This window comes from Python bivittatus, unplaced genomic scaffold, assembly GCF_059951505.1.
Source record: "Python bivittatus isolate LINGU-HERP-01145 unplaced genomic scaffold, Pbiv_v1 ctg000700_np1212, whole genome shotgun sequence".
Classification (NCBI taxonomy): Eukaryota; Metazoa; Chordata; class Lepidosauria; order Squamata; family Pythonidae; genus Python; species Python bivittatus.
Genome location: NW_028277098.1, coordinates 74,082,501 through 74,187,440, shown reverse-complemented (window position 1 = coordinate 74,187,440; position 104,940 = coordinate 74,082,501). Strand labels below are relative to the sequence as shown.

Genomic DNA, 104,940 nt, shown 5'->3' with positions numbered 1-104,940 from the left:
AAAGATTGGGGAAAATATGTATTGGTGACCCTATGTATTAAAATCAGAGAGCCAGTCTTCTGCCTGCTATGGCTATATTTTGGGCCAACGTTCAATACCAAGATAAAATTCCAGAGGAAAAGCTACCCAATATCAACAGGCTGAGCATAAGCAATTTTTTTTCTTGTATGCAGGGAAAAGCTGGCAAACAATTGAGCCTATGTTAAGTTACTCTGACTGTCCAAAGTTTTGGATTGAAAGGCAAAAGGGGCATGCTTTTTCCTGCAATCCTACAACTTTATCGACACTGCCATCTGGTTCTGGGAAAAGCCAGTTTGGTTTAACATGTTGCAGGCAAGTGCCAGGTATGTGCCCTGCCTGCTCCAAAGCACTCGTTTGCCATATATTCCTCCTGATCTTACCACACACGTGTGTATGAAATGGGGTAAAGTTCTTCTTGGCAACATAATTTATGCTCAGGTATTCTGAGGTATGGCAAAGCTCAACGGAGGCAAATTGGGTAGCTAGATATATTCTTTGGCTAGACAGGCTCAGGAGACAATCAAATGTGTTAAGAATTATACTGGAATGGTATCTTTATGCATCATTGCCCTAAAATGAGGACCTGGAAAGTAAAGATAAAAGATGCAATCCCAATTTGTTCTTCTTCTCACAACCCACCCATATGGGAAATAAAAAGCATTACGTGACTTTGAAAACTTATTTACATACTACAAACATAAAAGTGTTCCTCATATGATTTTGAGTAGCTACTGAAAGCAACAAATAGATGCTGCTTTCAGGGGACTGTTTGGCAAAATCTGGCACAGTAAAATATGCCCCCCCACCACCACATTTTCCATGTTCACACTTTTTTTTTTGGTGCCTTTAGTTAAGACTCCTGCTGACTGCCTAGACAAGTCCCTACAGCTTCCTTGGCAACATTTTTGGAAGTGATTTGCCTTTGCCTTCTTTCTAGGACTGTGGGAGACTGAATGACTGACCCAAAATTACCCAACTGGTTTCATGTCTAAGGCAGGACTAGAACTTAGAGTCTCCTGGTTTTTAGCCTGGTGCCTTAAACCACTTCACCAAACTGGCTTTCACACATATTGGTCATCTATAATTTAGTGTTACATGGCAAGCCATGTACAGAAACCATGTGTTTCTGTACTTCCAGCACCCTCCAATGTGAGTTTGAAAAGATTGGATATTTTTATTACCATTTTCAAAAAATTAGTATTCCTACATCTGGACAAACTAGGATTAATATTCACTATGGATAGCACTAAACCCTACCTTCAGATGTGCAGATGATCATGATTAGCTGAACACAAAATAAAAATATTTTCAGGGCTCTAAACTGGAACAAGTGGTAGCATTCAAACCTGAGGCCTCTTGCTGCAGAGCATGTTTTAGCATTAAATGCCTATCCTAATTAGTTCTGTCAGTTCTCTCAATGCATCAAAAATCTATTCAACTAGAGATTATTACAAGCCAGGAAAAAATATACATGAGTAAAATAGTCAAGTAGGAAAAATTCCAAGTATAAGAAATTATTTTTTATCATTTTCTATGCATCTGGAGTTTTTCCTCATCCTTTTTTTGTGTGTGTTTGTGATATGTATAACACAGACAACAATGGCCTTATTCTGCAGCCTTTGAGACACAGAAAAGAAGCCATGTATACACAGAATCCCAGAATTTTGAGATGGGCAACTCTAAGTGAATTCACATTCACATGGGAAGCTGTATGAAATATTGGGCGGGGGGGGGGCACTTGCTATATCAAAAAAATACTCCTTAAAACTGGGGGGGGGGGGGCAGGGTTTCCCAAGGTTTTCATAAAAGACCTGTTCAGGAAGTCTATAAAGTCAGCATAAAGCTTTCCATCTCAGCGCTGTTATTTTCAGGAAAGAGATTCTGTTCATGAAGCAGTTTAGACTGATAGATCTAGCTTTCCTATATTAGCTAATTCTTTTTTAAACTGAAACCAGTGTCACTTAACAGTTAACTGTGGGTCACATATAGTGGTTTCATTTCAAATGGGAGTATGAATAAACTCACTTTGTATGGGGGTTGGAGCAATGGGAAGAAGAGAAGGCAGAAACGTTTGGGACAGTCCTCCTTAGCTTAGAAGGAAAATAGAATTACCCTTCCATATAGCTTTGTCAGACAATCCCCGACCTATTCCCTTGCTGTCAGGAGCAAACACAAAGCCCTGGGTGGACTATTTTCACTTTCATTAATTAAAAGTGGCCTCAGAAGTCTGCAATTTGAGCCAGTCCCCTAAATAATGCATTCCCCAGACTGTTTTTATGCCAGGGGTTTTCATATGCATCTGATACTCTGCAGGAAGAAAAGCAGGGGGCTAATAATGAGCAGGAAAATAGCTTGAAAAGGGAATGGTTTGCACCTCTTCAGCACTTGGGTTGCCTTTTAAAAGTGCCTTCTTATTTAAACATTTAACAAGCCCTTGAAGTTTGGCTACACTTGATTGAAATGACTGAGTTCATACATGCACTTATTCATTCAGACACAATACAAACTGAAGGTATTCATACTTGGAGGTGTGAAAATGAAAAGAGGACAATGGACAAATACATTTCAATGAATTGAATTAACCTTCCAACAGCATATACATGTTGCTGAGTTTGGCATGGATGTCTTGCACATTTAGATACAGAACAGGAAGCTGTGAACTGAGTGTTATGGTGGATGCAGAAGAATAGAGAAATATTTGCACCTTCAGATAGACATCCTTCCTTGGAGACCGGGATACAGAAAAATAGGACATGATTACTTAATCTGCTGGGCAGGGGAAAAGCCTCATAGCTGAATTAGCTCAGGGCAATTTTGATAGAACAGTTCCTAGAATAGCCATCAAGTGCAGACAGTGCTCCATGTGGTGCAGATTTTGCTGAGATTCTTTTTTCCAAATTGGAAGATGACAAGGGCATTCCATGAAAAGGTCTGGGCGACATACTGTCCACATCTCTGGATGCCCTTGGTCACCAGGTTTCCATCAGCTATGCCAAAGCAAAGTGCAACCAAAATAAGCATCAAGACGTCTTGGTGATTCAGACTTTATTGGCAAAAGGGATGCTAAACAAATCTTGTCTGAGGCACAGGGCTGCTACTTGTAAATGACAAAAATGTCCCAGGTTCCATTAACTCCATACTCAGAAATATTCAGAACAATTATTTACAGAATAAGACAAACTTATAAATTTACAAATAATTAAAAGGCGTCAATAAAAATGAAACAAACAGTCCCCAAAGTAGAAGTTGGTAAAAAAGGAAGAAGTTCCCAATGAAAACACTAAAAACCACCCCCAAAAGTATTTACATCATGAAGTAGCAACCATTGTAAATTCTATCCCTTGCCCACCCCCATTTACAAACTCATGCAGCAAAGGGAAAGTGGCTGCCCTAGAAAAGCTATCCAGGCTGAGTTGTTACTGGTTAGCGGCTAGTGTCTGCTTTATGTGCTGTACTTCATATAAAAACAGGCCCAGCCTCTGCCCAATATTGTACGTGGATGACAACAGTAAGAGCTAGGTGGACAATACCTTTGTTTCCCGGGAACAGTAGGCGCTTGTGAAGATGGTGCAGCCTAGGTGTCAAAAGCCACTAGATTCTTAGTAGCAATTAGAACACACCTTCAACTGGGCGTAGGTAAAGAACAAGGCCATAGATGTGAGATTTGCATGGATCTTGCTGGCCTGCTAAAAGGAAATTACTCAGTTACCTAGGTATGGGAAATAAGAGTTCGCTGGGATTAAAGCTAATTAGGTTGAGCTGTCAACCCATGGCCCTCAAGACTGAATACCAAGATACTGAGTCTCACATGATCTGGGAATATGGGGTCATGTACTTGAAGTCCTTCCCTGATGCAATTCCCTTAGTTTTGGCCCACTATCCCTCATTAGCTGCACATTATTCTGGTTTTGATTTCTAGTACTCAGTAAAAATTCATTCTCATTTTAAATGCATTTGGTTTTAAGAGCAATAATATCACAAGCTATTCATGTCTGAAGTTAGATACAGAAAACATCACATCCTTTTGCATGTGAATGCAATTAAAAAAAAACAGGAACTGGCTGTACACGAGTATAAGCAACATGATGCTGGTGGTTTTCCCCTTCCCTTTGCCAAGGCAGTGTTACAAGCTTATCAGCGGCAGTCTTAGCAAGCCATGATGAAACCTTGATGCAAATTCCACTCTTACATACTTGCATCCCAACATCTGATGGAATATGTAAGTCGCAGTGTTTGCATCATGATTTAGGTTTTATCCCTTGTTCCTCTCTTGACCCTCCACAGATGCCTATGAGCCTCACTATTGTTCAACTCGGCAATGACCTGCTGTACCCTTTGCAAATCACTGACTTTTATCTGAAGATATCTAAAGGCATTTGTTACTTTTATTTGGATCCCCCCCACACTTCTAATATTTTGAAAGAATCTCCCACTTCCATATTAGGAGTTGGTTGCCTGCCCTGAGAAAAACATTAGCTTATGCACTGATGTGCAAGGTTACTGCTAACTGTTCTGTACCTGCAAATCCATAAATAGGTATATTTATTTTAGTTAATCTACCCAGCTCATCAACCCTACCTGCAAATTTGGAGTATGCTAGTATTTAAAGAAACTTTCAGTGTTATAAGGGATTCCTCAGCTATGGCCTGTTCCGTTAGAAAGCATGACTGAAGATATACTTTCAAATAACAGTCACTGGGCTTCAAATAAACTTCAGAATAAATATCTGTTTGAAGACAGATAATGGCTGGGGAAAAATGAAACAATATTGATTGGCTGTAGAGATTACCCAGCTTTTGTTTCTAAAACTGTTCCGTGAGTCTGACCAAGCCATAGGCAGGCTCCTGGAATAATAAAGATGTTAGCTAGAAGCAGGGAAATCCTTTAACCATGTTCATTTAACTTTTCTGCTTTAATTCAAGATTCATTCTATGTGGTATGAATTTGTCAAATTCCCTAAGTTGTTTTGTTTCCATCTTTCACTTTCAGATACAATATAGTGAATTTTTGCTCACAAGTAAGCTCCATAAAATTCACTTATTTCTGAGAAAACATACACAGCTGAAGCTGCAGGTTAGGTCTCCTAAAGCACCTTCCTAGTTAGGAACAGCAACCTGGACCTTTGAGTCCAAATAGGAAGGTAGGCTGCAGGAAGAGTAGGTACCCATCACTCACTGGGCAAAAAATAAGAAAGCTCATTTAGAGATCCCTAATGGGGATCCCAGAGGAATAATCTGTTCCTAAATTATTTCTTCATGAATTGAGTCTTCATCTCTTTCAGTTAATACTCGGGGGGGGGGGGGGATTGACAGAGCTGATTACTGCAGAACATTCAGAAGAACCAAGGCAATTGCCCTGATGTTATCTGAGAATGTAACTCACATAACTCCAAGCCTCAGAAATGCCTTTGTAACAGAAAAATACACAACCACTCCATTCTAGCTATTAGGGGGACCGCTTCTCAGAGAGGAATACAAAATGGGGCAAACAGCTGATGACACAATCTCCATCATTCTCCTTAGTTGGATTGTGATCTGGTATTATTATGGCTACAGTTGAAATGGATGTTCAGTGCAATTGGTTTCTAATCTTTGGGGAAGTGTAGATGTGCTTGAAAGTCATGGACAATGGAATGGGTGGTCCTGGGAATTCTGAAGTGGCAAAGGACTAGCTCAGCAGGCTTGTCCAAAGGCCCCACTTGGAAAGAAAGAGGCCCCGCTTCCCAATGTGTAGCCCTCTCCCTGGGCTTCTACATGAGAATAAATTAGGCAAAATAAATACATACGTTCAGCGTCATTTATACCTTGCAAAATCCAGGTTAGATTGCAGAGAATTTAGAGTAGGTTTTCATATATCTTTTCAACTGTAAACATTCACAAAGGCATGCCACTGCCCCCATCCAAAGCAACCCATTAATAACAGGATGATAGAGGCGTTTATATTCCTACCATTCTAATTATTTTGACAGTGAACTGGACTAGAAACTCCTGAATTTTGTCATGCAAATGACAAAAAATATTTGCTCACAGTAGTGAAAAATAGAAATTAAAAAGATGAAGTACAAGTTATAAATACAGAATTGTACTGAAAATCATTCAAAATGTGCAGTTTCTAGAAGGGGTTAGGGTTAGGATTAGAAAATGTTGTTTGCAATGATTTATGAATTTGAAAGACAACTTAGTAGTTTTAGATTTCCCAAACCTATATCTCAATTACTAATGAAAGAAGCCAGGAAAAAATGTTTTTCTTCCCTGTAGACTTTGATGATCAGACTAACTATGTGATATGGACCGGTCAGATTTTACTACATCTTTATTCAAGAGCAGTTCTGTGAGAAATTAGCAAATGTGTCCTTTTTTCTATGTGACAATTCCAACTGAGAAAGCAATTGGGGTTTGCAGCATATTTAGAAAACTTTCAAACCAAAAGTTCCATTATTTGGAATAGTTGTCATGTCAGGGAGAGAGTTTTAATCTTCCAATTGACATACAGCCTTCTATATGCAGGATATTTGGAATGCTAGAAAGAAATTATGCAAAGTTAGTCAGGATTTTGCCCACCCACTTGCAGGATAACTCTCTGAAAATGGAACATAGAGGGACCAATGGGGGGGGGGGGTTGAAGAGTTTGAAAATGAACTGGTTCCACAGGTTGTTGAAATTCCCCTAATGCATCCTGATGGGAGAGGCACCTAGAGAGCAGCTCAAGATGTTTAGTTACTTAAAATTTGTTTAAAAGATTTGTGTGGCTGCCCACCTTTAAGCATAACTCAGGGCAGCTCACATTAGCCACACCTCCATTCTAAGGCCCTGCCCTCCTCCAGCCACATGACCCAGAGCAGAACTATTATAAAAGGGGTAGAGAGAATTCTATAAGCCTGCAATCTTTACCCTGCCTTGCTTTAATATACAGAAGAAATCAAACTTCTGGCCCCAAGTTGTATTGTCAAGTGATAGAGTGCCAGGAGGGCTGGGTCTCTCCCTCTCTATTCAAAGACGACACTTTTACCTTTTGTTTCTAGTGCACAAAGTGATGAGCTTACACATAAGGAAGCTGTTTGTGGTACAAGTGGTCCTTGTTTAATGACCACTTGTTTAGTGCCTGTTCAAACTTGTGATGGCACTGAACGAGTGGTAGCTATGATCAGTCCTCAAAGTTATAGCCAGTGCATTGCCCCTGCAGTCAAATGGCTGAGATCCAGATGCTCAGCAACCATCCCAGATTTCTGACCATTGCAGTGTCCTGCAGTCACGTGATCACAATTTGCGACCTTCCCTGCCTGTTTCCCACAAGCAAAGTCAGTGGGGAAGTTGGCAAGAAGTCAGAAGTCATGATCATGTGAGATCCTCACTTGACAATGATAACTGGGGACTACCGTAACCGCCATCGCTAAGCAGTGCAGTCACATGACATTGCGCTTTATGACGCATCGCTTAGCAATGGAAATTCCAGCCCCAATTACAGTTGTTAACCAAGGACTACCTGTACTGAGGTCACCAAGTGACTTTCTTTTGTTTTAGGGATCCTGAAGAAGACTTAAGAATCTGCAATAACACGACTGTGCTACAAATTCAGATGAAGTACCAACATTTCCCCTCCTCCCTAAACCGCAAAAAGGGAATGCAAGGATCTAATAACCAAGAGACTGTTTCGTGAATGAAGTGCTAGCTGGGGTGATTGTGAGAAGTCCCATCCTGAGATGTAAAGCTGCATACAACCTTCCCAGGAATCTGGAATGTTTTATCTGGCCTGTGCTTATTCAGCTCTGCACTTTGCTATTCCCTGCCCACACCTTAAAATACGGAAGTCTGTTGGTCACAAAGATATTGAGATTTCCACTAGAAAAAAGTTGAAATAATTTTTCATAAGAGCTATAGCACCATCATCTGCATTAAGGAAACAAGGCAGTCTGGAGATATGGAGGCTTCAGCATGCCATTTTTATAAATTCCCTGGATTTATACTCTGGCCATTCAAACACAGAAACAGTGGCCAATACTTGTTCTTAACCAGAGAGAAGAGAAGACATCTACAACCTAAAGACAAAAGTCCAGCTCCATTTGCACCTTTCAGTTATCACAGGAAGTCTGATGCATATGGCCAGGAAGGCAACGTATGCCATGTTTTCCCTGGTGCTGGTACTTAAACCAGACTGCTAAAAGCGGGCAATAAAATGTACTGACCCCCCCCCCTTTTTTTTTTAGTGAGACCTGATGTGACTGCTGGCACCACTACAATATGTTCAATTGTGTGGCTGGTATCTAGCATAATGCAGGCTGAGTGTGAGGCTTAATAGCAGTGCCATAGGCTGATCACACCTGAGGAAAACTATCCTTCCCAATATAATGACAGAACAAAATTGATCAGTGTTCAGCCTGCTTATTCAACCTAGTCCAGAGGGCTGGTACTATAGTGGAATTCCTAAGCAAAGCCTTGACTTTCTCCTCCTCTCCTCAGTCTGCTCTGTTTCTCTCTCTCTCTGTATACAAGCATCTGATTCTTGAAAGCAGCACCTTCTTAATCTCTCTGATGTCTTCTCCCCTACAGACTAAGCAGGCAGGCACAACAAGCAGGCTCACGGTATTCCCTGATGTCTTTTCCCACAATGCCCTTACCAAATGAAAAAAGAGACGTCTCCTTGAACTGGGAAATGCAACACACTTGCGCGCGCGCACACTTCCAATGCCATGAACGCAGCAAAAGATTGATTTGTTAGATTCTGGCAGCATTCAGCTCCCACAGCTCAAATTTCTGTTGTGAGTGGGCAGGAAGGGACAGAAAGGTTTCCAGGGACAGGAACCCATAACCCCATAGAGACTTCCATTCTGTCCCTGGTTATGCCATGCAGGTTCTGCATTGCAGGTCTCCTCCATGAGCTACAAGAAGTCAGGAGATATTGCTCCAACCATCAAAGAGCAATATTCCTTAGCTGTGGCTGGCTCAGGAACAGCCAGTCCTAGAAGTGCCAAAGAGATTGGTAGCGCCAGGGCAAAGTTGTTCTTCCATCATCAATGGCAGTCCTCTCACTCACTCAAGGGCCCTATTTTCTCCTCCACCCGGCTGCCATCAGAGGGATGCAATTTGCACTTAGAAGGGGAATGTCGGACAGTTGAACGTGATGACCGAGCAAAACAGGAAGTCAACGACTGGGAGCTGCAATCACAAGCAATATCCTGCAAAGAGAAAAGCATTATTGAGTGAAAAAGAACAGGCTCAAATAAGACCTGAGATGGTGACTAAGAGCAGGAATCTTCACATTACCCTTAGCAGTAAATTCCTTCAAGCAGGATTCTGTGTTCTTGCTCTCACCTACATTATACTGAGGCCTGTTGCACTCAACTGTTTATAGCCATTAGAGTTAGTTTCCTTTTTCTTGGCAAAAGAAAGAACTGTTCAATGAAAAAAGTCAGCAGTTAGAACCAACTACCCATTTTTCAGGAAAGAATTCATGAAGGAAGGTGTTCACTCAGAGTGACAAGCTAAGGCATGTCAGGTTTATATTTCCTCTGTGCTGAGGCTGATATTTATAGCTCCATATACTTCTTTCCCTATTTCTGTTTTTTTTCCCCCTTTGTCTCTAATATAATCCCTACTGTAGGCTAGAAAGTTATCTTGTTTTGTGTTAAATCCAATAAAACTTAATATTTGCTAATTTACTGGTTTGCTCTTTGGAAACCACACTCCTCTTAGTGCTCAGTTGCTGTGGATATACATAAAAGCCAAGGGCAGTATCTAATCTAGTACAAATTAGATATTAATTAGTATCTAATCCAAGAGATAGCCCAGGAAAGGGTGGAAGGAAATAACAGTAACCCCAAGGTAAAATAGAGGGTGGCAGTGTACCAAGTGAGAGAGCAATTAATGCACTGAGGAATTCTGTAGGGTTTCTCAGCTAGAAAAATGGATTGATATAGCAAGGAAACCCAGAGGAAAAATAGGTAAAAACTGGAAGGGGTAAGGCTTACTACATTATACTTATCTCATCACATATAAGCAGTATGTAGATAGATCTATTTTTCAGATTTATTTAAATTATTCTGGACAAATGAAATGTAATATATAAATGTTAATTAAGGGTGCAGTGTATGTTCAACCTCTAACTTAGGTATGTCCTGATATCTAGCATACTTTACTTCAGGTTATTGGTAATAATTTGCCTGTAACTTCATTCCTAAAACAGATATCGTATGAAAGAAGGATGAGTAGCTATTGAAGTCAACAATGCCTAGACTATAAATTAACCCTGATCTGGAAAGAAAATGTGAGTGTTGAAGGCACATATTATTAATACATTCCTTGGTTTCATGCAGTTAGAATAAATATCTTTCATGGGTCTCCCAGGCAGATATGATTACCAGACTTATTTTAAAAAAAATTTAACCACTGTGCAGTCCAAACCAAAACATTATGAAAGCCATTGACGTCTTTATGTTTCAGCCTTCCCATTTTTAGAGGATAGAAAATATCCTATGCTATTTTTTAATTCAAGGCTGGGGAGAAGGCTAAAAACTGGTTTGCTTCTGCTATTAAGACATATATTTCATATCTTACAACAAATATTACCTCATTGGCAATAGTAGCAGAAATGGCATCAGTCTCCTTTAAGGTTCTGTCCTTGCCACCTTGGCTTAGAATGGACAGCTTTGGTTCCTCATTGCAGCTCTGCTTTGTAGTTTTTTTGGAGGTGTTTTCAGACTGCTGGAGCATTGCTGAGGAATGTTCTGGCTTCTTGTTACTGTTGTCACCTCCAACTGGGTCTTTCTTGTCAGGAGCCAAAGTGGGACTTTGAGTTCTACCACACACATTCCGGAAAAACTCTTGCACTATCCCATATTTAGGTGCTTCTGGCTTGGCTTTACTTTCCTGGCATCCTGGCTTCCATATGGACTCTGTGCTCCCAGAATGCTCCACAACATTGAATAAGCTAGACAGGCCATCATTAATGTTGCTCAGAACAGGACTGTCTCTAGTAGTGGTGGACCGAGCCCAGGCTGAGCCATTTTGCTTACTCTGATGGAGGTTCCACAAACTTCGGTCCTTGGAATTATCCAGCTTAGATGATGATCTTCTTTGGAGTTTGGGAGAGCCATATTTGGGGGAGCAACAGGGCCGTTCAATCCTGGAATGGACTTTGTCCAGGGATGTTGAAATCTGCTTGCTACGCACAGACACAAGGGAGGAGCTTCGTGGAGACCAGCTTTTGCTACTGTGGATGCTTCCTCTGGGTATGTCTGTCTGCAAACCAATACTGACAGTCTGAATAGTCTGGGTGCCAACATTGGCCAATCCCACTGTCTGGCTAGAAGTGCTCTTAACCTTTCTTTCTAGGGAACTGGAACGAATAGCTTGACGAACACAATTGGTGATCTCCTTCATGTCATCACTCATGTTGCCAGAAATTTCAAGGTCATGCAGGGATGGTGGAAATTTGGACACTGGAGTTACAGCTTTCTCACTAACAGTACTACCATCAAGTAATTCCCGATGCTGCTTGGAGAAGTTACACAACCACCGACTGTACATATTTCCTGAGCTGTCCGACTCCTCCTTAGGCTTAGCCATTGTGAATAGGAAACCAGGCTCAACCATTATCTTCTCCTCTCTGTTGTGCACTAGGGGAGGTTCCAGCCTGCGTACTACAGGTGGGCTATAGTATATGCGGATCCCAGTCTTGTCTGGAGCTGTATAGCTCCTCTGCATTTGCTTCTGGGTCTGTTCCAACATAGGTAAGTCATTTGTCTGAATGCATTCACAGGGGGAAGCATCCGGCCCCTCTGAGGCCAGGCTCTCAGGTGTAGGTTGCTTACTGTTCACACAGGCATAGTTCTCAGAAGTAATCCCAGTAGAGTCAGGCAAAATCTCTGTAGCTGGAGATCCCTTTCTGCTGTGGGCATTGTCTGTAATCACAGTGCTGCTTTTGCCAGGAAGATAAGGAGAGCAATCAAGCAAACTTTCAAATTCAGACATGGAGGAAACTGACTTTGTCCTAAGTGGGCAAGAGAAGGCAATGAGTAACAGCATAACTTCTGCATTGAGAATTTTTATGTGTCCTCCCTATGTTATACCTATTTTTCTCCTGTCAATTCTATCAGTCAATTCCCCTGTCATTTTCCAATTCATCTCTTAACATGTCTGAGGAAGCACCAAAAACAGGAGTTATTATCCGAATGGACAGAAGATAGGTGGAAGCATGGAATTTGCAGACCTGAGTCAATTTTTCATGCCTTATGTAATTTTGCCAATGAGAAAACTCGGTGCTTGCATAAGTAATTCTGTATTTAAAAAACAGTGCCAGCATCAAAATGATATATTTTGGATTTTCAGCATGGGAGTGGAATAAAAACACTAGTCTGCTAGTCATTGGTCTAAAAAAATTGGTAATGTTCCACTTTCTTTTGATGACAAAAAACAATATTCTCAGATATTTTATGCTAATATACAAATTATTGATGGTGTCAGAATAAGACAGAGTTTCCTATGTGCACAGACAAAACAGGTAATGCTACATCCTATGTCCAGAGTATGCTTTTCTTTCTGACTATGAAGAGTAAATGTCCACTGAAAAATAGACTGGCCATCAGTTAGTAGATATCCTACCTTTTTAAATTACTTCCTTTGATATCAATTTCAGAAGCAATCTCTTTGTCAGTGATTTTCTCATTGAGGGTCTGAAATAACATAAAAGAAGCTTTTATGAACTGCTTTATGATCTTGTGTCAGTTTAGAGACACTCAGATAAAGTAAGAGAAGTATCAGTTCCCTATGTGAATTTAAAACTTCACTTGTTTGCCTTTAAATAGCCTAAAGAGTTCCGGGACACAGGATGCTCTGTTCCTGATATTGTGAACTACATAACTAATGGAAGCATAACCCAGAAATCCAGAATTGTCAAGATGCTACCTGCTTCTTAGAAAGAATCTGAAACTTTACATGCTTTGTTGGATCACACGAAGATCTATCTATTCCTGGATCTAGTCAAAAGCCACTAAGTTCATGTGATCATTCCCTACCCTTTATCTCCAGCCTATGACTATAGCTTATACCCAACTCTGCTGAGGTGCCTACCCTCGAGAACAACATCCCACTAGAGAACCATAAGGCTTCCACACTCACAAGGTTCAGAAAGTCATTGAAAACTGGCTGTTCTCCCAGGCCTTGGGGTAAGGTTGCTTATCAAGCCCCTGTAGGGTTTTTTGTATATTACTCATGTATGTTTTTTTCTTCTGGATACATATGATTTGTACTCTCATTTTAATTTTTCCTGCTTTTAAAGGGTAAGTCACCCAGAGTCATCTGGAGCTGGGCAGCCTCTAAATCATAATAATAAATAATAAAAATGAATAAAACTTCCTGGGACAGGATTTCCTCCAAGCCCAACATTGGTCCTTTTAGATCTTGTCATTAAGATTAAGTGATGTTTATTCAGCTTACCTCTTTCCAACTACTACCATGCTTCTCCATTTCAGAGGCTTTTAAGGCCCATCGGTTGGCTCCCTTCTGAAGCTGAATAGTTTACAAAACAAAGTTATCAAATGCTTAGCCTGCTCATAAGCACTTATTTGTCCTTGATATCCTTATTTACTTCAACAGTTTAATATCTGCAGGGACCTTTTACTGACTTGGCAATAGTAGGGCAAATGTTGACTGTTCCTGGCAAATATTGCTACCCAATCAGCTCTAAAATCCATGTGTAATACAGAAACTCAAGCTTAGGATAAATTTTGCAGTTAATAGAACATTAACAACTGGCAAAGAAATTAGTTCAGCATGTCACTGGGAGGCAGATGGATCTATCTGACCACTGACAATACTGAGGATGGAACATCTAATTTTTCATATTAATGTCCCAACAGTAACTTATCTGAATGCATACGAAATTTCTATTTCTATAATATTTGGGGTGGAGTGTCTATTTATAAAGGTTGATAAACAGGAAAAAAAAATTGGGTGGCAAGAAATAATAGTTCAATGCAATTTCACATGCCCTGGAATTTGAAAAGCTGTAGTACAAAACATCTGGTTGGCAGCAAGTTGGGGAAGACTGCTCTGATGTATGTGCTTTGCTTTCCAGAATGCAACAGTTTGATTTTTATGCTCTGATTCTTTGCTTGGGAAACCATCTATTCCTATGTTACAGGAATCATACTGTTTCTCTTGACAATGTGAATAAGACACACTTATATGGAAATACCTCCCCCACACCCCACTCCCCCACACAATTCACCCTGATTGGCCAAGAACTTCATCTTGCACCAAGAAGCTCCATGCCCATATGTGAATACTTTCACAAGGCCCTGTCACATAATTGTTCATTTTAAATTTATTTTTATACTATTCTACTTCCCAAAGGAGACCACATAGATCCTGTTCCCATAACTAGGTCAAAGGGGCAGAGCACTAACATGTAACATGAACACCATAACTCAGTCAATATTTACAGTTATTTGGGGTTACATTTGTCTTCCTCAGTCATTCATGTATGCTATTAAATTTGACAGAGAGTTGAGGCAGCTAACGGCTACTTAGTTAGCACTTTCCTCCTGCTGCTAGCATAGAAAATCACAACTGCTTTAGGAGCTCTGCCTCTTTCACGTATAGCTCACAATCAGAAGGATGAGGTGGCATATGAAACAGGTGCAGAAAGGGAAAGTAAACCTCTCCCAACATTGCCCATGGAGGTGCCAACCCAATCAGGCCAACCATAGTTTTTTTTATTTCTTTAGTTATTTGGTAATGTCGAAAGAGAAACCTGTAGGAAATGACATTCACTCAACTGTCTTTGAGGTAGCTGGGAAACCATTCCTGGTTTCGCTGTGCATCTATCATATGTACTAGTGGCATATGCTGTAAAGAGGGGATTGATGGACTGGGCTGCCCATGTCATGTGAACACAGCCATAATAGCTGAAAGTGCATCCAGCAGTTTATATAGCCAACTTATGTATGATTTTGGCATTCATTTGTGTGATCCCACAAGATTTGGGTAATTTGTTTTACTTTATTTTGAATAGCACAGGGACGCCTGTGCATGTTCCTTGCCGTTGTTTATTGTTATTTATATTTTTATCCTGCCCTTTCTCTAAGAGGGACAGTACGGCCCATATGATTTACCTCCTCACAACAATCCTGAGAAGATGGATAGGCAGACAAAAAATGGGAGGCCAAAAATTACTAATTACTACTACAATGCTAAACAGTTATTTGAATTCAACGGCCATCTTGTGCTGTGTATATTCTTAAAGACACATGACTTCACATCCAGTATGCAGTATTAATTTTGAGGAAAAAAGACCGCACGCAGTCACATTTACTAGAAGAAGAAAAAAAACGGAGCTAGGAGGACAAAACAGATTTCAGATGCATTCTTGGTTCCTACCTGGTTAATTTTGTTCTGCAGCTCTTTCACCTGTTGCTCTGCCTGCTGCTGTTCATCCTTAAAACGATCCAAGAGTTCCAGCTTTTCCTGGTCCCAGTTCTTCTCACTGATTTGAAGTTGCTTGGTCAGGTCCATAACAGCACTATATGATTCAGCTAGGAGATGTTGATGCTCTTCCCGTTCCCTCTTCAGAGCAGTTTTCCACTCAGAAAGAGCACGCTCTGTTAGACCTTTCCCAGTCTTAGTTTCTAACTGCAATGACAAAAGGAAAACTAATTAAAACGAAGGCATCGGCTACAGTTTTGGAAGAGCAAGACCATTTCAGTCTTTTATCTACTCTGCCAGAAGATAAAAAGATTTATTTATTTATTTATTAATTTATTAAATTTATCCCTGCCCATCTCCCCCTAATGGGGGATTCTGGGCAGCTTACAACTCATTAAAACAATAAATAAAAATACAATTACATAAAACCTAAAAGCTATATAAAACAATTACTAAAAAAGAAAGAGTCCAGGAGGCCGATGGTTCAGAGCAGCAAACGCCAGGGCTCTAAGGGGCTAGCCAACCCCACACCTCATGTCTTCCCTCCCCACCCCAGGCCAGATGCCAGAGCCAGGTCTTCAAAGCCCTCTGGAAGGCCAGGAGTGAGGGGGCCAATCTCACCTCTGGGGGCAAGATATTCCAAAGAGCGGGGGCTACAGCAGAGAAGGCCCACCTTCTGGACCCCGCTAGTTAGAGTTCTTTTACTGAGGGGGTTCGGAGCATGCCCTCTCTCTGTGATTGGGTGGGATGGGTTGAAATCATGGGGAAGAGGCGGTCCTTCAGGTAACCTGGTCCCATGCCATGTAGGGCTTTAAAGGCGATAACCAACACCTTGAATTGGACCTGGAAGCAAACTGGTACCCAATGCAGCTCGCAGAGCAACGGTGTTATATGGGTCCTTCTTGGGGCTCCAAAGATAGCCTGCATGGCCATGTTCTGAACCAGCTGTAGCTTCCGGATACTCTTCAAGGGTAGCCCCATGTAGAGCGCATTGCAGCAGCCTATCTAGGAGATAACAAGGGCATGAGCTACAGTTTGAAGGGCATCCCAATCTAGGAAAGGGCATAACTGATGCACAACCCAAAGTTGTGCAAAGGCCCTCCTGGCCATGGTTGCCACCTGCTCTTCGAGGAGGACCCCCAAATTATGCACTGGGTCTGTCTGGGGCAGTGCTACCCCATCCAGCACCAAAGATGACAAAGTCCTGGATATAGAGGAGCCATTAACCCACAGCCACTCTGTCTTACCAGGGTTCAGCTGAAGCCTGTTGTTCCCCATCCTGACCCTTACAGCCTCCAGGCACCGCGAAAGGGCAGTCACGGCATCACTTACCTCACCTGGGATGGAGATGTATAATTGAGTATGATCAGCATACTGATGATACCTCATCCCATGATGGCGGAAGATCTCACCCAGCGGTTCCATGTAGATGTTGAACAGGAGCAGAGAGAGAACCGAACCCTGCGGCACCCCACAAAGGAGGGGCCGAGGATGGGACCTCTCACTCCCTATCAACACCAATTGGGATTGGCCCTGAAGAAAGGAGGTGAACCAGCACAAGACTGTGCCGCACACCCCCGATTCCCTGAGTCGTCCCAACAGGATACCATGGTTGATGGTATCGAAAGCCACTGAGAGATCAAGGAGTGCAAGGATGGTCGCACTTCCACTATTCCACTCCCGCCAGAGATCATCCATAAGTGAGACCAATGCCGTTTCTGTTCCATAACCAGGCCTGAAACCTGACTGGAAGGGGTCCAGATAATCTGTTTCCTCCAGAATCCTTTGGAGATGTGATGCCACCACTTTCTCAACCACCTTCCCCAAAAAGGTGAGGTGGGAGACTGGATGGAAATTGTCCAGTATGGTAGGATCCAGGGAGGGTTTCCTGAGGAGGGGGTGCACCAACGCCTCTTTAAAGGCAGATGGAAACACTCCGTCCCACAAGGATGCATTAACTATCCCCTGGATCCAACCACATGTCACCTCCTGAGCTGCTTTCACCAGCCAGGAGGGGCATGGGTCCAGATGGCAAGTGGTGGCCTTCACAGTCTGGAGGATTCTGTCCACTTCCTCAGGAACAACAGGATCAAACTGTTTCCAGATAACTGGGTAAGAATGATCCCCTGGTATCTCCCCAGACCCTGCCCCATGCTCAGAGTCTAACTTGGAAAGAATCCAAGCAATTTTGTCCTGCAGATGCTCTGAAAATTCCTGCACGCAGCCCTGCAAATGAATCACCAGATCCCCCTTACCAAGGAGGGATCTTGTGATCTGAAACAGGGCTGCTGGGTGGCAGTCTGCGGACACAATAAGTGCGGAGAAGTATTGGCGCTTCACCGCCCTTTTTGCCACAATGTAGGCCTTGATAGCGGCTCTTACCTGTGTTCGGTCAGATTCGGTCTTTGTCTTCCTCCAGCGGTGCTCTAGACATCTCTTAACCCTCCTCAGAACCCTCAACTCCTCCGTAAACCATGGGGAGTGTCAGGGCTGATGTGGCAAGAGAGGTCGCATAGGCACAATCCTGTCCAAGGCCCCGGCCGCCTCCCTATTCCAGGCAGCAGCCAAGGCCTCCACTGGACCATGCAGCAGATCCACAGGAATATCCTCCAGCTCCCTCTGAAACCCCAACGGGGCAATCAGGCGCCAGGGGTGGACCAGCTGCATGGGTCCTGCCTCCCTGTGGAGGGGGGTGGCATAGGAGAAACTCAGGGTCACCAGGACGTGATCTGACCATGACAACAGGGAAAACTGTAAATCTCCCCTCAGCTCATTTTGCCATTGCTCTGACAAGAAGACCAAGACTGGCATGTGGCCGCTGTCTCAGGTTGGGTCCCGCACAATTTGAGACAGGCCCATGGCTGCCATGGTAGCCATGAACTCCTGAGCTGCCTCCGAGGACTGTCCCAGGGACAGCAGGTTGAAGTCCCCCAGAACCATAAGCATGGGGACCTCCAGCACCAGCCCTGAGACGGCCTCCAGCAGCTCAGGCAGGCAGGGAGGCTGCCACCCAGTAGGGAGACTGGTACAGTAGCAGCATTTCCAACTGTTCACGGGAACCCAACCTAAAGAACAGTGTCTCATAGCCGGAGACTTGTGGAGCAATGCCCCTGAAGGCTGCCAGAGATTCTCAGATGACAACAGCCCCCCCTCCTCTCCTACCCTGGCATCTCGGCTGGTGCCACACGGTAAACCCAGCTGGGCACATTTCCAAGGGGCCCCAGCCAGGTCTCGGTAATACATGCCAGGCCCGCCCCCTTCTCGGTGATCAAGTTACATATGAGGGGGACCTTGTTTTTAACCGACCTGGCATTAAGCAGCGCAGCAGCAGCCGGAGGCTGGGGCCCCTATGAATCTGCTGACCAGGGCCTGGGAATGAGCAAGGAGGGCCGGAACACGCCACCGGTAACACACATTGGGAGCATCTTCCCCGAAGATGGCCCGCCCTCCAGTTCCCGCAATATTGTCCCCTACCCATCAACACCTCAATAGCGTAGCCCACTGCATAGTCCCCAGGGATTCCGGGCCCAAGTACCTCCACTCCTGGACTTTCAGGGTCCCTAATCCAGGCTAACGGTCCCTCCTTCCAATCAGACATCCTCATTCAGAACCAGACACTCCCAGGTGAGGGAAGATCCCGCCCACGCACCAGCTCACGCTCTTGGCACTGGCTGGGACCCCCCCCACCAGACCTTACACTACTATCACACTCTCCCCCCTGCCCCCCCCCACTCTGCCCTCCTGCTTATTTCCCTCTTTAAGGCATTCTCTCCCAACCTAGTGACCTCCACACAGTCATGCTAGTTGAGAATGATATAGTCTGACATATTTGATGTGGCAGCAGGTTGGGGAAGGCTATCCTATGAAATCCTGGGATAAGAGTGGGAACAGCCAAGCTAAACTGGCAATCAAGATGCAGAACCCCTGCTCTCCAATGATATTACTAATTTATTTAGAATATGCAAGCTGTGAATTCTGAGCACTGTAGTCCCACCATATCGGGATGGCATTACCTAAATACAGTACAGACAACAGTATGAAGACCTTAGCTGGGTAGTATCAAAACTGCTGCTCACTTCCTAGAGTAATTCATCTTTTCAACACCATGGCACAGCGGGGTTAGGATTGTCTTGATCCTTGTTTATTTCTCCCGAATTCAAGTTTATGCTGCTAATTTGTTCTACCACTTTCCCCTCTTACCAATATGATTCTATGCCATTTTGAATGTTTTCTGAGCTCCTGGGGATTTATGAATGAGTAAAATAAAAATCTGTTTTCAACCTCAATCTTCAACATCAATATCACATTTTTAAAGTTTTAATTTGAATTAAAGTTTTAAATATATTTTCTGGGGATTTCGAGGAAAGACTATGGCTTCATGAAGGACCACTCCAGCTTAAAGTCAGGCAGGAATACAGTATAAGCAGATTGATTCCATGACTTCATGGTAAAAATTATTGATTAGGGACTAGTGAGATAGAACATTTCATATTCTTACTCCAAAGCAGAAAAAAATAGGCAGATTAGTCAGTCAAAATAAGGTAACTCCCAAACCTTGAGTATTCAGTCCCTTTGGAAGACCCAGATTTTGGAAACAACCTCTAAGAGGCCCCATATTCCACTGGATTGCAAGAATTTCTTTTTTCTTGTCTTTAAAGTGAATGGTAAAAGCAGTCCATTTATGCATGTCCTCCATTCCTCCTTTTTCCTTCATAATTCCTGGCTGTTCACCAAGGGAAAAATGAATGTATACACCAGAAATGTGGGAGAATTGGCAAGAGAGGGTAGGAGAACAGGGCAGACAATTTCATGCTGTTGTGGAAAGACTACATGGAGTGACCATTTGTAGCTAGCAATCATAACTTCGTATGTCCTTAGCTGCAATATCTGACAGCTGCCCTGCCCTGCCCTGCTGGGGATCATGTGACAGGCTTGATTTTCTTGGAAATTAAGCAGAAAAATACATTCTTTTATCTCAGAATAGTAAGATATGGACAAGGTTTTGATACCACACAAAAATTATTCCTGTAACAGATGGAAATCAAGGTTTTATTAGGGAGCTAGTTTCCAATTCTTAATGAATTGTGAGCAAAATCTACAAATATCAGAGGGCCACTGCCAACTTAGGAGGAAAGGTGATGAGTAACAAATAACTAGAATATATCCATCTGAGTCCTAAATCCATATTTCTATCAAATTGCAAGCCCCTACAGATGGTAAGAAAGTGTACTGAAAAAGGAAGAAATTACTAAAGCAAGTACTGGCCCTAAACAGAGCATGTGACAAAGCCCTGGAGATGATGATCTCATTAAAGCAATCAGTTCTCTTGCTGCAGGCAGATTCCCAAACTCAGGACATTCACTGCCAGCCATATACATAATGGAACTGAGATATGGTCACCTAGAAGTCAGAGAAGATCCAATGATGAAAGTGAGATTGTAGCCTTTGTTGAAACTGCTAGGAGTGAAGCTAATTAAACACTGACTCAAAGAAAATCTGTTGAATAATTTGTTGCTTAGGAAGATTAGCTTGAACATAGGGAGAATCCTTGGGGGTTAACAGTCTGAATCCTGCCTGACCACTGCTCTGATTGTGAGAGATTAGGCAAGCCAAGAGAAATAATAATAAGCAATTTCCAAATGAATAATCCAAAGACTCTTTTCCATAGTATACTTGTGCAACCACAGACAAACTATGCTAAGGGCACAAGGGAGTGAAATACTAGCTACAAAGGCCATAGCTCTGCACTCCTGCAGCCGCTCCAGAGAAGAGTGAGCTAATTCTAAAAGACTTGTCCCCCAGGCTCCCTTGCAAACTGACAGCTCAGACAGCTGAAGAGGAAATTATTATTCTACTCAGATAATAATTGGACAAGATAGTTGCATTTACAAGTAACAGCAGTTTAGTGCAGATGCCATTCTGGGTAAGTAACTGGGTAACAGGCATCTGGGGGAATCCATGAAAAATCTAATAATGGCATCTCCAGAGTAAATTACTAGCAAGTGGGTCATTTCTTGAGACTTCATTATTATAACCTTCATGCAGCTATTGAAAGGGGATTGCAATGAAACAGAAATAATACCAGTTTACAAGGGTCTCACTATCACCTCTTTCTATGTATAATCAGAAATACAATAAGTTGCAAGGGGTTACTAAGTCTGCAGCAGTGTCTACATTTAGATATACTTTTCATCCTATGGTATTACCTAGCATAAGGACTTAATGTATTCTTTACCACTCAAGTTTCTGCCTACAATGCAAGTTAACAAATATTAGTACAGGGGAAAATGCCATACCTATATACAGCTAACCTGCAGAAGACTTGCAAATACTATACAACCTACCATAGCATTTTGAATTACCTACTGGCATTTTGGTATGTTTTTCTCCATAAGGTGCATTATCTATTGTCTCACTACCTGTAGAAATTACTTGTAACTTGCTTCTTTTGCAGCTTGTCTACCACTTTATAGCTCATTAGCAACCTTGTTCAACTCCCATCTGAACAACAATGCAGGTTGGGCACCACAGGCTAAATAGTTTAGGTTTAGAAAAAAGATCCCCCCGGCCATTGCAACTTCCAAAACCGCCCCTTAATCCGCCCAATATATGGCCCATGCATACCATCATTAAAAAAGAAGAGCCTCCCAAAAGCCAAAGGTGAAGCTGCCCAACAGCTTTTCTCCAGATGCTGTGTTTTTATGTTTGATTTCTGTATCAGCAGGCTCATACTTGTTATTTTAGTTTGTGCACTGCAGAGACACATTATGAATAATTTCTCAGCTGGTGTGAGTAACCTAATGTCTAAAAAACTTATTAATGAAAAACATATTTGCTCACCTTAAGTGAATGGGTGAATTGAGGAGAAGGAAATCTCTGCTCATGGAAGCTGCTGCTTCTCTGATTTTGTGCATGCATCAAAACTGATTCATAACATATGAGAGAGAAAACCACCTCTTTCAACTTATCTACCTCTTTGTAGCTCATTAGCAACATTGGTCAACTCCCATATGAACTACAATGCAGCTTTTGGAAAATTCTTCTCAGTTACCCTCAACTGGTATCTATATTTTATCCATCAGGGAAGCCTCATGCTGGGAAGGATGGATGGAAGGAACTAGACTAGGGAAGTCTGCTTTTGATATTACATAAAAGGTTGTTCTTCTCCTAAGTTTTATTGTCTGTTGCTGTACTGGTATTTTGAAGCATGTTTTACAGTATTTATATAGTTCCTTGGAGTTTCTTTATGCAATTATTTTGCTTGTGTTTTACCTATGATGTTGTATCTTTGATTTTTTAAAATCTAGTCTAATTGATGCCATGGAATAGTTTTTTAATGTTCACAAATCAGGCAAGCAGGCAGGCTGGTTGGTTGGTTAGCTACCTCTGAAGTAAGTGTTCAATGGCTAAAACACTGACTTCATTAAGCATTTGCAGAGACATTATACACACAGTGACTGTTTTTGTAGTAGCAACCAAACACTTTTTGAAGTATCTTCAAAATAACCAAATAACAGAGTTTTAGATATTTGCAGGCCTTGAAATTGACAAAGACAATATATATTTTCTTCTCCCAATGCCTAGAAAAGTAAGCCACATGCTGACATAACCATACAATAGCCTTTGTCAGCTTACTGTGCTTCCAGTCTGATAGATTACAATTTCTGGTTTGATAGAAGTTATAGTTTTAATGGGAGATATCATTAAGCATGTATTAGGGCAGCAGACTGGGACAGACAGTTACGCGGCACCCACTATGCAAGACTACTACAGGAAAGGGGAGGCAGTGCCATTCTATCAGATTTCTCTTCCATATCCTGTTATGTTAATCTAAACAGCCCCCTCAGTCTACTCTGTATACATACACTAAATGCTCTCTTTTAATTTCAAGTTTCTCTTTTCAATCTCTGGCTTTACTTGCTTATTTAGCCCACAAGGGCTGATTTCACTCACCATTTTTCTTAATATCTAGAATAAGACTGAAAGATTATTTAAGAAAGAGAAGCATTAAGCCTCCTCTACAGCCACCAAATTATCCTGGTTGTGTTCCTTTTTATAGCAAAAGATTCAGATCTGTTCCTCCTGAACAAGAGCAATACAATTGGGCAGGGATTTTACAGGCAGTGAACCATGGCTTATTAGAACTCTCATATCCAGGACCCTCAGAATTATTCACACTGTCTTAAGATTCAATTCATAAGTTCCATTTTTCCTCCAAGTTAGAATCTCAGATCAAATTAGATCCTGGTGCCTTCAAGATGTGCTGAGACTGTAACCCCCAAAATTCACAGTAACATGGGACACCTATCAACCCTGAAATTAAGGTTGTTTTTCTATTGTCACAAAACCCACCCCTTCAGACCATGCTACAAAAAAATGCTACATTAATATACCATGGAGGAAATATCTGAATGATATTGTTATCATGACAAACTCCTTGCCTGCAGCACTTATGCAAATATAGATCTAAAACCAAAAGTATGTGAATTTACACAGTGAATGGTATAGAATGGTATGCAGATCAAATTTTAGTCTAGATTTGTCATCTTACTTCCTTTTCAATGCCAACACACATAGTCCTTAGGAAGCTCCTGCATAAGTAGTCTAAAACACCAGTGCTGGCAGACATATACAAGCATACACATTTTAAAAGTGTGCTAAATTATGTCAAATAAGAAATCTTTAAGCATAATTTCCAATACTTATTATGAGGAAGGATCTTGCATCCCAAACTGGATGGACTGCTATCATGAAATCAGTCTTTTGTTTTCTTATCCAAGGAAGAAAAGATAACAAGAGTTTAGGAACAATTAGAGCACAATAGCATAGTATATAACATTGCTAAGCCTAGAGTGAATAAACACCAATTAAATGAAACTTATCAAAGTGCAATAGACTAAACCAAATAATTATCTGTCATGGCATCTGGCATTGACTATAGTGGTCAAGCTGGAGATGCACAAATAAGACAAGAGAAAAGCTGTGGCCATATCAGCAGCAGGTATTTCATCCTGCCTTTCCTAACTGGAGCCAAAGGGCTACTAAGAATCCTAACAGTAGATGCAATGAAAAAACTATTTCAGATGGCAGACTGGGACAGTCCCACCCACTTTTCCTTTGACTTTTGTCTGGGACATCGAATTCATTGAGCTCAAACTGCAAAGTTCTCTAAAGTGGCTTCTTATTTTGGCTGGCTTTCCTACAAGTGTTACTGAATAGAAGTTTTCAGAGCAATACATCCTGAGGTGGCTAAAACATCTGCCTGCACAGGTAGTCACCATGTCTAATTTTTACTATGTTGCTCTGAGATTTCTTCAGAATGTTGCCTACACTGCAACTGCCCTCAGACAAGGGTTGTGAAAAGAGCACATGAGGGAGAGTTGTATAGAAGGAGGGAACTGCACATCCTCCTTCCATTTCAGACAAGGGGTCCTCTTGTGTCATCTTCAAAGAAGAATTTGCAAATTCTCACTCCATCAGCTGTCATCCCATGGCTAGACAAGGACTACCCTTGAGGTCCTTGGGCTCAGAGGGCTTGTATCATTACTTTTGTTTCTTTGCTGAATCAAAGTGTTTTATGAGAAAGTGACACTCTGTGACAATCCTGTTTTAGAAATTGCAGATAAATTGTATGTTGTAGCAGGGTTGGTATCTGAAAGCAACAGGGTGGTATAAAATTGTCTTGTGTGCCCTGGATATTTATTTAATAATGGTAAGATAAGGCTAGTGCAAATGTCTCTGTAGTACAGGCACTGAAGAAGCACATGCTTTGTTATTTGTTTATCCAGAGTCACAGGGACATTGTCTCTTCAAGTAAGAAATCTTATATCAGCCTTCAAGGACAGCTGTGGGGAGGGTATGATATCATGCCAGAGTAAAGACCCTTTTGTGTTTAAGTGCATCATGTTTAGTTATGTGTGCAATGGGGGAAGCAGAGTACCTATGGATTCAGCAATATATTCAGTTAAAAAATCTTTTGACCATGCAGTTTATGGTCCTAAATCCCTAAACTTCTTTTAGCACTGGAAAGAGTTCTGGATGATTTTAAACCTACAGTACATTTTTATAGATAGTTGAAAAGTATTATTAAATTAGACCCTGGAAATCTGCAAGAAATTTGGAAAAGAGGGTCGGCATATCCTATTTTAACAAATCAGTGGGTTACTGTTTAAAATAACGATAAATATGTGTGTTATGATCTTATTAAATTGATTTAATAAATAATTCTCTGTTTTATTTTGCTTTATGTATTTTTAATGTACTTTACTGTTTTTAGCTTTGTTGTATGCTGCCCAGAGTCACCTGCGGTGAGATGGACGGCTATATAAATTGATTTAATAATAAATTAAATCAATCCAACAAGAGATTTTTCTCATGATTATTGGACACCCCGGGGATGTTAAGCAAAGGCTGAATGTTAACCTCAGTTTGTTGAAAATGTCATACTAATAAGTAGGCATTGGCATAGATATTTGGGTGTGTCATGTTTTGGTTTAATAATCTTAATTATGGTGTTATGGTGTTGGGGAGACAAGTAATGTTTAAAGATGTTGATTTGATGTTGAACAATATGCCGAATATTTGGAAGTTATCACTCTGTGAACAGCTCTGTATTTATCATGCACTGAATGTAACTTTATTTCACCTCATTTAAAATTATGGTTTTAAAGATACTTGTTCATTCTGTACATATGAATTGGTTTTCTACAACTTAATGGAAAGACTGAGCATTATAACTTCATATGGGCAAAATTTCCCATTTATGTCCTCAATAAATTTATTTTGTTTTTGTATTTTTTCTTTTTTTTAGTACACTTGATCTTAGCCAAAAGGCCAAGAAGCAATAACTGTATTTTATGTCTCCTTTTTAGTTTTATTAATAATTAAGAATGTATTTTTATTGCAGTGTTCACTGGCCTAAAGACCATAATAAAGGTTTTGATCTAATTTCTTTTTTGTATCTGTTTTTTCCTTTTTCTAGGCAATAAAAAATAAAGAAAAGAGGCACATACTATAATGACATTATATTATAATTTTCTTGATTAGCTGTAATGAGGAAGAGAGACAATTCATATCTATTATAACTAAAAATATAGTGTCATCCAAAAATATCAACCATAGCAACTTCTGGTTCACGTCTTCCAATCTCCTTTTGTAAACCAGAGGTTGCCCCAGTTGACATTAGTTTCTTGACTAGACAAGGCTAGACTGTTATTACATTTCTTTTTTTTATGAATAATTTTTATGAAAAGAAGATTTTACAAAGATGTTTAAAATCTACAGAAACATAGAAGAAATAAAAAAAGATTATAAAAGGGTGAAAGAAAAAGTGAAGAATAACAAAAAAACAAGAAAAGATATCTAAAGAAGTGACTTCTGATCTTCTTTGCAGCAGTTATAGACATAGCAATTACCATCTATTTGTTGTTACAATCCAACAGAGAAGCTAATTTTTATTTGAACAACTTGGTATCTGGGTCCTAAACATGTTTCCTGGATTCTAACCTGAGTGATGAGACATTTGAGTTCAGTTCTCTCCATCTCCCAGGTGGCTTTGGCTTTGGCAAACTGTTGCTGCAGTTCGTTCATGCCTCTCCTCTCTTCACGTAGTTCTGTGCATAGTTCCTTCAATATCACCTTCATATCTGACAAGGTCTTGGTATATTCATTGGGCTAAAAAACATACAGAAAGGAAAAAGATGATGCTCATATTGCCATATTGTGCAATATTCTGGACTAAAGAAAAGGTTACCAATCTATATCAGTTTCAGAAAGAAAAGAATTTTGAAGGAGCAGCCTGCAAGAAGGAAGGTTGAAAAACAGTGTGGTATGACGTCTACACTGTTAGACTACAACCAAAGGGCCCCAAATTCCAATTTGCTTTGGCTAAATCATTCTCTCTCAACTAGCTTACCTCAAAGGTCTACTATTCAAGGAAGGAGACACTCTTTACCATTATGAATTCTTTGAAAACAGGTTGGGCTATAAATGTAAAAGAAGTTTTTAAACAAGGTAGAGAAAGCCTGCACAACATGTCTTATGCAATTATTTCCTTTTTTTCATATAATTTTTATTAACTATTTTGAAACAAAGATAAAAAGAAAAAGCCAAAAGTGCAAAACTAAAGAATGAAAAGAAATAGAAAGAAGTAGCTTCCGATTTTCTTTTCAGCAATGATAAGTACCAATACAAAATTACCTCTTACTCTATGGTTACAAGAAAAAAACCTCTTTTTTCTATTATCTATTTTTTCTAATCAACAAAACCATAAATCATAAGTTCATTTTTTTCTGTTTCACACAAAAAATCTATAAGGGGTTTCCAGTCTGCATGCAGATAGTCTTTTCTCTAATTAAAGACGTCAATTTAGCCATCTCTGCAAGTTCCATCATCTTCACCAACTATTCCTACATTATGGGTAGTGCAGAATCTTTCCATTTTTGTGCATATAATAATCTCGCTGCAGTTATCATATATAAATTCCATGACTTTTTTCCAGCTGTTTGTCCATTAATCCCAAAAGAAAAGGGTTTTAATTGAATATTAATCTTCTGAATCAGTATATGTATTTGTATCCAACTCAGTCTTACAGTGTTCAAAACCATATATTCTTTTGTCTACTTTAAACCTTTCTAATAATTGTAGATAAGAAAACCACTGACAAGTATATCCCTCTGCTACCAAATCTTCTCTTGATTTTATTTTACAGTCCCCTTGACAAAATTCTAATATCTCATGATAAGTTAACCATTTGTGTTTACTTATCGTTTCTCACTATAAAATGCTTCTGATGCTGAGAGCCATAAAGATGTTTTCGGGCAAAACCTGGATTTGTATCTATTCCAAATTCTCAATATAGCACACCTGACATAAGGATTTTTAAAATCTACATTAACCTTAGCTTTGTCATACCACAAAATATCCATGCCACCCAAATCTCAGGTTGTGTCCTACTAACTCCAAAAGTCTTCTATTTCTCAGTAACACCCACTCTTTCATCCAAATTAAACAAGCTGCAAAATATAATCTCAAATCAAGTAAATCCAATCCTCCTCTTTCCTTTGCATCTTGTAACACCTTATATTTAACTCATGGTTTTTCCCCTGCCATACAAATTTAGATATATCCTACTGCTATTGTTTAAATGGCGCATCTGTTGTCAAAACAGGTACTGTCTGAAACAAAAATAACATTCTAAGTAAAACATTCATCTTAATCACAGAAATTTTCCCCAGCAATGATCACTGTATTTTCTCCCATCTTAACATATCTTTTTTAACTTCATTCCATATCTTAACATAATTATTTTGAAATAACATACAATTCATATTTGTCATGGTGATGCCCAAGTATTTTACAGTCTTCTCAATCTTAAAACCTGTTTTATTTTTGTTAACATCTTCGTCTTCTGTTTATTAATCTTAAAACCTGTTAATGCACCAAATTCTTTTAATTTACCTATTAATGTTTCAATTCTCTTTAAAGGATCTTCCAGAACCAGCACCAAATCATCTGCAAAAGCTCTTACTGTAATTTATTAAATCTATTTTTTAATCTTTACTCCCACAATCCTCTCATCCTGCCTTATGTCTCTATTCAGTATTTCAAGAACCAAAATAAACTGGAGAGGGGACAATGGGCAGCCTTGTCTTGTTCCTTTTTGTATCTCATAGGTTTTTGTTAGATCTCCACTAACAGTTATTTGTGCTTTCTGTGAAGTATAAATTGATTTTACCCATATTATAAAATTCTCTCCAAAATTCATCTCTTCCAAAACTTTAAACAGGAAAGTCCAGTTCAAAGTCCAGGTCAAAAGCCTTCTCTGCATCTAAAAACATCAATGCAGCTTGCTTTTCATTATGTTGTTCCAAATATTACAAATATCCAACATAGTTCTAACATTGTCCTTTAACTGTCTTTTAGGTAAAAACCCACATTGATCCTCGTGAATAAATTCTTGCAAAATTATTTTCAGTCTTTCAGTTAAAATCATTGTGAACAACTTATAGTCATTATTCAATAGTGATATTGGTCTATAGTTTCTTGTTAAATCTTGTCCCTCTTTGGGTATTAATGCTATATTGACCTCTTATGCAATTATTTCCAATCCTGCAATAACAGCTCCACCCTAGGTCATGTGACGAGGATGGAAGGTGGTGGTTTAAGAACGGAGCAGTTGACAGCATTCTGAGACACTGCCTAACTGCTTCTCCCATAGGGGTTTGTTAGAGAACCAGGGGTTTTTTTGGGGGGGGGGGAAGTGTTTGGCAATCAGTTGTGTGACAGAGGAAAGAAAGATATGAATAAAGTAAAAGGCAAGATGGATGTCATACTTTGGGCCTATCATGAGAAAAAAAGAGATGTCTAGATCTGTTAAAATAGAATGCCTGCCTCCAAATCAACAGTTAGGAAAGTACCCAGTTAAGAAAGACAACGATAAGAGTATAGTCAGCAATGCAGATCAAGATTACAGACAAGCACCATGACATCACTGCATGCTGCTACAAAGAATGAGAGAAGAATCCTTTTGCTTAGGCTCAGAAGAAAAAACTGTGATACCATCTTCCTTCCCTAAGCTCTGGAGGAAGTGAACAAATTGTTCTCTCTCCTTGTTGTTACATGTAGTGTATTGGAGAAGTAACAAATCATATTCCACCACCAGTGGAAGTGGCTTGTGGGGTAATTGACCTTGTCCCCCCCCCCATCAACTTGAATGGTTTTTTTTAGTATTTATGTAAAGGGTTGTTTTATAGTCGGATTTTAATTAATTAATTTTAATTATTTATATGGTATTGTTTTTTAATGGCTTGGGTTTTTGGTTTTAATTGTAAGCTGCCCAAAATCACCCATTGGGGGAGATGGGCGGCATACAAATTTAATTGATTAATTAATTAATTTTCTTTCACATGCAGAGATCACTAGAAGTGAGGAAGCTGCACAGTTCTTTTCTTCAATGCACTGTGTAAAGTGGAGATTAATTAGGCATAGGCATAGTAAGCTCACTGATGCAAATTCAGAATATGTGTCCATTTAGCCCACTTCTGTCAATTCTGACAGGCAGTAGGTATCCACAGTCTCAGGCAAAAATAATACATGCAAACATTTCAACACCCATCATCAAACTGTATTAATTGTTTTCTTATAAATCTGAAAACAGCTGCACTTAAGTAATAAATATTCATTCAAATTTGCAAAAAGATATTGTGTTTGTACCATGTAGAGATTGAGTCAGCTCCTGTTCATTTAGAGATTCATTGAAATATCCAGTGTAACCAGAAGTGCCTAAACTTTTGCATGCAACTGTATCTGGATCGCCTATCTTTTTATTTGGAGATGCCAAGACTGAAAATTGGACGATGAGAATGTGACAGGTGCTCTATCTCTACCATCATACTGTTATCAAAGTCCCATGTAATTATTATACATATTGATTTTCAGTTGTTTCAGTCATATACACGCACTCCCTCCTATGCATTTGGGTGTGAATGAAGATGTATGAAAGATGGAGTAGATGAGACCCACTCAAAGCATGTCATAGAAACAAATGTTTATTGTGGTATTGCAGCTCGTGGAAGAGCACCAGAATGAAGATTTCTAAGACAACACAAGAGATGTTTTTCAAAACACAAAGGGGTTCCCAAAACACCTCATCTACTTCCCCAAAAATGAAGTGGATGAGGTGATGGCACTCAACTAGAAAGTAATAAAAGGTATGAGAATCTGGAACTTGCCAAGCCTTGTTGTAAGTTATAGAAGTGGATGGGTATAGCACATTACATAAGATAATGTGCATAGTGGACATTGTATCTCAGTTTTTCTAGAATTCAAAACTAGTCTGTCCAGCTAAACTTTGAGTTTGTAGATATACATGGGTATTGAATGCATGTGTGCATGAAGCATTTAGTTCAGAAGGAGAACAATGAAAGTTAGAAACAAAGGCAGGTTTACATATTCCTGAGTCTCTGGAAAAAAAAGAACAAGTAGCACCAGAGGGGTCAGGAAGGCCTTCTTTGCAGCCTTCACTGTGACACTCCTAAGCTGTAACTCTTCTCTCTGCAAATACTTCTGCAGATTACTTTCTTCATCGTAGCCCAGATGGGAAGAGAACCCTATGGGCTAGGCTGCTTTGATACTTGAATATTGATTACATATGAATGGGTGAACTCATCAGGAAATGCATAGAGTTTGTGGTGATATAAAAGTTTTGCCCACAGTAGTTCATACATCAACCACCATGGACAAAACTGTTACATCACCTCAGATTGCATATTTTTTAGTCAGGTCAGTTCATACATTCAAACACAAGTCATTCAAGGATATACCAAACATTACGTATTCTATGGGTGATACTGTAAGTGATTACAAGTTCCATACAGCATGGATTCCTCATTCCGTTGGTCTCCTATTCCATCTTACCGTGTTCTGAGACCAAGGATCTCCAGTACATGTCTTGTTATCTGCTTGCTGCTGTGGGCTTAGTTCTTCTTCTTCAATCAGCAAATATAGTTCTTTCATGCTATTCACCTAAAAAAGAGCAAACAATGAGTAGGAGTCTACCATGACTACAATTACCTGCTTGTGCTCAGAAAAGAACCTGCTAGTACAGAGCCCACTGGGCCCTTCAGGGGTGACAGGTTGAGAACTGTCAATGGACCGAGCCCATAACCCAAGGTAAGATGCTAGAATAATCCACAGTCTCAGGCAGTTCCATGCCATGTCATCACAATTATGTTCAGTATCACCCTTTCTCTTGTGTTTCTGTACCAGGCCCCTTTCTAGATATTCGTGCCTGGACAGAATCATCCTTTCGGATTTCATAGTACGCTGGCATATAAAGAGACTGTTGTTGCCAGGCCTGCAATTTTTCAGCTGCACACAAACCATGCATTCTGTTTCAGTTAGCATGAATCTGTTACTCTGATAACGATAAGAGACTATTTTGTTCATCTAACGTGGCCTTGCTTCTCCTTATATTCAGAGCCCTATCTGTCAGGTAAAATAATTCTTTTTCCACTCAGTGGTGAAAATAAGAATGAAGTGAACAGGATGTAAAGAAGGGTGGAAATGCTACTACACATGTCTTTTTAAAGCAGCATGCTTTCTCTACATTCATGAAAAAGCCTTGCTGCAAATTAATTCCCTTATCATAATTTAATGAATGAAAGTAAAAATGCATATTTAAGTCTCCACATGCTTTTTATGTTGCTTGTGACTGTTCTTCATGCAGCAGAGCAAGCATACAAACCCCTCCAAATGTTGAAGTGTAACATCTCTCACTATTGGCTTTGTTGATGGGCTACTGTGAACTGTAGATTTACAGTATCTCAAAGACGAGAAATTCTCCATTCTTAGAGTAGAGGAGGAAGAGAAATAGAATGTATATTCTAGCCAAAGCTGACTTGACACATACATGAGGAATTTAATGTTTGCATTAGGAATTTAAACAAAGCTGATTTAAGCCTTGCATATAAAATTGCCCTACATCTCCGTTGCTGACCTTCACCAAGATATGTTATTGAGAAAATCATCTAATGCCAAAAGCTAGACAGTAACTCTTGCCTTCAAAGAATGAAGGACTTGAAAAAGATAAGGAGGAATGGATATAAGGCTCATTCCCTCCATTCATGCGTGACGGAGCCTAAACTATGATAGTACCCAACCTTGTCTTAAGACAATAAAAGAAGTTAACAAAACAACAGGGTACGCTCAAGGCGAATGTCAGAGTTATCTTTGTTAATGTCAGTTGAAGATTTTGATTACTTAGTGCAGACGTTCATGGTCAAAGATTGCCATACCTCCAAGAAATCACTGCCTTCATTTTGTAAGATTTTCCCCTGCCGCCAATGCTTCAGAAACCACTTGAGCTTCATAAAAAGAAGCAGGAAATTCTGCTTGAACTGTTGGGATTCTTGTACCAGAAGATTTTTCTCCTGGCTCCAGAACTTCTGTTCCAGCCTCCTCTGAAGGTTCAGGCTCTGCAGCTCAAATTCTCTTCTCAGGAGGGCCTTCTGGTGATCATCCTTCAGCTGATGAAGTATGGGAAGAAATTGAGAACTTTATACAGAAAGAGGTATCAGCAAAGCCAGTACACATTAAACCAAAGCAACCAAGAATGTGGCCAAGAAAAAACTAATGTATGGAAGGCATGAATATTTTTTTCTCTTTCACTGGTGTTTGTTTTTTAAACATCTTTGAAATGCTTGGTATGGAAGACCAAAAAGGTTAAAAGCATATGGGAATAAAATATGGTGGGAGGAATTTCAACTAAGACCCATAAAAAATATTCTGGGCAATCTTCACGCACTCAAACCATCATGCATCTGGGTTCATGCATGCGCATACTCACACATTCTCTATCTAAACCTTCTGCTGATACTGCATACTGCACATGTTTTCACATTTCTCTCTGTAACAAGGAGTCACAGAATTCTGAGATGTTTATAATCATTACAGAAATTCTCATGAACTGTGCAGTTCATACCCAATGCCTAAATACTGGGTTATACAATGTGCATAGATGGCATATACATAAAAGCCTTGGTTACTGACAGACCTTCAAGGTAGGTGAGCTCAGGAAACAGACATCTCAAGAACTATTGGAACTCTGCTTTATTGTTACTGTATAGGGTATAAGAACAGAAATTTGAAAGCCTGACAGGGTTTCTCTCTTCCTCCCTCTTATACCAAAGACAGTCAAGACAGGGCAATCCTGAGTTTCTTCCTCACCCTCTCCTGTTTTTCTGAACTAAGTTCATGTCCTTGCAGCTGCTATATATCTTCTTCAAGGCTATCTCAGTATTTCTCTACAGTAATAGTTTTCATGAAATATTTCCATGAAGCATTGCTACAATGTTTTATATGCAATGTTTTGTTACAGGAAGCCATTAGAGTAGCTAGGAAAGCCAAGGAATAGCTGATTGCAAGAGAATTTAACATGCTGTAGTATTTCTTTTACTACTGCTTTACAGAGAAGAGCGAGTGGAACTGCAAGTTCCAGTCTGTACACTGTTCAGAGTAATGTTGGTTTGGGAGAAAGAAATAACCAAAAGTTTCAGGCATCAGCCCACCTTTTTTTAGAAGCATCCAGAGTTCATTCCACAAATTCTGCTTCCTAACAGAGAATCATCAAGTATTTACCAAGTAATATAGTTTAGATATAGTATCACTGTACGCTTGCTCTGTGCTGATCCAGGGCGATACATTTCCAAAATACAGAGATGCCAGCTGAAAGCATTTGCTTCTTTGTCAGCAGCCAGAGGGGGCAGAATAGAGTTATTTTGTGCTTTCATGCAACTGTGAAGTGGCTGAAGCAGCATTAAGGAAAAAGCTTGCACCACTGCCCTCTTATATGTTTGTTACAAGCTCTTCTTGCATCCCAGATGATGATTCCAAACAAATGTATTTATTATCACTAACCTGGCAGATTTTCTGTGTGAAGTTCTCTGCTTCTTCTTTCCTCAGCTGCCTTTCTTGGGAAAGTTGTTCCTGTAGGCCCCTCAAGCTCTCATTAGCTTCAGAAAGAACTAGTTGCAGTTCCTTGATCTGCAAGGACAGTTTAAAAGGCAACAGTCAGAGGAGGTATCATGACAAGCCCCAATATCTCTATTCTATTTGGGAGAAGACCCCCCCAAAAAGCTGTTTATGATATAGAGGAATCAATATTTGTCATTTTGTGTGTCTCTGTGCACAAATCTCCTACAACTTGTCCTTTGCAGCAAGGTGTCTTTGTGCGTATGCTTTAACGTAACAACCAATACGTACAAAAACTCTAGAAAGTAATGTGAAAGGAAGAATTCTGGAAAAATTAAGTCAGCAATGGCCCTATGGACATCAAAAAGGGCTCAGTCTATTGCATAGCCTAATCCTCCAACTAAAAACTTTCAAACTGTAATTTTGCTCAAGAAGCCAGCAAGTCTTCCTTCAAATCCTTTGTATTTTATACTTGAGTTTTCCTCAATATGGCTCTCCCAATGTGTTAGGCTGGCTCAAATCCCACGATCTGTAGCCATCGCAGCACCACAACCCATCCTATTTGATGGAAACCAGGTTGAGGGAAGCTGTTTTGTTATTATCTATCTATTCAACTTAATACACTGTTGATTACCGAGATCTCTGCATATGTTGGTCTCTACATATTCCAATCTGGCTCTTCCCAAAGATTTAGCAGAGCTAAAAATGAAAAGGTGGATGAACCAGGACCTTGATTTTATTTATTTTTTTCCACTTAACCTATATAAAATTAACTGATATTTTCCCAGCCAAGTAACTCTTCCCAGAGTCCCCAGCCAGCCATCCTTTCTTCCTTTGGGAACATGAGCACATACCTCAGACACATAAGAATCCTTCTCCTCTCGTTGGTATGACTTGTAGCTCCGGTCAAGTTCCATGTTGGCTTCTGAATTGATGGTGGCAGTGTTGCTGCTGCTGCTACTGCGATATAGATCAGAGGGCCTGCTCTCCCCGACATCCCAGTCTGGGGCCTCCCTAAAGTCACACTGCTGCATGCATGGGCAAGTTAATGAGAACAAACCAAAAGAATAGAAAAGAAAAGAAAGAACAGAAACAAAACAAATGGGTCTCAGGAACAATAAAGAGAGCTACAAGACAACAAAAAGGATGAAGAGGAAGAGGAGCTTCACTACTGTGGCAGAAGACAAAGTAGAAAATAAAAGGAGACACAAAATGAGCAGACACGTGGGCTGGATTGTTTGGGGAGGGGAAAAAGAGAGAGAGGGAAAAAATGTGCAAACACCAGTTATGGTGCCATGCAGTGCCAGGGGTGAGGGTGTGGCTAGCTGGAATAACAGAGGGGGCCAGTGCATGCACAAAAATAGAACTCTGAAAATTTGGAGTGTGCTTCAGGAGGTGGCAATCCAGTCATTCCCCCAAATTGTTTCCCATAACAGCAGAGGCCATTCATATCCAGCTTGAGACACTAGTTCCTGGTCAGCAGCCTACACTTTGTCTTGCTACACCAGGGTTCAGTCAGTAAGATTGAAAATTCTTTAAAAAGTAACTAGCTTAGCCAAGACACAACACACAATTTGTCTGCAGAGATGCAGTTTCAAGTTTACTTCCATCTCTCCATTCTAAACAGGGAAAGTGCACGCATTTGACAAATACTCACATTATATGTATCATATGGCAAACAAAGTTACCACAGTAAATTTCTCCAAAATTACTGTGTCAGTAATGTGTCAGTAATGTTTTCTCTCACTGAGTTGACTTTGGAGAATTACCTTGAATGGGTGCTATTTCAGGGCAAGTCTATCAATATGTGAAAATGATTTGGAAAGGTCACCACACATGATCGTGATTATCTGAAAAACATGTATATACGCCCATCTTATCAAATGTAATCCCCTTCTGGCAGGGCTATGATTTCACTTTTCTGCCCTACACATGAACTAGATTTCAGTCGAGGTTACAATATATTATGCATTTCTCTAGGCAATCCATCTCCTGCCCCATGCACACTCTGCTAAACCAGAGTCCTATCTTGTTAGTGGCCTCAGTTCCATGCAGTGAACTAGTTGTTAGTTTGTCATTTCACTCTGGGAAAGTAGAAAAAGGAAGTTACATTAACAGGGTCAGGTTCTGATTGGTTAAGGCAAGAGAAAACAGTACTGTACAGCAAATAAAGCAATAATAACTGCAAGGGAATCACTATCAACAACTCAGAAACCTCACCTGGAATTCAGCACCATGACTTTTTCGTAGAGCTTCTTTGGTGGAATCCTGGGAGCTGGAACTTGGTAGGGAATCCTGCTGATCTTTCAAACAGCCACTAATATGGTCCACTTTCTTCATAAAGGTGTTTAGCTCCTGTTGCAGGACTCCAAGCCGCATCAAAATAGCATTGATCAGCTTAGAGTCTGTAGTATTCTCATTGTCCATTGCCTCACTCAGCACTAGCTGTGCACAGTCATTGTCCATGCAAAGTTTGAGGCTAGAGGTAAAGCCATTGGCATCAGAAATCAGGACATCAATAGCTTTGCTGACAAGAGCAGCCTGGTCTCTGATGTCAAAGAGGGTCTCAAAGTCTTTAAATTTGAAAAGCTGGCTGGGGCTGCTTTCATGAGTTTTGCTGAAGCCGTTGCTAGGCACTCTCTCCTTTGCATCATTTTCTCCCCCAATGGGAATTTCTTTCCAAAGCGAGGTTGGGATGCACAGAGCAGAATCGCCAGCCTCAGCATCTGTTTCCAGCATGGGCCGGGTGGTGTGGCAGGAGGCAAGATCACAACGCTGCAAGTTGGAGAGTAGCACACGGTTCTCATACTGTAGCTTCTTAACTTTGCCACTGAGCTCACTGATTTGGACCTTGGCAGTGGCCAGCTCTTCTTGAGAAGTCTCGCTGATCACTGAACAGCTGTCCTCAGACAAAGTGATATCCAGGTCATGATCTGACTTGTACTTATTGAGTTCATTCATGAGGAGCTTATTCTGTTCTTCCAGCTCCATCAATGAACGCCTCAACAGGTCTGCTTCTTCCTCCACAAACTGCAAGTGCCGCCTGAGTTCTGCCACACTCTCCCCAGAGTCTCCATTGTTTGTCATGGAGAAAGCCAACTGGATATCTTGTCCCAAAAGGTCTTTATCTCCCTGCCCCTTCATGTCATCCATCTCTGCTCTCAATCCTCGATTTTCAACCTCAAGCTCCACTATTCTGCGGCTCAAGATATTGGCTTCTTCTTCAACAAGTTTCAAGTGGACCTTCAGTTCGGCTTCTCTGGAATGAGGTGAGTCAGCCAGCTCTTCTATGGAGAGAGAGCTTTCCAGGTCCCCATACAAGGACTGGTATTTTGTCAGCTCATCCTTCATACTATCATTCTCTTTGGCTAATTTGGTTAGTTTTTTACACATTAGAGCAGACTCCTCCTTAGCAAAATGCAACTGGCATTTGAGGTCTGCATTGTCTTCCTAGGGTTAAAAAAGAAATGGTGCAAGCATTACCAAAAGAAAATGACACTTTTGACAAGCCACTGAATACTACATAGATTACTGCTCTTTCATGGCAAGGAAATTAACACTGGTATGCAACCAACAGTTATTACATTTATATCCATATTACACTGAGAAGCCACAGTTGGGGTTGCTGCCTGAGAATTGGATGTTTTGGTAAAACCTAAACAGGATCAGATCCTCTTAGATAAGACTGTCAGTTTTATCTCCACTAAAATACAGTGGTACCTCGGGTCACGAACGCTTCTGTTCACGACCAATTTGGGTCACGAACAGCTCTGTTCACAAAATTTTGCCTCCGTTCACGAATGCCGGATCGGGTGACAAACAGGATCCGCGGCCATTTTCCCTCCCATGACACGTGGTCGTGGCTTCCTGTAGGGAGGGGGACTCTCCCTCCAAGCAATAACCGCCTCCCCACCCGCCTTCCTGTCCTCCACGCCAGAAGTCGCGTCAAGCAAGGTTAGCGTTCTCTCTCTTCGTGCTGTATTTTGTGTCATATTTTTGCGGTTTAAAAAAAAAAATACATATGGTTCAGAATGGATTAACCATAATTACACTGAACCTTATGGGGAAATTTGATTCGGGACGCGACCAAAATCGGGTCGCGACCAAATTCGGAGGGGTCAGAACGGATTAACCGTATTTACATTGAACCTTATGGGAAAATTGATTCGGGTCGCGACCAATTCGGGTCGCGACCAGAGTTGTGGAACGAATTAAGTTCGTGAACCGAGGTACCACTGTACACATCTTGCTATACCAGAGACTTACCATGTGCAACACATATTCAGTGGGTATACTTACCATGTAGTCCCCACAATATAATTTTTTTTCACCACACATAGATATTGAAAATCAACAAGGCCAAAGAACGAGAACTTAAATGCACAGAGCAGTCAAATCCATGCTGGCATTCAAGTAAATGCACATAGGTTCCTTGCTTTTCCCATAGTTATGTTGTAAGAAGGTTTAAATACTACATATCAATGACTGCTAAGCTAATTACATGTTCCATGATTCTCCTGCATGTTTAAATTTATGAAGGTGATCCTGGCAACAGAGCTGGGTGATCAAATTTCAGTTAAGTCAAAGAGGTACAGCTGATGATCACACCTTGATGGAGATACCTTATTATGTACTCTTCAATAAGCTCCTTGGAAGAAATCAAGGCTCATTGTTGTCTGTGATCATTTCCCTCACAGAAATAGAGTATGTATGAATGAATTTTCCTGTTTTGGGGAATCTATAGCGGCTTGGAAAAGAATGAAGTCAATTTTATAGTTGGGAGGTTTTTTTCCTGGCTCATTCCAAAACATAGTGACTAAGACACTGGTCTACACATTTCTAACTGTTGGATTTGTGTTTTGCTTTGTTTTTTTAACTCAGCTGTACTCTTACAGACTTTTACCCCATGGAGGTGGGGGAATATTAACCCAACACACTATACAGTTTGGAGTTGTCTTTGCTTTAACTCTTTGGGGCACTACAGGAATTTGATTTCATTTTCCCTTGAGGAATATTATCTCATAAAAAATGACTGTTAGACCGTTATAAAATTAGTTCATTTCCTGCCTACAAAACTCAGGGAACGAAAGCTCTAAGAAAACCCTCAGAAGAAAAGAATGTCTCCAGTAAGCACTCAAAACCTTCTTTCCAGATGTCCAATACAGTATGAGCATTCAGTTACAACTGACAGGCTTAATGTTGCATCAGCCACAATTGGAAAAAAGCAACTATTCTTCAGTCCTTAAAATGTGCTGCATTGTTGTATTATCATTACAAAAATTCTATTGCACCAGATTCAAACATAGCATAAATTGGCGGGGGGGAGGGGAATAGAAATTCACTAAAGACCAAAAAAATCCACTCTTCCTCTTATCCTTTAAAGCAACAAATAAGTATCTTGGAATTATGTGCATAGCCTACAAACTGTGTTCAATAGATGCCTCCATATCAGATCATTGCTTCCGGGACCTGATTTTTCAAATGCCCAGTATCTCTTTAAAGAGTTCAAGTATCAAGAAGAGTTCAGCAAAAAGACATATGAACACTGTTCTCAGTTTGGTGCTTTTTATTTATTTATTTGAATTTATTAGCCGCCCAATTCCTATAATGCAATGGTGAGGTATTATGTGCAACCCAAGCAACATTGGGATTGCTTAGCATGCAGAGTCGACATTGGCAGCCCTTTTAAGATGCATGCAGGAATGCCTATTCTATCAGTATGGTCCAGAAAGTACAATACGATTAAAAACTTAGACAATTTACATTAAAAAGCTCAGTAAAACTTTTTAAAGAGCCCAAACCTTCTGACTCATTCTGTTAGGGCAATACAACTGTCCTCCCTAATGTGGCACCCTCCAGATATATTGGATTTCTGTTTCTATATCCCCAGTTAGCATAATCTTTGGTAACTTAAGTCTAATATAGGTTATTCTAAAGCTATTGCTATCCCAGTCTGTTCCAGCCTACAAACAATTTCACATCTGTCTTCTCAGATTCTCTAGTCAAGACATGAGTATACAGTAATACAAAATTACATAACTGCCCCAAATCAGGAAGGTAGCTCAGTTTCAACAGAATTATATATGTTTTTGCAGCTATTGATCAAACAAAGGATTGCAAACAAAATATAACATCAATTCTGGCCTTAGGGAGAGAACATAAACTCAATTTAAAAATTAGCCCAGCTCAATACAATGGACTGGTATCTGTTCTAGTTCTCATTTTTCTCTGCCACCAAGCTATTTCCTTTGAATCACTGCATCTTTCTAGTGATGCAATTGTTAAGGAGGATTTGGACAATGTATTTCTGATATTACAGAGCTATTTAGGGTCAGTGAATGCCCTGCAGAGCATGTAAACATTAACACTAAAAGCATCAAACCTATATGCTATTAAAAGATATGGTCAGCCTGTTTTTATATAGGAAAAGCCTTGCAAAAGCAATGAAACAAAAGTATTATTGCCCTAAGATTTCAACATGAGTTTTGTTCCTTTGCATGCTAGTACCAGCTGTATCAACAGCATATAGGTGATATACTTTTCACTTGTTAGCAAGTGAAAATTATTTACAGGGCATGTTGCAGCTCGTAAATATTGCTTGTTGAAGCAGATGGTCATGCTACAACATTAGTAAATGTATGCCTGTGCCTATATTATACCAGGTCCCTACAACATATACTTTTTGCTTGGGCAATAACAGCTAAGTTGGCACTTGGTGGAATTTCCACTCCAAATATTTGTTGCATTCAGTCAACAAATTTCCTTGACTCTGCTTATCAGAGTTCAGATTTACCAGAGGTGCCAATGATGAAACATGTCATTGAACTGCAAGATGAAGATGAAAATAAGTATATTAGAATGCCACCCTCAAATACAAATAAAGCAATTTCAGTTTTTTTCCAATGAAAATCAATCCAGCTTTAAAGTTAAGTACACACTGCAAATTACACTGCAGAAGGATATCAATTGTTAGAACTGTTGTACCTGGACAGATGATTTCTTGTCTGTCTTCCCTACAGAACGTGATCCTCTTTTCTTTAAAGAATTCTGAAATAGAAGAGAACATTTTTTAAATAAAAATGGCAGCTGTGCACTGTTAACATCCACTGATCACCTAACCACTTTTTTTTCTATGACAATGTATATTTGCCCTGATCTCTAAAGCCCATAGCTTCCAGTGAGCTTCCCAGGGTTGAGTTTAATTTCCTCCAAGTTTTCAGAAGAGTATATTTTTCCACAAGAACTAGTGCATAACAATATACACCAGTGAGATTGACTAAATTCCTCAAATTCAGGGGGAATTGAAGTAAAATGACACAGATGAAATTGAGGTTTTTCTTGACTTTGTATGTTTCATTAGGAACCAGAGCAGTAATCTAGGAATGTAAAATAGGAAAAAGAAAATAGGAATTGGAAAAAAAATAGGAAGGCAGTAATGCCTTTTAGTTTACCTATTTATCAGCTAGATTTGTATCTCACCCTTCCTCAAGAGCTCAAGGCAGCTCACATCATATTATCCTGACAACTGCAACTCCATGAGATAGGTTGCCTGAGACACAGTGATTGGCCCAAAGCTGTCCAGGAATTTTCATAGCTGAGGTGGACTAGAACTTAATGCCTGTCCAACCCTGTATGCCACACTGATTCCATACCTCTCATTAACTATTATCAACCATATCAAATAGGATTTAATTCAAAACTAATTTTAGGAAATGTAGTTTAGTATTCAAGGTAGGAAACAAGCTGTGTGCGAATGGCATAATGCAGGAAAGGCAAAACTGTGATCACTAGCACTGCATACTAACTGAGGGAGAGGAAATTCCCTAATCATAATTAAAAATTCTCAAGGAAATCTCTCTGATCTAGGCTGGCTCAGGTCCTGCAAAGTGGCAAAAACAGAGCAATGTTTTTCGCTTCCTTGACAAAGGAGAAAAATAGCAACCACCTACTCTAAGAATTTACAAACCTTTATAGCTAAGGGGCATGTCTGACACTTAATGGGAGTAACGGAAATACAACCTACATAGACATTAATAGTAAACAAGCATTGTGGGAACAGTATGAAACCACTGATATATTAGGCCAGGGTTTTGTTATAAAGGGTTGGAATTCTTTGTAGCTTTTTCATCAAGGGATGTGCTTTCAGGTTACATGCATAAATAAATAAATAAATAAATAAATAAATAAATAAATAAATAAATAAATAACTGACTGACTGACTGACTGACTGACTGACTGACTGACTGACTGAACGGTACCTAAAAGATACTATTATTTTAATAATTTTGGCCACAAATTTACTGAAGCTTTTTCATCAAGGGATGTGCTTTCAGGTTACATGCATAAATAAATAAATAAATAAATAGATAGATAAATAGATAAATAGATAAATAGATAAATAAATAAAAATTTTGGCCACAAATTTACTGAAGACATATCTCTGCAAAGCTTAATCGAATACAGAGGTTTCAAACAAGCAAATTGTCACATCTCTATATTCTAAATCACTGGGCTCCCCAGTAGCCTCTCTTTCCATTTGTGTACTAAAGTGACATTTTCCAAGAATGTTATAATAATGTTATAATTCAAGCTATAAAAGACAAACAAGCCTCTTAAAGTTACATAAACCTAAAAGGGTCACCCTTTCTTTTCTGGAGCTCCTTATTAAACACATTTATCTGTACACAGAAATATGTTTAAAAAGAACCTGTCCTCACTGACAATTGGATAAGACAGCTTCTATTTTTTTCTCTTCTCATAAATGAAAAAAAATTAAAGACTTCTAAAGTAAAATGATGCTTAAGGTCTCCATCTTCCTAAGTGAGATGGGTGGTGATCAAATTTGAAATATAAATAAATTTGAAATATAAAATAAATAAGGATCGGCCATCAAGACAATTCAGTCTAGTTAACAACATGCATAATAGTTAACTATGATTAACTAGTTAATTAGGATTAAATAGGAATAGTTGTTGCCATTCCAGCAGAACTATGCTGTTGCAAAGCATCTCTTCAAAATTCCAGCAGAGTGTAGAACTTATACTGGGAAGAATTAAGCATTGAAGGCATCAGATTAAACCAGTTATGTTTACATTACAGAGTTTTACATTACAGAGTTATGAAAGCTAATGTTACCCCAAACCAAGCAAGTAGCAAAGGATTCTCTGCATTGTTATTCAGAATTAACAGTCCTCTGAAATTAAAATTAGATTAAGATGTGGCTTACATAAAGGCTAAGCAAGGCCTGCTATAAGACCTCTTGTTAGGGATGCTAGTAATATAAAACCACTAGAATACACAGCTCTGCTGCATCAGCTCAAAGGCCTATCTACTCCAGCCCTGTTTCCCACCACAGCCAACCAGAGAGCAGTGGAAGCTACAAGCAGGGAACAAACACAAAAGCCTCCTCCCAACTCACATGCCTCAACAACTGGCTACTGCCTCTAGTACTGGAAGTAATACGTAGCCAATAGCCATCATGACGAATGGCCCCTGGTAACCTTATCTTCCACAAGGTTGTCTAATTACAATAATGCAAGTTGGATTTATCAGTAGCCCTAGTGATAAAGAATGTTATGGTTTACCCTCCATGAAAAACATGGATGAATCTATCACCGTTCAGCTTCACTAGATAACTCAAGGTCATACCATTATTAAAAAAATAAAAAAAAATAAAAAAATCCCTTCTCCACTTCCAAAGTATGCCTTCTCTCTTGTCCCTCACACCTTACCTGCCTTTCTTCTAAACTAAAAAGCTCCAAGTAGCATAACCTTTCTTCACAGAAAAATTATCTAGGCCTGATCAGTAGCAAAAGAGGCTAAGTATTGTTTCTTACACGCTAGTATTTACTTATTTGCTACTTATGAAACAGTTGTGGGTTTTTTAGAATTTTTTTATCCCACCTTTATTATTTTTATAAATAATTCAAGGCAGCGAACATACATAACGTTCCTTCCTCCTCCTATTTTTCCTACAACAACAACCCTGTGAGGTGAGTTGGGCTAAGAGAGAGTGGTTAGCCCAAAGTCACCTGGACACTTTTTCATGCCTAAGGGGGAACTAGAACTCACAGTCTCCTCATTTCTAGCCTGAAGCCTTCACCACTAGACCAAACTGCCTCTTCACCTAATTCAGTCTGCTGAATTAGATGGCTCCTCAGACTTATGCAATAAGTCTTTTCATATATCTTATGGCACATAGTATACTGTGTCTGCTGCTCTAACTTTCCTATCAGTAATGACAGAAACAGAACATAAGGGTTAAAGGGACCCTTGGAGATCATCTGCTTCAACCTAATGCAGGAATCCATTATTACACAACAGATGGTCATCTAGATTCTGTTTAAATACTTCTAGCAAAGGAAAGTTCACATCTCCTGAGACAGTGTATACCCCCATCTTCTACATGACAGCCATACTGATACTTGAGGATAGACATGTCTTTCTACAGTCTTCTCTTCTCCAAGGCAAACATAACCATCACCCACACATTTCTGTCAAAGACTTTATAATCTTGATTACTTTCTTGTGGACATGCTTCAGTTTGTCAGTATACTTCCTAAAAATGAGGTACCCAGAACTGGATGCAATGTTCTAGGTGTAGTCTGACTAATACAAAACAAAGAAGAACAATAATTTATTGATATAGATGTTTGATATTTATTGATGCCACTTAGGATTGCATACAGCGTGCTTTTTTTTTTTTTGGCAGCTGTAACATATTGAGTGTTCACCAAGACACCCAAATCCTTCTTGTATGTACTTCTGCTTAATATGTATTAGTATTCTTACTGTTCTTAGTATTCCCCATTCTAAATTCATCCCTTTGCTTTTTTGTACCTAAAAAAAAGGATTTTGCATTTCTTCCTGTTGAAGTTAATTATGTTGTTTTCTGCCTATTGTTCCAACTAATCAAGATCATCTTGAATCCTGATGTGGTTCTCTCAGGTGTTTGCTATCCCCATCTTTATGCCATCTACACATTGGATAAATAGGAGATAAAAACCTGTGATTCTCCTCATCACCTATTACCACTGTATCATCTTCTCCAAGGATCAAGCACACCCCTTTTTTTTCTTCCTCTTACTACTGTAATGGGCAAAAAAGCCATTTTGATTACTTTGTTACCTTTGCAAGTCTAAGTTCTTTTTAGTCATTCTGCAGTATTAGATACTTGCTAGTATGCTTCCTTGCCAATTATACCCATCTTTAATTTCCTATACCTGGTCCTTTTAACTTTAGCTCAATGAAAAACTCCCTATGCATCAACAATGACTTCCTAAGCTGCCCTCATTTTTTCTTCTCATTGGAACGGTAATTATACTTTCAGTAGTTGAACTCTTCCATTATTACGGCCTCTCCTCCCTGAAAGTTCTGTAATCTGGTCTGGGGAATTATCCAGATCTTCTGCCTGACTTATCTATAACTTTACATAACAGAATGTGTGTGTGTTATATAATATATAACTAATAATGAGTGGGAGGGAGAAAGAAAGAGAATATAAAACTATGAACTGATTTATAATATCCCATAGATCTGGAGATATTCCATCTTTAACCTTGAATAGGGTAGCACTTCTCCATTTAAGAGTTGCACACAATCTGAGGGTCTTCCTGAACTCACAGCTCCTGCTCAATGAGCAGATGGCAGCTGTGGCCAGGAAGGCCTTTGTATAGCTTCATTTGGTGCACCAGTTGCACCCTTCCATAGATCAGGAGGCCTTTCAGACAGTCATTAATGCCCCAGTCACCTCATGGCTCAACTACTGCAATGTGCTCTGCATGAGAGTGCCCTTGAAGACCATCCACAAGCTTCAACTGGTCCAGAACAGGCAGTTATGAGCATGCCTCGGTATTCCCATGTGACACCCCTGCTTTGTGAGCTCCACTGGTTGCCAGTTTAATTCTGTATGTGATTCAAGATGCTGGTTATGACCTATAAAGCCCTACATGGTATAGCACCTGGTTATTTGAGGGACTACCTGTTTCCCATAATATCAGCCAGCCAGTTTGATCTGACAGAGTTGGCATGCTCTAGGTTCCTTTGATCAAGCAGTGCCATGTATTGGACCCAGGAATCGTATCTTCTCTGTTGCACTGCCTGCCCTCTGGAATGAGGTTCCCCATGAGATCTAGGTGGCTCCCACCTGATGGTGTTCCAGAGGTTTAAAAATCCAGCTTGTCTCTTCCACCTTCCAACACTTCCAGAAAGAGTTTAGTAAACTAAGCAGAAAGATACACATCAATAACTCATAACACAGGTCAGAATGATGTCCCTTGGATTCTGTTCTGTCTATATAAACTGTGCCAAAGATATTCACAAGCTGGTATTAAAGCTCCACAGCCAAGAATGCAGCTGTAAAATGAGAGCTGATGCCTGTGCCAAGGCATAGAGATCCAAGCCACTCCTATTAAGGACAAACCTATTGTTCAAAAGCCACACATTCTTAGAGTGGCTTGGAACACAGGCCAGCTAGCAGCCAGAGGATGGAGGCTAGCTAGTTTAGCACAAGTCCTTTCTGCAACAGTGAAGACATCCTTTTATTAGTTTAGCACTTCCAGTCCTCACAGTAATTTAGCTCATACTAGCACTCTCCACAATCTTGATGTGATCATGACTGTTGGACACAGGTCCCAGCCTCTCAACAATTCCAGTTCCCTTGTTCTTACTGTCTATAGCGTGTGTGGTGATGTGTGATGAATGATTAGAAAGCAAAAAAATCAAAGGATTTCCAGTAGTCAAGAAGTTATTGTTTATGCTCTCCAAAATTCACCTTTGTTTCTCCATGGGACTGCCAGAAGCTTTATTTATTTATTTATTATAGAATTATGCAAATTAATGTTAATCAGCTGAATGCAAAACACACTGCAGAGTAAACTTTGTCTTACAGTGGTATATGGATCAGAAGGACACAGAGTCCCCATTAATTTTCATCCCAGAATTTACTAAGTTCTATAGCCAGTAATTTAAGAAATTACAACATTTGTAATTTGACAAGAACAAGCTAAGGCTGTGCAAAACAAAAACTGGATTTTCTCCATGTTTACAGGGGTGACAAAAAGGGAAATGTCCCTTATGTGACCAGGATTACACTGCATGGTCAAAAGCCATCAACATCCAACAGATTGGATTTGCATTTTTTATAGTATCACTTTTTCTGTCCAGATCTTTTCAAAATATTTATGCTGCAATTTGTTCTTATCTGACAGGAAAAGCTAACAAATGTGATTGAATTTTACTACTATCATATTGAAACTACCAGGCATTCATACAAGATCTCTCTCTCTTTCTGCCTTAAGCATAGACAAGTCCTTCTGAATCTTTTGCTGCAAAACAAATTAAGCCACAGGTGCAAGAGGCCATAAGTGTGAAAATTAATTGGCCTTTTCACCATTTGTCCAATTATAAGAGATGCTTACTCCAGCTGGAGAATAATCAACCCATAATCCCTTAGCAGCAAGCTCTTCCCCAACTGCTTGGTTCACAACCTTCAAAGAACATTTTGTGTGAGTGTGTGTATACTGTATGTGCACAGCCTCCTGAGGGATTACTACCTTGATGTAGCGGAAAGCTCAGTAACTCCAAGGACCCCACAAGCAACCTAGTAGGAGCTTCTGTGTTGTCTCCCTTGTTGGTTAGGTCAAAACAGGAGGGGTGAAGCTAAGAATAATCATGGGGTATGAGGGCAGGTGAAGTTCTGCAAAGTATGCAGGAACCAACCTATCTAAACAATGGCAAACTTCTCTCTAGTTGCCCAGAAAATTATCTCTCTAGTTGCCCAGAAAATTATCTGGACATGGTTGTAATGTTTAGACAAGTTTGTTTACTAGGTCATTGAAAAAAACCAGATTGGAAGGTACTCTTCTAGTTACTGGAAGGAGTGTAAAACTTTGAGTATATCTAGAGGTGATGATGGTCAGCCCAAAGATGAACTAAGTCTGGTACTTGATGGTGCAAGTACTGAAAATGCAGCTCCTCACTTTACAAAAATATGTACATTTAGGATAATGTGAAGAACCTGAATCACAGGAAAATTTCTTGTTCCTTGCCAAACCTGCTTTAAGCAACATAAACACTGATACTATGGCTGGACCTCACCAGATAAACATTGGAATCAAATTAACTACATGACAGAATTTGAAAGTTGGATGGAAAATTGAAAAAATAGTCAGCCATACCATTTCCAGGTACAGAGTATGGAACAGACAATGAATTATGAGGATCAAATATAAGTGCTAAACTTATACAATTAAAAAGATGAGGTCTATCAGTAAGATCTGAACTGAAGATATACAACCAGAATGTAAGATCAATGTAACAGACATTGAACCCTGGCAAAAGAGAACCTATGCACTATGGGAAGAGATAAACGATATTGTGAAATCCAAGTGGAACAACATTCAAAATAATTTTAAGAGGAAAGATCCAGGTAGAAGCAATTGGAGATCAAAATGTGTACAATTTGAGACATGCAGATGACATCATTTCTTTGCTAACTGGGAATTAAATAAAAAAACGAAAAGTAAAAAATACAGGTTAATGTGAAATATTAAGAAGGCAAAGATAATGTCAACCAACACTTTTAATAAATACAGAGTTGATGACAAAAAACAAAGGTGGCAGATAGGATAGTTTTATTTTCTTGGGCTCATAAATAGTCAAAAATGGATAGTATGCTATAGAGAGATTAATCTGATGGGGGAGGAGAGGGAGACAACAAGATTAGACAAGATCAGGAAGAATAATCACAACAAATATCAGAACAATAGAACAATGTTTTTTCCGGAAATAATGGTAACACTGAATTGGAACATTTGAACTGGGGCATTGACATTGTCCAGCTCTCAGATCTGGACAATGAGACAGACAGACAGAAAGAAAATGGACAACTTAAATTACAAATTTAGAGAGTAAGAGTGACAATGGCTACAAGCAGAATCTCTCAATCAGTGTGAGGCCAAATAAAGGTTGGCTGCAATTAGCAACATAAATCTGAGTAGGTGATGGACTAGAAAAAATCATTATGCTTGGTAAATGAGGGAAGCAGATTAATAAAAAGATAATAAATAGGGAAGGTAGATGAGACCAAAGAGATTTACTGGAATGCCCTTGGAACACAAGTCAAGACAGTAAGTATTTGTTTATAAAATCACAGGAGTCAACCCTGACTCACTGGAACCTGACTAAAACTATGTTCACATGAACTAACCTACATATGGGTTAACAAATAGCTAAAAGTCAGAAACATACTTAAGAAGTATGCAAACACACAACAAGAGTTGAAGCTGGCCAACAGGCTATACACCCAAACTGAGAGATCTCTTGAGGGCTTTACTTCATAGTACTATCTAAGAAATGCAATTCACCCATGTTTGCACCCAGTAGTTTTGTAGGTACACTTGCTAGCTGCTGCTTCTTTTGTGACAATACCACAGCTTGGACTCCAGTCAAGAAAGGCAATGTATTTTATTAGTAGTTGTTTATCTTCAACATTGTTTTTTGTATCGTTATTGTGCAATTCCTATTTAAATAATCCGTCAAAGCTTATTCAACGAAATTTTTAAAAATGCATAAAGCAAAAAAAAACAAAAACAAAAAATTGCCAGAGGGGCAATATAAATACGTTTGCTGAATGGTGTGAATTCCCCAAGGGATGCCAGCTGGATTTCATAGGTTGCCATCACCCAAATATTTGTACTACCTACACTACTAAAAAATGCAAAACATTCAACACAGAAGGGGAAACACCGATCCAACCACCTGATCTTATGGAAGAAGTTTCCTTACCTGCTTTTTTTCAAACCATACAAACACTAAGTGGTATGGTTACAGAACTAAATAAATTAAAGGGCTCCATCAAATAAATGAATAAATGTCTATACATTTTTTTAAAAGTTACAAAAGACTCTAAATAAAGTAGACAAAGTAGACAAGTAGTCAAAGGTATGTCAATTTAATCTCATGCAGGATATCTTCATGCATGAACTGTGGGAAGAGGGTAGCCATACAGATTCTGTACATAAATAAATGAAATTAAAAAGGGAAATCACACAATCACCAGTAAGGACTTAGGTGTCCTTCCATTGATGCAGACTATCTATATAAGGAAATATGTGGACTTTGGAGAACGGAGACTTACTCAGGTCATCATATGAGGTTCATACAGTCAATTGCATATCCAAAAGACATATCATTACAGTACTTCCATTTTGAGAAGCCAAATTCCTAATTGTAACTGTACTGAGAGGAACATTTTGAACATAGAAAGCTGTATCATAATACACAGTATTACTTGTACATTTATGCCACCTTTCCCCCAAGTTGGAATCCAATATTAAATATGTAGGATCCCAGGACTTTCTATACCATGGCTCCAATAGTCACAGATCTGCTTCTCTTTTGGAAGACTGTTACATCTTGTGTCTAACCCTAACCCTAACTCTGGATCTAAAGGGATTTATGGGAATAAAATATTTATCCTGAAACATCATAGAAGATCAGTATGAAGATTCTACAGAAATGTTTGTTCATCCCTACAAATATCTTTCGGAGAGATAACTATTGCAAGTGGCTTCTGATAGGCATCAGAATTACCGTATTTATCGGCCTATAACACACACAGGTGTATAACAAGCACCTTAATTTTAAGAAGGAAGTTTGAGTAAAAAAACTTAAATTTAAAATAAATGACTTGAAAGCAAAATAAAGGGAGCTCTGAACTTTTTGTTTATTAATATTTATACCACTTATAAGGTAAATACGTAATATGAAAGAAAAAGGACCTCTTTGAATGAAGAAAACCGGCGCTCCCCATAGCTCGCACAAGTGCCTGAGCTCCACAGAGCAGGAGGTGAGCAGAGGGTGAGCAAGCGAAAACCGGAGCTCCCCATCTCACACAAGTGAAAATTCATGCAAGATGGGGAGTGCCAGTTTTCGCTCGCTCGCCTCTCACCTCCGGAGCTGCCCCAGTTACAGCCCTGGCTCAAATGAAGGCGCCACTCTCCCAGCCCTGCCGCTTGGGTATCAGCGTATAACACGCAGCTAGGATTTCAGCCCCAAATTTTAAGGGGAAAAGTGTGTGTTATACGCCAATAAATATGGTATTTCTAGCTGTCAGTTTCTTATGATTTAGAAGAGAGAAATGGGGGCAGAATGTGGATGGAGGACAGAGATGTATCTCTGCCTGCCCAGAATCTGAGAACGAACACAATTTCATTTCCTGGATCAGGATGCAATCCTAGTTCAGAAGCAGAAAGAAGCTAATAGTAAAACAGAAAGACACTGTATCTGCAAGCTTAAAAGATACTAACCGGTAAGAGTAAATAAGTGGGGAGGGATGGCATTCTGGTCTCAGATTCAAATCATACAAAGCATCTGCTTATGTTCCAGAAAGCCCTAAGATTAAAGTTTTCTTTATTAGGCTAATAAACTTGGCTAAAAAAAGTCTGAACCTGAATACAATATCATGGTTTAAGCCCAGTAGGCCTCACTAATTCTACGGCAGCACTGATCACACGGCAGCTCTGTGAACTGAGGGATCCCCACTGTCCTGGTTTTCAAGCATCTTCTTCCCTACCACCATGCTAGCAGGATTACAATCCATCTTAAGAAATAAAAAGGGTTTTGTGTGCAAAATCGTGTACAGATTTAAGTACATAGCCAGGTTTTTTTCCCAAAAGAATCCTAATCTAATTTTTAAAAATACATTTTAGAGGTGGGGTAGGTGGAAGAGAGGGAAAGAAATGGCAACCTAAGAATGGATGTAGTTTAGCATCTTACAGTGGAAATACCAGAGAAACAAATACAGTAATCTTTTAAAACCATAAATAGCGCATCTAAAATCATCTGTATGCAACATTGCAGCCCACATTATGAAAGCACATACCACGTGACTCTAGTCTGGCCACAGAGCAGCCCACCCCTCCCTGCCATCCCTAATCTCTCACTGACAGTCACTGCTCCTCTCTTCATTTACTATTCAGTTCATGCCCTCAGGCTGCTCAGAAGCCAATCATATGTCCATTCGCATTGCTTGCTGTAGGGATAAGCAGGACAGCCTGCCTAGAAAAAGAACCAAAGAAAAACATTGCCAGTCCTATCCAACATGGACAAAGAGAGCTGAGGCCACGGAGTCATTTGGCCACGGAGTCATTTGCTCTGTTTCCTCTTGCACGGTTAACGTTTCCTATACAACTGTGCAAGGAAATGTGCAACTGCAGAGAGAAAAACTTGATGTAGCTGAATAAGAGAGAAAAATGGATTTTTATTGCTGTTACCACCCCATTATTTAGTACTGGAGAAATATAAATACCTAATAGAGCCCACAATTTTTTTTATTCAAACAGGAAAATTAGTCCATCAATGATGCATGAAGTATGCCAATTTTTGCTGAAATCAGTGCACCAGATTTTAAGTTATGTAGTCTTCTGACCATAGTAACCACTTGTACCACAGCAGTTTTAAATCTCTCAGTAATTGTTTAACTGAGCTTCACTGATACTCTCCTCAGCCTTCATCTTCTTGGTGATACTCCCTAATATATTAACACAATGAATAATAGAGTAGTAAGTTACACTAAAGATCATCAAGTCCAACCCTTCTTAGTGCTGGATCCATTAGAGCATCTCCAACAGATGACGTTTAAGTCTCAGTTTGAAGATCTTCAGTGACAAAGAACTCATGTGACAACATGTCTCTTGATTGACAGCTCATATACTCAGGAAGTCCTCCCTGATGTCTAGCCTGAAACTTCTTTCTTGTAGTTTTAACCCATTGGTTCTGGCTGTGTCCTTTGGGGCAACAGAGGATAACTCCACTCTCTCTTCTGTGTGACAACTCTTCAGATATTTGAGATTGCTATCGTATCTCCCCTCAGTTGTATTTTCTGTGGGCTAAACATATTTACATCCTTTATTTGTACCAAATAAGGTTTGGTTTCCAGACTTTTCACCATCTTGGGAGCTCTGTTCTGAACTTGCTCCAATCTGTTATTGTCCTTTTTGAACTGTGGTGCCCAGAACTGGACAAAATACTCCAAGTGGGATCGACCAAAGCAGAAAAGAGTAAAATAGTTACAGTACTTCCCATGATATAGACTTGGTTGTCCTGTTAATGCACCCCAAGTAGCACTTGCCTTTTTAGCAGCTGCATCACACTGCTGGCTCATATTTAACCTGTGATTGACAAGGACATCCAAATCCCTTTCACGTGTACTATTGCCAAGCCATGTCTTCCCCTTCCTATGCTTGTGCCTTTCATTTTTCTTAAACCAAATGTAGAACTTTACATTTCTCCTTGTTACATTAATTGAAGCCTACTGTTCAAGCCTGTCTAGATCTTTTTGAATCTCTTCTCTCTCCTCTAAAGTACTAGCCTTTCCTTACAGCTTTGTGTCATCTGCATGCTTAGTAAGATTCCCTTCAAGCTGCTTATCCAAGTCATTCATAAAAATGCTGAACAGACAAGACCCAGGACAGAACCTATGGTACCCCACTCAAGACTTCCTTCCAAGGCTGAAGTGAAGCCCTCTTTGGGTGCAAAGATTCAGACATTTGTGAGCCCCTCTAACAGTAGCACCATCTGGACTCTGCTGAAGTCCAGGTATGCTATGTACCATCTGTAAATATGGTCAAAATGGAATGAGGGAATATCATTTAGAAGGGCAAAGACAGAAAACTGACAGACAGCTACATTTTTATTATTTTCCGCAGTAAAATATTAAATAATTATTCATAGGAGAAATACATGAATTAAGTAGGAAGATAAAGTAAAAATTAGAAAAATGTATTTAAAATGTATATAAGATTGGAATATATTTTATAAAGAAAAGACAAAGGGACAGGATGAGAAAAGAGAAGAATGGAAAGATAGATAACCAAACTAACGAAACACAAGCAAGAATGGGTTAAGGAATAATGGAAATGAGGGTGAATTGAAAAATTAAATCAATTATTATTTGCAAGAGACAACACTAACATGCTCAGAACTGCGCAGATAGAGTATGGATGACACTGAAGTGTAATTGTTATAACTCAACAAATATATGCATCTATCTTTCAGGGAAAGCCTATCCAGAAGACTGGGATTAGGACAATCCCAAGGGTCACTCAGAGCCAAGAAAAAAACCTACTGATCTCTAAATCTAATAGTCCTCCTCCTCCTCCTCATTCTTATCATCCTCAAGTTGTTTTTTCTTGAGAAAGCCTTGAAGTGTTGTTTTTTAATACTCCTTTTCAACAAATGATATCATCCAGCAATGCTAACAGATAAACTGATAATCTGCATCGCAGTAAGGCCCAGTTGTGAGATACCACTGGAAGAACATGCAAAATTTGCTGGATATTTATTTGCTGGAAGAATTAAAGTAAAAACAGTGATGGGTGGCAAAGGAATTCTACTCCAGAAAAAAAAAATCAAAAGGAGAAGAATGATAGTAGGTTCTGTTTATTTTTCACAAAGGAAGCTGGCAACAACTCTTAAAACACATGCACATGCACACGCGCGCACACACACACACAAACTTGCCTGGCCCATTTCCAACTAGGGTAATAATCCCATGTTGCAGATACTAAATTTCTGCTGTGACTGCAACTAGATATACTTTTGGCCCTCTGCCCCAACCTTACACATAGTTCCATTTTACAACCACATTTTTCTGGCAATGCCCTCCATGCTGAGAGGTATTTCTCTTCCTTAAGACAGTATTCCAAGCCTAGGGACTTGCTAAACATACCTGTTTAAGAGCTCTGATATCATCACTTCAGTAAGCCTAAATTAATTTCAGTTTCTCTGTTGCTTTGGGACTTTATAATGTCTACATACCATGTCAATAGATCTGGAAAGCATCATGATAGCAGAAGAATGTTTTGCTGACAGATCAGAAACACAGCATGGTGCTAAGTTATTATTAGTTTGACATCCATCTGCTCTCTTCCACTGTTATACAGGGGTTCAGATGTCCTAGCAGCCTGTGCTCATTTATTTTAGCGTATTTAGTATTTGACTTAGACCTTAACCAAACCCTTGGCTCAAAGTTTCCATTTTGTTCTAGAAAGGCAATTCTAGCACATTGTATTTGTTTTTGTATGTGTCCCTCTGTTCTGATTAAGTTGGGAGAAAGAGTTGCTCCCTCTGTTAATTAGAGTGAAGGGAATTTCCCAGAGTGATGCCAATCTCTGACAATACCTCTCTGTTTGCATCACTTCATCTTCCCAGTAAACACCGCAATTGGTTAATCCTAAAAAGGGTTTAAAATGTCCTCTGCCATCTGCAGAAACTTTAAAAAATGGAAGGCAGAGCACCAAGACTAACCAAAGGCAGAATATGGGTATATGGAATGCCCATTCACCACATCCTTTCCCTCTAGAGGGAACCAATGAAGTACAGATTTAGGCTAAAGCAATGTATAGCTCTGGAAATACCGTCTGGGAGAACTGATATCCTGACTAAGGGCAGCATTCTGCACTGTTTCCCAGCATATTTTCTTGAAGTACACACTGCATTAAGGAAAAAGTCAAAAAGAAACCATACATTAGCAAGGTCATTATACTGAGCCAAAAGCTAGAAAATAATCTGATGGAACAACCTCTGATGGGTGTCAACCTTGAATGACTTCCTGGATTCTCATCCATTGTTTGCAGGTGTCAGAATTATATGTTTTTTGCCAGTTTGAGCAACTTCTCTACATATGTTAGGAATATAGACAGAAATAGCAGAAGCAGCAAGAGTCCTTAAAAAGACTGAAAGAAACTATATTAAGTACTCAAGAATTTTGCAGAAATAGGTCATTCCTCTCTTAGAAATGTATTTACCAATATACATATTTTGCAAGAAAGAGGCCTACTAACTGTCATCTATGAAAACAACATTCTGACATTTTCACTCATGCAGTGAGCCATTTAGAAATCTACTGTGGCTCCCCTGTCTGCAGCAGTCTTCTGCATTCCTCAGGGCTTGAATCTGAAGGACAGTACAGCACTAATGCTTTGACTGAACAAACAGCTGATGGGCTATTTGGTGGTTCAGTATCTAGTCAAACCTTCTCCAACTTGTACTTGAATGTTGGGCTTGGAAATACAAAGTCTAGGCTGGCATTATCTTTCAAATGTCAGACTCACTTGGCAGCCTTGAACGACTCACTCCTTCTAAGCCTAACCACTGCATGATATTTGCTGTGATGCTGGATCACAAATAGTAAGCTCCTGGGAGAAAAATTGTACATAAAAATATTTAAGTAACAGTCCCCCAAAGAATGTACTTACCTCTCTTAGCTTGTCCATCTCATTCTGTAGCACTTGCTTAGCCAATTCACTCTCAATGAGCCGTTGGCGCAAGTCTTCATTCTCCTCTTCCAGTTTAATCCGTTTTTTCTCCACTGTTTCAAGTTCATTATGGAGACGCGCAGAGACATCTTTGGCTACCTGCAGACAGAGTCAAGAACAGTGCAAGCCTCAATCCTCAGTTCTGATGCACAACATGCAAGTACAAGTTAATCAACAATATATGCACCAATATGGACTTGGGGCTTTAGATATTTTATATATATTAACAAAAAGCAAGCACTAAAACAGGAAGCACACAAGTGAGTCATGCCTGTGAATAATATACCAAGGATTTGTATATTTCCAACAGAGGAATACGTGAGCTGTGCTTACACTAATTTTATACAACTTGTCATGTCTGCAGCTAGCAGAAATATGGAGGGGAAAATGGAGTTATTTGCACATCCTTTTGGTGCCTATTTTGTAGTAAGCAGTTTGCCTCTCTAGATTCAGCGCATAACTTTTTATGCCCTGCTCCATAGCTCAAGAAAATTACAGCTATTGTAAAGCAGACCTTCCACCACAGTGGTGCGTAAACAGTGGCTCTTCCGGTTACAGGAGAGGGAATAACTGTCATATTTACAACATGTTTATCAGCTGCATCAGTATGTTTCAGATACACACATCAGCAGGTTTCATGAACAGCTCTGAAAATAAATGATAAAGAATCTAGCTGCAAATCCCTACCACCAGTACATTAAAGCTTTCCCAAGCTTATCTCTTCCTATTTGTCTTACAGTCCACAGGTAGAATAGGAATCAAACTGATTGTGTTAAATTATTTTCTGAAGATTGTTTGACTCATACATCAAAAGTCTTTTTTTTAAAAAAAGGCATGAAGAACATGGACTAAAGGTTACACCAAGTCATTGAGAAACTACTAATTGACTCACAATCATTGACATGGACAGAGTAATGCGCAGCATACAGATCTTAGCAGCTTTAGCACCGAATGCTCCAACTACAAGTACTACTGCAGTTCTCTGTTATGAACAGAATACAATCCAATGGCCACATGCAATAGATTAAGTACACTCTTAATTGTGAGTGGCCTGCTGGCCAGCTGGCTGGCTAGGGAACTTTTCAAGTATTCTCAAATCACAGCCACTGTCTTCTCTAATGAGAGGCTGAGATTCAGGAGAAAAGGCATTAGGAGTTTCTTTGTTCTCTGTAAGTTCTGACTAGTGGCCCATGCAGGAAGCAGGGACCTGAAGAAGAAAAGAGATTTCAGGTTACTGGACCTAAAATCTAGAAAACACTGTAAGAAAGGAACCAGTAAGGAAAATCTGGCAGGGAACATTTAGTCAAGTATGGATTTGTTTGTATTTCTGTGCAGTGCTGCATGCAGGATCTTGAGTATGTAGTTTTGTATCTGCTCCTGTCCTCTGCATCCCTATTTGCTTAGACCATTTACTAATACCTGAGTGCCAGCTTTGGAATGCAGATCTCAGCTTTGTGTAATTTGTGGCAGCTAAACTATTCTCTCAAATCTCTGCCGTGCTGCCTTTATTAAAATAAAAATCTTTTTTTTTTTTCTGTTACCCCAGGGTTGGGTTTGTAATCTACCACCGTGCACTCAAAATCCCCTGGCCTTGGAACTCTGGTTAAAAGGGGAAAACTGAAGCCATTCATTTAAAAGCTTATCTTTGGGGAAGGAAGATTTTCTTTTCTATCCCATCCAGATTCCAGATGAAGATGGGGGAATCTCCCCATTCAAGGGCAGGCTGGGGCACTATTACTACCTGCCTGCAGGAACTACTTAAATGCCCCAGAAATCAGGAAGAGGGGTATGTCCAAGGGCAGTATATGGAAGGCTGATGTATATATTAATGATAGATTCCCCCTCATCTACTACCCTTGCTCCATCACATTAAGTGGAAAAAGTCAGCCAATCCAAAAAGGGGGGGAAAACTATGCTAATTTGAATCTGCTGTTCAGCCTGAACAGAACCTCTGGCTTAGGACTGGAGAGAGGCCCAAGTTCAAGTCCACCCTTAGCCATGGAAATTAACTGGATAACCTTGAGCCAGTCTCTTACTCTCAGCCCAACTTATCTATCTCTCATTGTAGAAATAAATCAAAGGACATTCCCATGGAAACTGCCTTGAGCTCTTGGAGAAAAGGTGGGATATAAATCTAACAAATAAAAATAAATAATAGATTTCTACCCCCATGAAGAAGCAGCACAGAGTGTGTCAGCTCTGCTGAATCTTATGTTCACAAACATTTTTTGGCAAATCTCACATACTGTATTTTGGCCACTGCAGATTGAATTCTTCAGCAATAACATGGTCACAGCGCAGACTCCCTGATAATTAAGGTCATAGATGTTATTTTTTTCACTTCCCAGGGAAAGAAAAGACACTCCTCACTGAGAAAGAAGAAATTAACTTTAAACCCCTCACAAAACAATCATTTTACTGAAAGTAAGAGACAGAAGGAGCAGATGGTAAAACTTCAGAGTTTACTCTCAAGATCCTTAGCCTCTGGTCTCAATGAAGAACACTGCCAATAAAGCAGGAAGTCACTAAGGGAGCCTAGGAAATACCACTGAGCCCATAAGTCACATTGATTCCATGATCCAAACTGCCAACCGAAGCGAGGATGGGTTATTTCCCCTTGTGGCAATGAATCCTGCCTTCTGCCCCTCCTGTCTCCCACTCCATATATGTATATGTACAACTTCCAAAATCATTTCTGAATTTGAATTGCCTCTTTTTTTATTTTTTTCATCTTCTATGCATCCTTTAGGTAGACTGCCCATATTTTTCTTCTTTTTCAAGTACCATTTATCAGATTAAGCATTTACTTCATTTTAATGCCAATTTGTAGAAATATTGGGTAGTTTTCTTCAATACTGGAATAATAAGGTTCAATATCACTTTTTGGTAAGAGGAACAGTAATACATTCTTACCATTAGGATTACAACTGACAAATATTATAGCAATCTGCCATTTTAGATGATTAACATTAATGATGGATAATGTATATCTGATTGTCAGTTTTATTCTATATTTATTTGTACTTATTATTTATTTAATTAATTTAATTTATGGGATTTCCAGCTCTGGGCAGCTTACAACTAACTTATTAAAAGTAAAAAATACAAAAGACCAAAGAGCAAACTACAAAAAACAAAACAAAAAGGGGAGGTTCCACAGTCAACATGTCTCCAAGGCCTGGAAGAACAAGTAAGTCTTCACCAATTTCCTGAACGATATACGGGTGGGAGCTATATAAATCTCTGGGGGTGGGAGGGGGGAGATCATTCCAAAGGCAGGAATTGCAATACAATAGACACACTTCTTGGGTCCCACAAGATGACATTCTTTAATTGATGGAATCCAGAGCACATCCACCCTGCTGGACCAAACTGTATGGGCAGAGACAGCTGGAGACAAACAAAGCTCTTTGCCATGAAGGGCTTTAAAGGTGATAACCAGCACCTTGAATTGCAACCAGAAGCCAAATGGCCACCAATGAAGCCCGCAAAGCAGCAGGGCTACATGCACATAATGGAGGACTATCTAGACATCAAGAAGGACCAAGAGGATTGCATTCCCCAATCCCAGTCTCTCCAAAGGTCATCCACAAGCATAACCATGCAGTATCCATGTTGTATCTGAGCCTGATCCATGATTTGCAGGGGTCCAAATAATCTGCTTCCTTGTAGGGCTTTGTGCAGTTTAGGGCTACTATTTTCTACACAACCTTTCCAAGAAAAGGAAAACGGTATATTTGGAATATGGTGCACAGAATATTTATCTTAAAGAAAAGCTTTATTGAGGAGGTCTAAGTTTAAATTATACAGAATTGTATGCACAATTAAGCACTATCTTATTTCTTCCAGAGATTAGAGTGGTGTGAGCTTCTCTTTTTCTCACTTCTTGTGATTATAGTACAAGCACAGAGGTTGGAGAAGGCCACTGTATTTAAACTGCAATGTCTTGAATAAGGTCCTCAGATTAAAAGCAAAGATTTTCCAGTGAGGACAGTAAACTAGCCAAGAGTACTGCACCATAACAGGTGTGAAGAAGAAAGGATCCTGCATTGAAAAAAAAAAGACCATGCAATGGCTCTGTAGCTGATGGGGAAGAAGTTGCCCTGTACTTCACCTTTGCTGTTATTTATACAAATTCCATAGTCACATTCTGACTATGAGAACTGAAAGTTGAGCTAGTAGAGGGGTAAATCAAACCATAACTATTTCCATAGAATCAGCTTAGTATGAAACTCTAGCAATACCAAAAGATGAGAATTGTTCCACTTATTTCCTGTTTCTTTAAGCAAAACATTTGATCACAGTGAAAGCTGAGACAACCAGAAGGCAGCTGTTACAGGCTACAGGGAAAGGGGAGGGAAGAAAAATGCAGCCTGACAAACATAGAGGAGCTATCCATCCACTTCCTGCTCAGAAGACAACCATTCCATGTGTTGGCCAATATGGGCAAAACAAAAGGGTTGATGGAGAAAACAGATAGCACATTTGAAATCCCAGATGCTGTTTCCAAATGCAAGATATTCCAACAGTCTTACATAAATACTAAAACCTATAACTACTAGTTATGGCTAATAAAAGTGTTAACATCTCTGTATTTCTAATATTTTTAAAAACCTCAATTTGATACAATACAAATGAGATTGTAATTTGCTTTTCTGTCGCTATCTGTAGCTATAGAATAAGCTAACACTTTTAATATTTCAAACATCAACTTCATTTTTTCTGATGTTTATACTTTTAAATTTTCACACTCTTAAATCTCTCACACTAATTTAAAATAATGCATTATTTAAAATTATTGGAAAATAAAATGTCATTTTTTTGATATAACCAATATACATTTAAAAATCACACCAAGTCCAGTGCTCATAGCTTACAATGCATCCCAGGCTATCTGGATATAGCAAATATGCAACTGAATTCCATACTACATTAAGTTTCTTAGTTCTGGATGTGGTGATACAGTGAACATACACACTCTGTCTACAAAGAACCAAAACTGCAGAAAAGCACCTATAAGTACATAGCCAGGATGAGATAATACACTGCACTAACCTATGGATGAATAAAGAACAATTGGTGCTAGGACATAAACTATAGTTTACAACCAAAGGGTCTGAGTTGACCCAACACATTAAGCTAGAAGCAAATAAACCACATTATGACAAAAATGTCAAATTTTGGAGAGTCTTTAGAGAGTGTTCCCAAGGCCTTTGAGGATTAGCTGTGGCCTAGAGCCTTAGACTGAGTACCCAGCTCTAGTTCCTGGTAGGCAGACATCCTGCATTTACCTGGTAGACCATAAGTTTTGTTAGATTTTCACATATATTCTTTCAGTACAAGATACTGTAAGCCAGAAATATTACCTTACATTATAAATAGGAGGTAAGATTGGGAGATGATGGCTTGTCTAAAACTATCTGCCCTGTCTATAGTTTAAAAGAATTTAGAACAACATGATCCTGTTTCCTAGGTCTTAACCATGACTAGCATTCATATATAAATTCATAGCAGCAAGCTTCAAACCTCTGAACATCTGCAAAATTTTCTCTCTCCAGAGATTTAGTTTATGTTCCAAATTATTCAAGGTTTGAGAAACAATAGTCTGATGACTGGTTTGCACGTTCAATCTAGGCTTTCTTATACAATTTCATTGTAAAAGGATTTAGAGATGACTTTGGTATGAAAGTACTGTTAAGGAGGGACTTGCAGAAATATTTATGTAGTCCGGAAGTTGATGCAAGAATAAGAAACTCAGAATAACCCCATCTTGAACTTGTCAGAGTAAAAGAGAAATTTGGACAGGCTTTTAAGATTGATGTCAGCTTTTTGAGGTAGTCCAGGTCAAGTGACAGATACCACAGGGATTCCAGGAATACTGCTTTATAATGGTAGGGTGTAATAACCCAATCCTGAAAGTCTGTCAGATGGGCTGGTCTTGCTATACTAAAAGTCAGTCTTCAAGAGGGATAAGCTGTCTCTGGAAGAAGTCCAGTTTTCATTGGCAATGTAGCATTTGAGGACTTATAAAGGTGATTTATTTTAAACATATCACAACTGTGACATTTTTAATGTGGATTCATTTTTAAAAATTCCCCCAATTGCACTCATATATTATAACCTCACCTATTCAGAGATCATGTCCACCTCTACCATAGAACGTGCACACAAAAGCATTACTTATGAAAATGCAAGTTATACTTAAAAGATAATGAAATTCTTCCCTTAAGTTCACATGCCAACAGCTCTAATCAATAGCAGGGAGCAGAGTAGCACAATACTTCTGGGATGAGATCGCAAAAGAGGATGATGGTGTTCACTGACAAACATTCTCACTCCAGGGCAAGTCACTCCATTTTTTAACACTCCAGTAAGTGCAGGTGGTGGCTATATTTATTTTTCAAACAACCATGCAAGCATATTCTCTTAATTATAGAGCACTTAATGGTGAATATATCAATGGACATTGCCATCAGTCACTTGACACACGCTTCATTTCTAGGATCAGCCATTTTCTGGTGCCTGGGGCAATTGGCAGCAGACTCACTCCTTTGTACAATGAGCTTCACTTGGCAGCAGTCTTGGGCCCTGTTATCCTCCCCTTGACAACACTGTAAATGCAGTTTTGTACCCAAAGGAGATTCCTATGCCTAAATAATTGGAAAGACCACTGCATTTACTCTCAGCTATGGAGGACCAACACAAGCACTGAGGCAGCTATAAGGAACTTTGAGGCACATATGGTAAAGAGTGGTATTCCTTGTGCAGATGAAGGGTTTGGAAATATGAATTTGCACTACAGTTTCATGTATTTTCTACCTCAAAACAGTGAGATGTTGCACTGCCGGTTTTCAGCACCTGGAGCTTCACACACAAGCCTCTACTGTGTTGTTTGGGAAGAACATGCAGCCTTGGAGAAGGTTTCACCAGTTGAAGGTCTGAAGCTCAACACTCTTGTGTTTGTAATCATAGAACAAGGAGCTTCCAAAGATGCAAGCTCTGTGACTTCTCCGTTTAGTCTATCAGCTAATCCTTTTTTTTCTTCTTCAATCACGCCACCCACCATGGGCATGCTGGACACTCACCTCTCTTATCACATCATCTTATATTTCCATTGCCTGTTAAATATCTATACCATTAGGTAAATGAGTTGTAGACAAGATGGCAGAAAAAGAGCAAGACTACTAGCCAACCACAGATAAAGCATTCCTCCATCAGTGTTGCTGTCTTACACCCTTCAACCAAAGCAACATATGTTCTATCCAGCTGGCCTGCACAATCATCCTGAATGAAGGCCCTCTAGCAGTTCAAAGGAGGGGCTCAGCCTCTTTGGTCAGCTGCTTAGTTCTCATGGTTCTAAATGGGGTTGACAAGGAGTCATGTTTTTATAACTAACCTTTCCCAAGCCTATCTATCTCCAGAACCACAGAGACTGTGCAATGAAGAGATTACTAGCAGGGAAAAGGAATTCAGAGAGAGAAGCAGCAGCTCAGTTACAACTGAATGTATGCCATTTTGCTGGGAGAACCCTCTATCAAACAATGTGCAACTATGTAATTTAATGGCTTGCAAAAGCACTTTCAGAGTAGCCATTCAGGACTGTATGAAAACTATTACTAATATTTTTTTTCCCAGAAAGGGAAATAGTCATTGTTTTCACTATCAGCCAGCATCATGTGCAGTGCAAAATTAGCTTAAATACAGGTCCTCCATAATAATTCATAAATTGTCCAACTGAAACATAACAAAACAGCCAAAAGTTAAGGAGTCCCACTCCATAAAAGCATTTCAACCAGAACAAGTTTCTGTTCATACTCATCAACAATGCATAAAACCAATAAAAGCTATTTATTGATTAAAAAAAAACATTCTGCATCTAAATAATTAAAATTTTGCTGAAAAAATTACTTTTAGGACATCTATATAAATTAGCAATCATTACTTATTCTGCATATTTTTATTCTGCTTCTGGGAAAAAGCTATGGGGAGCACCAAATGCATAATCCTTGCTTTCCATGACTATAGTCATAAAAACCAAAAACATGCTTCCTACAACATTAAAAATCTCCATATAATGAATTCTGCACCTAATGCTATTGTAGTGCAATGCTTACATTGTGCAGTCATGCAACTGTAAAATATACAAACAGCTAGGCTTCAAATTTCCAATAACTTGACTTTATTTTACTATGACTCCAATTTCAGTTTGTGTATCTTTATTTGCTCTTATCTTGCCTCTACATAAACGAGATAAACTACATTTATTCAAAGGAAGCCAAGTCTCATGGTGTCCTGGAGAAATGACTAAAACATTACACCACCACAACAAATTTTCCAAGTAATCATCATCAATGCTTTTCAAGGACAATATGCCATCAGATTAATCTCTCAGCAAGATTTCCATAGGAAGCTCTTTTTTCTAAAATGTAAAAATAAATCTACTATAAACACCTTATTGAAGTTGCTATAACTCAGGAGCAGACAACATCCTTTGAACAGAGAATTCAGTTTCAATTCCTCTTTTATCAAGTCAAAGGATTTCAGGCATTTGAATGGAGAAGCCTTCTGTTTAAGATCTTGGAGAGATGCCAACAGAATACTAGACTGGACAGGCAATGGTCTAAATAGTACAAATCCATTCTTTATATTCCAGAACCAATAGTCTAACACAGGAGAAAGAAACTCCTTATATCCCAGGTTCATTCAGTTGGCTTCTCCATTCTGATGAAGAAAAAATTTGCAAATGCAGGCTTACCTTAACATCTTGTTCAAGGCTGTGGATGAGCTCCCCATCCACCTGGCCAGTCTGCGCAACACGAAGGCTGCGTCGCTCTGCTTTACGCAGACGATACTGTAAGATACGACAAGTCTTACTAGCTTGATCCAGTTGTTGCCTTAACTCCTGTAGCTGATAGACATCCTCTTCCATGTAGACATCTCTCATCTCCAGCATCTCTGCACGTAGTTCCTCAATCTCATCCTGGGAAAGATAGACACAATGGTCAAAGGATGGGCAAGACAAGTAACAAAGCCTGCATGCTGGGGATATTGGAGAGTGGGAGGAACCTATACATGAAACGGCCACTTAGTGCATCTATATGTATTTATTGATTGCAAGTTATACTAAATCTTTTCACTACAAAAAGTCTTCTAGACATCTTACACAGAAATCACCATTTTAAACATTCTAAGCACAAATACAGCAGTACTTTTCTATACGGCCTACCATGAAGCTCAAAAATACAGATTATTGTATGTTAAAATGGATCAGACAAATAGAGTAAGTTTAGGTTGGTGCATTAACAATAAAAATGGTGTCCTGCTTTGCAGATCCTTCTCATTTGAGTAGACACAATCTCAGTTTTGATGGAAGAGGAATCCAGAGAACAACCTCAACAAATCTGTTCTGAGGTGGCACATTAACTATTAACAGAAGTATGCAGCACTTAGATCTACAACATAAGGTCTATCTGCAATACTTTATAACAGCTTGCTATAAGGAAAGTCACAGCAGCTTAAGGTGCTAAATTTGCACTCCTGTGTACTCCTAACACCCCTAGATATGAATTCTTAAGTGCTGCACAACCCTACTATTTAAACTAACAGTACAGCCTTTCCCTCTGAAATACTCAGAGTTGCAGACAAAATAGGATGTATAGACAGTGCATAAAGTATATAACTGTTATTCCACTGGTGTAATATAAAATCTTATGTTGCAATATTTAAAAAAATAAATAGTAACATTTATCCTTTATTGTTTGTACTATTTTTGTTCATGTAAGTGAGTCCTTAGTAGTGAAGTTTGCAAAGATCAAATCAAATCAGATTTTCTCAACTGTATCTGATGTGTTTTTGCCTCTGAATAATTCATGTTAAAGATGAAGAACTTCAGAGAACTGCTTCTCTTCTGTGGAAGGGAATGGCCACATGCACACACAGTGAAATTATTGATGTAATCCTGGCACAGAGTGCCACAATTAATGAAAGAAAAAAGACAGGGGTGGGGAGGAGAAATACCACACGGAAGCCTCTGAAGCTAGCATGCACAAGAGAGCAGCCTACCCATGCCAGCCAACTAATTAGTCTTAGGATATCAGAAGGAAATAAACTATGTAAAATTTGCAAAGGGAGGTTAAAAGACTGCACGCCAAGAAAATAGTCACACCACACCAAATGGGAGGCTCAAGATTTTCTCTGAATCATAAAGGAAACTGCCTTCTACTTATACCAACACTGTTATTTCTGGTCTTATACCTACAGACATAGCCATCTTCTCTACAGATAAGAACTGCCAAGGTCACTTAGATTACAGTGGGATATAAATGGAATAAATGCATGAAATAAAATAAATAAAATTTATCTAAAGCAACAGGGTTAGGGTCTTGTGTTTTGTTGTATGATGTCTCTTTCAGCAAGTTGGGAAACAATTGCAGGCCTGGGCCCTGAAGTAGCTGCTCAAGCATTAGCAATCCATGATACAAAAAACAAGCATAGATAGAAGGTATCTTGCATGGAGTTCTGTACTTCCTCTGTCATTCCTTCACGATCTCACAGATCACGCTCAAGACTATGCATTTCACCTGGAGTTCCTCTCTTAACAAGCAATGGATTTAGAATATTGTACACTTACTTATCATACACAAGAGGGACGTACTGTAGTAAAGGAAAAATAACTCTCCCGGTATAATCGTAACATTTCATGACACTGCCATTCAATATCTTTATTTAGAAGATAACAAGTCCAGTTCAGCTCGTAATGAGTACACTGATAATGCCCATGTAGTCTTGGCAGCAGCAATGGAAGTGGTTTGCCACTGCTATTTTTCAATATGTTTTTTCTACTTTTTCCAGACTACAGACCTAGGATTTCCTGTTGGTATGCCATCGTAATATTAACTATAACTAAACCTGCTTAGATTTTCAGACCAGACAAGGTCAGACAGGTGCTGTCACCTATGGATATACCATTCCCATTACTGTAAACTGAAATTAAATTCCAAAATATCTTCCATGTATTGGTGTCAGAAAACCACACATTCACAAGACAGGTGATTCCACAACCCAAAGGACAATATGAAAACCTCCTTGTTTGTGCTCCCTCCAGTCCAGGTGCCTTTTGCTAGTAGTACACAGGTTATTGCTAGTTTGAGTCACCTGTTGTTCCTTGTTTCACTGGCAGTAGTTCTCACACTGGAGGACAGAACTTTTCTAGCTATTTCCTCTATTGGCTGGCTACATTCCTTGTTCTTTCTGGGAGATGTTCAAGTTTTTGTTCATTTCAAGCTGGAAAGTGGGAGCACCCAGATAACCCCCCCCCCCAGTTATTTATGGATCATTTATCTGCTTATGATCTGCAGAGGGAAGCTAATCACAGCATCATCCATTAGGAAGCCTTTCTATTGTGCAACTTGAGTAAAGGGGGTACACAATCAAGGGCTTTCCAAACCAGCCTCCCAGTCAACCAGTCACATTCAATCATGAAATGAGGCATCATCTCAAAGAATATGACAAGTTCTCTTGGAGATCTCAGCAAAATGCAATTACAGAAAGGTATTCTTGTCTCATATTTTGTGTTAACTTGCATTCTTACGTAAACAAGAGAAGATCTTAAGTTTCCTAAACAGAAGCAGTTCACACAATTTATGGGATAAATTCATCCAAATGTATGAACAATTCACAGCACTTGTTCATGCTAACCGAACATTGATTTCTGGCTTTTAAAAAATGAAGTAATGTGACATGGGAGCCATTGTTCAATTTCTTTATAAGTCATTAACATAATTTTTGAAGCAATTGTTATTACTTTATGGTACTAAACATCTAGATTTATCATGTTTTATGCATGCCGAAACATTGCTATAGCATGCAAAATCCCCACATTTAAATATTTTGCATTACTTACAGAGGTATTACTAGGGCATTTAGGTTGATGCCCACTGTTATCAGAGATATGGCCAGAAATTTTGATTTGATAATGATTTGATATGATTTGATATGGAGGCTTGCTGAAGTTAAACATGTGTCACAACATCACAACACAAACACTGCCCCTCACATACTTGCATATGATGTAGTGATGCAAGTAGAAAAGGGCAGACCTTATGTTGTGGTATTTTGGCACTGCACATTGTTTATCATTATGGTTAGGAACAGACATCTATGACAGTGAGCCAATGTCAGATTCTTCTTTTTAAATAGCTGTTATGACTTTGTAGCAACTCCAGCTCTTCATGTAATATACAGTACATTGTGGATTTTAATATGACGGGCTTTCTCTTTAACCAATCTCACTACTTACTTGAAAGCAAAATATGCATCACACAGAATAATATTATGCATCACTCAACTACACTAGAGTGCTTCAAAATAGGATGACATTGTTTTATTCCTTCCTATTACAGATTTACATAAAACAGACATTAGCTTTTAGGTATGCCTTCAAACTATTAACATCTTAGATCTGATTGCTCCTACAGAAATATTCCCTGAATAATGCAAGAAAAAAAAACATTGATCGTGTCAATGTTCATTCATTATGCCATAATATAGTTTGTTTTTTGCTTGATGTGATGAATGAACCTAGATATTATGATGTACTGAAGTACTATGTGGAAACCAAGCTATAATGGTGTGTTCAAACCAAAGTTAGAGTTTAAAATCTGGGTTAGAGTTACATGTAGTCCCCAGTTTAAGAACGAGTTCTGTTCCCAAGGTCTGTCCTTTAGTCGAATTTGTATGTAAACCAGAACAGTATTATTGTATAATACCGTATAAATAGTATTGTGTAATTAACTCAAACCATTGTGTATTTAACTCAAATCATTGTGTATTTAACTTGAATTTTGCTACAATAGGCTCCGTTCTTAACTATGGGTCATCCTTAAACTGGGCATTATTAACCCGGAGACTACCTGTATATGAAAATGTGGTCAATGCCTTAAGGATGGAGCAAAGATAGAGAGGGTTGTACACAGTCACTTAGGAAGGCAAACAATATTTTGAGAGCTATTTCCATTTAAGATTGAGACAAATATTTTGTTTCTAATATTCATTGCACAAAGTAGAAAGCAGCAATCTGTCAGCATTACAGGACACGGAGCTTTTCCTCACATCCCCACTGAAGTCCTTTCCTCCCATTTTCCTCCCAATAGCAGTCCTGTAGCCATACTTTGAAAACTAGGCTAGCATGTTGCTGCTCTCTTATCAGAGCAGGAGCAGCAGTTTCTGCTGCTGCTGTCAGGAAATTAAGGGGCAGGAACGGGATTCTCTCCTTGCCAGTATCATTTTCTACTGGAAAACACGAGTTTCCTGCTGGGTCATCATGATCTGACTTCAGCCTGCCTCAGAAACAAGGTGGCCCCAAGATGGAGGCTCCATGGAAGGGTATGTCCCTAATAACTGGCAAATAGTCTCTTTCAGATCCAGGGCAAAGGGGCTAAGTGGATGACCCTTGTAAAAGGTTTACATTAAGCACTAAGTCATTTAAGTAAACATCATTGCCTAGAATTGTACCGGTTTCCAGAACCAGTAGTACCTGAAATATTGTTAAGTAAATCATTAAATGAAGATCTTACTACCAGAAAAGGTCCAAATTCTACTGTGCAATGTCCTGTTTATCTTGGCATCATCTTTTTGGAATCTTTGTGGTATCTGCAGGATCCAACACTCAACATATTAAAGTAGACAGAGGCCATCATCATTACGTTTGGCTGCCTACTTGATCACTCTTAGTCACTTGGAAATAGACAAAATATGACATAAATCAAAACAACTGAAAAGGTCCAATAGTTCCTTAGGATACTTCTGTATGGAGGCTTTGGAATGGTCCCAGTTCATGGCTAGAAGCTAAGCAGAATTGCAATTAGTCCTCTAATAAAAATATTTTAAGTTACATAAAAAACAATAGGTACAAACGTACTGGGTAGATACACATTTGCAAACAAAATGCGTTGATATTCTTTCATATGTCTTTTATCATATAAATCTGATTCCACACCATTCTTGGCAGTCTGTAGCAAGCCAGGTATTTGAACCAGCCATACTGTCTACACATTTATCTTCCAATTTTTCAGCAACTTCCAGGAATTCCCTCGCATTTTTGGATTTAGCTTGGTCTAAGATGCTGACAGTGGACAGAAGCTTGGTATTCAGGTATTCAAACAAAGCAGCCATCAACATAGAGATAAACAACATCTACACACTATTCAAAAGAGACAATAAAAAGGAAAACAAAAGACTAGAACATCTCACCAGCAATCATCACCCAGATAAGCAGAGATTAACACCAAGATTATCACCAGACTTACAATCAGCAGTAAACAATACTTGTTTAGATTTGATTTTTAATGGATTATTTATTTAACTATTTATGGGGGGATTTTTAATTGTTGATGGGGTTTCTGATTTTAATTGTGAGCCTCCCAGAGTCACCCATTGGGGGGAGATGGGCAGCATACAAATTTAATAAATAAATACCCTAATCAAGGAACTACCAGGGGGAAAAAAAAAAAACAACCCACAACCCCACCAATACTGGCAGGGCATGCCACTGTATATAAACAGAGAGCAAACCCCATTCCAGTCTAGCACTGAAGATGTTACCTCGCCAGGTAATGAAACGTTTACAAGAAAACAGCGAAGCTCAGAAAACTCCAGGGACTCCACAGTTCAACCCTGAGCTACCCATATTCTCTTCTATTGAAACATCAGAGAGTGACCTTTTTCTTCATGGAAGACAATTACAGTGGTATTTTTCGCAGTGACATTACAACTCTACCAGATTTGTATAATATTGATAAAAAACAGAGAAAAGGAGAAGCATTCATAAACATCAAAATACATAGAAACTATTGATAGCAAGTAAATCTTAGAAAAGGGAGTTTTCTATACCACTGATCATGTTACACTCTTGGACTGGCTGTGGGGTACACAGGGTTCAATCGTCTCCCCACTACTCTGTAACATCTACATGAAACTTCTGGGCTGGTCATCCATGGTACAGGATTAAGTACCATCAGTATGCTGATGATACTCAGGTATACATCTCCACTCCAGGCAACCCGTTAAGGTGTTTTTTAAGTCCCTGGATGCTGTGTGGGTCTGGATGGGGAATAACCAGCTTCCCCATCAACTCTGACAAGATTGAGTGGTTGTGGGTTTAAGCACCATCTAGTCATTTTCTATTATTAACTTTGAGTGGGATTACACTTCCCCAGGCAAAGGTGTGCACAATCTGGGGGTCCTCTTCAACTCGCAACACCTGCTCTAGTAGCAGGTGGCAGCTGTGGCCATGAGGGCCTTGCATAATTACATCTTGTGTGCCACTTGTGCCTGTTCGTAGATTGGGAGGAACTGTTCATTCACTCATCCTTGGTCACCTCTCATTTGGACTACTGCTATGTGCTTTACATGGGTTGCCCTTGAAGAGCATTTGGAAGCTTCAGCTAGTCCAGAATGCAGTGGTACATGTAACACCACCGCTTTATGAATTGCACTGACTCCCAATAGGTTTCTAGGTGCAAGTCAAGAGCTAGTTATCACCTTTAAAGCCCTACATGGCATGGGGCCAGGTTACTTGTGGGGCTGTCTTTCTCCAATGGTTTCTGCCTGTCTCACCAGATCAGGCAGAGTAGGCATGCTCCAGCTTCATCAATGAAGCAATGTCACTTGCTGAGCCCTAGGAAACATGCCTTCTCCATCATGGTATCTGTCTTATGGAATAGCATCCCCCCTGAGATACAGACAGCCCCTACTTTATTGGCCTTCCAAACAGCTGTGAATACTTGGCTATTCCCCTAGGCATTGAAGGCCAGGATATTAACTGTTTGTGAATTGGTTTGTTTTTATCTCTGTTCACCACCCAGGGTTCCTTTGGTAGATGGGTGGCTATATAAATAAGTAAAACTATTAGAGATACAGCTTCTTCAAATGGAGAACGTAATCCTCATTTTGAAGTCAATCAGCTACTAGGAAACTGAGCTTGTTCTTCAGAGCTACCTCCTTATACCAGTCACCTACCATTAAAAATCTCCAGTGTGTTTTGCTTCTTACCAAAACACACTGGAGATAACTCATATGATGCTTTGTTCCTATAGATGGATACAAGATCATTCTGTGGTTCCACTTCAGAAAAGGTGAGAGGCAGTGGTACTTCCCTTCCAAATCTCTCACTGTGAACAAAATTTCAAAGAATCTGACTGCTTCTAGCTATAAGGATGATAAAATCAACACATATGAAGAGAACAACCTGTGGTCCCAACCCCATGCACTTACTCATATACCCATGTACTATCCATGCAAAATGAAATTTTGGGGAAATAGAGGCAGGGGCAAACCAGGAAAAATATGTAACTACCCTGATATTATAATGTGATTGTCTAGAATATTTCAAAACCCCTTAAGATTCTTTTAGTTGGAGATGCCAGCAATTGGGAGTAGGGCTTTAAGAGATTCAAAGTTTGTGTTAAGCTGTATTTCAGAATCACAGTTTTTTATTCTCTAGCTTGTTAGGTTAATTCAACTTCACCTTTATCTTATGTTTAGCATCCAATACTTTTTTCCAAATAAGATGAAGGAATTCGCTGCATTCTACTTCTTGCTGGGTAGCTATTAGCAGCTTCCAGGTAGCCATTTTAAAAAATGCCAATTTTTCCTTAACAAATGCTTTAAATTGGCTTTGCAAACGCCAAAACTCATTCATGAGCGCACACCTATAAATTATTTAATGCATTCTACTACTAACAAAGGCGTATCCATTTTGTTCTTGTGATTCCAAACAGCTGTTTATAACAGACCCACCCAGAAATCTCTGTACTCCCTTGCTAGGTAAGATTGCTTTGTCCTGGCATGTGTTGCCAAGGGGTCAATAGGAGGCCAAATTCAAAACTGACTATGGGATCAGCATGTATTCTAAATGCTAGCAATAAATCCATCAGCCTGTCTACCACTACATTTTTCATACACCTATAATCCACTCCATGGATCTCTGTGTTACACATGAATGCTTCATTTTCTTTTTGATAAATAAAGGGACATAACAAATGACATTTGCATTAGATATCTTAGCAGAAACTAAAGGGAAAAACCAGGGATATGGTAAGGACAGACTGTACAAACCATTACAAGATTAGAATTCTGAGTAGATGTAGTTATTCTACTGAGTAATAAAAAGCAAACAACAGTATAGTCATTCAGGAATCTACCTACTTCCAAAAGAGGTACCTATCAATGGCTAATCATGAGCAGCCCAACATTCAGTGCACTAATAAACCAACATTACATGGCATTTACTTACTGTATTTATATCTTCCACATTTCTCATTAAATTCTTACATTTATGTGACATAAATTGGGCTGCAAAGACATGCTTGACTCAAAGTCATCCATTAAGCACCACACTGAGATGGGACTTGAACCTGACTCTCCCAGCCCAACAACTTCATCACAACAGAGAAGTAAATCTCTTCAAAATATCGAGAGAATGGAGCTTAACAGACAGATTCAAGAAACAGGCAGGATCAGAAAATCATTTCAAACTCATGGCATATTTGTAATTCAGAGAAAGTTTCAGATAGATGAAATTAAAATAATTGCTATAAAGACTTTTTTTTTGGTGCCTTCGAGTCAGTGTGGAGTCCTGGCAACTGCCTGGACTAGGCAGTTTCCTTGACAAGATTTTTGGAAGTGGTTTGCCCTTGCCTTCTTCCTAGGGCTGAGATAGTGTGACTGGCCTAAGGTCACCCAGCTGGCTTCATGCCAAAGGCAGGACTAGAACTCATGGTCTCCTGGTTTCTAGCCTGGTGCCTTAACCACTACACCAAACTGGCTCTCCATAAAGATATGACTACCAACAAGTGGCTATCATTGGTAATTCATTCATCTTTAAAATACATCTAAAATTGATTCCTCTCTCAAATCTTTCCCTCCATCTTATTAATACTTTGAAATGTATGAAGTCAATTACTTCCATAGGGAGGAATTGGTCATAGGTATCTAAGTATAACATGGCAGGCCCAATGGCTTCCTTAGACATTGTGTGGCTAATCCCAAATATAGGGACTCAATTGAACTCCAGATATTGTCCAAACAAGTGGATACTTCAGAGCTACTTGAGGTACCAACTTGTATCAGCAGACAAATGTGGTCCCCATAGATGTCTGCACATGCTCCATGGATTCCAAGTCACAGACTTCACAGAACACTAATTCAGTGGAAAAGTAATAGAGACTATCCTTTCTCAGTTCAAATAAAATGTATTGTTCTCTTTAATCTGAAAATACTTTGTTGATGCCAAGTTGCCTGTTAAATTTATGTCACTGGAAATATACCTTAACAAAACTAAAAGAAAAGCAGAAAAATACTTTATTGTGAGGCCACAAACTGAAAAATGTGGAAATTAAAATATTACATGAACCTGACTTTATCAGCAATAGCTCAACTTGTATTCTTATGATCTCTCACTGTAACAGGGAAAACAACATCAAGGAATGACAAGGGAACATTTCCTTACAGATTAAAGGGAACATAAGCAGCAGCTTTCAATTAACTCCAAACCACAGACTAGCAGAAGGAACAGCACTATAATTTACCAGGATAAAATAAGAAAAGATTTATAAAAGAAACAACAGGGATATCTTGATGAGTGCAGAGCTCTCAGAATCTCTAGGTCAAGTACATTAATGTTACCCCCCCATAGATCATTTTATTTATTTTATTAAAAATTTTAAACAGCCCAAGAGCCAAAGCTTTCTGGGTGGTTTATAATAAAACACATTAAAAGGTACAATCTGAATAAAACATATACCATAATATCAAATACATGCAAAATGAAAACACAATAAACTAGGTAGCAGCAAGGCAGTCATTCAAAATCTAAAACAATATTAATTAAAATACTATTAAAAGACAGTTAAAAGACTATTAGCAAATTAAAAAATAACTGGACAACAATACAGGTAAGGGCTGTAGCTAAGTAGTAGAGGTACTTACAGTACAGGTACAGGTAAGGGCTGTAGCACTGCTTTGCAGTGCTGTTGACAGTGCAGACTGTGCTGATCCAGACAGACCAGCTTCTGCTCTTAAAGAGCACGGATCACTGCTGCGAATTATAGCCTCTTAACTCAAATCTACAAACTACAATCTAGTTTGCAGTTTACACAACTTGCTAAAACAAATTGTGGTTTGATTGGTATTGAGTTACCTTATTGTGAGGACCCAGCTATTGTAGTTTATGAACAATCAGTGGTTTAGTAACTCTGCAAAATCAACCTACAGGTGTTTTTTTTAAATACTTAATGGCTTAACACAATTCCTGAACCCAATTTAAATGTACTTTTAATGGTTATTAGGATACCTTTTGGTGCTCTGAAATGTTATACCTGTTGGAAAGACTACGAAATACCCACAATGGAAGAATGGCTGGTGAAGATGACAGAATTAGCAGAGATGACAACATTGACTTGTCTGATTAGGGAAAGGACAATAACCACATTCATTAGTGACTAGAAACTCCTTATGGATTTTTTGCTGAAAAAAGAAAAAAACAAACTTGTGATTTTAGGGTTTGATGATTAGAAAGGGTAGATTATGGAAAGAAGGAAATTATGCTGTAACTTTAGAGACAGAGGATAAAATATAAATGCACTTGTAACTACAGATAAGAAGATCGGAAGCCACTTCTTTATAACTTTTTCTTTTCTTTCTCCTTTCTCTTTCTTTCTTTGCACCTTTTTTCACTTACTTATTACCTTACTTTTGCTTTTTTTCCAAATTTGTATTGTTTTTATTGTCTTAAATTTTTATTTTATACATATAAAAAACATTTTTATTAAATAAAATCAATATATATATACTGAAATGTTACACCTGTTGTAAAAAATCTTTTACCTGTTGTAAAAACTGTCACCACATGGCAATTTTTAATTGGTATCTCAATCCTTTTGCTCTATAACTATTTAAGTGGACATCAAGAAATGTCAATAATGTGAATTCTCCAGAATGTAGCTTATCTTGGCTTTCTGGTAAAAGGAAGAGGTTTAATACTGTTCACATAAATATTGAGATAACTAGAGAAAATAGGGCAAGCAGAGATTCAGAAAGCTTTTCAACCAGCCTGTACTAAGCTAACCATGGGACGGAGCACTTCACTTTCAAGCAAAGGGCCCTCTGGCTCTGCTCCCTGAAATCGTGTAGCCACCACAGCCACTCAAAGGCTCAACGTGACTGTTTGTCTAGAATTGCTCTCCAGAAGGAAGTGATACAGCATACATCAGTGTAAAAGCAGACTTTAGAAACGGCACTGTCAATCATCTGTACACCAGCTGATTGGGCTGTACCCCAAATTTATAGGTAAAGTCCAAGATGAGTTTGACTCCTGATAATACATAGTTTTCTTGGCAACAATATGGAAATATTTTGTCCTTGCTTTCTTCTAGGATGTTTTTTCAGCCTCCTAGTCTAGCCTGTAGGGTTGACATTTCCTGGTGGAAATTCCCACCCAAATATTAACCATACTTAGGTTTTTAGATCAGCTAATTATGAGCTTACAAGACTAAAATTCATGTCAGCCCCCCAATATTTTGCAGATACAAAAATGAATCAAGTTGTAATATCCTACAGTAATTCTTGTATCAAAAATCACTTAAGTACCCTCACCGATTAGTATTCATAGCCTTCTTTGCACACTACTTTTGTAATGAGCATATTGAGGCCCACTGAGTTCAATCTGTTCTAAACATCTGAATCCCTCCCACTGATTCTGCAATACTCTATCCTCTGCTATAACTGTTAAGAAGGTTAACAGTCCTTGTTACTTAAAAATAACACAACTGCTATCTTCCATTCACAATATCACTCAGCACCAATTGGCAAAAAGTACACTGTATGATGCTTTACTAATTCAGGTGCATGTATTTACACAAGAATGTGTACTAGAAATAAAATGCAAGATGGACAGCAACTTGAGGGCACGTAATCACTTCCTAAACAAGCAATTATCTTTCCTAGAATCTGAGCATAGAACCGAGGCTTGAAGAATGAAAAAGCTAAAAGAAATGTTGAAAAAACAACAACAATAAAACGAAACCAGGGCATTCCCCAAATGCAGTAAAGGTCTCTTCAACTCTCTCCAACTTTAGACAAGAAAATGAAAAGCCTTAAAACAGGGGGCGGTATTTTTTTTTATACACTTCTTGTGACATCCATAATCCCACAAACTTTATTGTTAACTTTTACTAAAGCCATGAAATGATCAAGTCTTGCCTGGTACAAAAGCATTTTTGTACTCCTTCCTCACTTCTCAGTCTGCTATGAATTAACTACAACTGAAAACTGTGGCTACCAAGACCAAAACAAGCCAGCCTCATAAAATTGATTTAGGAGCTTGTGTAGCTCCAATCCTTATACCATAATCATAGTTTCCCATTTTGGACATGGCAAGAAACTATGAAAAAGTAAAACTGTCAGGTACCCAGAAGGAGCAGTGTGAGGATGGAGCAGGCACAATCTTCAGTAATAACTTGGCTTACTATGTTAAGATATAGGCTGTATTCGTACAACAACCTGAACCACAACTAATCACTTTTAGCCTCACTTGTTGTGCAAATGCAGCCCATTATGTTGGAATGTGTTGTGGACACCCCAACAATTGGCTTAACTATATTTATTTATTTAAAATATTTATATACCACTTCTTAGTTAAAAAACCCTGGAAGTGATTTACAATAAAAAAAATTAAACATGTATTATCATATCACGTGAATGCAGTTATAAATATAAATATAAGCATCCAAATCATGTCACAGGTAAATTCAATTAAGGGAAACAGTGATGGCTTTGTGTTATATGACTGAGGTGACAATGTATGATTGCAGTATCTGCCCAGCATTTCCACCTTCCAAGGTAGCTCCATCTTGAAACTAAACCTTCTAGAATTAGAAAAGCAGTTCTAAACCATGTTTCTAGAAATTCCACAATATCATGATTTGATATCAACTATAATTAGTGCACACCACTAGTGCAACATTTGAGTTTAACCATACACTACTGAACAAGAAATCTGTTATCAATTTTCTAAAATGCAATGCAACATAAAAACTAAGCATTTTGGTGTACAACACTTTTCTTGCATCTTTCTTCTGCACACTCACCCACCAACAATTCATACGTAATGAATAGGAGGGGGGGAATGGAGGAAATAGCATCAGCAAATTATAACTTCCTCTATTAATTAACAGTCAAACAATGAGGAGTTTTGAAGCAATGCAAAAGTAAATATGTTGACTCAAAACTGAAAGTTATACCAGCTATCTTATCATTGCATATTGCACTATATACATTAACATATATAAATCACAGATTATTTTCCACATAAATCAAATATGACACATTGTTTACAATTATACTATATCAATTACTACTTTTCTGCATTGTGAGATGCAATGCTATTTCTTAACATGCAACTTTTAGTTTATACTGCAAACTTTTAATGCACAACTTTCCAGACTAGACTACCATAGTTATAGAAACTGTATTTCTAGAAAGGCAATGCTCAATTGCCATAACTATACAGGTAGTCCCCAGTTTAAGAACGAGTTCCATTCCCAAGGTCTGTCCTTAAGTCGAATTTGTATGTAAGCCAGAACAGTGTATTGTTAAAATAAAGAGGGAGAGGAAGCTGCAAATGTACATTTAAAACTCAGGATATATGGTGTATTTCCAGTGCCCCAGACTTTTTGTACCTCTATACAAAATACAGAGCACTGTATATTTGCAGATGCACATTTCTATTGTTGTATTATCTGTTCCAGACTTGTAGAAAAGAGAAAAACAAAGCAGACTTACACCCAAGTTCTTTTTTTTTTTTTTTTGGTGGGGAGGGAGGACTAGGTAAAGAGCCCACGGAAGTCATTGTTCATACATACGGGGAGGGTGGGTCACAGCAAGCAGAAACAGCCTGACTCTGAAGATGAGCAGGCAACCCCTGGGCTCATGCCAGACTAAATCCCATCTATGCAAATATCTGCTGTTCTGAAAAATGATTGGCTTCCAGCTGTCTCTGCCCCTTTTTTCAAATGGAATCTCGAGTGCCATTCTTTGTCTTCCCGTCCCTCTGCAGCTGCTGCCGTATCACATCTCACATTTTCCATTCTGCCGAGCAGGGACTCAAAGCTCTTGTTCCCCACACCCTGTGATGACAAGGCAGCCATCGGCTGCTATTCTCTTAAAGGCACAACAACTCTCCGATACTACTATTTTCCTGTCAGTTTTTGTTTAGTAGGTCTCTGATAACTGAAGAGAGGCCAAAAAGGAAAAGCAAAGTACAGTACACGTTCAGAGCACTGTAGTATCCTTACTGCAACTACCAAATGAAGATACTTGCTTTTTCCTGGCTGGTAAAGTAAGATGGAGCACGCTGTGTGTTTGGGATCAATAATACAGAAGCAAACAAATCCACAGAGGTATCTTGACGTTGGTGCATTTTCCCAGAGGAAATATAATAATTATTTAACCAACAGCAATCTCAGATACATAAAAGTTGCAAATCAAGCCTAATACAATAACCGCTTTGCTCATATTCCTCAAACTGGGTAGAAAAAAAAACAAAAGAAAAATATTTTATTTTTTATTATGTTTTCCCCCTCATTGCAGTCCTAATAAAAACTCTTTCTACTTCCATTAGCCTGGGAAAAACTATAATCATTAGGCTGATATCCTAACTTCACAAAAAGCAAAGAGATGAGATTTTGTAACTCTTCTTTAATATGAAAAAGTATTTGGATGAACACTTTATTTCCCATAAAATTTTAACTTAAAACATTTGAATGATGGCTTACAAGTGATTCCACAGGATACAGTAAGAGGTTCTTTGCATGACATCCATGATTCAGTGAACATAGTACATTCAGAAACACATTATTCAGCTAAGAACTCAAGACAGCTGAAGAAATGGGAAACCCAGCAGTTACAACTCCTTATCCTAAAAGTTATTTATGGTTAAGGGTGTTGGATTGGCACTCAGGAGAGCTAGGTTTAAATCCTCATCTAGCAATGAAACTCATGAAATGTCTAAACTAGACATTGGCCTGGTCTGCACATCATGCTAAGCCATAAAGTAGTTTCCTTGCTTTTCACTTAGTATGTTCAGCCTATTATCATTTATTCTATAAACTACCTCACACGATTGTGATGAGACTAGAACTGAAGGGGAAGTATTATTTATGGAAAAAAGGTGGAATATAAATTATTATTATTACTAGATTCTTATCCCACCTTTATATATATAAAACTCAAGGCAGGAAATATATTTAATACTCCTGCTTCCTGTTTTCCCCACAACAACAACCCTGTGAGGTGGGTTGGGCTGAGAAAGAGTGAATGGCTCAAAGTCACCCAGCTGGCTTTCATACCTAAAGGAGGCCTAGAACTCACAATCTCCTGGTTTCCAGGCCAGCACCTTAACCACTACACAATCTGACAATACATAAATAAGCAATGCATTTATGCAAACCAAGAAACGCTATCACCAAGGAGATAAACTAAACTGGTCTTTAAAAAAAAATTACATGGATTATTATATATTTTTGTAAAAATAAAGTATTTGGCCTTTAAAAGTATTTCACCACCCCAGATAATAAGTTAACTATGACAGGGTGATTTATCAAAAGCATTATTAGGGGGGTGACCTTTAAATGCAAGAAAATTCACCTCCAGCAGTCTCTCCATCTTGAAGACAGCAGTTTACCAAACAAATCCCAGGAGCTCTCTCTTCTTTCATACAGCTGAAGAAAATTCTTCCTTTTGCTTACTTTCTTTTTTCAATTCATATGTAATGCATTTCTATTGATTATGGGTTTCATACCACAAGGAAGATGCAGCAGATTGTCATGCTTAGATATGTTAGATATTCAAACTATATTTCTTCAAAGCACAAAAGAAAGACAAAATAATACTGAGAAAGGACACATTTTGGCCAGGTTATTTATCCCTCTTCTTGTAGCCAAACTGGAATTCACTTCCTAGTATCAGGAACTGTCCCCATGAATTGAATCCCAAGGAAATACACAATTCTACCAGTGGACTATACTTTTTTCCCCCAAAATCACTGTACCATTCCAATTTCATCTACACACTTAAATCAGTACTGTGAGTTTGTGTCATCTCTTCTTCTTTGTGCAAAGTTGCCTAGTAAAATATGGAATTCATCAATTCATTATCAAAGCAAAAGTCAAGAAAATTTCCTACACATCACATTCATTCTATTTTCATTCCCAAAAGATGCCCAGTATAATTAAGTCACTAACCTGGAAAACAACCTTTGGGGATCCCAGAGCACCATGTTTCCAATACATACAAGAAACAATGAACTTGAAAAATGAATCAAACGATTTGGAAAACCTGTTCTGTCAAATGAAGACAGCAATATCATTGAACAAAAGTTTGTTAAATTGAAGAAGGAATACGCTTCCTATGCTGTGTTCCAATGTAACATCTGTATTCAATACCAGATAAGATAATGGGTATAAGTCAATTCATTTTGACAGAATTCAAAGCAGAATCAACAATGAAGTCAGTTTTCAGTACCAAGATTGGTAGCTCAATTATATTTGAATTTGAAGTCCTTCCTTTCCTGCTCTACGCTGGAAATAACTTAAATAGTTTCTATTCTGATTTCTTGAACTACACTACTGTAGAAAGCAAAAACATTTTAATGAAGTGAGTTTTTTTCCTTCGTTTTTATATCCCAGTACATTTGGAAAGCTTATTTTGATAATGATACTTAATACCCAGAGAAACTGAACTGTTGCAAATAGATGCTGCTCTGATATAGTTAAGCACCTCTTGCAAAGTTTGCGTTTCATATTCTAGTTGTTAATGACAGTACCAAAAAAATCTCTACAGAGCAGAGAATTGTCAAAAGCAAGGTGATAAATATGAAGATTCCATCAGTAGGAGGCTAAATCAGCTTCTACTATAATAAACAAGTAGTACAAATGCAGAATTAGCAAATCTCAGATAAAAAGCAATTCTCATTCAAAGGTGAACCACTAAAGGTTTAGTTAGAGAATTAAAAAATGCTTAATATGGAATTAATCAAGATTTGCATTTTAATCTCTCTCAAATCCATGGGACTAAAATGCAAACTATTATTACTTACACAGGAATAAATTATCCTGAACTCAGTGGGACTTACATTTAAATATGTGTGGTTTGTGTGTGTACAGTACACACACATATAGACATACATACATACATACATACATACATAGACTATAATCTTAACCACTGGCAAATAGCTCTGTTGAATTCCTTGGAATTTACTTCTACATAAACATGCAAGTGCTGTTAAACACACAGTTTTAACTCTGAATTGCTCTTAACTCTAGCTGGATCATGACCAAAAAATGTAACATAAGTGCCTTTGTGTCTTTCTAATTAGTATAAAATGTTGTTACACTGCCATGACAACTTTGAATCTCTGCAGCCGTTTTCTATCAGAATATTGAGAAAGGCCAGTCTAAATGAAGTCTTGACTTCCTGCCAATTTTCCTTTAGTTAGAAGGGAAGGGGAGGTATAATTCACTACTTTATTTGGCTTTATTTGGATTCCCATAACCAGACTTCAGCCTTGAGCCAAAAACTTCACCATCCTGTGAAACCAGAACTGTGCCAATACAACATATGCAATGGGTTTGTACCACAACTTTGCAATCTCACGTTTGAATACTGAGCATTCAAAATCCTGAGCTGCAGGGTATTAGATATGGGAGAAATAATACTGTGCTGGTCTCAAAACAAACTGTGAGCATCCATGATAAGAAAATTATACTATTACAAGGGGTAAATCAAAAGAGATCTGTGCTACAGTCTAGTGATACCTTCACAGCCACCTCCTGTAGCACTGTAGTTCTCTGGTTGAGCTGTCCCTATTTTTTCCTACTACAGAAATGCTCGCAGCAAGACAAAGTAGATACTAAATGGTGTGGGATGCTAAGCCAAATCTGTAATGTTTAAAACATCAGAACAACATGGTTTTTTCTACAGGGCAGGTAAGCTTGCTTTTAATAGATTCAATATTTGTCTCACGGTATGGATTACCTGCAGGCAAAGCAGGAACCAGCATTTACATAATATCTGGAATACGTGCACACTGCAAACCTAGTGTACAGACTGTGGATATGCAGGAACACAGCAAGTTAAAAAGGGGACACTAAGTCACCAAAGGAGGATACAGCAAAGATTCAACATGAGAATTTCCCAGATAAGAAATGCCAATAGGCAGATACAGTGGTACCTCGGGATACGAACTTAATCCATTCTGTGACTCTGGGCGTATCCCGAGTTGGTCGTAACCCGACGCAAATTTCCCCATAGGGTTCAATGTAAATCCGGTTAATCCATTCCGCCCTCCGAATTTGGTCGCACCCCGAAGCAAATTTTTCCATGTTCAATGTAATTACCGTTAATCCGTTCTGGCGTCCGCGGACCACACGTCAGGCGTGCGAGAACGGCCGGGCACCGCGCGGTGCCGCACGGCAGGAGAACGGCCGGGCACAGCACGGCGCGGCGGGAGAACAGCCGCGGACCACGTGTCAGGGGCGGAAAAATGGCCGCGGACCACGTGTCAGGGCGGAAAAATGACTGTACCCCGAGGCGGAGTTCGCATATCGAGGTAAATTTTTGCGGCCAGAGCTGGTCATAACCCGAAAAGTTCGTTAGTAGAGGCGTTCGTATCGCGAGGTACCACTGTATACCCTGAAGAAATTTTTAAAATTCTCTTGTCAAACTTGACTTCTCAATCCTCTATGCCAATCTTCCAACCAGTTACTTTTCATTTTTCTTTAGTTACAATTCCTCTCTTCCTTAGTCAACTTCAATATCTAATTGTCTGCAGCTTCTTTAATAAGCAAAAGGTCTGTTTAGGTATTCACAAGGTTATTAAAAGGGGCTATGGCAGAGAGAGAGCATCCATGATATCATGCACCTGACACAGATGCACACAGCTATACATTAGCAGAATGGGGTCTGTGTGTGTGCAGCCACGGGGGCCTGCAGGCAATCTGGCATCACAACCTTGTTTGATGAAGGCTGAACCTAATATGGACCTTCTTCCTGCAGAAATAAATGATATTCATGGATACCTGGAGGAGCACCTATATTAGTTGGTGTTGGAAATTGAGTTCTGCTGTCCTCCTCAGTTTTCATGTTTGCCTTAAGTACAGTATGAATGTAGATCATGGGTAGAGACTTCAGGTATCCACCAATCAGTTTGTATTTTTATTCTAGACATCTAAGAACTACCACCATAAGTGAGATGCAAAATATTTATTTATTTTTATTGTACTAATCATATATCACATTCCAATCATACCTGACTCTGAGCATCTTACAGACTTCCAAATCAGTTAATAGCACTAAAAATCAACAACATGGTATAACAATATAATAAAATAACTTTGTAATAAAAAACATCCAACACTCAAGGAACAGTCATGACCACATCCTTATCAGGAGAGACTAAAATGACTTCCTCAAGCACTTAATGGCTTTGCAAAAAGCTAACAGGGTCAGGGCCTGTTTGATATCAGGAGAACACTGTTCCAGAGAAGGGGGCAGTGAACAGTGGTAAGCATATCACCCCTAAAATGAACAAGGTAACTTTGAGGATATGGATTAGATTCAGAATTTCTTTCAGAACCACAGAAGTGTTCACAGTTCTTTCACATAAAATCCACTGTACCTCTAAGCACTTGGTGCAAAAAAGCAATAGTTAATTATTATATGTATATTATATTATATTTATTATATATTAAATTGTATTATTCTATATTTATAGGATCCTTCCTTTCTATCAGAAATCTTAGAGGCAGTAAGAATTCCTGCCTTTACCAGGGATCCAATAGACCTTCTAAGCTGGCGATTGTGTGCAGCCATTCAGTAAACTTGTACTACTGTTACCATGCCAACTCCATCCTGAAAAATGAAATCATCACTGCTCAGCAGTAGTAGCAAGAGAAGCAACTGAATCTGGCAACAACCCAATCGCTCCCCCACTCCTTCTCTTTCAGAAACCGCAGGGTTCCCTAACAAGCAATATTCTTACATTATTCAAATAATACTCCAACAAGATCTGCAAACCACTCTAGGGGCACATCAGCAAAGTAGCTTTCCATACAATTAATTTAACTCAGTCAGAAGAGTGGAACACAATGTGAAAAACTTCTTCAGGACCGTACATGCCTTCCTCCACTGTGAATATGAAACACAACTTGCTATATGCAGGGCACGGCAGATGCATCATCCTGTGTTGCATCCAGAAATATTACATAAATTGCAACTGTGCAATCCCAGGAAAAGATGCAGCTGCTTTAAAAAGCTGCAGACAAATGCTACATCCAGGTCCCTGTCCACGCCAAACAGCTTTTGGAAATCAATTCTGAAGTCCTGGACGAACTTATTACGTCTCTATAAGCACACCCAGTCAGCAGCACAATTTTTCCCCATTAAATGAAGGAAACATATACCAATACCAATACCAATACTTTAATGGCCAAGTATAAAACATACACAAGGAATATCTCAGAGGTAGCAAACATTTTCTCAGTGGGAGAAAGAATCAGTGGACGTGAGAATGACTAAACAACTCTCTTTATCATTTCTTCCCTGAAAATGGCCTCTCACTCCTGACATTGGCATTATCTTGGCACATTTCAGGGATATGTCTGCCAAGATCATATATATTTCCATTTAAGGTATCTTAGCTTATGCATTAGAGAGCCAGTCTGGTCCAGCGGTTAAGGCACTGGACTAGGAACAGGGAAACCTGAGTTCTAGTTCTAACTTAAGCACAGAAATAAACTGGGTGACCTTAGCCAGTCACTTTCTGTCAGCCTTAGGAATATGGCAAGGGCAAACAACTTCTGAAAATGTTGCCTGGAAAACTGCATGGGCTTGTCCACGTGGTCGCTAGGAGTCAAAATGGACTCAAAAGAAAAAAAAAGTGTATTTGTTAAAATGCACACATACTACAATTCTGTACAACTTTATGCCCTAGAACTGCTTGTTATATAAATTCCCCTTCTGCTCTACGCTAATGCCATACCACCCTGGGAGCACCTAACAGTCCTGTGGAAAATCACTGAACAATCAGAACCTGATGACATGATGTTAAAATTTCAATATGGAACTGCCACAGGGAAGCAGCTTCCCATGGAGATAAAATAACCTTCAACAAGCTCTAATAAATCCTAGGAGGTCTTTGCTTAATAGATCTGAAGAGCATCCCATTCTTGAAACACTGAAATGAAATGTGAGAAATTAATTCCAGTTCCATAAGAAAGGATGCCTTCCTTAAAGACATGCTGTATCCTTACATAGCCAAGGAATATGTAATGTATCTAAGATGCCACAGAAGGGAAAGTCGTATGTCAGTAAGAGGTATCTATGCAATGTATGGAGTCTCTGCAATGTTAGAAGTATGATTCTTCCCATGATTAAGAGACATTTTTCTTTTTGTTTCTAAGAAAGAACAGACATCTGTACCAGAATAAATCTACATATTGCCCAGAGAACTGTGGTTGTAGGGCAATTTATCAATATAATAATTGATTTCTAATAAGTAACATAACAAAGTCAATATCCTCTGGATTTTTTTTGGAAAACTCCCAGGATTTCTACCCATAGTTGTAAAAAGCTTCAAATTCTGGGCATGTGGTTGTTGACACATCTGGAGACTGATGGAGGAGACTGATTTATACCACAGAAAAGCTGTTTCAGTAAACCAAGAGAATTAGGGGAAAAAATATTTTGAAGGGATACATATTTTACACATGGAGTAGGTACGCTCTGTGAGGCAAAAGAATGCAAATTAGGAGCTTCAGGATGCCGGCAGGTGTTTGGGGTTCTGGGGTGTATGTCCTATATAACCAACATTCTACTAAAGCAAACACTTGTTTGGTTCTGAGTGACCCAGTAAAGGTAGACTCCTCATCAAAAGGGCTACAAAATTCAACATGGCAACAGATCTTGCCAAACTACATGACATACCTGGTCCACAGGTTTTGATGAACATCTGCTGCAAGACAGAAAAGACCATCCCAACTATGCAGCCATTTTTGCTCCAGGATTGAAAGGGGGGGGGTTGCACACATGGCTTCTAGCAGCAAATGCCTTCAGCAACACTGAAGAGCTATGACCCCTGTGAGTAGGAACAGTGTCATCCACAGCCAAAGCGTTTCTAGGTCTTACCTCCAGAGCAGCCTTCCCCAATGTGGTGCTTTCCAGATGTGCTGGACTTGCCTTTTCCAAAGCTCTAGACTTGCACAGGTGCTGCAGCAATGTCAGCACATCTGGAGAGCACCACATTGGGGAAAGCTGCTCTACAGGTTAGGCCATTGTTCCACATAACAGTATTATGGGAGGCCGAAGATTCTCCCCACGGGGCATCTTTTGGGGAAAGGGGTGCGCCCCTTCTACAAAGTATTCCTGGGTACGAGCGGCGGCTGCTCGGTGGCTCCAGGAGGCCTGGGCGAGGAAGAGGCCGAGGGGGGCGGGAGAGACCATCCGCTGCAGAATCTGCGCTGTGGAAAACCAAAGGTTTTTTCCGTGCAAAAGCAGCATCGCGCCTGCTCTCTCCGGCCACGCTCTCCGTCCAGGCTGCCCTCAGACCGGCTCCCGCTCACCTTGAGATAGTCGTTCTCGGAGCGCAGCTCCTCCAACTCCCTGGCGACTCCCGCGTCCAGCAGCTCCTCGGTGAGGTCGGAGAAGGCCAGCGAGGTGCTAAGAGGGAGGCGGCTACTGGCCAGCGAGGCCCCCGTCGACAGGTCCTCGGGCAGCGGGGAGACGCCATCCGCGGAGGCGCTGGCCGGCTGGGCAGGGGCGCTGCTGCTGGGTGGGGACTCGGTGTCGCTGCCGCCGCCGCTCAGCCCGCCCAGCTCCAGCAGCGAGAGGACCTTGGCTTCCTCCGAGGCGCTGCAGTCCGACACCTCCGAGCTGCTGTCAGTCAGACTGGAGGCAGGCGGCGGCTGGGAGCGCGCCGACGGCACCTTTCCGGCCCCGCCGGAGGCGGCTGCCCCCTCACCAGCCCCGGGGAGGCGGCTCCGCCCCTTCCCTCTCGCCCCGGCTCGGCCTCCCGAGCCCTTCCCGGCGCCCCGCGTCCCCGTCGGCGGCGTGGCCTTGCCCTTCTTCTCGCCGCGGCCATCCTTGCCGCCCCCAGCCCGCCGCGAGTGCCCGCCGCCCGCTCCCGTCTTGCCGGGGAAGAAGGCGGGCGAGCCGGGGTGGCTGCCGCGCCGGCTCTTGGCCAGCGACCAACCGGGCACATCCTTGGGTCTGGCCGGGGACGGCGCCCGATGCAGCTTCTTCTTCTCGGGCTGCGCGGGGGGCAGTGGCGCTGGGGCCGAGACGAGACGCTGGCTGGGTTCCGCCTCGCACGGCGCTGCCATCCCCGGACGGTTCGTCACTGGCCCCTCCGGAGCCGTCTGGGGCTGGAATCGCTCATGGTCCGGCCGGAAAGCCGCCTCCCTCGTTTCCGCGCTGGGTCCCCGGACCGCTCGAGCCTTCCACCGGGCTCGCGGGGAAGAGAGGCTCGCTCGGCTCGGGGGCGAAACTAGGTTGGCTGGCCGTTAATCCGCCGCCACGCCGCGATGATGCTTCTCTCCGCCGCCCCAGAAGCAGCAACAGTTCCTCGGCCGGCCCCCTCCTCCTCTCCTCCTCCTCCTCCTCCTCGGTATCCCCGCCCAGCCGCGAAGACGGTGACGCGCATGGTCTGGGAACAAAAGGCGGAGAGAGGCGCCCGAGGGGGCGCTCGGATCCTCGAGGCAACAGCGACCTCCTTCTCCGGACGGCCGAGGGGGCACATTTCGATCCTGGCTGGAGATAGATAGATCCGTAAGAACCCAACGCCCAACTTCCGTTTTTCTCCTGGAAGCAGGGATTGGACCCACCACCGCGTAGCCCCGCGATCTTTCCTCCGAAGCACGAGCAGTGCCCTTGGCGGGGAGCTTCTGTCTGGCAGAGGTCGGAACGACTTCGCCTCTGGGATTAAAAAAGAAGATCGTGGCTTCTGAGCATGCTTGTGGTCAGGCACATCTGGATTATGAGAAACTTATCTCAAGCAAACCCCAAAGCCACAATCCTCTTTTTTAACCCCAGAAGGAAAGGACGGTGTTCCCTGTCTTTGAAAGACAGCTACTGAGTTTTCCCCACAGAAAGCAAAACCATCAGTGGTTGGAAAGCTATGCAAGACAGTACCCTGCCTGTGAGTAGGGTAATACAGAGGGCCAGGGAGGGAGCAGCTAGCGTGCATGGGGTACAACACTTGGTCTGTGTTTCTGCAGGGGGAAAGGATCTATATGGTATTTTTCCTTTTCCTCCTGAAAGCTTGCTCAGGAAGCAGACGTAGGCTTCCATATATCGGCCGGCAATGTTCCTTCTTTTTTCCTAAAGGCTCACTTTACTTCTGTTATGCAAATCTCCTTCAAGTCGTCCTCAAACCAAATGCCTCAAACTGAGCATCATTGGGAAGTGGGCATGGGGGAAGGCCTTATATTGATTCCAGAGGTGATTATAGAAATAATTAGTTCAAAGACCCAACACAGAGCAGCAAGATGCTTAAGGGTGAGCCCCTACATTTTTTTTCTCACAACAGACCACTCTGCAAAGAAACATATTAAAACAGCTTCCCCAAACTGATATGCTTCAGATATATTCCACTTCATCTCCCATAATCTCATGGTGGAATACGGTGTGATGGAACTGATGTCCTCCGTGCACTATATGAATATTCCCAAAGTAAATGCAAGAAAGCTAATACCTTCTCTTATATAGACTTCTGGAGACCTATATGATTTATTACACACTTAGCAAGGCAGTTTTTCTTTGTATTTCCCACTAAAACAAAAACTTGCATGAAGGAATTACAATGCAGTTTCACGGCTGCTTTGCCAAACTCTTTTCTGTCCACTTTCTGTTCTAAGTAGAACATTATCCAAGGGTTCAGTTAAAATTGCAATACATGATTGCATTTAACATTCAGAGATCAAGACAGACAAATGGGGCAGTAGAATAAAACTGGAGCACCAGATCAACAAATAAGATGCAGATTCAGGAAGAGCAAAATTGTGCTATCTGTGTAAGCTACAGATATGAAGCCTATTCTTCTAGGAAGACATTGGAATAATTATCTGGAAAGAAATAGTTGCTTATGTGTGTTCTCTGTTTGACTGTCTTCTTGTATCTAACATTTGTAGCTGGGTATCTCAAAAATGTTATATTCTCAAAATCTAAATCAAAGCTGGCATTCAGCGTTTCTCAGGAAGTCATGTGATTTATACACAGCAGCTGTTGGCAAAGTACACTAAAGCAATCAATGGATCTGTCTACTGTATCATTGCATTGTGTCAGAAGCCCTGGCAGTAAAACAGTTGTCTCAGAATACAGCTGCAAATAGGTTTTAAAATCACACTTTAAATCCACCATTTTTGCCACAAACCTAAAATATTGGCCTACTAAACGTTATAGCTGGTGTTGGCTATGAAACTAGGTGCTATCGTTTTGCTACTATTTTCAGCTTAATGTTTATACAGCTTGATTTCTAATGCCAGTCAGTGACTCTTTCCTTTGTACCTGTGCCTCTCTGATAAAATATGAACTATGGAGTAATAAGGTCCTTTGGATGTATCACTGATTCATGGTGATAAGGAAAAGAGCAGAATGACTAGCATGACCTCCCATAGCAAGAATCAGGTTTTAAAGAAAAGGAAGAGTAATTTCTCCATCTCAACTTTTGCTGTGCTTGAGTGTATCCAGAGCATAGTTGGAAAGTTGCCATCTTTATCACCCATAGAAAAGATGTTGTTATAAACCAAGCTTTCTTAACCTGGTGGTGTCTATATGTTAACTATAAACTTCAGCATTTCCATCCATATGGTTATTAACAAAGTTTGATGGGGAAGGTTGAAGCCATAACCTAACAAGCACTGGGTCAGGAAATTATATGAGCCTGTTTTAATTGTTTGAATTTATGAATTCAGTTTGCAATGACATGTTCTAATTTTTGTTTATTATTTGCTATTTTTGTTTATTTATTTTGTTAGGCACCCTGAGTTACATGGTCGGTGGGTAACCATGTAACAGAATAAATAAATGCTCACATGCATACTTATGGAGAGTATCTCAAACTTTTGTATCTGGATTGGAGGGTATAGCCCTCCAGATGTTACTTAGGTACAATTCATAACATCCTGTACCTTCCAGATATATACTTCAATTCTCTGTATTGCTCAGCCAGCATAACATTTAGGGACATACATTCCCCACCCTTGTTTTAGAACTTAACAAATTAAGGCTATAAAAATGCAGAAAGACCATTTGATTAATCTGGAACTGCTATTTTTTATTAACAGCTACTTATTAATATGAAATTATTATTAATCTGAAATAAAGTATGTTCCAGTCCATTTTATCTTTTGTGCCACTTTTCATCCTTTCTCCAGTCCCAACAGCATGATATCCTTTTTTGTACAATCAATACCTGGAGTTGTTTTAATGTACAAAGAATAACTGCCCTTTAAAATACAAGGGGGACATGTTAACTTCAGCACAGGAGGGAGATGAGCTTCTAGCAAAGTGGTGAATATACCATTCTTTCCCTGGGCATTTTTTTCATCCGAAGCTGGACAAATATGCCAGTGCTGGCTTTCTGTATGAGAGAAGTGTGTTCTGCTGCAGAAATCTTTAAACATTTATTTGTTATGGTTTTAACTGCTCATAAAATAGCAAGGCAGAGTGGAAAGGTAGCCCTAATGCTATCCCGGACACATTCTTCTTCATTACTCCAATTCTGCATTTTCTGTAACAGAAAATGTACAGATACCAAAGACATTCATAAAACAATGTTCAACTACAGTATGAAAGGTTCTAGGTTGCACGTATTAGAGAATGTTTTCATCTGCTACAGGTTCCACGGCATTTGCAGGGGGTCAAAAGAGGCAAAATGGTACACCCAGTGCCATCATCCAAGCCCTGCCCCTTTCTAATATGTGTATGCAATAGCATTCTTACAGAAGGGATGGGGCTTGGATCATGACACTGCATCTCTACCCCCACCCCCCGCAGATGTCACTGCACAGATTGCTTATCAGTAAGATCTAGCTATGGTCAGAGACAAATTAACATTTAAAAATATTTAGTTCAACATCTTTACATAGATGACACAGAGGGAGCTTTTTAAAAACAATTACATCCCCAATGGGCTGGATTGTACAGGGGTCTTTGTAAGCTGTGAGGGAGAAACTTCCAACATACTAGAATACAAGTTTGCTGTAGAATAGCAGCAAAATTAGTTGTCCCTTTCCTCTCCCATCATGAATATAGGTGAATGTGTCATTAATCCCTTTTACTCCCATTGTAATGTTGAGCCAGTTGCTGCTGCCATTGGAACTGCTAGCAGACTTTCATAGGCGAGGACTACACCCTCCACTTTTTTGCAGTATGGCCAGAGCAAAACTAAATTTGAACTTCATTTACTTGTAATTAAATTAATTACATTTAATACACTAACTTTCCATGTATGTTAATAATTTCCCCCTTCTATGACTTGAAATATCACTAGTTGGAAGTGACTTCAGGGCTGTACCCAAGCCACTAGCAGTCCTGGGACCTCTGATTATGCACCTTTGTCTTATATGGGCAAATGTAAGATAGGGACTATTTGCTTCTCATGGCCAGCAGTTTATACTTGCCCCAACCATTGAGGAGTATGTCAGTCTCTGCCTCCATTCTCATAATCTGGCTTCTGTTTCTTACTTACTCTAAAAATGATGGAATTTGTATAGAATGCAATAGAATGGAAATTGTCTTATTTCTGATTATGATATTACATCACCACTAAACATTTGCAATTTTTGTATAGGCACCTTCTTGTAGGTGTACTCATAACAGCAATAAGCACACATCCAAGAGAGAGAGAGAAATCACATCTGGGCAGCTCCTGAATATTTATACAATATGTCTTCAGAAAGGCATACTCAAAAGAAGGGATGAAAACTGTACAGGCTCAAAAAATTCACAGGGATGGAGACGGAAGCCATGAAATAAAGAGATATCTGCTACTTGGGAGAAAGATTGTGCCAAATCTAGACCAAATATTAAAGCACAGAGCACAGAGACAACACAATGACAACAAAGGTACTTATTTTCAAGACTATGGTTTTCTCAGTTGTAACATGGCTGTGAAAGCTTGGCCATCAGAAAGGCTGAACAAAAAAAAAATGATGGTTTTGAAATATGTTGTTGGAGAAAATTGTTGAGACTACCTTGAATCACAAGAAGAACAAATTATTCAATATTAGATGAAGTAAAGTCTGATGACTCACTGGAAGCACTAATAATTAGGGTTAATCTTAGATATGTTGGACACATGATGAGAAAAATGTGATATTTGGAAAGGCAATTGAAAAAAAAGCTGACAAAAATAAGGTAGCTAGTTACTGATGACACAGGAATTTACAAAAATTCAAAGAAGCAGTGGCTAATAGATAGTCCTAGTGAAATGATGTCCATCCATCACAAAGAGTCAAAAGTGACTGAAGAATTGAACCACAATATTATCTGCTTACTCTCAGTAGAAAAGGGCAAAAAAGGTACTGTAAGCTGAGTCATATAACTTGATTCTCTTTCAAATAACATACATGAAATTGAATTAACAAAAATTACGATTAGAAATTAAACAAGGCGCATTTAATAGAAGCAGCAAAGCATTGCCATAAATAGCGCAAATTTGCCCTCCAGATATTTACAGGATCATTGGGAGAGCTGAGATAAGTTTACTCCTTTCCTTCTGGTTATGCATCTCCAACTGAAATAGGTCCAAGCTGAGCATTAAATCATAGATCAAGCAAGTAAGCCAAAAATAGGTCAGTTACAAAAATCTAAGCCTATGGGGAAGGAGGTGTTAAGGCTCACGAAGGAGAGGTGAAATAACCAGCAACGCAGCACAACATGGACCAAAAGCTATGCAGATTCTTGGTATATAGTTCCAGGAGTTAGTAGCAATGCCTCCCTACCTACTACCCCTGGCATTGTTTATGGCCTACAACTCTATAACAGAGCACACCATGTTCTGATAATTTTTTTATAATGTTTTGGGATTGTTGCTATTGTACCAGCCTCCCTACTGCATAGCAACCTCACTGCCTGAGCTCCTTGACTCTATGGCCAGGCTGGCAGTGGAGTTCCCCAGGCTTATGGTCTTGGGGGCCTTTAAGCTGCCTTCTCTGGGTGCAGGGTCAGAGGTAGCTCAGGAGTTCATGGCCACCACAATAGCCATGGGCCTGTTCCAGATCATTCAGGACCCAATGCATAACAGCGGTCATACACCTGACTTGTTTTTCCTGTCGGAGCAGTAGCAAGGTGATCTGGATTTGGGGGAGTTAGTGGTTTCTATCCAATCATGCTCAGATCACTTCCTGGTAACCATGTAATTCTCTGGTATCATCCTCCACTGCAGGAGGTTAGATCTATTAGATCAGTCCACCCCAGGCGACTAATAGACCCACCTGGAATTCAAAGGGAGCTTTGGGTTTTTCCAGAAGGTCTGCTGCAATGTCCAGCTGAAGCCCTTGTAGCTGTCTGGAATGAGAGAGCAGCTGGGGCTCTGGATCTGATTGTGCCTGAGCAGCCTCTCCTCTTGAGGGATCCCAGAGCTCCCCTGATTTATTGAGAAGCTAAGGGAGGTGAAGCGGGAGAAGAGATTCCTAGAGCACTGCTGGTGATCAACAAGGAGCAAACACAATCAAATACAAGCTAGAGCCACTATTAGAGCCTACCTTGTGGCAGTAAGGGCAGTAAAACATCAGTATTTCTCCACCCTTATTGCATCCACTGATAGCCATCCAGCAGGCTTGTTTTGGGTGACCAGAGCCCTTCTGAAGAGAGTGGCTCTAGGGTTCATTGAGGAAGGTCATTGTGAGGAATATGCTAAACATCTGACAGATAAAGGCAACTGGATCCATTCTAAGTTGGACTCTGGCCTTGGAGCAGGTCCTGTGGAGGCTACAGAGGCTAGGTCTGGATTGGTTATCAGCAGGGGTGGGAGAGTTTTATCCTGTGGGGCCTGAGGAAGCGGACAGGGTCCTTGTGGCTGTTGGCTCGGCTACCTCTGCATTAGATCCATGTCCCTCCTGGTTGGTTAAGACAACCAGGGAGGGGACATGTGGCTAGCTCCAGGTGGTGGTGAATTCCTCTTTAAGAGATAGGTGGTCCCACTTCTCTTAAGGATGTGGTGGTGCATCCCCTCCTCAAGGGGCCATTGCTGGACCTGACCATTCTGGGCAATTTCCATCCAGTTTCCAACCTCCCCTTTTGGGGGAAGATTTTAGAGAAGGTCATCATGGTGCAGCTTCAGAGGACCCTGGAAGAAGTGAATTATCTAGACCCCTTTCAGTCAGAATTTAGGCCTGGGTATGGGACTGAGACGATTGCATTCTTAGATGACCTCTGGTGGGAGCAGGATGGAGGTGGTGTGCCCTTCCTTGCTCTTCTTGACCTCTCAGTGGCCTTTGATATCACTGATTATGATACCCTTCTAGGTTTGGTCCGGGAGCTGGGGAGGCCAGTATTGTTCTGGTTCTCCTCCTTCATCTGGTGTCAGACCAAGTCACTGTCAGTGGCGGGGTGGGGTGGTCCAGCACCCAACCTCTACTTTATGGGGTGCTGCAGGGTTAAGTACTTTTTCCCTTCCTGTTTAACATCTACATGAAGCCACTAGGTGAGGTGATCCAATCGTTTGGGTTGAGGTATCATCAATATGCTGATGATACTCAGCTTTATATCTCCACCCCAGGCTGTCTGCATGATGCTGTGAAAGCCTTATCTCGGTGTCTGGAGACTGTGGGGCCCTGGATGGGTCTCAACAGGCTTCAGCTCAACCCAAGCAAGACCAAGTGACTTTGGGTATTTGGACCTCCTGGTTCTGGGTGCCTTCCATCTTTGGTTCAGGATGGTATAGCACTGCCTCAGACAGAACCAGTGTGCAATCTGTGGGTCCTCCTGGACTCACGGCTCCAGTTCAAAGAGGAAAGCCTTTGCATAGCTTCATGTTATGCATCAGTTGCACCCACTCCTAGACCGGGGAGCCCTGTTCATAATCATTCATGCCCTCATGACTTCCTGTTTGGACTATTGCAACACTTTCTACATGGGGCTCCCTTGAATAGCATTCTTCAACTGGTACAGAATGTGGTGGCATGGGCAGTTAATGGTGCTGGTTATTCAGCACATGTGACACCACTGCTCTGCAAGCTGCATTGGCTACCAGCTTGCTTCTGGGGACAATTCATGGTGCTGGTAGTCACTTTTAAAGCCCCACATGGCTTGGTGCTTGGTTACTTACAGGACTGGTTGTTTCTGCCCATCCTATCCAAATTGGCAGGAGAGGCTTGCTGCAGGTAGCATCAGCCAAGGAATTTCAGTTGTGGGGGGCAGAGAAAAGCCTTTTCTGCCATGGCACTCACCCTCTGGAACACCATCCCTCCTGAAATTAGGTTGGCTCCCACACTGCTGGCCTTCCTTAAGGCTTTGAAGACCTGGTTCTGTGCCCGAGCCTGGGGCCCTGGTTCTGTGCCCGAGCCTGGGGCCCTGAGTGTGGGACTGTCAGCCCTTCAAGGCGCACCAACAAGAAGTACCAACCATGAGTATTAACACTCATTGTAAGATTACAGTAACAGAATCTTGCAAGTCTCAAAGTGCATCTCTTTCCCTCACCTTTACAGTCCAAGAAACTAGGGGCAGTCCCTTCTGAGGCATTTGCCATGGTCCCATTCCTTCTGCAGGCTAAGCTGCCTCTTATCTGACCGGTGCCTAGCCTGCGGCTCCTTCTCCTCCTGTCTGTCAAGGATATTCTCACAGACCATTACAGGGACATTTTTTGGCTATGTTGAGGGCTTTATATGATTCTCCAGCTGCTGTACATTTTATTTCTTGTTCTATTTTTGTATTGTATATATTTCTATTTATTTTTACAGCCTTGAGCTGCCAAGAGCCATGCACTTGAGATAGGTGGCCATATTGAATGAATGAATGAATGAATGAATGAATGAATGAATGAATGAATGAATGAGTGAGTGAGTGAGTGAGTGAGTGAGTGAGTGAGTGTTTTGTGGATATCTCTGCATATCCTGCATTCAGAGGTGTCTATGATAATATAAGAACCCAGATAAGACTTTAGAACTATCAGTTCTACTAGCACTGTGGGCTAACACAAAACAAAACTGAGTCAACGTACACCTGAGATGTGTTCATAGGTCATAAACCTAAGTTAACAAAGCACAGTTGCTATGCTCACCAATCTTGCTATGCCCCAATAATGCACTTCCATTTTAGCCCAGTCTAATTCTTTGTGTGAACCCAGCCATGAAGATGAATGTGTTTTAATTTTTCCAAAAGCTACTCTTGGCATCAGTGAAGGCTTTACCCCTGTCTCTTCTACAAATTAAAAAAAAAAAATCAAGTTCCAAGTAATGAAGAGGGATTTTTTTTTTTCCAGATTACAGTTGAGGAAGAAATGGTTAAATTCCTTTTCCATGCTTGCTCAGTTTCTATTATCTCTCTCTCTCTCTCTCTCTCTCTCTTCCCTGCCTCCAAAAAAATCCCCACTTTTAAAACCTACAAATTAGCCTCATGTATACTTTGGCTCTTATTGGTTCAAATTAAGTGAAAAAATGTGAATCATATCCTCAAAATAGTTCAAAATGAAGCTAGAGATTCTACTATTTGCATATGAAAGGCACCATCAATGCTAGATAATGATTGCAGCAACATACAAGGTTTAAATTTAAAGGTAAGGAGGAGAAATAGCTCAGGAAAGCCACTGGTATGTTTGTATGACACACTGAACTCCAGATTAGCCATTACCACATTTTAGTCTAGTATTTAGCGCAAACCCTTCTTGTTGCAGTTAGTTTACAGTTCAATTAGCTTGGTGAGCCCGGAAAATTGGGTCAACTCAGTGTAACATGCTACTTGTGCTATGAAAGTACAACCTACATCTGGCAAGATATGTCACTGACTTTGAACCACTCGGTAGATTTAAAAGACTGCACTTTATAGAATTTCAGTGACTTGTTTTTTTCAAACATGCCAAGTGTGCATTAGGAAAAAAAAGATACTGGGCTCCCAAGTTGCATCAGTCCTCCAACAAGTGTCTGTTCAGTGAATTTCAGCAACCAGTTAGTGCCCCTATTAATTTTGTCTCTGTCCCCCCCCCCCCAAAAAGCAAACATAGAAGAAGAAAGAAGCAAAATACATGACTATTTGCAAGAGCACTCCCTCTTACTCTCTCTCAGTTTGTGAAACTGGCAGAAGACAGCTAGCTTTGGACAGGTACTGGGGAATTCAGGAAAAAGAATTGCTTAATCTCAGTTAATTTCAAGTATTATCCAGTATCCCAAGAACAGTGTAGCCAGGAGAGTATAACATGCAGTTTTGCTTCAGGCTACTTCAGCTTCAGTCTTATGTTTTTGGGGTGGAGATGTTCATTTTGTAGCCAAACTTCCAACTTCCAACTACAGTACTAAAATTCAGGATCAACTGATCCAAATTCTTGATATGCAGGATAGTGCAAGTAAGAAAAACAAGAATCTAAAAGAAGTGGGAGGGGTTGCAATTGAAAGAAAGTGTTTCACCTGCTTGACCCTCTAACACATGGTAATGCTGTTAGGGAAAGAAATGGGGGGCTTGAACTAATGTTCATATCCATTAAAAGATGGATCCATAATATCAAGCACTAAATCTATAGGTTATTTCAGTAAAGTATGCAACCAATTACTGATCTCCATACAAAACAACTCAAGGGGTCAGAAGATTCTTCGGGGCCTCCAAAGTTACAGCTGACTGTGAACAAACTGAAGGGGGTATATCAGATTGAAGATAGTGGAGGATGAAGAAAAGTACCAAGGTGCTGGGCAACAGAGTTGTGCATTTACTGCCCTGCTATTGCCTGCTTCCTTCTGATGCCATGGAGAATATTATCCTGATCATGGCTGAAATAATACTCAACTGTCAAGTCATTCAGCTTTTGTATGTGAAATGGAAGGGTGGGATAGGATGGGGAAAGTACCATCTTCTCTTTTGCTTTACACTCCTAAATCTTTTGAACAAGATCTCTAGAATAGCTAGTTGTCTCTTCAAACTACCTGATTATTTCAGAGAAAAGAATGTTAGCCATTAGTTCAGAAATCATGGGTACATGTAGCTTCGGCCAGAAAAGGAAAAAAGTATGGTGTTAGTAAATGAAACAAAGCATTTGCTATTCTGAGTGCTTCAAACACCATATCCTTTTCTGTAGATAACTTACAAAAACAAACCATCTGCTTATCCTGAGAAGGATTTTCTTTATTTCAGGACTGCTCTGACAAAATCTGGAAAGCGACAACTTTAAATAATTGAAGCAGCATGTCTTTCTAGAGAGAACTGCATCTGATCAATTAAGCTCATTTAGCACATTGCCTTCCTCTGGTTTTGAAGTATTAATGCACTTTCACAGAATACTTGCTCAGTTATCACTATTCTTGTCATAGAACAGGGCCATACAAGTGGGGAAGGCAGGTGTCATATTTTTAGAGCAAGAGTAGTGGGGCTCATATGTAAGTGTCTGCCTTTCACTGCACTTAAAGCAAAAACATTTTATGTGCTAGAATAAAGTCTGAAAACTCATATTTACCAGACAGTAGCATGTTCACTTTGAAATAAGTGAAACCCAGTTTTTGTAGGTGTGTAGTGGCTAACAGCTGTGATGTCATTAATCATGTTCCCTATTGATTCCCCCAAATAATTTGGCAAGGTGTTTTTTTTTAACACACAAAAAGAGAGTGGACAAAATGAAGGCTAGGAATATACATAAATAAATATACCTATTCTATTAAAAAATAATGTGTAATCAATTTAATATATGCATGAAAGTGTATGATTGATAACTGATCCAGTATTCGATCTGCTGGAATGGCAATCTGTAAACTAAGTTGCAACATCAGGCTCAAGAACTGAGTGTGCCTGCTCCTAAACATCTTTGTACACTTTTACCCTAAGACTGCAATAGAACAGCAGCAAGTCAGCACTTCACAATCTGGCAGGTGTTCCAAAGTGCTTCTCAGTGTCAGCAGGGTGCTAGATATATTATGCATACTCAGAACCACCTTATATGAATGGCTGAGGGCCATACTGCTGCACAGAATCTTAATGATCTTGACCTAATCACATTTGCACAGAGTTCACCAGCCACTGCTAACCCATGAACTCTTTTACAATATCTTCTTAAGTAGGTCTCCTGTTTCTTTTTCTAGGTCTAGTATCTCCCCTCTCCTAATAGTATTAACTATCTTTCTTCCATTCACCTATTAAAATGGGGGCCAAATCCAAAATCCAACTGAGTTAGGAAAACACACTTGTATGTAGGCTTTTTGAATTCTCCAGAAACAGCTAACTTGGCTTGATAGCTTAAAAGGCAAAGGATGGTCAGAGAAATATTAAAATCCAGAACTTAACCAGACATTGAGGCCTACCATCGTAAAGGTTGACGCTAACGGGGTTGGAATCACTGATTCTAACAATGGAGAAAGCCATCTTTTAAATAAGGGGCAGATGGCACAAACCTTCAAGACCTGTAAATGAGCAGCTACATGTCTGTTGACTCAGAAAGGTATGAGGAAGAAGCCCAAGATTTAACCCTGGAGTTGAGCATTAAAAAGAAGGGAAGATTTGGAACTGCTGTTAGATGGAGAACTTCATATGTTTGGCTTCCTCATTCTCCACAATAATATTACTTATCTGAAGTTTTGGTGTTTGTTTGGGGATGTGTGGCAGGGAGAGTTTAATCACTGTACCTGGTATAAGTCATATTTTTAGATCTGATTAGGTAGTGAATGGAGTCATGGGCCAATCAGCCAATAGCAGAATGAAGCTGGAACCTGAAATAATGGGAACCACCATATCCAATGATACTGTTGACTTATAAGAAGGGGCTCAATACTCTTTGTAGGTAAATCTGAAATTACTTTCAGATTCAAGATCAAAAACAAATCTGAATGCATTAGATCTTTCTTGTTCCCCAAAATATTTCTAGTTTGATGAAGAATTCTGGAGAAAATTGTCAATTGTGGATTTTATATTTTCTCTCCTCATGAATTAATACAGTTATTTATTGGAGATACATAACATCACAGGCATTCTCTTGGTGCTAATGTAGTTCTGTAATCTCTGCCTTCCTTACTCATGGCTCTTTAAATACAATATATACAATCATCCATACATCTAAAGCTATGGAGAAAGCTAAGGACTCAGGAAAAGATAGACTTAAAGCAATTCCCAACTGCAGGTTTCTATTCATTTCTGTCTGTTCATTTAGCTGGTTCTAACTTACAGCTGTGTTTTATTGAAAAGAACTTGTTGGGGAAAATAACTCAGGGGACTGCAGGGATATCAACCTATGACCCTGTGGTCCCCAAAGCTCTTGGTAGCAGATATATTGCACACTATGCCACAATGTAGGCTTAAGTGGACTTTAGTCCAGAAGTTCCAGGAGCTTAGCTTTCCATTTAATACATAATGCCAAGACATCTGGAGAGCTCTGTAAGATAGAGAAAATTTATGCTCCAAACTGAGCTAAGCACTTGCGGACTCATTGCACTACTTGCAGATCAATATGAACAGCCCATATTTTGCACAATATTTCTGCCCAGGTATGCAGATGAAAATCTACAAAGTTAGGCACAATGCTCTGCCTTTATGGCTCCAAAGATTGGGTATAACTGCATATTGCTCATTGCAGCCCTCTGTCAAGAGGCAGCATTAATCAGAGAGAGAAGCAGAAGACCGGCTAATACTGCAGTCTGACATTAGTACTTTGGCAGAAAGATTGTTCAGTCTTTCTGATTTTGCACTGTGGCCCTACAAGTGGAAAAGAGCAGCTGGGAATAGCATTTGTATCAGATATTCCAGCAACGAACTCCTATCTTGTTTATTCCCATCTCAGGCCCTTCATGTGGGGAGGAGAAAAAGGATTTAAGTTTATTCCATACCCCTCAGAGGAACAAGGTGGGTGCCATATTTTCCTTTGTACTCTCTTCTGAGATTTTCTTCAGGCCTAACCGCATGGAAGAATCTGCCTCATTTCATTTGTTGTTGTAACGTGTCACCAGAAATGGAACATGTGCCTATGTTACAAGGGAGGTCATTTGACTACCAATTACCTACATCTGCCATGCGGATGTGAGAAACAGGGATCAAAGCATATGGACGTGCACTCTCTGAAGAAAGCACCTTTGCCAACATAGCCTCACATCTGTAGTAATTAATTAGGGGCATCAGCTATAGGAAACAATAAATTACAAACATGCTCCTTCAGAAGGAATTGAATCCTATTTAAATTTCTCTCATTCAGAGCTCTCTCATTCAGAGCTAGACATAAATGATAGAGCTCCCTGTCAGCTAGTCCTGCATACTGCCAGGGACGGGAAAACTGGGTGAGGTTATTATTGTATTAATTTAACATACAGTTTAATAAGGCAGCCAACAGAGAATCCTAGAAAGCAAACTGGAATGTTTTTGGTCTCTCTATCAATCCATTCCACAAAGAATTAACAGCTTCTAGTTGGGCATTAGCACCAGATGTCTTGGCATTGTGTATAAACATGGGTTAGAATTTGAATTCTCATGACAAGATGCCAGATCACTTAGTCTAAAGTAAAATGGATGCAAACAGAATAATGAGAAAAAGAAACCAAAAATAATTTACACTGCTTATAATCAAGGTTACTATAGTTTTCATGAAAGCAGGACACTTGGGTTTCAGCCCTATTTATTTCCACCTAATTAGGAACCAGCCCCACCAAATGCAATGAAGATTCATGTAAAGCAGTCCTTTCTCAAATTCTCCTTTACTGTGGACACTCCACATTGTCCACAGTAAACCCCCAAGCACTGAAAGCAGTTATTTGGCCCCATCTACAGCTTCTAAAACCTTGTTTTCACAGGCCTTTAAAATATCTATCTTTTTCCATTTTACTTAAGATTCAGTCCTGTGCTAACCTGAAAGTATGTGGCTATTTACTCAAGCCTTGATTCTATAAAGATGGCACAATTATCTTCTATCGGGGGATATACAGTATTTAATAACAGTCATAGAAACATATTAGAATTACAGAATGGCAGGGATAGAGGCCATTTATGTCACTGAATTAAACCCCTTCTTCAGTGCAGGAATCCATGTAAAAGTATCAGATGGCAACTGAGCCTTTCCTTGAACATATCTAAATGAAAGGGAACTCACCACCTCCACTGAGTAATTGGCCGTAATCCATTGACCAACCACTTTTTAACAGTTAGGAAGTTTTTTCTAACTGTTGGAATCTGCCTCCCCATAACTTACAACCATTCTTCCATTTTCTGCACTCTGAAACAAGAGAGAGCAGGTCATGACCTTCTGTAAAAATCCTTTCAGGTATATCAAAAGTGATATCATCTCCTTGGTCCTCTTATCCTCTCTCAGCTTTGTGTCAATGTATCATTAGATATCTTACCAGCACCAGCAAATAGTGTCTCAGTCTTAGTTTAAATCTACAATGTTGTATCCAAATCAGGGAACTTTTAAGTTTAGTACACTACAAATGTTGATAAACCCAGAACAAACTGCAGATTTTTTTTTCCTGATTCTGAATGGAAAAATA

General features: G+C 39.9%; 1 protein-coding gene across 1 annotated transcript; it reads right to left on the bottom strand.

The window, feature by feature from the left end:
* Positions 1 to 3,051: 3,051 nt before the first annotated feature.
* MTCL2 (microtubule crosslinking factor 2) lies at positions 3,052 to 92,622 on the bottom strand. Its single transcript, XM_007419879.4, has 15 exons — positions 88,906 to 92,622; positions 65,985 to 66,209; positions 57,170 to 57,328; positions 41,895 to 41,957; positions 37,131 to 38,360; positions 35,765 to 35,938; positions 34,857 to 34,982; positions 33,236 to 33,466; positions 31,857 to 31,964; positions 26,946 to 27,113; positions 15,396 to 15,647; positions 13,452 to 13,523; positions 12,618 to 12,688; positions 10,584 to 12,006; positions 3,052 to 9,193 (listed from the first exon to the last, which is right to left on the bottom strand). The coding sequence occupies exons 1-15, from the start codon at positions 89,662 to 89,664 to the stop codon at positions 9,044 to 9,046; spliced, it is 5,211 nt and encodes a 1,736-aa protein (XP_007419941.2). The 5' UTR covers positions 89,665 to 92,622; the 3' UTR covers positions 3,052 to 9,043.
* Positions 92,623 to 104,940: the final 12,318 nt, after the last annotated feature.

Coding starts and splice junctions, on each gene's coding strand:
- MTCL2 (XM_007419879.4), bottom strand. CDS start 89,664: ATGGCAGCGCCGTGCGAGGCGGAACCCAGCCAGCGTCTCGTCTCGGCC. Junction 31,965..33,235: donor AAGGCAGTGATTTCTTGGAG/GTATGGCAATCT, acceptor GCTCTTTTTTAG/GTGAATAGCATGAAAGAACT. Junction 15,648..26,945: donor TCAAATGTCTCATCACTCAG/GTTAGAATCCAG, acceptor TTGTCATTGCAG/TTAGAAACTAAGACTGGGAA.